At 38.5% G+C, this 144,179-nt stretch overlaps 2 protein-coding genes across 5 annotated transcripts; both read left to right on the forward strand.

Annotated features, from left to right (window-relative positions):
* Window positions 1–5,943: 5,943 nt before the first annotated feature.
* On the forward strand, window positions 5,944–117,585 carry RAD54B (RAD54 homolog B). Of its 4 annotated transcripts, XM_004011835.6 has the most exons (15): window positions 5,944–6,031; window positions 21,454–21,604; window positions 28,962–29,130; window positions 70,742–70,936; window positions 75,276–75,557; window positions 79,571–79,733; window positions 82,420–82,645; window positions 82,917–83,124; window positions 92,322–92,461; window positions 94,321–94,611; window positions 101,204–101,379; window positions 107,672–107,933; window positions 109,408–109,474; window positions 109,662–109,859; window positions 117,148–117,585. In XM_004011835.6, exons 2-15 carry the CDS (start codon window positions 21,470–21,472, stop codon window positions 117,363–117,365), a joined length of 2,730 nt encoding a protein of 909 aa, XP_004011884.3. In that variant the 5' UTR covers window positions 5,944–6,031; window positions 21,454–21,469; the 3' UTR covers window positions 117,366–117,585. The 4 variants fall into 4 exon arrangements, with proteins under 4 accessions (XP_004011884.3, XP_042110405.1, XP_060249929.1 ...); XM_042254471.2 differs by lacking the exon at window positions 70,742–70,936; XM_060393946.1 differs by lacking the exons at window positions 70,742–70,936; window positions 75,276–75,557.
* FSBP (fibrinogen silencer binding protein) lies at window positions 50,275–61,157 on the forward strand. The gene is made up of 2 exons (XM_015097924.4): window positions 50,275–50,724; window positions 54,584–61,157. The coding sequence occupies exons 1-2, from the start codon at window positions 50,351–50,353 to the stop codon at window positions 55,107–55,109; spliced, it is 900 nt and encodes a 299-aa protein (XP_014953410.1). The 5' UTR covers window positions 50,275–50,350; the 3' UTR covers window positions 55,110–61,157.
* Window positions 117,586–144,179: the final 26,594 nt, after the last annotated feature.

Below are 144,179 nucleotides of genomic sequence, written 5' to 3' on the forward strand. Positions count from 1 at the left end.
ACCTGGCTCTGCTAGACTAATTTAGGGTCCTCTGGAATCATTGTTTACTTTAAATAAGAAATCAGAAGGAATTCACTTGTAAGCCAAAGTCATCTATAGCAAATATTATCCCAAAACTGCTCCATAAGTATGTGGAATTTTAAAAAGCTGCTTCTCTCCCAAACTCATTTTAATGAAAATACATAAAAAATTGGAAATGTAAAAGGGTAGGCACTAGTCCTGCCTTTCCTGTTCATTAACTTGCTATGTGATATGAACAAATCAAATCATCAGTGGGGCCTCTATTTTCTCCTATACTCAAGTATAAAATGGGATTCATGTGATAAACCATGATGGAAAAGAATATGAAAAAGAATGTATATTTGTCATATAGGTGAGTCACTTTTATGTACAGCAGTAATTAACAGAACATTGTAATTCAAACATACTTCAGTAAAAAAATAGAAAAGTAAAGTAAGATTCAGAATGTGTATACTGGAGAGGATGAATCAGAAGAGATGTTATTATAGATATTTATTGTACAACTGAAGTACAAAGTAGCAGTCCAAAATTGATGAAATGTAGTGACTAAGAGACAAGTAGAATAAACACATCTGAAAATGGAAGGGTATGCCATGAAAAGGACGTATTCAAGTTCTTTCCCCTGCACCTCCATTCCCCCTCGTAGAAGCCTTCAGCTGCGATGCTGGTGTTGGCTCATCAATTAGCCAATATTATGAAAACTCAATAACTAAAGTTATTTAAAAATTAGAAGTTATTTTTTACTTTTACTTTCAGTAGTTCTAAGTTAACTGAACCTGAGGACACAGTATAATGTCCTTATAAAAAGTATTTAATTGTGATAACATTTTAATATTTAATTAATGATTGAAGAAGGAAAGGAACCAAAATTTACCATTTTTATGCTCCAAGGATGTCTGTATCCATAGAGTTGCCTGGATGAAGATTTTTTTATTTATTTTTCTCTTTTGGGGGCCACACCTCATAGCTTGTGGTATCTTAGTTCCTTCACCAGGGACTGAACCCTGGCCGTGGCAGTGAAAACACTGAGTTCTAGCCCCTGGATTGCTAGGGAATTCTCCAGGATGACTTTTTTCAAAAACTGTTTTCATTATCTAGTCCACATTCAGAGTCATGGCCTCATTGTTTACTTGTTCGTTAAATTTTTTGTTCTTGGGGTCATGGCTTTAGATAGCACCATTACATGCTGATTCCTCTAAATTTCCAACCTAGACCTCTCCTATGTTGCCCCAGATTTGCACCTTGACATCTCCACCAGTAAGCACTTCAAATTTGAAGTAAGCACTTCAAATCTGGATTACCCAAACTGAACTCATATTCCCTTAATGGTAACTCCTCCTCTACTAATTTCATTTTCTCAATAAATGGTGACTCCATCTTCTGTTTGTCTAGCCTAAAACAGTAGTCATTTTTATTTACTCCTTTTCTCATACCCTGTACCTCTGATTTGGCCTCTACCTTCAAAACATATCTTGACTGTAACTGTTACCACCTCTGCTGCAGCCACCCAGGGCTAAGCCACCATTGTTTCTTGTCTCAATTATGTAAATAGTCTCCTTCTGTTTTTCTTGAAGTCACTTAGTCGTGTCTGACTCTTTGCGACCCCGTGGACTGTAGCCCACCAGGCTCCTCTGTCCATGGGATTCTCCAGGCAAGAATACTGGAGTGGGTTGCCATTTCTTTCTCCAGGGGATCTTCACGACCCAGGGATCGAATCCAGGTCTCCCGCATTGCAGGCAGAGGTTTTAACCTCTGAGCCACCAGGGAAGCCTAAATAGTCTCCCAACTCAGCTCAAAACGCTTCCATTTCAGAATAAATGCCAGAGTGCTTATAATGATCCACAAGTTTCTACGTGATTTCTCCCGACCTTGTTATCTCTTTGACTTCATGTACTACTCTCTGAACTCTGAACTCTGCTTCAGCCACCAAATCCTCAGTGCTCCTACTGCCCCTAAGTACATGATTACCAAGGGACCTTTGTTGAGGGAGGCTTTCCCTGGTTTCAACACCCTCCATCTCTGCTTTACTCTTCATACCACTTTTCATTATCTAACAGTATACATGAAATAATTTACTTGCTTTTATATTATTAAAAATAATTTACTTATTTATCTATGCTCTTTATTGATTGTCTGTCCATTAGAAAGCAAAGTTCCATAAAGATAGGGATTTTTGTCTGTTTTACCCACTGCTATATCCCCTAGTGGGCTTCCCTTGTGGCTCAGATGGTAAAGAATCTGCCTGCAATGTAGGAGACCCAGGTTCAATATCTGGGTTGGGAAGATCCCCTGGAGACGGGAATGGCAACCCATTCCTGTATTCGTGCCTGGAGAATTCCTTGGACAGAAGAGCCCAGTGAGCTACAGTGCATGGGGTCACAAAGAGTTGGGCATGACTGAGTGACTAACACACATATCCCCCAGCACCTATAGTGACTGGCACAAAGTCAACCCCATTGGTAGACTTTGTGACTGAAATGCAGATAATTACAAATCATTTATGTAATAAATTATGTTAGTACTGAGAAATAGTTGTATTCTTTCTGACTAAAATGACAGGTATCTTTTTAGGCCATTTTAGTCTAATATAATAAAATAATAAGTGAAGTAAAATATTTTGTGATGATTTTTATTAGAAAGAATAAAAAGTAAGGTTGACTGCTTCCCCCTCACAGACAATACCTATAAAACATAAATAAGTTGAAATTTACTGTTTCAAATAAAAGTATTTTATTTGCTATGTTCTAACTAGGACTGTATTTGTTTTGGATTATACTCATCACTCATAGCTTTGCTTTTTGTCCTTATCTTTACCGTAGAAAATGAGACCAAGCTTTTAAACCATGAACACAGAAATTTATGCCGTTATATAAGTAATAACATCTTTATTAAAAACACTGATTTTACCAAAATAAGGTCTAAAAATTGTAACAATGTATTATATATTAAAAAAAGATAGCTACTCTACTACAATTTGGTAAAATTTAATACTCTAATTCTTCATGTATTTTTAGTTAATGGCTTTTGAAAATCAGGCTAAATGATAAAAACTATTCTATTTACACACCTTTAAGTGTTTTATTCAAACTGGAATATTTTTCTACATACTACAGATGGTGTCCTGGTTTGGAGATAATTTTACATTAAAGGGGCCAAGACCTATGTATTTCTAACTATTCACTGTATTAAAAAGTGTGTGTTCATGCTAAGGTGCTTCAGTCATGTGTCTTTAGGACTGCAACCCTATGGACTTGTAGCCCACCAGGCTCCTCTGTCCTTGGGATTCTCTGGGCAAGAATATTCGAGTGGGTTGCCATTCCCTTCTCCAGGGCATCTTCCCAACCCAGGGATGGAACCTGAGTTCCTTTAGACTCCTGCATTGGCAGGTGAGTTCTTTACCACTAGCACCACCTGGGAAGCCCTTGACCCCTTTTAAAACATCAATTCACTGATGTTTCCACTGTGTGCTCAGTCGCTCTGTTGTGTCTGACTCTTTGTGATTCCATGGACTACAGCCTGCCAGGCTCCTCTGTCCATGGGGCTTCTCCAGGCAAAATACTGGAGTGGGTTGTCATTTCCTCCTCCAGGGTATCTTTCCAACCCAGAGATCGAACTCAGGCCTCCCACATTGCAGGCAGATTCTTTACCTCCTGGGCCACCACTGGGTACCTAAAAAGAAGGGCTTCCCAGGTGTTGCAGTAGTAAAGAATCTGCCTGCAGGAGACTCAGGAGACCCAGTTAGATCCCTTTGTAGGGAAGACCCCGAGGAGTAGGAAATGCAGTCCTACCTGGTGTGTTTGCCAGGAAAATTTCATGGACAGAGGAGCCTGGCAGGCTATAGTCCAGAGGGCTGGACAGGACTGGGCAACTGAGCACTCACGCACCTAAAAGAAACCTATTAACAAAGTTGTTGAAAGTCAGTTCAGTTCAGTTGCTGAGTCATGTCTTGACTCTTTGTGACCCCATGAACCACAGCACGCCAGGCCTCCCTGTCCGTCAACCAACACCCAGAGTTTACCCAAACCCATGTCCATCGAGTTAGTGATGCCATCCAACCATCTCATCCTCTGTCTCCCCTTCTCCTCCTGCAATCAATCTTTCTCAGCATCAGAGTCTTTTCCAATGAGTCAACTCTTCGCATCAGGTGGCCAGAGCATTGGAGTTTCAGCTTCAACATCAGTCCTTCCAGTGAACACCCAGGACAGATCTCCTTTAGGATGGACTGGTTGGATCTCCTTGCAGTCCAAGGGACTCTCAAGAGTCTTCTCCAGCACCACAGTTCAAAAGTATCAATTCTTCAGTGCTTATCTTTCTTTATAGTCCAACTCTCACATCCATACATAACTACTGGAAAAACCATAACCTTGACTAGACGGACCTTTGTTGGCAAAGTAATGTCTCTGCTTTTCAATATGCTATCTAGGTTGCTCATAACTTTCCTTCCAAGGAGTAAGTGTCTTTTAATTTCATGGCTGCAGTCACCATCTGCAGTGATTTTGGAGCCCAAAAAAATAAAGTCAGCCACTGTTTCCTCATCTGTTTCCCATGATGTGATGGGACCAGATGCCATGATCTTAGTTTTCTGAATGTTGAGCTTTAAGCCACATTTTTCACTCTCCTCTTTCACTTTCATCAAGAATCTTTTTAGTCCCTCTTCACTTTTGCCATAAGAGTGGTGTCATCTGCATATCTGAGGTTATTGATATTTCTCCCAGCAATCTTGATTCTAGCTTGTGCTTCTTCCAGCCCAGTGTTTCTCATGATGTACCCTGCATATAAGTTAAATAAGCAGGGTGACAATATACAGCCTTGATGTACTCCTTGTCCTATTTGGAACCAGTCTATTGCTCCATGTCCAGTCGTAACTGTTGCTTCCTGACCTGCATACAGAGTTCTCAAGAGACATGTCAGGTGGTCTAGTATTCCCATCTCTTTCAGAATTTTCCACAGTTTATTGTGATCCACACAGTCAAAGGCTTTTGGCATAGTCAATAAAGCAGAAATAGATGTTTTTCTTGAACTCCTGCTTTCTTGATGATCCAGTGGATGTTGGCAATTTTGTCCCTGGTTCTTCTGTCTTTTCTAAAACCAGGTTGAACATCTGGAAGTCTACAGTTCAGTATTGCTGAAGCCTGGCTTGGAGAATTTTGGGCATTACTTTACTAGCATGTGTGATAAGGGCAATTTTGTGGTAGTTTGAGCATTCTTTGGCATTGCCTTTCTTTGGGATTGGAATGAAAAGTGACCTTTTCCAGTCCTGTGGCCACTGCTGAGTTTTCCAAATTTGCTGACATATTGAGTGCAGCACTTTCACAGCATAATCTTTTAGGATTTGAAATAGCTGAACTGGGATTTCATCACCTCCACTAGCTTTGTTCCTAGTGATTCTTCCCAAGGTCCACTTGACTTCATATTCCAGGATGCCTGGCTCTAGGTGAGTGATCCCACCATTGTGATTATCTTGGTCGTGAAGATCTTTTTTGTACCTCATTTCTAAAATAAGGGTAACTTAAGAGCTATACAGTAAAGAAAAAAATTAATTATGTTTGTATACTATTTTTTGCAGCAAATACTGCTATTCAGACGACCATCAAACTGCACAAACATGTCCATGGAGACGTTCTCTTGATTTAAGAAATATGCCTTATGTGTCCTAGGATGTGGTCTCTAGCCTCAGCATCTACACCATATCTGAGTGTTGGCAGCAAACTTGCGAATTGAACCGCAATCCCGAGGCCAAGTTGGAAGTGAGCGCTCGAGGAGACACACCAAGGCGCTTGCGCAGTTATGCGAACACGCCGTCCAATTAGAGACGAGGCGGTCACCTCGTCCAATTAGAGGCGAGGCCGACCCGGAACTGCGGCAGGAAGCTACTGCGCACGCGCCAGGGACTCGTCCGCGATTGGCTGCGCCGAGGCGGGCGCCTTCAGATGCTCTGGCGTTGAGGGTGTCGCTGTCTACTTCGCGTAGTCCTGGTACCCGGGCCGTCGCTCTCTTCGGATTCTCGCTGGTGCGTCCCTGAAGGGGAGAGGCTTGTGAGGCTGTGACAGGCCGTAGGCTTGTGTGGGACAGAAACGCGAGAGGCTCCAGAGCGAGCCTCCGAAGGAGGCGGGAGGGCAGGAAGGCAGCGGCGTAGCCGCGGCCGCTTCCTGCGGGTCTGGGAGTGCCGATGGGGTCTCAAGTCTGAGGGGCGCTTGGCTGCCGGCTTTGGGGCCCTGGTGCCGGAGGGCGGGCCGTGGCGGCGCGTCTGTGGTGGGGAGACCGCCAGGAGAGGCGACCCTGCGCTTTGGTGCCTTCGCTCCCGCCCACCTCCTGTGGCGCTTGGGTTTCTTTCTTCAGAATTCAGCTATACTCTCTTGCGCGGTATTAATTATAATTAACTAAGTAATGGAAGATTTTTTTTTTTTTTTGTTTACCGGGGCAACAAAAATAAAAGGAGCGACTTGAGTCACGAAGGGAAATAACGGTAACGCGTCTGCCTGCAATGGGGGAGACCCATGTTCGATCCCAGGGTTAGGAAGATCCTCTGGAGAAGGAAATGGCAACCCACTCCAGTATTCTTGCCTGGAGAATCCCACGGACAGAGGAGCCTGGTGGGCTACAGTCCATGGGGTCGCAAAGAGTCGGACACGACTGAGCAAGTTCACCTTCTTTCTTCTAATGGAGTTGGAAGGCGGAAAGCAGAAACAGCAGGGGAGGTGTGTTGTTGGTTCTTGCCTGTTGTATATGCATTCTTGCATCCTAGAGGTTTGATGATTCTCCTCCCACACCCGCCTCAAAGCCGAACAGAATCCCTAGATTTTGGTCAAAATCTCCTTTGTCCAACTTCATCTTTTGCTAGACCCTCTCTCGGGACCTTCCTCAGCTCTAGTCTCATAGAAGGTTATGTGCAAGGCATCTAATAGTAATTATCATAGATAGTAACATTACAGATAACATTGCGTGTTTACTGTGTCAGACTTTATTCTAAGTACTTTAGGTATTTGATTTAACCCCCCCAACCGTCTTATGAATAATCATTATTATGTTGTCCTTGTATAGTTGCTAAGTCCTGTCCAACACCATGGTCTGAAGCCTGTCAGGCTCCTCTGTCCATGAGATTTTCCCTGGGGAAGAATAGTGGAGTGGGTTGACATTTCCTTCTCCAAGGGCTTTTTCCAGACCCAGGGATCAAACTCACATCTCCTGCATTGCAGGCGGATTCTTTACCACTGAGCCACCAGGGAAGCCCAAGGAAGTTATGTAAACCATTGAAGATCACATGATAGAAATGGTCCATACTTATATTTAGGCATTTGCCTCAAAAACTGTATTCTTAATTGTTGCACAGTGCAGTGGGTTAAATTGCCTGGTAATATAGGCCTTCTGATGTGTCATTAGCCTGGATTTGCCACTTTACTTGGGAGAACAAGAATAAGCAGGTGTTAGAATATAAAAGATGTTAGAGCATCATAGCAGAGCTGCCAAATGGGTGTTATTTTTAGGGCCTGGGAAAGGGCTCCGATAGCACTAATTTAAGAAGTAATAAGGATTCAGAAACGTTTAGGGGGAAGTATACCAAAGTCTTCAACTGTGTAGATCACAATAAACTGGAAAATTCTGGAAGAGATGGGAATACCAGACCACCTGACTTGCCTCTTGAGAAACCTATATGCAGGTCAGGAAGCAACAGTTAGTACTGGACATGGAACAACAGACTGGTTCCAAATAGGACAAGGAGTATGTCAAGGCTGCATATTGTCACCCTGCTTATTTAACTTCTATGCAGAGTACATCATGAGAAATGCTGGGCTGGAAGAAGCACAAGCTGGAATCAAGATTGCCGGGAGAAATATCAATAACCTCAGATATACAGATGACACCACCCTAATGGCAGAAAGTGAAGAGGGACTAAAAAGCCACTTGATGAAAGTGAAAGAGGAGAGTGAAAAAGTTGGCTTAAAGCTCAACATTCAGAAAACTAAGATCATGGCATCCAGTCCCATCACTTCATGGCAAAGAGATGTGGAAACAGTGTCAGACCTTATTTTTCTGGGCTCCAAAATCACTGCAGATGGTGATTGCAGCCATGAAATGAAAAGATGCTCACTCCTTGGAAGGAAGGTTATGACCAACCTAGATTGCATGTTCAAAAGCAGAGATATTACTTTACCAACAAAAGTCCATCTAGTCAAGGCTATGGTTTTCCAGTGGTCATTTATGGATGTGAGAGTCGGACTGTAAAGAGAGCTGAGCGCTGAAGAATTGATGCTTTTGAACTGTGGTGCTGGAGAAGACTCTTGAGAGTCCCTTGGACTGCAAGGAGATCCAACCAGTCCATCCTAAAGGAGATCTGTCCTGGGTGTTCACTGGAAGGACTGATGTTGAAGCTGAAACTCCAGTACTTTGGCCACTTCATGTGAACAGTTGACTCATTGGAAAAGACCCTGATGCTGGGAAACATTGATGGTAGGAGGAAGAGAGCATGACAGAAGATGAGATGGCTGGATGGCATCACTGACTCAATGGACAAGAGTTTGGGTAAACTCTGGGAGTTGGTGATGGACAGGGAGGCCTGGTGTGCTGCGATTCATGGGGTCGCAAAGAGTCAGACACGACTGAGTGACTGAACTGATACTGGTGTCTAGTACTTCCTCAGTGGCATGGTGGTAAAGAATCCTCCTGTCAAGCAGGAGACTGTGAAAGCTGTGGATTCAGTCCTTGGATCAGGAAGCTCCTGTGAAGTATGAATGGCACCCCTCTCCATATTTGTGCCTGGAAAAGTCCATGGACAGAGGAGCCTGGGTGGCTACAGTCCATGGGGTCGCAAAGAGTAGGACACGATTGAGCGCACGCACGTAATGATATCTGCAGTTTGCTCTGAAATGCATCATCAGCAAGTTAGATGGATTGGTGGATGCCTAAGGGCATATATAAATGGCAGAGCTAGAAATCAAGCCATGGCAGGCTGGCTTCAGAGTGTTTTCTTAATCCCCACTTTGCTGGTTTTCCCATACCTGCATACTCAAATTCATTAATATTTTCTTTAGTATGGGATGAGAAGGGTTGAAAAATTAGACATGATAGGATTTAGATGTTGCAAAGTTTAAGGTTTAAGATAGTGATTCTTAAATGTGAGATTTAGGAGCACCAGTGGCAATGCTTTTGGCTGAGATATTTGGACAGCCTTTAACAATTGTCAACTGAGTCTTAATAAAGCCACTAGTGTGTTTGACTAAACCGGGGCATTGAGGGTGATCAGCGCAGTGAAAGGGGTGTAGAACTGGCCTGCCTTGTTGAAGTGCCTAGCGAGTAAAATGGGTTCCTCAAATATTTCGAAGTTTGAGGGGAGTTCTCTGGGTTGGGACGGTCTTTTCCAAATAGGCTTTAGCTGCAGAAGAGGTGGTAGATTGTAAGGGGGAAGGCTTAGGAAGTTGTGCGAAGTCCATTTGCCACACCTCAAATGGTCCACTAGTCAGTTTAGAATATCTGGAAGAAGTACTCTCAGGTTCCCTGGGTTGTATTTTATACAAGCGGGACAAGTAAGGTAGGCACTTTTTTGTGGCCTTGTTAATATTTCCTCATAAACATTGATTCATGAATGCTATCATTTTGTCAGTAGACCAAGTGGTATTATGTACAGTGCTTACAGTAGCAGTTCAGTCCCTCAGTTGTGTCCCACTCTGTGACCCCATGGACTGCAGCATGCCAGGCCTCCCTGTCCATCACCAACTCCCAGAGTTTACTCAAACTCATGTCCATTGAGTCAGTGATGCCGTCCAGCCATCTCATCCTCTGTCATCCCCTTCTCCTCCCACCTTCAATCTTTCCGAGCATCAGGGTCTTTTCAGATGAGTCAGTTCTTCGCATCAGGTGGCCAGAGTATTGGAGTTTCAGCTTCAGCATCAGTCCTTCCAATGAATATTCAGGACTGATTTCCTTTAGGATGGACTGGTTGGATCTCCTTGCAGTCCAAGGGACTCTCAAGAGTCTTCTCCAACACCACAGTTGAAAAGCATTGATTCAGAAGAGTCGATGCTTTTGAACTGCGGTGTATAGTGCTTAGTAGAGAGAATTTTAGAGTCTTTAGTAGACTGGGTAGTTATTTGGTCCAAACCAGAGCTTTCTTGATATTAAAATATCAAGCCATCAATTATTGAATTTCCAATCTTGTTTTTCATTTTCTGAAGCCACTTGTTGGGCTTTTCTAGCCAGTTTTCTAAGTTACCATTTAGAAGAATATCCACTGGGACCATGAAAGAGCTTTGGCTGCTGTTGGTTCCTTTAAGGGCAGTATTTCTTGTGGAAATGTTAGCAGGGTGATTTCCCTTAGCTTTCAGAGAGTCAAGTTTAGCAGAATCTTAATAAAGACTAACGTGGCAGGTAAAAGTAATGCATCCAATCACTCCTGAACATAGGGACCTTTTAAAATTTCATTTCTGCTGAAGTAAGGAAGCCACATTGCTTCTACAACATTCCAAAATCTTGAACTGCTCTGAAAGCATATCTACTATTAGTGTAAATATTGACAGTTTTGCCCTTGGCTAAAGTACAAGCCCATGTAAGAGTATATGATTCAGTTTGTTGAGTTGAAGTAGTAAAGGTGCTACCTCAACACTATCAAAAGGAGTTCCAATATTGTCACTCTCCCAGACATCAGTGAACCATAAGATGTCAGTGTTATCCAAAGGAATTTTCTGCAGATCATTCACAAGGAATCAGATGATCCCTCAGCATTAAGCAGTCGTGAGGGACTTGGTTGACAGAGGGGAGAAGAGTAGCGGGAGGGTCAGCTTATTACACTGTAGAAGTGTTATGTAAGGAGTGTTTAAGAAAAGGACTTCAAGGCAGCTGACTTGGAAATGTTGAATTTAGGAGGATTTCTGCGTCATGAGTGTTAAAATGAGGATCCCACAACTATTTTCTTGATGGTCTTAACCAAAACGGCAGTGGCAGTAATGGTTGTAATACCCTACGGGTTGTTGGTGGTCCCCGTGTTTTTGGGTGAGTATGCAAGGGCATTTCCTTCCTTTTCATACACGAAAAGGAAATCTGATCATTAGAATGCCCAAGGGCAGGTGGGTTCATGAAACTTGTTTAAGGCCTCAAAGACTATGTTTTCCGGTTCTTCCCATAAAATTGGTTCCTGTTCTTTAGTAAAACATAGGGAGGATTGGCCATAAGAGAAATTTAGGATGTTATCAAAGTGATAACCGACTGGCCTTAAGGAAGCCTCATAGTTGATGGTTGTTTTGGGTTTGGGCTTCCCTGGTGGCTTAGCTGGTAAAGAATCTACCGGCAATGCGGGAGATCTGGGTTAGATCCCTGGGTTGGGAAGACCCCCTGGAAAAAAGGGGAATGGCTACCCACACCAGTATTCTGGCCTGGAGAAATCCATGGCATCACAAAGAGTTGGACACGACTGAGTGACTTTGACTTTCACTGTGGGTTTGGGGAAACTTAGTACACAGGGGCTTCCCTAGTGGCTCAGAGGTTAAAGCGTCTGCCTGCAATGCAGGAGACCTGGGTTCGATCCCTGGGTCGGGAAGATCCCCTGGAGAAGGAAATGGCAACCCATTCCAGTACTCTTGCCCGGAGAATCCCATGGACGGAGGAGCCTGGTGGGCTACAGTCCATGGGGTCGCAAAGAGTCAGACACGACTGAGTGACTTCACTTTCACTTTAGTACACTATGAAGACTATCTGGATCTATACACAGCCCTTGTTCTGATACCAGATGCCCTAAATAGTGAACCTTGGTTTGGGCAAACTACAATTTTTCCTTGGTGGTTTTATGTCTTATAAGGCTAAAACCTTTAGCAAGTGGATACTGTCTTCCAAGGAGGCAGCTTGAGAGTATTACATATTACATACAGAGTAGAACCTGTGGGGAACTTTTTATCATACAGATCATCCTCTAGGGTTTATGAGAAATAAGGAGGACTCTCAGTAAAACCTTGAGTTTTTACTGTCCAGGTGAGTTTTTTCTTCTCTAGGGCAAAAAGGCATTTTGTAGCTTCAATCAACTGGAATGCTAAAGAATACACTGATAAATCAGTTGCAGTAAATAATGTACTTCCAGTGAGAATGGATTTTAGTAGAGGGTTAGGAACAACAGCCAAGGTGTCAAGAGATAGCAGTGTTGTTTATTGCTTGGAGGTCCTAGGGCAATTCTACCTTTGGCCCTTCGGTTTTCTCACCAGTAAAATGGGAATGTTATAGGAGTATAACTAATACTAGAGACTGTAAAGTCTTGAGCCTTGTAATCTGTTACGGGTTTTATGCCTTGAAGGGCTTCTTTACTTGTAGAGTATTAATTAATTTGGGGGCAGGATTTGAAGGATCTATTAGAATCTTGATGGGAGTGCGTGTGTGCCTGCAAGCTTGCTAAGTTGCTTCAGTCATGTCTGACTCTTTGCGACTCTGTGGACTGCAGCCTGCCAGGCTCCTCTGTCCTGGGGATTCTCCAGGCAAGAATGCTAGAATGGGTTGGCATGCTCTCTTCCAGAGTATCTTCCCGACCAGGGATCGAATTGGCAGGCAGGTTCTTTACCACTAGCGCCACTTGTAAATATCTCCCTTGATGGGAGATGCACTGTGAATTTTGCCAACTTCAGGTATAGATTTTCCCGATAAGAAGGGTGGTAGCTGATTCAGTAGGGACAGATGATCTATGTTTTCTGAATCAGCTCTAGTAACATGAGAGATGAGGCAAATACAGGTTGTCGAAGATAATTCCATTCTCCTGGTTGGTTGCTTTACTGCTATAAAAACTCTAGAATTACCCTTTGGGAGAAAGAAGTTCTGGCATGAGACTTTTCTAAAGAAGGATCAACCTAATAAGTGGGTTTGGGCAGAGAAACTAAGGGGAAAAGGGTGTGTATCTCTCAAGTGGCCTAAACAAAAGGGTATAGATTCAGAGACAGGAATCTATTGAAGTTCATTAGAGTTCCCCACTATTTGAACTATTGTAATACTCTGAGGCAGAGGCTCCTTTTTGTAGTGGTGTTGAACACTGAGAGTAAGGCTCTGATGTCCTTTAAGACTGGAAGAGACTCATCCTCAATCTGGCAAATGTTTCTGCAAACTTTTAAGATGAAGAATTGGAAAGAACCCCTGTAGTTTCTTAAAATCCCTTTATTGACAATTGGGAGAATGTCGGTTAGAGGGCTGATGGCACCTGAAAGTGCTTAAATTTGTAACAGTCTCTTTCCAGTGTCCTGACTATTTGAAATCATAGCAAAACTAGGAGGGCTTTGGTTTCATTTAGGGTCTGGACTTGAATTTATTTCCTGGACTTCAATATTAAGAATTTTGGCAGGCTTTCTTTGAGGTGACTCATCTAGAGTGTGAAAGAGCTGGTTTGCTAGATTAGCTAAATCTGGAATAGGCATAGTTTTCCATCCTATCCTGGTCCATTTTATTAGAAGGAAAGGTCCTGGTTCAGCCCATTAATGAACTTAGAGTTAAAAGCTACCTAGGTGGAATCAACATCTGAAGGAAAAAAAGAGTTGTTTTTAAAAAAAACAGTTTAAAGTTGAAATAGTTATGAACAGATTAATCAGATTTTTTTTGTGCAAGTCTGAGTTTTGTTCAAATTAACAGTCTTTGCAGAAGTCTGTGAAAATGCCTGATGAAGTCAACTGGAGATTGCTTGAGCCTGACCATATAAGTTGGTGGACTGGTCTCGGGTTGTAATTCTAGAGACCTTTCAGTATTTTCCCAATTAGCATGTGTGCTTTTTTTTTTTTTTCCTGCCATGGTTGCATGGCTTGTGGAGTTTTAGTTTCCTGACCAGGGACTGAACCCCAGCCCTGACAGTGAGTGCATCCATTCCTAACCAGCGCACTAGCAGGGAATTCCTCCAAGTCAGCAGTTTTCATACTGTGGACCTGACTTCGCTGACACACATATGAACTAGCTGATACAAGTTGGAGAAACCAGGTTGATAAGTTAGAATGATTATACTAAACTCCAATACAAACCTGTGAGGATCTTTGTTTACTTTTGGAAAATCTTTGACTATTGCTTGCAGTTTAGCTTTAGTTTAGGGTTTATAAGAAAGCAAGAGTTTATCCTCTGGGTCCTCAGAAAGCTTAATTTTAAAAGGCGGGTTTTGAAATGTTCAGAGGAAAAGAGGATAGGAGACTTTTAGTGAAAAAGGGAAATTCCGGCGGAGAGTTATTATGGGGGAACTGAGGGTGAAGAGGAGGTGTAGGTCGTGTGGAAGAGAAGAGAGATGGTGCAGAGGGCGGTCCTCAGCATGAGGGCTGAGGAAGAGGGGTAGAGGATTTTGAAGCTTTTTTACCTTTCTTTGTTTGCATCAGCTAAGATGTTATTTTGCAAAGAGACAATTTTAGGCTCCTGATAACATTTGGAAACCTCAGAATAGCAATCAAAATACTCATTTCCTTCAGTTTTGGGAATTTTAGAACTATGGTTGTCCAGTTTGGTTTTAAGAAAAGTTAAGTTTGGGAATTACACAAGTTCCTCCTAATGGCCATTGATGTTCTAAATTGCTTTTGGGTAGGTCGGTCCATTTAGCTGGAAATGTGCATACAGAAGGACTGTAGTTTTTAAATGTAAAATCGGCCGGAGTCCCTGTAGTGGTAGAGTGCACCCTCAAAATAATTTAGGTAACCGGGATCCTATTTCTCAGAGTTTTTCCTCTGGAGTGAAAGAATAAGTTTCAAAAGCCTAAAAAGCTCAAATACCTTGTAGGTCTAATACCAGCCAGTTCTAAGGGAACAGCCCAGTCATACAAGAGCCAAGCTAAAAGCTGCTCAGCAAAACTCGAGTGAAACAGCCTAAATCTGTGGGAGCGAGCCCAAAGCTTTAATAGTGAAGTTCCACTAGAACAGCCCGTTTCAAAGGGAATCTGGCCAAAGGCTGAACTGGCCACATTTCCGGTAAAACAGCCCCTGTTCTAAAAGGACTCAGGCTGGAGGCTAGTGCAGTTACAGTTGAAACAGCCTGTTTTTAGTGTCAGGCCAAAGTGCCAAATGAGTACTCACAGACAGAACTAGGCCTTAAACAGAAAGAATGAGTTCCTGAAACAGATCCTGAATAAAACCTGGAGAGCTTCAAAACCCAAAGAGGATGTAAGCTCAGATCCAGGAGAAAGACTTACTCTTGAGCCCCAGGGTTTAAGAAGAAAAGCATTGGGCACCAATGGACTTGGTGTGGGTCCTGCACCTGTTTGCTGACCAGTCTTGGAGTCATCATGGGTCTTCTCTGGATCCTGGTCTGGGCCACCAAACTGTTGACTTTAAGCAAATAGACTGCCAATTATTTCTCCGGGTAAAATGGGTTTACTTGGGATCAGCAAACAATTGCAGTTTGCGGTTTGCAATCGTGGTGAGCCATGTGCAAAACCTGCACACCCAGGAGAGGAGAACACTTTATGGGTAGGGGGAGGAACTGAGAAGGCTATTGTAGGACTTCCCTGGTAGTATAGTGGATATGAATTCGCCTGCCAGTGCAGGAAACATGGGTTTGATCCCTGGTCCAGGAAGATCGCACATGCTGGGATGCAGCTAAGCCCCTGCAGCAGGACTTCTGGAGCCCACACGCTCTAGTGTGCTCCCCGTCAGTGGAAACCGTGCCAGTGAGAAGTTCATGCACCACAGGAAAGAGTAGCCCCTGCTCGCTGCAACTAGAGAAAGCCCGTGCATAGCAGGGAGGCCCAGCCAAACCAAAAGTAAATATAAAAGGGCTGCGGTAAACAAAGAGTCCATTGGAGTCCATTGGAGGACAGTTTGAAGTCTAGTGACTTTTCTTTCATTTTTTGGGGAGGGGGGTGGCCGACGCCATGTGGCATGTGGGGTTGTAGTTCCCTGCCTAGAGTCCACCCTGACGCCTTCCCTCCACACCCCTCCACAGTGGATGCGCGGATTCTTAACCAGTGGATCACCAGGGAAGTCCCAGTAGTGACTTTTCATTGGCTGAGTTTTGACAGTTTTATTGGCTGAGTTTTTGCCAGGCAAGAAGAGGGTTCTTCTTGTAACTGTTGGTTGTTGCTATCATCATGTACTGGGAGAGCTTCGCCTTCTGGCCTCTGGTCTGTATGTTAGTTGAGATTTCTGTTGATTTTTATACCATTGCTGATCCCTCAAACTACATACAGACTGGTTATTTATCAGATACTCATGTATTTCCTCATTTTTACGTTGCTGAAAGTGGGAAATGTCTAACCAGCAGTGATGGCATGTCCCAGCTTAATTGGCTGTAGTTCTTTTTTCCTTTGTAGAAAATTGGAAATACACAGTAAAGAAGTCAGAAGAAAATAAAAATTACTGGTACTTCTGACATCTAGATATAATGTTCATGTTGTGCATGTGTTTTTCTAGTCTTTTTAAACTCTCTATAGATGTGTAATTTTCAGTGAATAACTCAATGTGTACACTTAGATGACTTTTAACAAACTTGTAACCACACTGCGATATGATGGAGCTTACCTTGATCACACCCGAAAGTTTCCCATGCCCCTTTGCATTCTAGTCTTTAGCACAAACTCACATACTAATTTTTTGTCTTTTTCTTTTATAACATTGAAATGTTGCTGAACATGTTTGGTAGTCATTTGTGAAATTAAAATTTACTGTTTTTAGAGCAGTTTCAGGTTTAGCAAAGTGGAGGGAGATGTTTTAGGTGTACAGCATTAGGTTTAGGTGGAGATTTCCCATGTACCACTGCCTTCCCTTGTTATTAGCATCCCTCACCAGAATGCTACATTTGTTACCATTGACACAGGTAAGCACCCAGAGTCCGTAGTTTACATTAGGATTTATTCCTGGCCTTGTACATTTTGTGCATTTGTACAAACATGTAATGACATGTATCCATCATTAGGGCATTATAAACTACAGTTTCTCTGCCTTAAAAAATTTTGTGGTCTGCCTTTTCATCTGGGCCCCTCCCCTAACCCTTGGCAGTGATCTTTTTACTCCATACTTTTGCCTCTGTAGTTTTCTAGGATGTCACATAGTTGGAATCATATAGTATGTAGCCTTTTCAGATTGGCTTCTTTCAGTTAGTAATACGCATTTACGGTTCCTCCATGTCTTTTCATGGCTTGGCAGCTCTTTTTCTTTTCTTTCTTTCTCTGTTTTCAGTAAGTGTTGAGTAACATTCCGTGGTCTGAATGCACCACAGTTTGTTTATTCATTCACCTGAGTGCTTGGTTGCTTTCAAGTTTTGGCAATAATGAATAAAGGTGCGGTAAAACATTTTTATGCAGGTTTTTTTCAACTCTTTGTTGAAAGGAGTTTATCCTATGATAAAAATATGTTCAATTTTGTAAGAAGGTACCCAAATGTCTTCCAAAGTGGCTGTACCATTTTGCATCCCCACCAGGAATGAATGAAGATTCCTATTGCCCCACGTCCTCACCGGCATTTGGTATCATCTGTTTTGGATTGTCTTCATTTTTGATGACATATGATGTGGAGCATCTTTCCATGTGCTTATTTGCTATTTTATATCTTTTGTGATTTAAAAAATAAAAAACTAAAATAAAAAGAAAAAGATCTTTGGCCCACTTTTTAATTGGATTGTTTTATTGTTGAGTTTTAAGATTTCTTTGTATATTTTGGATAATAGCTCTTTATCAGATGCACCTTTCGCTGGTATTTTCTCCTAGTGTGGCTTGTCTTTTCATTACTTTGACATTGTTTTTGCAAAGCACAAGTTTTAAATTTTAATGAAGTCTAGCTTATCAGTTATCTCTTTCATGGGGTTTTTCCTTGGTGTTGTAGCTAAAAAGTCATCACCATAACCCAAGGTCATCTAGATTTTCTTCTGTATTATCTTCTAGGAGTATTTTCGCTTTGTGTTTTACATGTAAGCCTATGATTCATTTTAAGTTAAGTATTCTGAAGAGTGTAAAGTCTTGTTTCTAGGTTCATTTTCTTTGCATGTGTGCGTGCATGCTAATTCACTTTAGTTGTGTCTGACTCTTTGCGACCCTATGGACTGTAGCCTGCCAGGCTCTTCTGTCCGTGGAATTCTCCAGGCAAGAATACTGGAGGGGATTGCCATGTCCTCCTCCAGAGGGTCTTCCCGATCCAGGGATTGAACCTGTGTCTCTTATGTTTCCTGCATTGGCAGGCGGGTTCTCTGCCACTAGCACCACCTTGTTATTGAGTCGCTCAGTCGTGTCCGACTCTTTGCCATCCCATGGACTGCAGCACGCCAGGCCTCCCTGTCATTCACCATCTCCTGGAGTTTGTTCAAACTCATGTCCACTGAGTTGGTGATGTCATCCAACCATCTCATCCTCTGTCGTCCCCTTCTCTTCCTGCCTTCAGTCTTTCCCAGCATCAGGGTCTTTTCCAGTGAGTCAGCTCTTCTCATCAGGTGGCCAGAGTATTGGAGCTTTAGCATCATTCCTTCCAATAAATATTTGGGGTTGATTTCCTTCAATATTAACTGGTTTGATCTTGCTGTCCATGGGACTTTCAAGAATCTTCTCCAGCATCACAGTTCAAAAACATCAATTTAGCCAACATTTGCTGATTCATAGAGAAAGCAAGGGAATTCCAGAAAACATCTACCTCTGTTTCATTGACTTCGCTAAAGCCTTTGACTGTGTGGATCATAAACTATGGAAAACTTTTAAACAGTTGGGAATACCAGACCATCTTGTCGCCTGAGAAACCTGTATGCAGATCAAGAAGCAACAGTTAGAACCTTATATAGAACAGTTGACTGGTTCAAAATTGAAAAAGTGGTATGACAAAGCTGTTTGTTGTCACACTGTTCATTTAACTTACACGCAGAGCACATCTTGTAGAATGCCGGGCTGGATGAGTTACAAGCTGGAATCAAGATTGCCAGGAGAAAATATCAACAGCCTCAGATATGCAAATAATACCACTTTAATGACAAAGTGAAGAACTTAAGAGCCTCTTGGTGAGGGTGAAAGAGGAGAGTGAAAAAGCTTAAAACTCAGTATTAAAAAAGACTTAAGATTGTGGCATCTGGTCCCATCAGTTCATGGCAAATAGAAGGGAAAAGGGGGGAATCAATGACAGATTTCCTCTTCTTGTACTCTAAAATAACTGCGGATGGTGATTGCAGCCATGAAATTAGAAGACGATTGCTTCTTGGCAGGAAAACTATGACAAATTTAGATAGTGTATTAAAAAGTAAAGGCAACACTTTACTGACGAAAGTCTGTATAGTCAAGGTCTTTCCAGTAATTGTGTATGGATGTGAGAGCTGGACCATAAAGAAGGCAGAGTGCCAAAGAATTGATGCTTTTGAACTGTGATGGTGGAGAAGACTCTTGAGAGTCCCTCGGACAAGCAAGTAGATCAAATAGGTTAACCTTGGAAATCAACCCTGAATATTCATTGGAAGGACTGATGCTGAAGCTTCAATACTTCCCACCTGATGGAAAGAGCTGATTCATTGAAAAAGACCCTGATGCTGGGAAAGATTGAAGGCAGAAGGGGAGGGCAACAGAGGATGAGATGGTTGGATGGCATCACCGACAGAATGGACATGGGTTTGGGTGGACTGCGGGAGTTGGTGATGGACAGGGAGGCCTGGCTTGCTGCGGTTCATGGGGTTGCAAAGAATCGGACACGACTGAGCGACTGAACTGAACTGAGCTTGTGGTGGCCTCTCTTGTTACAGAGCATGCACTGTGGGGCATGCAGGCTTCAGTAGTTGCAGCTTGTGGGCTCTAGAGCGTGGGCTCTGTAATTGTGGCACTCAGGCTTTTAATTGCTTTCAGTGAGAGGTGGAATCGTCCCAGACCAGAGATTGAACCCGTGTTCCTTGCGCTGGCATGTGACTCTTAACCACTGGACCACCAGGGGCGTTCAGTATCTCTCCATTTATTTAGTTCTTTGATGTTGCTCAGCAGAGTTTTTATAGTTTTTCCTTATATAGATCTTGTACATGCTTTGTTAGATTACCCTTAAATACTTCATTTTTGTGGGGTGCTACTGCAAATGGTATTGTGTTTTTAAATTCAAATTCTACTTATTGGTGATATGTTGGAAAATAATTGATTTTTGAGTTTTAATCTTGTATTTTTGCAACTTTGCTAAAATTGCTGTTTTCAGCCATTTTTTATTTGATGTATAAAAGTTTCTCATATCATTAAGCATTCTTTTAAAATGTGATCCCCACCCTCCACACCCCCCCTGTTCATCGTTGTAGAACTGTTTAACAAATAGTGAACGCCTTCTTGTGTTGGTACTGGCAATATACTGATGATTGGAAGGTAAGACTTCATGCCTGATCCAGGAGTTTACAACTTGGGGGAATTAATAGGCAGTTTCATTACAGTGTGAAAAGTGCTTGGGTAGTAGACACATAGGAAGGATCTCTAATCCAGTCTTTGGGGGAGATGAAGGCGGCTCACAGTTAAGAGCCCTAAAGGATAAATTGAAGTTCATCAAGCAAAGAAAAACGGGTAAAGGCTGTATCGGAGACCCTACACTGTGTAGGGAGTTTGTTCAAAGACCTAGAGGAAAAGAGAGCATGGCTTGTTTGGAAAATTGCAGCACTACATTTTAGTCATGTAGGAAGAGAGTGTATTCAATTTTATCCAGTACCCTGTTGTAGATATTTAAATTTCCCTTCTTCTACTATAAGTAATATTGGCATGAAAACTGTATACATAATTCTTTGCGTATATATTTGCTAATTCTTAGGGTAAATTTCCAAAAGTGTAATTTCTGGGTTACGCAAATTATTTTGGTAGCCATGTACATCCTTGTTGATGCCTTATCTTGTGTACAGTTTTGTGAGATTGCTTTAAATTAGAGTGCTTTCTGCTGTCCATTGCAGAAGCATGATGTATACTTGTAATGTTCTTGTCTTGATGGAAATAACATCAAGCAAAAGTTTGGAAACGTGGTTCTTGTCTCTTGATTTATTTATTTAAAATACCTCACTGCTTTAAAAGGAAATAGGATAGTAAAAATTGAACTCTTAAATGTATTCTTTCAATTGCCAGGATTTTATTCACTCATTCAAAAGTATTTGTTAGTGATTATCATGTATCTGGCTTTGTGGTTGATGCTGCTTACAGAATGGTTAAGAAAACAATGATTGCTACTCGCATACAGTTTATGGATTGGTGGAATAGGAAAAAAGCAACATGCTTTATATATGTATGTGAATAATTATGTTTTCTTTGATTTTGAAACTATCTAAATTATGTTTAAGGCTTTATTGTTGTTATCTAATCTATAATTTTATCAAAATCGGTACAATATATGTTCAAGTTTATACCATATATCTTGAACCTTAATACATTTCAAAAGCCTTTTGTGATGGAAAAGAAAATGTTACCAGCTGTTGAATTTGTTTTCTAAGGCTTTTTACAGGCTTATTCCCTTATATTTTTAAAGATGTCATGATTATAGTGATGATATATATTTGGAGGTAATTCTAATCAGACTTCTGATGAATTGACTTTTGGGTATTTTTCAGGTTAATACTACTAAATATGAGACGATCAGCAGCACCAAGTCAGTTGCAAGGGAATCCCTTCAAAAAACCAAAGTTTATATCACCAGCAAGAAGTCATCCAAGTCCTAATGAAGAGGTTGCAAAACTGAATTCAGATATAAAGTTATTTGAGGTAAAAAAAAAAAAAAATAATAGCAGTAACGGAAGCCTAATGTAGAGAAGCATGTATTTTAAAAAATTGCCATTTAAACAGTTAACAATGTTCACTGCCTATAGGAATTTTCAGTATCTCTGATAAATTCTTCTAAAAACCTTAGACATAATGGCTAACTATATATATTTGAAGGAATGGTATAAAGTAAACTTGGGTTAGGTCTATAAATAAACTTTTGGTAATAGTGAAAAATACCTCCACAAGGGAAGGGGTGGAGATTCTTGTTCAAGAAAAAAAGTTATTTTGGATCAGTGTTCTTTTTAAAGGTACCACATAAGTAAATGAAAACTTTGGATAAGGTAATTAAAGAGAAGGAAGTGAAAGTGTGCTCAGTCGTGTCTGACTCTTTGCGACCCCATGGACTATAGCCTACCAGGCTCCTCTGTCCATGGGATTTTCCAGGCAACTGTACTGGAGTGGGTTGCCATTTCCTTCTCCAGGGAATCTTCCCGACCCAGGGATCGAACCCAGGTCTCCTGTATTGTAGACAGACGCTTTACCACCTGAGCCACCAGGGAAGTCAATTAAAGAGAAAACATACATAAATAATGTTTTATATCACTGTTGTGGAAACTTCCTTTCCTTTTTACTTATAAAAAGTAAGTGCTCAAAACAGTCTTAATATATGTTCTCTGCTACTAAGATGAAGGATTATTTAAGTCTGGTATACTAGAGGGTTTATAAAGATTATGTAGAGCATATGTAGAATGGACAGGCCACACTTTGGCTACTCTACAGTTCTCTGATTTATGTTCTGGAGATTGAAGTCTACTAATATTTTTTCTTTTTTTATTATGGCAAAATATATATAGCATAAAATTTGCCATTTTACCATTTTTAAGTGTGCAGGTAAATGGCATTAATTACATTTTCTTTATTGTTCAATAATCACCATTTTCTGTGTACCATTAGGCAATAATTCCCTATTTTCCCTTCCCTGATCGTCACTACTGTTTCTGTCTCCATGAATTTGATTACTCTAGGTACCTCATATTTTGGAGAAGGCAATGCCAATCCACTCCAGTAATCTTGCCTGGAAAATCCTGTGGATGGAGGAGCCTGGTAGACCGTAGTCCATGGGGTCACTAAGAGTCAGATACGACTGAGCGTCTTCCCTTTCACTTTTCATTTTCATGCATTGGAGAAGGAAATGGCAACCCACTCCAGTGTTTTTGCCTGGAGAATCCCAGGGACGGGGAAGCCTGGTGGGCTGCTGTCTGTGGGGTTGCACAGAGTCGGACACAACTGAAGCGACTTAGCAGCAGCAGCAGCAGCAGCAGCAGCAGGTACCTCATATTTAAGTGGAATCATAAATATTTGTCCTATTGTGTCTGGCTTATTTCACTTAGCCTGTGTTTTCTAGGATCACCCATGTTGTAGCAGGTGTGAACATCAATGCTTTATGTGATTAAGTAATATTCAGTTGTTTCAGTTCAGCTCAGTTGCTCAGTCGTGTCTGACTCTTTGAGACCCCAGGGATGCCAGGCCTCCCTGTCCATCACAAACTCTTGGAGTTTACTCAAACTCATGTCCATTGAGTCCGTGATGCCATCCAACCATCTCATCCTCTGTCGTCCCCTTCTTCTCCTACCTTCAATCTTTCCGAGCAGCAGGATCTTTTCAAATGAGTTGGCTCTTTGCATCAGGTGGCCAAAGTATTGGAGTTTCAGCTTCAACATCAGTCCTTCCAATAAAACCCAGGACTGGTCTCCTTTAGGGTGTACTGGTTGGATCTCCTTGCAGTCCAAGGGACTCTCAAGAGTCTCCTCCAACACCACAGTTCAAAAGCATCAATTCTTTGGTGCTCAGGTTTCTTTATAGTCCAACTCTCACATCGATACATGACTACTGGAAAAACCATAGCCTTGACTAGACAGACCTCTGTCGGCAAAGTAATGTATCTACTTTTTAATATGCTATCTAGGTTGGTCAGGGCTTTTCCTCCAAGGAGCAAGCATCTTTTAATTTCATGGCTGCAGTCACCATCTGCAGTGATTTTGTAGCCCCCCAAAATAAAGTCAGCCACTGTTTCCACTGTTTCCCCATCAATTTCCCATGAAGTGATGGGACCAGATGCCCATCACTTAGTTTTCTGAATGTTGATTCAATTGTATGTATATACATATATATATATATATATATGCACATACATATGTGTATATATACACACACATATACATACACGTATGTATATACATACACTATATTTTGTTCATTCATTCATTGATAGATCCTTGGTTTCTACTTTTTTTCTATTGTGAATAATGCTGATATGAACATTGGCATACACGGTTCTGTTTAGATACCTACTTTTAGTTCTCTTGTATATATATACCCAACAGTGGAGTTGCCAGATGATACAGTAATTCTATGTTTAGTTTTTAAGGTACTACCAAATTGCTTTCCATAGGTACCGAAACATTTTACATTCCCACCATTGATGTGTGAGGATTCCAATTTCTCCACATCCTTAGCAACACTGGTTATTTTGTTTTTGTTGCTTTTTTTTTTTTTTTTTGATTATGGTCATCTTTGTTGTTGTGAAGTGGTATTCCACTGTGGTCTTGATTTGCATTTTCCTAATGGCTAGTAATTCTGAGCATTTTTTCATGTGCTTATTGACCATATGCTCATCTTCTGTGGAGAAGTGTCTTCACATTCTTTGAGGCTTTCAACTGTTTTGTTGTTGAAAATATCTACTTATTCTTGACTCTTTTTTAGACTGCATCTGTTTGTTTTATCCAACACTCGTTTAGAATTCTGGCCACAATGTAAGGAGAAAATTATGTAAGCATAGTTTTTCATTTTTTGATTTCTTTTTATAAAAGCAACTTTGTTTAAATTAAATGGACATACCTGTAATCTACCTACTACAATTCAGTTGTATTTCATATGGTCAAAGTTGTGCAATGATCACCAAAATCAATTTCAGACCATTTTAATCATTCCAGAGAGAGACTTCACATACATCAACCCATCCAAATCCCTCAGCCCTTTGTAATCACTAATATACTTTCTGTTTTATGTATTTATTATGAACATTTCATGTAAATAGAGTCATACAACATGTGGCCTTTTCTGACTCACTGTTTTCAGTTTCATAGTGCTTTTCAGGGCTCGTCCATATTGTGGCATGTATCAGTAATTTATTTCTTTTTATTGCTGAATGTATTAGTTTCCTATTGCTGCTGTAGCAGATTACCAGAAATTTAGTGACTTAAAGCAATGCAAATGTATTATCTTATAGTTCTGTAAGTCAGAAGCTCAACGTGCGTCACATTGGGCTTGTCAAGGTGTTGGCAGGGTCGCATTTTTTTCTGGAGATTTTAAGAGTGTTTCCTTTGCCTTTTCTAGTTTCTACAGACCAACTGCAATCCTGGTGGCCCCCTTCTTAATTCTTTGAAAATTGGTAGTGGCAGTTTGATTCCTTTTATTGACATCTTTTTGGTTCTCTGAAACTGGAACTCATTTGGTTAGATTGGGTCGCCCTGGATAACTCAGGACAGTCTCTCTATTTCAAGGTCCTTAACCTTAATTGCATCTACAAAGTCTCTTTTGCCACAGAAGGTAAGATTTCCGCAGGTTCTGGGAATTAGGGTACAGACATCTTTGGGAGGCATTATTCTGCTTACCACACTGAGTAATATTTCATTGCATTAATATACCATATTTTATTATTCCATCTGTCGGTTGATGGATGTTTGAATTGTTTCTATTTTTGAAATTTAGGTATTATGAATAATGCTAATGAATATTCATGTGTAAATTGTTGTATAGACATATGTTTTCATTTCTCTTGGGTGCATTCTTAGGATGGAATTGCTGGGTCATGTAATAATTCTGTGGTTAACCTTTTAATGCCATGGTGGCTGTACTGTTTCATCCCCGTTATTAATGTGTGAGGTTTCAGTCCTCCACATGTTTATTGACACTTAACATTATCTGTTTGATTATAACCATACTATGGATGAAGTGGTATCTGACTTGGGGTTTTGATTTACTTTTCCTTGGTGGCTAATGTTGAGTGTTTTTGTATGTGCTTATTGGCCATTTGTATATCTTTTTTGGAGAATTGTTTATTCAGATCCTATTTTTTTAAGTTGGATTATTTGCTTTTTATTACAGAGTTGTAAGAGTCTGTATAGGTTCTAAACATAGGTGCCTTATCAGATACATGATTTGCAAATATTTTCACCTTGTTATTGATTACCTTTCACTTTCTTGATGGTTTCGTCTGTAGCACGAATGTTTTAAATTTTGATGAAGTCCGGTTTATCTGGGTTTTTCTTTTTTGGTGTTGGTAGTACTTGTGATTTTAGTGTTGTATCTGAGAAGGTCATGAAGATTTACCGTGTTTTCTTCCAAGAGTTTTATAGTTGTAATTCTTCCATTTTAGTCTGTGACCCATTTTGAAATGGTTTTTATGGATGGTGTGAGGTAGGAATCCAACTGTATCATTTTACATGTGGATATCTAATTGGGTTCCAGGACCATTTTTTGAAAAGACTGTTTTTTCCTCCATTGAATCATTTTGACACCCTTGTCTTTAGGTTTATTTTCTGGTGGAGGTTCTAAGGACTAATTTGAAACCAAAACCACTGGTTTATTATTTTCCTCTTATAATTATTATCAAGAAACTAAATAGTTTTCTTTAAATACTAGTGAAGTAGGCATTTTTGAAACCGTACAGCTATGTTAAGTAAGGCAACATGCAAAACCTAAAAATATTAGGCTTGGCAGTCAACTTTACTGTCTCCTTTGTCTATTCCATCCTTAAATTTTTTTCTTAGATTGAATTAATCCATACCAAGAATGTATTGGTTTGGTGACTTCAGGGGTCTTTTATTTGAATGGTCTGATAAAAATATGGAACAAATCGAGCATCAAAATAAATATACTGGATAACAGATAATAACTGTATAATGGATAATAACCCACTGAATAATATAGGAGTCTGAAGCCATAGTAATATAACTAAATAAGTAGTAAACTCTTTCTCAGAGTGAAATGCTAAATCACAAAAATAAAGGTAATGGTGGTGTCAGAAAATATTAATGGGTTCCAAAACCCATCAGATTAATGGGTGAATATTTCATCAGGAAATAGGATACTTGAATAGACTCAAGCATCTCCTTACAACATACTTTAAAAACAAGTAGAAAAATATTAACTTGGCGAGAATACCTGGTAGACACCACTTTAATCAAATGGCTGCCTCCGTTAATGGACAGATTGATATTTTGTGCCCTTAGTATGGTGAACTATGATATTCCTTCCAAAATATGTAATCTGAAGCTCATCATTAGGAAACATCAGACAGTCCAAATAGGGGAACATTCTATAAAATAGTTGGCCTGTATTCTTTGAAAGTGTCAGAAATCACAAAAGATGAATAAAGGTGAGGAACTGTTCTAGATTGAAACTAAAGAAACTGTTGACTAAATGTATTGTGTGGTCTGGGATTGGATCCTTGCTCAGGGAAATAAACTGTCAAAAGACATTGTTGGGGTAAGTGACCCCATTTGAATGTGGGCTGTGGATTAGATAATAATATTTTACTACCATTGTTAAATTTTTGATTTTGGTAGTTACTGTGATTATGTAAGAGAGTGTGTTTACTCTTTGCAAACACACTGTCATTTTTAGAGGTAAAGGAACACAGTGTCTCCAGCTTACTTTAAATGTACACACACACACGTGATACACATACATGCACAGGAGAGATAGAGGGAAAGTAAATGGAGCAGAATGTAAACAAATGGTGAATTTGGATAAAGAGTACATGGGACTTCCTTGTATTTCTGGAATGTTTCTATAAGCTTAAAATTATATCAAAATAAAATATTGCAAAAAATAAAATTTGTGACTCATTAATTTATTTCCATGACTTACTTACCAGATAGGTTTTGAATGTCTCTGAAATTTGTTAAAATGAAAATTTATAGAGCTATGACAGCTGTGTCTGTTAATGTGAGCTGTTATTTAAAAAAAACTTCAAACATACTATTGTAGACAAAAAAATGATCTTCCAAAAACGTCCATATCCTGATCCATGGAAACCCGTGAATGTATTAACCTCGCATGGCAAAAAGGACTCTTGACTAAGTGATTAATGTTTGAGGACCTTGAGATGGGAGGGAGGGTGGTCATTCTGGCTTATCAAGGTGGGCCCAATATAATCACAAAGGTCCTTAAAAGTAGAAGAGGGAGACAGATGAGAGTTAGAGAAAGAGATGTGATTAAGGAAGCAGGGCAGAGAGATGCAGAGGCACTGACTGTGAAGTGTAGCAATGCTGGTAGCTTTTAGAAGTTTGGAAAGCCAAGGACATGTGTTCTGTCTTAGACCCTCTTGAAAGAAATGCAAATGACCTTGATGTCAGCCTGGTAAGAGCCAAGTCAGAGTTCAAACTTAGAGAATTATAAGACAATGCATTTGTGTTGTTTTAAGCCACTAAGTTTGTTGTAATTTGTTACAGCAGCAACAGAAAATTGATACACATATAAAAATAGATAAAAGAGTATATGAAGAACCCCCATGTACACATCACCCAGCCTTGGCAGTTGTCAGTTTGTGACCCCTCTTGCTGTATTTTTACCTTCCAGCTCCCTCCCCCTTTTCCCCCAACTCATTATTTTGACACAGCTTCCAGGAATCTCTTCTCATTTGTAAATATTTTAGTATTTGACTCTAAAATATAAGGTACTGTTAAAACAATACCACAGCAGTATATCATTAGCCACGTAAAAAATTAACAATATTTAAGTGTTGCTTTTAATGTTGAGAAATTTAGCAAGAAAAATAAGCGGTTGACTGAGAAGGGCACATTGTGACTTGTTTAAAACCTCATTTGATCTGTTGCTTAAAATACACTAGGGTCTAAGACAGAACACATTGTAAGCATAGTTTTCATTCTGTGGTATCTTTCAGCTTGTGAAAGTGAAAGTGAAAGTCGCTCAGTCCCCTCCGACTCTTTGCAGCCCCACGGTCTGTATAGACTGTATAGTCCATGGAATTCTCCAGGCCAGAATACTGGAGTGGGTAGCCTTTCCCTTCTCCAGGGGATCTTCCCAACCCAGGGACTGAACCCAGGTCTCCTGCATTGCAGGTGGATTCTTTACCAGCTTTCAGCTTTTATAACATAATGAAACTAGTTTAAAAAAATTATAATTTTAGTTTATTTTAAAATATCTATTCCCTATTTAGATATGAGAAACTAGTAGCTCATATTCAGTATTTTAAATTGGGAATCTATTATGTAAAAATATGGGAAATTAGGTTTAATATCAGCATAAAATACATACTTTGTTTTTTTAGGTTGCTGCAAATAAGAATAATTTTCTCCAGCCACAAAATGATCCCAGAACATGCAATTTTAATTTGCCTACTAAAGAATGTGCTAAAGGAATTAATCATGGGGATAGTTACAGGGAAAAATATTGTTTGGAAGCATCTACAAAGACAACATTAGACCTCCATCATACAGGTAAGACTGAACAGGTTATACTCGATAAGTCTTATTACAGTATTATTTAAATTGGTTATATACAGTAATGAACATGTTATATTTGAAAATAGTTGATACATTAATAGCTCTGCTAGACCATTGGCAATTCAGATTTTTTTGTGGTCATAATTTATCTTTAATGATTGAATTAGTAACCATGTCATCTAAATCTTATATTTTGTAATAGGCATATGTCTAAGGTTATTCATCGTGAACTTATTGGTCAAATAATGGTCTTTACTTCTAGTCCCAAAATGAATTGTGTTTAAAGGTTTGGTTTTTTTTTTTAAGATTTAATTTAAAAAACTGTCTTAAAATGCATTATCAGCATTAAAGTCAGAGGGGTGAGCTTTAAATGAGTAAAATTGTTAATTCATTATAGTACATTGGAGTAACTTCAAATCAGTTAGATTTGAAAGTATATAATTGCAGGAAAAGCAAACATTTAACAAATTCCCTTGCTGCTGAATTGAACTAAAATAATGATTATGGTTTCTGTTGCATTGTAAGAGATTAATATTTTCCAAGTAGTTGAAAAAATTATCTGGAGTGTTCATGAGTGTTTATTTGGCCTTTTGAAAGGCACACCATTAAGATTACATTTTTCTAAATTACATTTTATTCAGTTTTTGGTTGAAAAGGGTTTCAGGGAGAGAGCCTCATATACTAGTCATATACAGAATGCAGCTTCTCTCCCTAAGATACCAGTGCAAATCAACACTGTGCCTTCAACTAAACCCTTTTGAAGGAACTTTTTGAGAATTGTGGTATTTAATACATTTTACATGTGAATGGATTCATTTCTCGTTGGGGCAGAGGGTCTTCTGTGTTTTCCCAACTGGCCAGGATCCTTAGTACCATTTATGTGCTCCTCATAACTTCAGATTTGTAACAGGTTTGAGAATGAAGTTGAGAAGGACTTTTGGAGCTGGTATCAATTTAGTGAGATCCCTAGAGACAGCTCTGGGCACGGGCATGGGCATAGCGGTTTAGCCTCTGCTCTGTTTCACTCATTTACTCTCCTTTTTTATTGCTTTCCTTCAGTTCAGTTCAGTTCAGTCACTCAGTCGTGTCCTTACCTCCCTCCTTTTCTCTTTTCTTCCTTTCATCTTTGTTAGGTGAATATCCTGTTTTCCCAGATTGTATTTCCTCTGCTGTCAGCCTGTGGAAGGTAATGATCCATCTATACCTGTTTCTTTTCTATCACGGTAGCTAATCTCTTCTCCAGAGAATGATATTAGACTCTAGAATATAATATATTTAATGTTACTGATTTGGGGCTGTTTTTGTGTTCTACTGTAGTTTCTCATTCTTTTCCTTACTAAATATGAGAAGGGAATTAAGAGTTAAGATAAATTGAAGAGGGAGTTAATTTACTCAACCCTTAATCCCTTAATCCTTTCTCTGATTTAGTACATTGACTAGACTGGGGAACCTGTGCCAATCTCCTGATACTCTCCTGCCTCTCATTTAGAGAAAGAGGTTAACTGGGGAAAAAAATATTGTGAGAAACATCATGCTTCCTTTGGTGATTGCTGGAGAGGAATGTTGTATATAGAAAAGTATGGAGGTGAAAGACCTATATATTCATCTTTTGACATTCTTTTAATTCTAGGTCTAATTCACCTTGGAGTCAGTTCCAAGCCTGCATGTCCTAGTGAAAATAGACCCTCATTTCCTACTAGCTTTTTATTTTGAAAAATTTCTTACATACAGAGAAGTTGAAAGAATAATCCAATTATCATCAAAAATTCAATAGTTTCTAATATTTTGCCTCATTTGTCTGTATTCCCCACCCTCCTGTATATGCAATTTTTTTTTTTTTTGGACTCTGAAAATGTGTTGCAGCTTTCATGCCACTTTACTTCTAAACACTTCAGCATGTATGTCTTTAAATAAATGCTCTCTCCTATATAACCACATTATTATACCAAACAGTTAACAATAATTCATAGTATTTAATATCTAGTTCACCAGGAAAACCATTTTTACTTAAGCTAGTTTATATTTGGTTTCTCTACTAACTGAAAGAGTCCTAATAAGTATATTTTCATTCTGTTGAACTTTACTGGACACTTCAAGTCTCTTCAAGTCTGTTGAGGTCATACTGGGTTAGGGTGGACCCTGAATCCAGTGGCTGGTTATGAAGAGAGATAGAGAAATACAGAGAGGAAAATACTTTCTGACAGTGGAGGAAGAGATCAGTAAGCTGCAAGCCTAGGAGCACCAAGGACTGGTGGCAATCACTAAATGCCAGAAAGAGGCACAGAAGGATTCTCTTCTAGATCTTTCTGAGAAAACATGGCCTGATCTCAGCGAGGCAGCAGTGAGCGGTGGCGTGAAGCAAGATCTTAATTACCTGCCTGGGAATTGAACCTGGGTAGCCTGGATGAAAACCAGGAATCCTACCACCAAAACAGCAAGGGCTAGAGGCTAGAAGCTGTTTTTCCCTGGATCTTTGCCCTTAGTGAGAAAGGCATTTATCACAAAGGCAAAACAGTGTGAATGCAGGTCCAGAGTTTGTTATTAGAGACATAGCACAACAGCAAGTGGGAGAGCACATAGAGAAACTGTTTAGTTAAGACAAGCAAGGCAGAGATGTACCCCTGGAGCGAGGGTGTGGGTGTTCCCGCTAGTGAGGAGCACAGTAGAGAAGTGGTTTAGTCATTTATGTCTGTCTGTTCTTCTGGGTCTTTGTCTTCCTTCGGGCCAATTATCTGGCTTCTTTTTCCACACCTGACCTACCCTGGGACCTTCCCCACCTGGGGACCTTCCTCTGGGGTGGCTTGTACCTCTCAGCCAAGGTGGATCTTGAAGTGAAGGCTTCTGGGAGGAACAAGACTCATTAGAGCCTGGCGTCATCCCCTGACTTTAGACCAACAGGGAGCCTTTCTGGGCGTGTATCATCTATCCCTTGTTCCAAAAGAGGGGGAGCAGAGATCTTAATCCTTTATTCAAACAGAATTTTGCACTTCTTTGTCCTTGCCATGACTGTTACCTTAAGGTATTTACAAGAGACAAACACTGTCTGTTTGTCCTGTTTCTGTTACTTCCATTTTGGAGGGCAAACGGGAAGCTGATTGTAAACACCTCAGCTGGAGCCCACCATCTCCTGTCTCAGGAAATGCAAACAGGAGGCTAGTTGTAAATGTCTAACCTGGGGCCTATCTATCTTTTCGTCAGGTCCTGCTGACACCTTGATTTTGAACTTCTGGTCTCCAAACAGTGAGACAATAAATTCTGTTGTTTAAGCATTTGTGGTATTAATACTTTGTTGCAGCAGTCCTTGGAAATTGATAAAGAGAGCCCTAGACCTCCTGATTCTCATGGCTATACTTACAGTCTTTAGAAAAACAATGAAATCTTTGATTCTTCCTTTTAATTACTTTACAATATTGTATTGGTTTTGCCATACATCAACATGAATCCGCCACAGGTATACACGTGTTCCTTTTCATTGTGATGAAGTATAAGATGAGACCATTAATTCTCTCTCAGGCTTTTCAGCTATACTCATTATATTTTATCTATTAATATTTACCTGATTTTCCTTCACTAAACTGGCATAAAAAGGCGGTAACTTTGTCCTTTTTGAATTTTAAGTCAAACAGGATAAATTGAAAAACTTTTTATGACTAAATGAAGGGATTTTGAAAAACTTGTAGTTGAGTCTTGGCTAAGCCCTTTGGCTCTCAAGTGCTTTAGAGAAGTCAAGAAGTAGCTGATGGAACATTACAGTTTGCAGGTTTTGGTAACACTTGAGAGTATAGTTTCTGAAAGTGTTTGGAACAAAAGCTGTATATTGTAATGGATATGTGATGAGTGGAAACAGGCAAATGGAGGCAGTGTGTGAAATAAATAATGTATGTAAATCAATACAGAAATGTGGTTTCGGAGGGAAGGAGTGGTATCTTGAGGGATAGCAGGGCACCAGAGAGATTTTTTGGTTGGTTTTTTTTAAAGGTAGTGTGTCGTAGGTTGAAAGGAAAGTGGTATTGAAGAGGGGAAAATAAAGGATATAAAAAGGAAATGATAAAAAAGGAAATGATCTCTGTTGGTAGGATAAGTGTTTTCCAGATAAGGTTTTAGGCCCTTAGAGATGTTTGGACATGTTTTCAGGGGTTTATAAATTCTCAGAGAAACTTAGAATTTGGTGTTTTCTTTTAAATGATATGAGTAAAAGTATGTATGCATATGTTGGATCTTTTGGATGGCCACCATAAAATTGAGTACTATTACAGGATTTCATGTCTGCAAATGAGAACAGAGGCAGACAAAATGGGGTATTCTACCAGATGAAGGTTTTGTCTGTTCACATTAAGGATAGTCAAAGAATTGAGTCTTGGGTTTGCAAAGAGTCTGACACGACTGAGTGTGTGTGTGCGCGCGGGCACACACACACACACACAGATATGCACATGCTGTATTGGAGAAGAAGATTGTTAGACATGAAAGAACTCGTGCCGTATCTTTTGGTACAATGTTTATGTTGTGATTAGCAGTTTAATTTCAGTAAAATATCACTATCATGTTAATGTGATTTTCAAATTTTATTGGTTTATAATTATAAATGCTTATCTTTGAAATCTTTTTTAAGTACATTTAGAACTACCTCATCTATTTTTTTTTTTTGGCTGCTCTGTTTGTCTTGTGGGATCTCATCGTTCTGTGACCAAGGGTTGAACCTTAGCCAGAGCAGTGAGGGTCCAGAATCTTAACCACTGGGCCACCAGGGAACTCTGCTACCTCATTCTTTTTAAAACATAATATTCCATTGTGTGAATTTGCCAGTTGTACTTAACCAGTTCTGTATTAATGGATATTTAGATTGTTTGGTATCGTATTACAAACAAAGCTACAATGAATACCACATATTATAATCATATGTGATGATATATTCTTTTTTAAAAAATGTAAACTTTTCTATTTTAATTGGAGGTTAATTACTTTACAATATTGTATTGGTTTTGACATACATCAACATGAATCTACCACAGGTATACAAGTATTCCCCATCCTGAACCCCACCTCCTTCCTCCCTCCCCGTACCATCCCTCTGGGTCGTCTCAGTGCACCAGGCCCAAGCATCCAGTATCATGCACTGAACCTGGACTGGCGATTCGTTTCATATATATTATACATGTTTCAATGCCATTCTCCCAAATCATCTCACCCTCTCCCTCTCCCTCTCCCTCTCCCATAGAGTCCAAAAGACTGTTCTATACATCTGTGTCTCTTTTGCTGTCTCGCATACAGGGTTATCGTTACCATCTTTCTAAATTCCATATATATGCGTCAGTATACTGTATTGGTGTTTTTCTTTCTGGCTTACTTCACTCTGTATAGTAGGCTCCAGTTTCATCCACCTCATTAGAACTGATTCAAATGAATTGTTTTTAATGGCTGAGTAATACTCCATTGTGTATATGTACCACAGCTTTCTTATCCATTCATCTGCTGTGATATATTCTTAGGATATATCTTGGAGTAGGGTCTCAAGGGTGTGTGCATTTATCATTTTGATGAATAATGTTGAGGAATTGCCCTCTGCAGAGGCTAATACAAGTTTGTATTCTCACCATCAATGTATAAACAATGTATGTCATTTACTGTGATGCTAAATCTATATGTAAGTATATACTTGCAGCTTTTGATTTTGACTATCTAATCGTTAAAATATTTTCTTGAGCTTTTAAAATTAAACTTCTTAATGTTATATTTTGAGGTTATTTCAAATTTACAGAAAAATTCAAAGAATAGTAAAAAGAATTTCCACACATTTTACCACATTTGTGTGTGTCAGTGTAATTTTTCTGAACCAGATGAGAATAAGCTGCTGACATGGTGCTTCATTACTCTAAAGTCTGCATTATGTAATATTTCCTGAATATAAGAATAAGCTTCTATAAAGTACAAAATTACAACTATCATAATTATGAAATTAACTTTGATATAATACTGTCATCTGATCCACAGATCTCACTCAACTTGAGAGAATGAGTTGTCCCAGTGATACCCTTTATGGCAAAAATAAATTAAAATTTAAAAAAAAATTGAAGTACAGTTGATTTACAGTGTTGTGTTAATTTCTGCTGTATAGCAGGGTGATTTGGTTTTATATATGTATGTGTGTGTGTGTGTGTATGTGTGTGTATACACACACATTCTTTTTCAGATTCTTTTCCATTATAGGTTATTATATAGAATATACCTTGTGCTAGATAGTAGGTCCTCATTGGTTATCTATTTTATATATAGTATTAGAGTATATATTAATCCCAACCTTGTAATTTATCCCCTTCCTTCCTCTTCAGTAACCATAGTTTCTTTTCTACATCTGTGAATTTGTTTCTGTTTTGTATGTAAGTTCATTTGTGTCTTTTTTTTTTTATTCCACGTGTAAGTGATACCATATAGTATTTTGTTTGGCTTAGTTCACTTAGCATGATAATCTGTAGGAACTTTAAGAAAATGAATATGTGAACATTTTTTCTGCTAGTCCAAGAATGTTGTATATAGTTGTCATGTCTCTTTAGTCTCCTTTAATCTTGAACAATTTCTTAGTCTTTGCTTGTCTTCTGTGCAGTATTTTAATATTCTTAAAATTATAGGCCAGTCATTTATGTAGTGTTCCTCAGTTTGTATTTGTTTGGTGTTTTCTCATGAGTAGATTTAGGCTATACATTTTTGGCAGAAATATCACAGAAATAATTCTTACTGTATCATTAGGAGGGATATGTTATCAATTTATCCTATTATTAGTGACAATAAGTTTAATTATTTGAATAGATTGAAGTCTACTGGGTTTCTTCACAGTAAAATTATTAATTTTGCCTTTATACTTAAAAAGTATCTATGTGGAGATATTTTGAGACTATGTAGATATCTTGTATTTAATCAAACTTTCACCCAGTAGTTTTAGCTTTGATTCTTGCCTAAATATGATCACTGATTGTTGCCAAATGGTGATTTTCTTATTGCATCTGTATTTATTAGTTAGCATTGTGAGGTTAAGCTAGAACTTTTCCTCCTCTCATTTACTTGTTAATTTTCACAGATTCTTAAATTTTTATTTAATGGGTTGTGATCTCTTATTTATTGTGATGCTCAGATTGCCTTAGATTTGACCAATGGAAACCTCTTTACAAGGGCTCCTGTGTCTTTTTGACAATCCCCATGAATTTTTGAGCACTGTCCGACACAGTAAGATCTTTGCCCCAGTTATTGAAATTAGCCAAGGGTCCTGATTCCTTTTTAATGGAAAATGCTATTTAAAAACCAAGATCTGGGCACTAAGTAAGCTCATTATTACTGCAGTGTTACTCCTTTTAACCCTGATGTGATCAGGGTTAGGATATGTATTTATTAATACATCTGTATTTTTAATCTCCGTTAAAAATCATGGTTTCATACCAATACTCCAACTCCAATTCAGCACCACAGGATTCAGTCTAGTCCTTACTCTTCCACAGCTGCAGCACCTTCTTTGATAGTGAGATAATTGGTCATCATTAACCTAAATATATTCATTTATTAATTCATTTCACTTGTATGGAGGCAGTCTACTAAAAAGGGACCATAATTAGTAGTAAATGTTATAGAAAAAGAGAGTCAGGGATATGAAAAAATGGTTATTTGAGCAAAATCAAATGAAAATTATGACATGTTAAGGCTTCTTTATATATGCTTTTATTGACAGCACCATCATAAAAAGGATCATTTTTGCAAAATATTTGTGGGTGTCTTAACTCTTCCCAAAGGCCTGATGTCCTTTGATATTCAAATCAATCTCTAAGTACCTATCATGTCAGCTTTTTATGGGTTCATTTTCACGGTATTGTTATGTGGTCTTCAAAGAGACTTTGATATTATAGTTAAGCCTTAAAAGGTATTTGAATGGGAACTATGATTTTTTTAAAAAAATTTGTAACCAGTTAAGTGGTGAATATTTTTTTTTCTCTTTAGTGACTCTTTTTAATATAATTGTAAGGAATCAGGGACACCATGTTCTTTTTTTCACCAAAGAAAATTTTATTAAGAATTTAGGAGGCTATCTCTTGTCCTTTCAGGCTCTTTTATGAAGATTTGGGTCAAGGAATCAGTAGGTCTCTAAGTTATTTCCCAGTCCAGATTATTCACCAATGTCAGGAGCCCAATCTGCTAAACAGGGAAAACATGACAGGTGTATCCCTACATCTTTTAAAAATACTAGTGAAAATAATTCTCCCCAAAATATTTGCCTGTAGTTCTCAGGATAAAGAATGGCTTTTGAGGAAGCCTATATACTGGGACTATTCTTTTGAATTCCTGACTTGGAAATATGTTCAATTTTAACCTGAAATCAGACCAGTAGGAACAATCCTAGTTGTTTGAATACTGACCCTCCTATATGCATCCCTCCAAATATCTTGAGCCTTGTTTGAAATTACTTAAGTATTATCCAGGAACTCTAGGAGACTGAATTACCAAATTCTCTCCTGAATATAGAGAATTGGCTTGCTTTTTTCCCAAAGATGGGCACTCCTGGGAAAGGGCCATAAAGAAGGCGAGAGATGATATGGGGTGGGATTGTGGGAGGGGGGTTCATGTTTGGGAACTCATGTACACCCCTGGTGGATTCATGTCAATGTATGGCAAAACCAATACAGTAAAGTAAAATAAAGTAAAAAAAAAAAAAAATTAAAAAAAAGTAAATTGGTGGATAATATGAAAAATAAATTTTCATAAAAAAGACAAAAAAAAAAAAAAAAGGCTGAGCGCTGAAGAATTGATGCTTTCAAATTGTGGTGCTACAGACGACTCTTGAGAATTCCTTGGACTGCAAGGAGATCAAACCAGTCAATCTTAAAGGAAATCAACCTTGAATATTCATTGAAAGGACTGTTGCTAAACTGAAGCTCTAATACTCTGGCCCCCTGATGCGAAGAGCAGACTCATTGGAAAAGACCCTGATGTTGGAAAAGACTGAAGGCAGAAGGAGGGGGTGGCAGAGGATGAGATGGTTATTTAGCATCACTGACTCAATGGAGATGAATTTGAACGAACTCTGGGATATAGTGGAGGATAGAGGAGCCTGGTGTGCTGCAGTCCATGGGGTTGCAAAGAGTCGGACACAACTGAATAACAACAAAACAACAACAGATTAATCTGGCAATATGCTTATGCTTTGGGAAAGTTAGTATGGAATAATTGAAATCATAATGGTGTTCAGCCTCTACTTTTTAGAGAATGAACTGTGTTTACATCTTGCCTCTTACTCAAATCCTCATTTAAAAATAAAGTGTGGAAAAAAAAAAATAAAGTGTGGACAAGTGGTGATTTAAGCAATGTAAAATAGGCAAACAGGATACACACAATGGAAAGAAAGATTAAAAAATTTTTATATCAGTTAATATGCTTTTTAAAAATTTGTTTTTTAATTGAAGGATAATTGCTTTACGGAATTTTGTTGCTTTCAATTAAACCTTAGCCTGAATCAGACATAAGTATACATATATCCTCTCCCTTTGTTCAAGTACTGGTAAAAATATTGGACTGTGAATTTGAATTTTATTAATATTAGCATGTGTAACTGGAAAATACAGGCTTCAGGATTGACTGGTGTAGCAGTTTAGAAGATATCATTATGAGCCCAGTTTCTTTCTACTCCTCCTGTCCTCCACAAGATTGACTTCATTCTTAGACTGGCTCCCCTCATGTTAAATGATAGATACTGGCAACTCTTGGCACCACGCACTTCCATTTTGTCATCAGTCTGATGACATATGTATTACCCCTACTCATACTCATTAAATAATGTGTCTTAACTTTGTGCTGATATTGAGTTACTTCCCTGTGTGCATTGGGTTTCCTCATCTTAGACCTAGGGTACCACAGTGAAGAAGAAGCCTTAGTAGCTTCTGAAAATTATCAGATTTCCACTCTCTGTCTCTTTCCAGGATGTGGGAGCTATCTCACCCACATTTCCTGGCAGCTACATGTTGGGGGAATATCCATATTAACTATACTGAAAGATGATTAAGTGAAAAAATGTCTAAAGACGAGTAGCTTTAGCAACATTTTTAGTATACCAAATTTAACAGACGGCTAGACTCCTCCCAACCGGCTTCTGTGGCAGTCTCCTTTAGCTCACAGTTTCTTACCCCAAAGACAAGACTTGGCCAATCTTCCTTAATAGATGGCTGGGAGCTTTTTAAAGAAAATGTGTATAAATTTAGATTGTGTAGAGTTTCACACAGTGTGGCTGGAGTAATGGTTTATAATTTGACTCTGTGAGATAGTAGAAAATATCTGTGCTGGTCTCTAACCCCCAGCTCCTGTCACAGAGTTCCTAAAACCCTTGTAATTTCCTCAGTGATAAGAGCAGTAGGAGCGTCTTTTTTCCCCTAATGTTTGGCCTTTGACCTCAGTTCCTGACACAGAGTTCCTAAATCCCTTGGAATTTCCTGGTGATAGATAGAAATGTCTTTTGTTTTTATCACTTTTGAGGTGATTCTGGGTGGGCTCCTGGTTGAGAGCTGGTCACCAGAAAGACTAAGCTGTGATTAGAAGCTTGGAATTTTCAGCCTTGTTCCCATTGTCTAGAGAGAGGAGATGACCTGGAAGTGGAGCTGATGGCTGATCATGGCAATATGATGAAGCCGCTATAAAAATCCTGAGCATGGGGTACGGGACTTCCCAGGTGGCGCCAGTGGCTAAGAACCCACCTGCCATTGCAGGGGACATTAAAGATGTGGACTCAGTCCCTGGGTCGGGAAGATCCCCCGAGGGAGAGCATGGCCACCCACTGCAGTACTCTTGCCTGGACAATCCCATGAACAGAGGAGCCTGGCGGGCTACAGTCCATGGGGTCACAGAGAGTCGGACACGACTGAGGCAACTTCGCAGACGTGCATGGGGTATGGAGGGCTTTGGGGTTGGTGAACATATGGAGGTGCTGAGAGAGAGGCGGTGCCCAGAGAGGGCATGGACACTCTGAGCTTTTCCCCTATGCCTTGCCTACACATCTCTTCCCTCTGAATGTTCATCTTTTATCATATTCTTTTATAATAAATTCATAAAAGTAAGCAAGCTGTTTTCCTGAGTCCTGTGAGCTGCTCTAGCAAACTAACCAAACCCGAGGAGGGCTCATGGGAACCCCTGGTTTATAGCCGGTTGGTCAGAGCACGGTTGAAAACCTGGCCTGTGATGGGCATCTGAGGTGGGGTGGGAGCAGTCTTGTGGGGCTGAGTCCCTAAGCTGTCATACGTGATGCTGTCTCCAGGTAGATAGCATCAGAATTGAGCTGAATTGTAGAACATCCCAACGGGTGTTGGAGGGGGTGTGAAAGTAAAGGAGAAGCTGAGGAGAACGCTGAGTTTTTCCTTCTTAGATTTCCTTCAGTTCTGTAAGGGTTTTCAAGGTCCCTGTTAACCTGGGTTTTGATTGTCTCTTTTTTTGCCGGGGGGCGGGGGTGGTGGCATACCACCCGGCTTATGGTGTCTTAGTTTCCTGACCAGGGATTGAACCCTGGGCCGGAGGCAATGAAAGCTACCCACTGAACCGCCAGGGAATTCCCAGTTTTGATTGTCGTGAGGCTTAGCATTTCAGGATGTCATCCCCAAAGCACAGCGGTGAAGTATGAGATGTAAATGCTATAACTGAGAATGATTCTCAGGGCTTTGGATTCACCCTGGCTTTTAACCCCGTGTGGAAGATTTTTTTAAAAGTCTCATCATCCTCACATCCTGTGGTGTGAAACATGCCTTCTCGGAGTCTCCGGACACCGTGTGCCTCCTGGACCGGTGGTTCCCTTGCCCTGCCTCTGGAGGCCAGCCTGCTGCTTCACCGGGGCCAGCACCTCACAGTGGCCACTGCCTCGCGGGCCCGTGAACCACACTCTGAGAGGGACTGACTCCTGCCGCTTCCGATCTTGGATGAAGCACAGCGCCACAGAGCTCGGGGGTGGCCCTCTGTGCCCCTGTGGAGGCTGGCTGACACAGTCTGCAAGTGTGGTAGAGGTTACTCCTAGTGGTGTGAGCTTGGTCTGTGAGGAATGGGAGACAGGAGGGAACCTGCCAGATAAATTCCTCTTTTCCCTCCATGGACTGCTCCATTTCTTTTTATGGTGTGTCAGGAGGTGTTCCAAGGAGAGTACCAAGTGGATGCATTTGCCAAGTTGACTACTCTTTTTATAGCTTGTTATAAAGTGGTAGCCAGCACTGTAAAAAATAGTATTTATTTATTTTCCACGTGGCATGCAAGATTTTTGTTCCCTGACCAGGGATCGAACCCATGCCTCTTGCAGGGAAGTGTGGAGTCTTAACCACTGGACCTCCAGAGAAGCCCCTAAGCCAGGACTTTACATGGTTCCTTGCCTCAGTTTACTTTTTTTCACTTTTGATGCCCTGTGTATGCAATACCCAAGGAAAGCCTTAGCATTTCAGTCATCGTTTCAGGCCCTGTTTGCCAGAGAACCTGGGCTAAGACAAAGATTAATAAAATAGAAAATCTATACCTTTTTAAAGAAAAAATCTCCTAGAATGTGGAAATAATCTCAGTAGTCATGTAGTCTTTCTATCTAACAAGTAGTTCATGGGAAAACCCACTACAACCTCCCACTCTGGGAGGGAGTGACTCCTGCCACGTCTGATGTTGGGTGAAGCACCACACCTCAGAGCATGAGGGTGGCACTCTGGGCCCTTTGGAGGCTGGGTGGCACAGTCTGAAAATGCACTAAGGGTTATTCCTAGTGGGATGAGTTGTTCCTTATTTATTAAATTTAATAGATCTAATTATCTAAATTCTACTTTAGAAATATAGCTTTGTCCAAACTTCCCACATTTTTAATAGCTAAAGAGTTAAAATATATTAGCAGCTGTATTTATTTTTAAGGGTAATTTTTTGAACATATAATTTTGAAACATAAACATTGATAGTTTTACATTGACTACCCATACACCAACCACCTAGGTTCCACAATTAAAATTTTATCGTATTTGCTGTATTTCATATCTGTTCATCTGTCAGTCTGTCTTACTTTAAAAAAATGAATTTTAAAGTTGTAGACATCAGTACATTTTCTTCAAAATACATCATGCATTCATTGAGATTAATGTACCTAAATACATTCTCTCCATGCAACTATCTAAAATACAATACGTAAAGCTTTGTGTGCATGCTAAGTTGCTTCAGTCGTGTCTGCCTCTTTGCGACCCCATGGACTATAGCCCTCTGTCCATGGAATTCTCCAGGCAAGAATACTGGAGTGGGTTGTCATGCCCTCCTCCAGGGAATCTTCCCAACCCACGGATGGAACCCTCATCTCTTACATCTCCTGCATTGGCAGTTGGGTTCTTTACTACCAGCATCAGCTCAGCTCAGCTCAGTTCAGTTCAGTTGCTCAGTCATGTCTGACTCTTTGCGACCTCATGAATCACAGCACGCCAGGCCTCCCTGTCCATCACCAACTCCCGGAGTTCACTCAGACTCACGTCCATCGAGTCAGTGATGGCCATCCATTCATCTCATTCTCTGTCGTCCCCTTCTCCTCCTGCCCCCAATCCCTCCCAGCATCAGAGTCTTTTCCATGAGTCAACTCTTCGCATGAGGTGTCCAAAGTACTGGAGTTTCAGCTTTAGCATCATTCCTTCCAAAGAAATCCCAGGGCTGATCTCCTTCAGAATGGACTGGTTGGATCTCCTTGCAGTCCAAGGGACTCTCAAGAGTCTTCTCCAACACCACAGTTCAAAAGCATCAATTCTTCGGCGCTCAGCCTTCTTCACAGTCCAACTCTCACATCCATACATGACTACTGGAAAACTAGAACCTTAGTCGGCAAAGTAATGTCTCTGCTTTTGAATATGCTGTCCAGGTTGGTCATAACTTTTCTTCCAAGGAGTAAGCGTCTTTTAATTTCATGGCTGCAATCGCCATCTGCAGTGATTTTGGAGCACCCCAAAATAAAGTCTGACACTGTTTCCACTGTTTCCCCATCTATTGCCCATAAAGTGGTGGGACCGGGTGCCATGATCTTCATTTTCTGAATGTTGAGCTTTAAGCCAACTTTTTCACTCTCCTCTTTCACTTTCATCAAGAGGCTTTTGAGTCCCTGTTCACTTTGTGCCATAAGAGTGGTGTCATCTGCATATCTGAGGTTATTGATCTTTCTCCTGGCAATCTTGATTCCAGCTTGTGCTTCTTCCAGCCCAGCGTTTCTCATGATGTACTCTGCATATAAGTTAAATAAACAGAGTGACAATATACAGCCTTGATGTATTCCTTTTCCAGCATCACCTAGGGTCTTATAAATTTTACCTGTAAAAAATTGGAATTATTGATGTGAATGGTGTATTTCAAATAAATGTCATACAGTATACATATATCTACCTACAACTTGATTTTTTTCATTCACTAGTGTCAAAGATAAAGCCAGACATTAGTTAAAAACAATTAAAACATTTTATCCAATAACTCTTGACAGTAGGGTCAAGAACTTAGCTCCATTCTGATTTGTGCAGAGGTGACTGGGCTTTTGAAGGGAGAATGAGGGAGGCAGAGTGCTCAAGTAGAGTCAGGGAAGTGAAAAATGGCAAAAAGCCGGTTGGTGTAAATGAGATGAGGCAGCTGTGTCTGCTAGCTGGCAGTTATCAAAGTTAGGATCCCACCTTCTCACCAAGACTGGAAGGCCTTGGCTCTATTCTTCCTGATAATTACATTTCAAAGGAATGACTTTCAGGTCCTTGGGAAGGGCACTCCTGAGTTGTGGGAGATCCAAAGCATGTCAGAGAGACAGAGAAAGGATTCACAATTGTCAGCCTTTTTAGTAAATGTGCTGCCAAACGGAGGTCAAGGGCCTATGGTCTTGGGTGTTGGCTAGAACAAACAGTAAATTCTTTTGGTAGCTCTGAGCTTTTGCAGAATGGAACTTGTGGGGAGGCTGGATTGTCCCAGGGACGGGGCCTTTAGGCTGCTAGAGGCCATCCTAGGCGTGGCCAGATCTCTTAGGGCGGGGGTTTGGATGAAGATATCCCCTGCTGAAAGTACTTTGCAGTTCTCACCGTGTGCTTTGGAGATTTTTGTTTTCATTTTAGAATCCTTTTAGTTGCTGCAGGGTTTACATAGTGTAAATAGATCATGATTTATTTAGGATTTTATTAAAAACAATCCTACAGTGAACATCCTTGTGCATGTGGCCTTATGAATTTATGCAAATATTTCTCAGTTGTCAGATCATAATGTGTTTAAATTACATTTTAATATGGTTTGCTAATTGCTTTCTGAAATGTCTCTGCCATTTAATACAGTTAAATGAAAGGTTCTAAGCTATTCCCCTCACTTTTGGTTTCCTCCCAGTAATAGTTGCTGTCATTAGTTTGGTGTCTGTCCTTCTTGACCAAAGCTCCTCAATAGAACTAGAATATAAATCATATATAAATATTTAAAAATTTTCTAGTAGCCATGTTAAAGAGCATATAAAGAAACAGGTGAAGTTAATGTTGTTAATACATTTTAATCGACTCAATATGTATGTAACTTCAACATGTAATTAATATAAAAGTTATTAACTATTATTATTCATACTGAGTCTTTGACAGCAGATCTCAATTTAGATGCTGAAGTTTTATTTTGCATTCTTGATTAGACTTCATATTTATGAAATAAGTTCTAAACATAATGTAAAAGTTTACTAGCTGAGTTGAGTCTTTAAAAAATTCTGTTTATGTTCACATCTGCATCAACAAAACTATCTCATCTTTTTCAGAAGAATTGATTTGACTTGGAAATAAAAACACGTAACTTTCAAAAACATGTCTGTCCAAGTTAAGCAGATTTACTAATTCTTGTGTCAATTCCATATTGTTAACACTGAATTCATAAGAACATTGTATAAATGTAAAAGCAGCTCTAAATTTCAAAGTCAACGAAGTATTTTTCAAATTTTTCCTGTAGTTTTTTCATGTAATTAAAAAAAACTTAATTATAATTAAAATTTTCTGCCAGTTTATGTTAGAGGAATATATAATGTCAGTTACTGATTTGTATTTTTATGAAAATTTTTATTTTAAACATAGATTATTTTACCTGTCTCACCAGGTCACAAATATGCCTTTCTTTTCTTTGGAGTTTCAAATTTGACTCAGTCATATACAGTATGATATTTATGAGAAAACATAAATTACATTGCCATTTTTTGTTTTTGTCCTTGATTTTTGAATGTCTATGAAGTGTCCGTTTTTTTTTTTTTTAAACTTTGGTTCAGTTAAAAATCTTGGGTTGGTTGGATTATTGGAGTTATTATCTCCCATAATCACAGGCAATAAAAATTATAAATTTTATAGATAGTACAGTAATTTATAAAACTTTTCATGACCGAACCAACGAGCACTGGCAAAAAACCAGAAAAATTAATACATAAATTGTGTTCTTTTTTAAACCAGTTCCAAGAATGTATATTTCCATATGTATTCCAAGTGGTTTTTGAAATTGATTATTTACTATTACATTGCTTTTTGCCTCACTCGGTCTTTGTTGTTGCATATGGGCTTTCCCCAGGTGCAGCGCTTGGGCTCATCGTGGTGGCTTTTGTAGCAGGGCATGGGCTCCAGAGCGTGGGCTCAGTGGTGGTGTATGGGCATAGTTGCCCCCAGGCATGTGGAATCTTCCCAGACCAGGGATCAAACTCCTTTACCCGACATTAGCAGAAGGATTCTTAACCACTGGACCACAGGGAAGTCTTCCAGATGTTTAACAACATATTTGTGACACTCTGCCCTAGAAAGTTGAGCAAAGTATTTTCATATGTATATGGAACAGTAATAAATGAAATACTAATTTCTTGTTTTAAAATTTCAATAAATCTGGGTTTTTAGACTTAACAGAGCAGCATCTATTGGAGTAGAACTGTTTTTTGTTCCATGTCTAGCTGAAATTCTTTGACAGATATAGAAGATTAAAACATAGCTGTGATATGAGTTCACGTATCTTTTTGTTCATGAATCGGTAACATTTCTCTGCAGCTTTGAAAATCTTTTGAGATAAAATGTGACTCATGTTAATAGGGCAGTATCTCTTTTATTGTAGAACTCACTTAAATCTAAAGGAAATAGCAATGTAAAAAATATTGAATTAGTTGATGTTCGATATGTTAGGTCTCATATTCTATAGGCATTTGTTGGTTGCTCAATTGAAGGTCTTTAATTTTTAAAATATCTTTTAAAATCTTTTCTCTATAATTTCTGATAAAATTTCCACAACTGAAATAATATATATTTTTACCATCTCTTTGTCTAAAAATGGTTTTCTTTTTTTGTGAGTGTGAGAAACCATTTTATAGCTGACCAAAATTGCAAGATCAGACCTCGTTACATATTATTTAAAAATATTTCTGGATATTTAATTTTGATTTGAGATGACTAAACTTTCTCAGTTCTTGTTTGTTGAGAAGAAATTGCTTGTCAGGTTTATTATGTTTATGTTGACACTGTCTCTTAGTATTGTTTAGTTTACTTTCTTTAAGCTTTTAAAATGTATTGGGCAACTTATTCCTGTTCTGCCTAGTAAATTACATTTGGTATTCAATGTGAAATATGCAATATGCTTTAGTCCTGTCTTTTTTCTGTATTGTTTCAATAAAAGTTTATGCACCTGCATTTAATTCTACATCAGTAGTGCACTTTTTTACATTAAAAATTTTGCTCATTATTTTTTAGCTAGAAAATTAATTCTAATTAAGACAGAATAAGTAATTCAGATTAATAATTACAGTTTACACATGGTGTCAATGTAATTTGTGCTGTTTGCATAAAATATTCAGACAAATCAATTAAATGTTATATCAGTGCATAGAAAAAATTCATTCAGGCAGAATCTCTGATTTAAGATTGACTACACTGGTGATGTGGTTATGTGTAGTGTTAAGAAAAATTGCACTGACGAGTTAAAACAGGCAAGAAGACTTTACTCAAGACTGTTCCAACAAGGGAGAGAGACTGAACTCAGATGCTACTACAGCAGGGGATTGTAGCTAATGGGCAGGGTAAGGCAGTCAGGTAGAAAATTACTGAGAAAAACTTGGTTAGGTATAAAGGGTGGGAGTGTCAACAGTTTGGTTAGGTTTCAAGGGTAGGGGGATTGCCTGTAAACTGGTTTAGTAGGATTCTTGTTAGTTGAGGAGAAGGCTTAGAGGAGCCTGGTTAAAGTTTGGTCAAGGAGGGAGTTCTTGTCAGTAATACTAGAGACAATAAAATCATTTGTGACAGTTTAAGTAAAAATATAATCCTATCCAAACAATGAAGTTGTGTTTAGTGGAATAATATGCTGCTTCAGTTAAAAAATTGTGTTTTTATCAATTAAAAACTAGGGCTTCTCTTGTAGTTCAGCTGGTAAAGAATCTGCCTGCAATGCAGGAGGTGCCGGTTGGATTCCTGGGTCAGGAAGATCCCCTGGAGAAGAGATAGGCCACCCACTCCAGTATTCTTGGGCTTCCTTGGTGGCTCAGATGGTGAAGAATCTGCCTGTAATGTGGGAGACCTTGGTTCGATCCCTGAGTTGGGAAGATCCCCTGGAGGAGGGCATGGCAACCCACTCCAGTATTCTTGGCTGGAGAATCCCCGTGGACAGAGGAGCCTGGCAGGCTACAGTCCCTAGAGTCCCAAAGAGTTGGACACGACTGAGCGACCAAGCATAGCACGGCACAATTAAAATTCAGTAAAATTAAAAAATTCAATCTCTTCATCCCATTAACCACATTTAAAATGCTCAATAGATGGACTTCCCTGGTGGTCCAGCGGTTAAGATTGTCCTTCACTGCAGCAGTTCTGGGTTTGATCCTTAGTTGGGGAACCTAGCCCATGTGCCGCAGGGCCCAAAAAAAAAATTGCTCAATAGCTGGCTGTGGCTCATGGCTCCTGTAATTGGACAGTGGAGTTCCAGAACTTTTTGGACTGTCATTAGCTGTGTGTTGACCTGCATTCTGAACCTAAATATATGTTTTCTGTACCCACAGAAATATTTAGGTTTGGGTGTTTTTGATAAGCATAATGGAATTATATTGTATGTATTTTTGTTTCACTTGCTTTTTTTTTACTTAGCATTTATTTTGGAGCTTGTTTTGTGTCAATACATAGAAATCTGCCTCTTGCATTTTAATGCTGCCCAGGGTTGACCATAGAATGGATATACTTTAGTGACTTTAACTGTTCCCAACTGATTGCTCTTACATTGCTCCCAGTACTATGCATCTACTAAGAAGGCCTTGTGTGTTTGAGTATTTTTCCAGGTAGATTCTGAGAAGTAAAATTACTGCAATTTTAAAAGTTTTTGCACGTGTAAACTATGATTAGATACTCTCAGATTGCCATCACAAAACCGTTTTACACTCCCGTGAACATTTCCTGAATAGTACTCTTTGTCCTGCACCTTCATCCGCTTCTGACATTTTCAGTCATTAAGAATTTTTCGAGTCTTATGAATGAAAATCATTTTTGGTATACATTTCCTTGATAGTGAGATTGAATGATTTTTCATGTTTCCATTAGCATTTCATTTCTTAACACAATATTTGTGTTTAAAGATAGTATATATCCTGTGTTCTTGCTTTTCTTCAAGTAACTGATCAGGTGGCTGGAGCAGGTTGGTGTTCAGTTTGCTTCTCTATGGGCCAGAATAATTTACATGACTATTCTCTGCAGTCTTACTCAGCAATAAAACTGCTCAAAAACACTAAAAGGCTGGAGACCACTAAAGAATCAGATTACCCTCTAGAGTTTGCCAGAAAACACCTAGCATCCTATAATGCCCCCAGCAATCTTTCACTTTTTCTCCTGACAAATAACATATTTAAAGCTTCTAGCACATTGTCTGGCTCAGAGTGAGAACTTAATAAATTTAATTCTCTTCCATTGAAAGAATGAAAAACAAAGTAATTGAAAATTTATGGCATTTCTGTAGAGCTGCAGTTCTTTGGATAGGGTCTGTGTCTAGATTTCTAGATTTGGGCTTCCCTGACAGTTCAGTATTTACCTTTGTTTTCCTTGGGTCTTTCTCAGCACTTGGGAACATTATTCTAGGTAGGTGTTCAGTAATTGTTTGATTGAATGTAACTGTGTTGAAGTATGTTCTAATTCATTCTCCTGTCTAGAAAAACATGTATATCAGGAGAAAATAGGCTTGTTTGTTTACTTTGTTATTTATCATGTTTTCAGACAGAGATTGGGAAATATATCCTAAACACACAAATGGATAGCCTTGCAAATGACAAGACTGACTGTTTGCTTTCATAGTCCAAATTGTGTGAATATAGCTAAACAGAAATCCTCCTCAGTACTAAGAGCCAATGTGATTTTGTTGTGTGCATTCTCAAGGCGTTATTATGCAGTTCTGTGAATGGTGTTTTCTACACATGGTAAAGCAGGCTAGCTTATTCAAAGTACGTTACAGCTGGAATAATCCATTGCTTTAAAAATAATTTTTATCTGCTTTTTTAGATTTAGTGTCCAAATATTTTTTCATAAGTAACTGGGGAAAAAAAAATACACGGTGGCTACTGGAGACTGTAAAATGAAGGAGAAGCTTAGCTTTACTGTGGAGTCTGAGCTGGGTGTAACCTAACTAGCTAGAGGATATGCAATTCCTGATTGACAGCAAGACCAGCATTAGGCAGATTTTGTAAGAGAGAGCAGCAGCTCAGAAACCGTGATAAGGGCTCTGTTAGGAATCACTGCACTCACCACTCATATCTTTAGTTTTTTTATTATTCTGCCTACTGGATTTGTAAACAAACAGCACAAAACAGTTCCTCTTTTGTTTTTATTAAAGTGATACTGCAATGCAGTTTCAGTCTATCAGCTAGGCAAACGTGTCGAAATTTGATATTCTCACTAAATTAGCCAGTTTTTAGCTGTGTTCTATGCTTATCTCTAGACCTTTGTGTATTAAATCCTATCTCGAGCTGTTCTCTTTATAAGCAAGTGTGTTTTGCTTGTGCCTTCCTGTCTTCTTCAGTGAGAAGCTTTATGTAGGTCAGGCTTGGCTTAAGCAGATTTCCTGAACCTGCGTCAGCTTAAGCTGGAGGAATTTTAATAAACCCTCCCCTGTAGGCGTGGGCCTAAATGAGGCTAGCCTAGTTAAGCCTGATCTTTCTCTGTTTGTGAAAAGAGCTGAGCAGAGCTGAAAGCTGCATGGTGGTTTCAGAAACTGCCTACTTAATTTGAAAAGAACAATGGTAGGAAAAGCTAGATCTTCCAATTTTACCTTATCTGAAAAGCTTGATTTGTTAAAGCTGGTGAAGCCATATGTTAAAATTCTGGAAGAACACACTAACAAACATTCAGTGATAGTGGAAAAGAATAGATGTTGGGATATCATAGCAGTTAACTATAATGCGATTGGAGTAGACCGCCCTCCTCGAACAGCGCAGGGCCTACGCACTCTTTACAAAAGGCTCAAAGAATATGCCAAACAGGAGCTATTGCAGCAAAAAGAGACCCAGTCAGATTTTAAAAGCAATATTTCTGAGCCAACCAAGAAAGTTATGGAGATGATTCCCCAGATTTCCAGTTTTTGCCTGGTAAGAGACAGAAACCACATACAAAGGTAAGCTTTATTTTATTTTGTTGTGGAAAATTATGGCGCCTCCTATCTATTGGGCTCTGGCTTAGTTGTGATAGAGATATGCATAGTAAACATCCCCACTACGGGAGCAGTGAATAGATTCTTTGTTTTGCATTCTTCAACAAGAAAAGTGAGGCTATGAGGAATTTTTCTGCTGCATTTGATTTAAGCCACTGTTGATTGTCTTCCCTTCCCCCTTCCCTCCTTCTGTAGTTTCTAAAAAGTAAAGGTTAGGGAGGAATAAATGGGATGTAATTTGTGACATTACCTCATAAACTTTTGAAGCTTTAATATTAATTTGTTTAATTAGCTTCTGAGAGGTACCTTTTTCTTATTTCACTTAAGATTACATTTCATTGGATTTTCAGTTTTGTATAAAGTTAGCAGTTTCAGGAGAAATGGGACCCTCGCTTTATTATGAATTTTCACTGTCTACAGTTACTGTTAGTTTCACTGTGTAAGTTTTTGTTGCTAAAAACCTAAAATGAACAATTAAGTAAACTTGTTAGTAGCACCATTGCATATGTATATGTTAAGACAGTTTAAATTATTTTTCTAATTTATACTCAAGAGACAAGGAAACACAGGAAAAGGTGTTAATGCGTAATTAAGGATTCAGATTATGTAATAAAAGTTTTTGTTGCTTTTATGTGTTAATGGTCTAGTTTCACTTTAAGCTCTCCCATAGTGTTTTGCAAGGGTATCAAAATATGAATTTTAATATGTCAATAAGAGCAACTGGATTAGAAACAGGTTTTCGGTTGAATTTTGTGCTCTATGTAACCACTTGCCCGGAAATCTTAAAAAACAATTATCTTACTGCTAATTCAGATTTTAACTCCCAGCAAAAGATAAAAATGGCAGCTTCATGCTTTTTTTGAATCATTTGGAATAATTTAAGCAAACCGTAAACTCCTTGCTAGTTGAGAAATGTTTCAAACTTAACTTTACAAAGTACTTTTCTGTTGGTGAAAGAGTCTTTATATAAGCAAAATGATTAATTACCTGTGAAATTCCTTTGAAGTTAGGGAAGAAATGGGAAAAACCTTCTTAGTCAAACATATTTGTTATTTTGGTAATTTACTAGGATAGTATTTTTGAGCCCAACTTCTTACAATATACTTCTTATTTCTAGTTAATAGCATAGTGAAAGATAACACCAGTGGGAATCTAAGACATGGATACACACTACATTAATTCATGGGGTCACTGCATAAACTGTTCACTGTGATGACAAATGATTAAATCCCAGTATGGTGAATGTCAAAAAAAAAAAAAACCCTTCACAGTGAGACTGCTTTATACTCATTCAATTTTTTTACCTCTTTGAGCCATAAAGAACATTGGCTTTGCATTATAGGTATTAAACTACCTTTTGGCTATAGGCTTTTATAATTTGAAAACTAAAACTAAATGTAGTTTTATTAAGTTGTGTATTTTAAAAATACAGCAATGTAGAAGAGAAATAATATATATATATAAGATACAAGTATCCGTTTACGTATATATGGTTTAGGTACACATACATACATACAATATATATACCTACACGATCAGTCTTTTGGGACACCAACATTTCTCTGATAACATGAGTTAATTGATTTACACATTTCTATACCTACTGGATTTACACATTTCTGTGCCTACTGTTGGAACAGTTTTTTCAGTTTTTAAAGGTAAGAGTATCAGAAATATGCCACTTAAACACTCATGTCAGCATATCTGCACAGCCACTTTCTCGACACTAGGATTTTCATTTAATTTATTTATATACTTAATATACTTATTTGACATCATCTTGACTCTTAATTATCTCAGAAGTTTATAATTACAGTATCTTAATTATACTTCTATATAAATATGCCTGTTAATCTTATCAAACCCTCTATACTTAATAAGGAAAATGCTACTACATATTTTATTTAAGGTATTTAAAGATATGCAACTATTTCATAAGGCTGTTTCTGCAATTCACAGTGATTTATGTCTTTATTTTTGCCTCTCTTTAATATCAGATTATATTTTGTGTTTGTATAACCAATTTGATCCTCAGAATTCATATTCATAAATTTTAAAAGTCCTTTTCTGTTTGATCATTTTTAGTGACTTCCTCTAAGTCATTTTTAGACTTTGTTATGCCTTGTTTGTGATGTTTTAAACTAAAATAGCATGGAATGTAACAGATATAAGGCATATTTTAAATTTACATGGGAGTATATTATCTATGTTTAATTGTGAGTCTTATAGTCTGTTATACATACTAATTTGGAAAAGTAATTATGTAGGTTTTTAAAATTTCATTTGTAGCTGTTTTAACTTTTTCCCACTCTAGGATTTAGAGATGTTAGTAAAAGTAAATCTTACTGATTTGAATTACATTTGTATTCCTTTTTTTGCTTTCAAAAATCATAAAATCACAAAGGGAAGATTATAGTTTATATAATCTATTATACAAATAGATTTTTCATAATATATTAAATATCTTATTTCATTTGTACCTCTTAGACAAATATCTGATATTTCTAGCAATTTAATGCTATTGGTGACATATGGAGAGCTTAAATTCTTTTCCTTATGTTCTACTTGAAACTTGTTCCAGCATTTTAATCACCCACGTGGAATATATTCTTACCTTACATTACTTATTTATGATTTATAAAATGTTCTTTCAATAATATTAAGTGTAGCATTTCCATTAATGTTCCAATAGTCTCTTTCACCTCTATAACTTTTATTTTTAAGTTAGGCAGAGCCATATTTTTAAAAAAACCTAAGAAACATTGTATTCTTAATTCACAACTTAATGTTATACGTGAAATTATTTAAAAACCAACAGAATTTTAAGGAACATCGTGTTTTGTCATAACAAATATTGGTATATCAAAATGTAAATTATGCTAAAACTGTAGTTGCCTCTAATAGGAGTGCATATTTTATGGAAATTTCATGTAAATTTAATAAAATATCAATATATAGAGGCCATTAAAAATTGCATTAAAAACACCATTTCATTTATTCAGTCTTTCAACATATGACGAGTACCTACTAGATTCCAAGTACAGTATGATGCTGGTTACTGATGATTCACTGGTGGACGTAAACCCTTGCTCTTGTACGCTTCACCTGGCCACTGGTTAAAAGGCTTAAAGAACACCTGAGTCATGTGGTTCTGGATAGATAAGGGGGAAACACCACTGTATTTGAAATTGGAAAGTTAGGAGAACCCCCTGCTAGTGCAGCATACCCCAGATCATACACAGTCTTGATTTTTTGTATGTGTGACAAATACAGAGATCACTACCTCTCAGAGACTGCCTTGTGCTGTCCACTGGCCTTCCACTGTCTTCCTTCCAAAGTCATGGACCTCAGTGATTTTTAGATTAATCAGTTCAGGAGAGCAGAAATAGGAGGTCTAGGACTACCATGTGGGGATAGTGAGGCCCAGAATGAATTAAATGACTCTTTACAGCATTTAAGAACCTTAGGCTTACAGGGACAATTGATCGCTCTTTGAGAGTGTTAAAAATGCCACTTCTTTTTTATTTACCTCCGTAGCCTTGTTTAGTATTTGTAATTTACTGTTCTTTCAAGAGCCCAATTTTAAAGTTAAGGATAGGGGAGAGCCATATATATATATATATAATGAATATATATATATACACAAAATAATTAAAATCCCAGCCTTAGTCACTTTATTATTCTAAGGATTAAAAAATATTTTTTGTTTCATAATTTGCTTTTTAGCTTGGTAATTTAATGTATATTAAATATGAAATTATGTTTTAAAATGTTCTTGTCTTCATTTGATTTACATTTTATAATGGTTTTTTGTGTGCTGTAGTGCAAACTTGGATGAGGAAGCACAGGCTGGTACCAGTTCACTACAGGTAATGTTGGACCGCCATCCAGTTGCTATTACAGTGGAGGTGAAGCAAGAAGAAGACATTAAGCCCCCTCCTCCACTGGTTTTAAATTCTCAACAGAGTGATACTTTAGAGCAAAGAGAAGAACAGGAATTAGTGCCTGTAATGGAAAGATCTTTGTCACCATCACTTTCCTCTGTTGATATGAGAATGACATCGTCTCCATCTTCTATCCCAAGGAGAGATGATTTTTATCGGCATGAGAGTGGAGAAAATTTTAGGTCACAATTAGGGTATGATCCTCAGATTCTACAAATGCTGAAAGAGGAGCATCAGATAATTTTAGAAAATCAAAAAAGTTTTGGATTATATGTTCAGGAGAAGAGGGATGGATTGAAAAGAAGGCAGCAGCTAGAGGAAGAGCTGCTAAGAGCAAAAATTGAAGTTGAGAAGCTGAAAGCAATTCGACTACGGCATGATCTACCTGAATATAATAGTCTCTAAGATTTTTTTTCAATCTTGCAATTTGATTATTTTAGTTTTGGCCTGATTAGTTTCATTTGGGAATATCCTGAAGCAGAGTACATATTCTTAAAACATATTGTTAATCTGTTATGAAAAAGGCTTTTTTGACATGATTTTCTGATTATTTAATTTTCCTTTGAGATATAGTAAAACTGATGGCATGCTTATAAATTTTTTGTCTTCCTGGGCCTTACAAAAGATGTTTTATTTTGATTATTAACATATATAAATGCATATGTATATACATAAATATTCTTTCAAAGTTCTGAATCTTCAACATTTTTAATTGACACTTTGAAAGCTGTATGTAGCTCAAGCTGTTTATTAATGTTAGGTTAATTTAGAAGCAATACTAGCTTAATAGAAGCTTGTCTATATGACACTGATTTTTATGCTTTCATTCTTTGAAGGAATAAATTCTAGAATTTTAGGGACTAAAATATTAGGGACTAGAATTTTAGGGACTAAAATGGAAGGTATTTGGAGAACACTTTTCCCACCTCAATTTAAGGGTAATAAAACTGAGGGCAAGGGAAAACTCAGTGATTTACTTGGTTTACCAAAGCTCTTTATAGCATAGCAAGGACCAGCACTCAGTTTTTTTTTCTCTCTAATTTTTCCCCCCTGTGGTTCCATAGAAGAAAAAAATCCGCTAAAGTATCCTCCATGGTAAAAAAAAATTAGAAACATTTATTTCATTAAAATTGTCTTTAAAAATTGGTGGATTGTGAAATCAGGGGGATTGTGTCAGTTACTCCCATCCTCCTTTTTTTTTTTTTTGGTCCTGCAAAATTAGATATACTGTTGGAGCTGTTATATATTGAGGTGGCCAAAAAAGTTTGTTTGGTTAGTGAATACGTTGTTCAGTAAATGTGTCTTTTATTTTTACTTAAAACCGAACTAAATTTTTGGCCAATCCAATATGTTGACTCTGAGATTTAATATGTTGATTCATTTTGAATGTCTTAGTCTGAAAAAGATTTCTTTCATGGTAAAATCACAGTAAACTTTAATGAACAAAATTAAAATTTTACTTATAATAAAAATAGCAAAACATTATATGTGTATAACTTATGATATCTGTAGTCTTATGTTTCTGTAAATATTATTATTTTAGTATTTGTGGAAATAAATAAAACCTTGATTCTTAAAGCGTACATACACATTTTGTTAAATCTTTAATATGTGTACTACTTAAGGATTTCTATTTTGGCTAGGGGTTTGTTGAGGAAGGCTATTTTAAGCCAAGCTTTAGAATGGGGTAGGTTGGATTTCAACACTTTTGGGGGAAAAGGCTGTTTATGTCAGAGTGAGCAGCATGAAGAAAGGCATAGAAGAAGAGAAAAAGTGGGTCAGAGTGTATAAGCCCAAATACAGTGCTAAGCCAGGTGATTTTTAAGTGATTTTAAGTGAACACAGCCAGCTAGGGCGGTGATAGTCTGGATGAGGACATATACCTTGACTAATTGGGGTTAGCTACTCTTTAGCTCTAGCAGAATTTTTACATGCAGAAATAAGCAAGAAATCTGCATTTTTATGAGAAATTTTTATTTTTTAAACATTTACAAATAATTTAAAATGTTTAAAATAATAAATACATAAAACAGTGGGCCTCATTCAGCCATTGGGCTTCTGGCTCATCGCCTTTGGTATAGATAGATCAGTGGTTCACCAAGAGTGCATCTTGACCAGCAGCATCAGTATCACTTAAAGAACTTGAGAGAAATGTAAATCCATTCCTTTTGGATCAGCAACTCAAAGGGGAGAGTCCAGCAGTTTGTTTTAATAAGCTCTCTAGAGATTTCTGATGCAAGCTATAAAGCCATTCAAAGAACCACTGAAACAGTATTTTGAAACCTAACGTGGTGCATAAATCATTAGAATTTCAAAAATTTTTGTTGAAGAGTGGGTGAAGGTAAACTGAGGGATATCATTTTGGAAGTTGGAAACTGGTGCTAGATTATGGATTACATTAAAAGCTGTTTTAAGGAATCAGATGTGAATGTATAATGGGAACCCTTGTAAGGCTTTTGACTAGGGGCATATGCCTTAAGCTCTGTCTTAATGTCATAATAGCACCATTTCAGAGTGGGCATTGTAGTGGGGAGATGAAATCCAAAATTTAGGTTATGGCTACAGGAATAGAAAGAAAGTAAATAAAATAGACCCTTACGGTACCGTTTGAGCCTGTTGACTGCTTAATTTCATTGGTGTTTTATATCTGCTATTAGAGTTAAATATTATAAAAATGTCTTGAATGTATAATGTATCCTTTTGACAATTTCATCTTCTTTAATCTGCTCTCTGACTTTTCTTTCAGTCTAAAGACTTTAAAATTCTTATTTGAGGTAATGTTTTTACAGTATAATTCTCGTAAGTCTTTACAGCAGTAAGCTTTAACTTTTTGAAATTACTGAAAGCAAGTTACCATACAAAATGTAATAATTCATATTATAATCTTAGCATGGTACTACTCAGAATTGTTAATGAATGTTCAATTGGAGTGCTAACTTTGTATAGCTAAATCAGTTTTCCAAATTGTTCTGTGGAATAGTCATTCTATGAAATGTCTTTATTAGCAAAGTAACATGTTCAAAAAAGTGCAGTATACATTTTTTTGGTGATTAGATTCTAAAATAAGTTGGAAGGTAAAAACATAGACTATACAAAATTGTCCTTAAACATTTTTTTTGCTGCTGAGAAAACGTAGTCTGCTTCAGTAAGATTTTTCACCAGCGGTGTTCAAGATTATTGTTTCGTTGCTGATATCATGTGACAAATGTGTTAGCGTTTAGGGCCAAATAGAATAGAAAACCTTAGTTTTACATATTTTTAAACACCAGTATTCCACTCGTTGCAGTGGAGTTCACTGCAGCAGTTTTTCTGAGTCACTGTTGTTTAATTTTAATCTGCAAAAATTAAAGTGAATGTGATTCTGATTCATTTTTATTGCTCCCCCTCCTCACCCCAGCAACTATAGTTAGCATAGGATAGTTTTTTTCTGAGAAATTCTGTGTGAAAAAGACTTGTTTAACTACTGAACTTGTTTTGGAGGCTGTTTATTATTATCTTGCAGAGTATCTTAGGGAAATTCTGAGCTAAAGCTTTTTTCTTTTCCTTTCTATATTGAGAATGTTTTGAATTTTTGGTTACTTACCAACTTACATTCACAGTTTTTGCTGAGGACAAGTTTCACTAAGGGGCATATGTAAGGGCAAATTCTACTAGTGCAAATAGAATAGAACTGAAGCCCCCTGACATCTTACATACTACAGAGAACTGTTTGGGGCCATGAGCTTTACTTATGAAATGTAATGCTGGGAAAAACATAGAAAGAGTGGTTTTATTTTTTAAATGTAGACTTGGTTCTGTATAAATACATTAAATTTGAAAAATATACTAAGTCATAAGACTATTTCGTCCAATATATTTGTAATTTAGATAGTGCGTACGTTATTCTTGTCATCTTGTCTTTTCTTACTCATTTTGAACTTAAATGGGTATTTTTTTTTTAACAACTTATGACTTTATAAAACTAGATATGATTTGTAATAGCACCCTGAAAAAGTTTATGAAGTTCTTTCATTTCTAACAAATACCAGATTTCTTAAAATACTGAAATATATTTCTGTTTTGTGTAATGAGACATCAACTTGGTGTAATTTAATTTTGAAAGATTCATTCTACCTTGTTGCATCATTACTTTCATGAAAATGTTTAAAATATGAATTATTGTTCATGTGCCTTCTTTTAGAATAATGTCAAGTTTTAACTGAGTGTGGTAAATTGTAATTAAAATATACTATAGGTGATAGTGGTTAAATGGTTTGTTAATACATGTTCTTTTAAATACATGGTAATACATTGTATTGACTTGTGTACTCTTTTGTGTGCCATAAGTCAAAGAATTCAGTACTACACAGGTAAAATTTTTTGATGAGACATAGTTGAAATAATGACATTTCTTTAGGTGATTGTGCCAGTGGTTGGTGGTGGTTTAGTTGCTAAGTCATGTCCGACTCCTGTGACCCCATGGAGAGAGGAGCCTGGCAGGCTACAGTCAACAGGCTTCTCCAGGCAAGAACGTTGGAGTGGGTTGCCATTTCCTTCTCCAGGGAATCTTCCCAACCCAGGGATTGAACCTGGGTCTCCTGAATTGTTGGTACAATCTTTACCAACTGAGCTACAAGGGAATCCCTTGTGCCAGTATAGTTGCCAAATGTACCATGTCTAAATTTCATAATATATTTATTTTTTTCAATTGTTAAGATTCACAGACTTTAAAAACCAATTGAACATTTGATAGTGACTTTGATTGTAAATGGTAAAAGTAATTAGATGAAATATGGTTGTAATACTTAACAAAGAGAAAAGAGCAAATTCTTAAAATATATAACTTATTAAACATTAATAGTCATGCCAGATCTTTGTATATGATTTTGAGAAATTGGCCCCATATTTTTTATATATCTTCTATAAGTTGTTTTCACTAAAAATAGCAGCTATGATGTCAATTTATATTATTTATCTTTAGTTTTCAGTTCCTTTGTAAATAGTGGAAAGCAAAGTTAATAAATAAATAAATAAATAAATAAATAAATAAATAAATAAAAATATCACCCAAGTTAGCCCACACTTAACTAACATGGATATATTGTTAGACTTATACTTATCACATAGTTATCCATCTATATCCATCCATAAATTCTTTTTTTTTTCTTTTAAGGAAAACTTATTTTAAAATAAGTTGCAGAATTAAAATACTTTACCCATAAACACTTCAGCATGAGTATTATGAACTGGAGTTCAATATTTATTTGTGTGTGTATGATTTTTTAAGTAAGATTTGCAGACAGTGAAATCTTAAATACACCATTTGATGAGTTTTGACAAATTACTACACCTGTGTAGCTTAAAACCACTTCAAGATTTAAGGTTATCACTCTATCACTTGGCCATGATCAAGTGTAAAAAGTTATCACCTTAGAATGTGCTCTCCTGCCCCTTCCTAACCGATCCCCTGGCCCCTCAGGCTAGTTATTCTAATTTTTAAAAAAACATAGATAAATTTTTCTTGTTCTAGAACTTAATATTATTGAGGTCAGACAGTATGAACTCTTTGTTTCTGTTCTCTTTCATCCATCTTAATGTTTTTAATATTCATCCATCCTCTTATCAGTAGTTCATTGCTTTTTATGTTGCTGAGTAGTATTCCATTTTATAAATACACCACAGTTTGTTTATCCTTTATCTTTTTTAAAAAAATTATTTTTCTTTATCTAATGAATTTGTTTGGCTGTACCAGGTCTTAGTTAAGGCATATGGGATCTTAGTTCCCTGACCAGGGATCGAACGCAGGCCCCCTGCATTGGGAGCATGGAGTCTTAGCCACTGGATCACCAGGAGAGTCCCCATCCATTATCTTTTGATGGACTTCTGGACTTTTTCCAGATTTTGGTTGTTCTGTATATTCTCGTATGTGTATCATGAACTTAATGCTGGTTTAGGGAAGATATATGTTTAACTTTTTAAGAAACTGCCAGACCTTTTCTCAAAGTGATTGTACCATTTTACACTTCAATCAACAGTGTATGGATTATTTTTTAAAATAAACTTTGTATGTTTATTGATTGGAATGTCAGAATTGAAATTGATGAATAAAATTTTTATATTTAATTGAATTAAAAATGCTGGGCAGATAGTTTAGATATCTGGGAATATTGTAGTTTGTTGATTTTTTTTTTTTCTGTTTTAGCACTAATTGCATATATGCTTTGGCATGAAGAATTGAGAAATACGATGAAATGTATAGTTCCTGCCATCCTCAAAGTATTGTTCTGAAAATGATCTTTAATGCAAAGAAATATCTTCTAGGTTTATTTTATACATAATGATACTTGCAGTTAGTTGACATTCAGTCTGTTTTGTTAGGTAAAGAAAACTATGGATGTTTACCACTTTGAACAATTTGTATATTCATGTTTGCATATTTTTTAGTGTAATAAAAACCATATCTTTCAAATCTCACATTTATATTGCAGTTATATGTTAATGCATATTAAAAGTTCTGATAGCTTTTGATAATTTTGAAACTCAAAAAATATGGTTTGTGAGAGTACATTTTTTGTTGAATTTGATGATATGAGACATTTTAAATTCCATTTACTCCATTAAAAACAATGTATATGTTTAGAATTGTTAAAAGAATATTAAAGATTTGGGTTTATGAAATGTATAATTAAGCCACGCAATCTTAGAGTTACTATGCTTAGGACTCATCCATTAAGATGATAATATCCACTATTAATATTTAAATGACCATGTCTCTGCCTTCCTCTTTTGTCCAAGCATGGTTTTAAGCATTCTTACCCTGTGAATTACCTTGTGAATCTTGCTGTACACATTTGAGCCTCTGGTTCATGAAGACTATTTTTGGCATTGATTTGGAAAGCACGTTACAGGGTCAAGGGAGAAGTAGGTCAGAACCAAGTTTAGAAATAAAAATGAATAGCATACGTGCTCAGTTGCTTCAGTCGTGTCTGACTCTTCCCAGTCCTATGGGCTATGGCCGTTCGACTCCTCTGTCCCCGAGATTCTCCAGGGAAGGATATTGGACTGTGTTGCCATGCCTTCCTCCAGGAGATCTTCCCGACCTGGGGATCAAACCCATGTCTCCTTCATCTCCTGCATTGCAGGCGAATTCTTTACCCACTGAGCCACCTGGGAAGCCTGGGAAAAATTATAGGTTAGAGTGGAATTGTTAGTGGTGGTTAGTCTGGAATGTAGCAAATTAGTCATTATTTTATATGTTACAAGTAGTCTAGATAAAGGAAGCTATGCTCCTAATAGGTTTAATTCCGAATACCTTCATTCTGCTTTTTTGCAGTCATTCTCCTTGGCCTGCCCTATGTGTTAGTCCTTCTCAGCTGCGTCCGACTCTTTGCAGCCCCATGGACTATAGCCCACCAGGCTCCTCTGTCCATGGGATTTTCCAGGCAAGAATACTGGAGCAGGTAGCCAGTCCTTTCTCCTGCCCTGTGCCTCCATTTAAAATGGGACTAAATGGGAAAGGGACAAGTACAAGACGATGATGATGGTCGTCAACATTTGGAGAGCGCTTACTGCATGGCAAAGACTGTTCTAAGCATTTTACATGTATTAGCTAGTCTAATGTAACAACTCTGTGATGTAGGTATTAGTATTGCATTCGTTTGACAATTTATAAGCTGGCACAGGGGTGAGGAACTTGTCCAGGGTAAGTAACTTGTCATAATGCTAGTCAGAGCAGACTCAAGCTTGAAGCGCAACCAGTCTGGCTCCAGAGTTCATGCTTTTATTCCTTCTCCTTTCTTTCCTGCAAAAGAAAGGATATATCTAAATCTGGGACTCTTATGTTATTTCAGTTAGTATAAGGAATTCTGAATTCTTAGGATTTAACTACTGTCTTTTGTTCTAGTCAGTTTTTTGTTTGTTTGTTTGTTTGTTTTGCAGGGGCAGGTTTGGACATAACAGGCAGCTCTTCTGGGAATACAACAGGATATTTGACTCTAAGATATCTTTCCCAGCCATTTTTGTTGAAGACAGGCTTTTTTTCCCTTCTTTAATAGCAATCCTGAGAAATTGCATTTTTCTCTTAACCAAGTGAAAATCAAGAACAAATTTGAAAAATACAGAAAGCTTGTCAGTCTTTTCATTCAGTGCAGAGTGACTGATACTAGTAGAAATAGTGTATAAAGAAACTAAAATTGTCTAAACTTGCACACCACAACATTTTTTAGAATTCAAAAACTGATCAAAGCATCCCATCTTTTTCATTAATGCTAAAACCCTCAAAACTTTATCTGGAAAAATTAAAACAACAAAAATAATACATGACAACTAACTTATCTAAAAACTGGTATCTTTTTGACTAAAAACTAATGGAGTAATACAGTCTTCATAATATTTAAGCAAAATTTGATTTAGCAAAACTATTTGGTATAAATTATGGTTATGAAAGAATTTATGTTGGCAAAAATTAAAATGCATAAAGAAGTGATAACTCTTTGTTATAACATTTACTTGGAAAATAATCCTGAATGTACAGTATGTACAACTATGCAGCTGAGTTCAAAGTTAATTTCTAAGGCTACTTTCTCGTGAAAATTTGTGTTGAGGTAATTCTATTTTAATATCTTTATAAACATGAAGTAAAAATGTGCCTAGAATAAAAATGGCAGTTTTGGAAACTACCTGTTGTTACAGGAATATGGTGATGGCCAAGGTCCAAAGAGACACTCCTCTCAACACTCTACAGTTTTGTGGGAAAGGCTGGCATTAAATAATTTGTCACATAATTGCTGAGTTAATGCTGAGATAACACAACTTGATGTAGTTTTGCAGTCAGGGAAATTTAAACTGTATGGAAGGGTGACTTAGAAATTAATTTAGGTAAGCATGTTGAAGGAAGAGAAGTAGAAGGAACTTTGGCTGGAAGTAATATTTTCTTGAAGACCTTGAACACAAGTAGATGATTAGATTTACATTTAAAAACTCATGTGTGTAAGCTCAGTCGCTCAATCTTGTGAGACTCCTCAGTCCATGAAATTTTCCAGGCAAGAATCTTGGAGTTGCCATTTCCCTCTCCAGGGGATCTTCTCAACCCAGGGATTAAACTTGTGTCTCCTGCATTGGCAGGCAGATTCTTTACTACCGCACTACCTTGGAAGCCTACATTTAAAAATCAGTAAATACGGAAAATGGCTTTGGGTGTAGGGGTAGCAAGAGAAGACTATTGATAGAACTGTTGAGAAGACCCTGAAATATTTCCATAGTCCCGAGATGATTATTTGGAAAGAGTAAGGACAATGCAGAAGGCGAATAGTATACAGCTTTGAGAACCATGAAGAGGGTAGAATCGGGTGGATTTTGTGGTTGATTGACTCAGGAATTGAGAAAATGAATGTCCTGGATGATTGGCAGTTTCTTGGCTTCTTTCACTGAAAAATGAAAAAACTGAAAGAGGAGCAATTTTTGAAGAGAAGATAACTGGACCTGGTGAGTTTGTGACATTCATGAGACATTCATGTAGACCCAACTGTATATATGTGCTGGTATATACAAATTAGAGTTATGATCTGGGCTAGAGAAAAAAATACAACTTAGTATAGTAATGGTATTGAAGCCATGGGAGCTAATTTAAGGAGATTTGGTACATAGTGAGGGGAGGCAGGCTTAGAACTCAGGGCTGAAGAGCTCCAATAAACAAAGGTTAGACAGGAAGTAAGAACTGGCAGAGATGATTAAGAAATAACAATCAAGGAAGAGGAAAATTTGAAGTGTGTTAGAAGCTATAAAAATAGAGTTCAGTATTTCAGGAAGAAATGGTCAGCATTATCCAATACTTTGATCAACTTTGGTCAAGACTAAAAAGTAAAGAGCTCCCTTTTTTGGTGTGTGTGTGGTTTCTTATTTCTTTTTTTTTTTTAATATAAATTTATTTTAATTGGAGGCTAATTGCTTTATAATATTGTAGTGGTTTTGCCATGCATTGACATGTGTACATGTGTTCCCCATCCTGAACCCCCCTCCCACCTCCCTCCCCATCCCATCCCTCTGGGTCATCCCAGTGCACCAGCCCCAAGCACCCTGCCTCATGCATCAAACCTGGACTTAGTGGCCTTTAACACAGCAACTTTGGGGCAGGCCTGACTGGAAGCCGAGTTGGTGAAGTTAAGTTGTGAATTTGAAGAAACCGAGGGAGTAAGTGGTTATTCAGATGATTATAGTGAAAACAGTGGGGACAGGTAACTTTCAGGCAATATAAGTTCCCTTTTTATGGGTGTGTTCTAGTTTATCCTTGAGCATAACACATCACAGAACTTTATTTTTCCATGCTATGGCCTTTTCCTGTGATTTACTGTGGAGAAAGGATTTTAGTAGGGGGAAGTCAAGTGATCTTTTTAAGAGCTCTTTCTTACCCCTAAAATAATGCACTGGTTCTCCTTCCAATCCCATAGTTTCTCATTAAAAATAGAATCAGCCTTTTGACCTGTTACTACAACATAATCATTTATTGAGTTACAGTATAATGTTTAATAGTTTCTAATGAGTGGGCTTATGTTGACCTGGTGCATTTTAATCTGTTAAATTCTGTGTGTTGCCAAAACAAATGGTTTTCTTTTTTTTAGGAGGGAGGGATAGAGAGGAGTGTTTAAATAACCTGAGCCTATTTAAAATTTCGCAGATTATTTGAAATTTTATTATAATAAAAGGTGTAGTGAATTCCTTATAATAAAGAGGATATAAATGGATTTTTGGTTCTTCTAGCACATTGGACACTTACTAAGCATTCACCTTTTACATATTAAAATATAATAGTATTATATTTTAATTTTTAAATTTTTAGTTTTTTTATTTATGTAATTTTGGTTGTACTGGGTCTGCATTGCTGTGCACAGGCTTTCTCTAGTTGTGGCAAGCAGAGGCTACTCTGTTGCCCTGTGCCGGCTTCTCATTGCGGTGGCTTCTTTTGTTGCAAGTCCAGGCTGTGGGCATGTGAACCTCAGTAGTTGCAGCATGCTGGGTAGAGCTTGAACTCAGTAGTTGTGGCACAGGGGCTTGGTTGCTTCACGGCATGTGGAATCTTCCTGGACCAGGAATCAAACCCTTGTCCCTTTGGCAGGTGGATTCTTATCCACTGCATCACCAAAAACGTCCTTTACTTTAACTTTGACATAATTTCTTACTAATTCAAGTTCTCTTTATTGCCCGTTTTCTACTTAGATTTCACTGAAATTTTGCAATAAGAGTTTGAGTTTAGACTGCATTTTGGGCAATGTGTAAGTTGTTGGATGAATGAATGTTGAGGATTTTCAGATTAGATTGAAAATTCAATTTGAAAAGTTGAGAAACTTAATTTAGGTACATACTTTATAATATGAAATTAGAGAAATCAAGCAAAGAGGAAATGTAACTATATATAAAAAAGGTCTCACCACTAATAATAAAATCCAAATTACCATGTTAAATGCCATTTCTATCAAATTGGTAAAGATGATTGTTCACACAAAAATCTGTACATAAATGTTCATAGTAGCTTTATTTGTGATAGTGAAGAGCTATTAATGGAAACACCTCAATAAATAATAAGGAACAAAATAATAAAGAACAAAGTTGATATATAGGCATCAACTTGGGGTAAATCTCAAAGACATAATACTGAGTGGGTGAAACCAGCTTGTAAGGTGGTGTACTGTATGATTTCGATTTATTTGAAACATTCTTGAAAAGACAAAACTATATTGGTAGAAAAACATCAGTAACTGAATAGGGTAAGGGTGTGACCAAAAAGAATAGCATGAGAAAGTATTTTTTTTTTAAATGACTTTATTTTATTTTTGGCTCTGCTGGGGCTTCATTGCTGTGCAGGCTTTCCCCTAGTGGAGAGCGGGGCTCCTCTCGCTGCCGTGAGCCAGCTTCTCTTGCAGGTCTTCTCTGGCTGCGGAGGATAGGCTCTAGGGTACGAGGACTCAGTAGTCGCAGCTCCTAGGCTCTAGAGCACAGTCTCAATAGTTGTGCACAGGCTTAGGTGCTCTGAGGCATGGGGAATCTTCGCAGATGAGGGATCAAACCTGTCTCTTGCACTGGCAGGCAGATTCTTTACCACTGAGCTGGCAGGGAATTCCCATGAGGGAGTCCTTTGGAGTGATGGAACTCATCCTGACTGTGGTAGTGGGTAAATCAATTTGTACCTGTGTTAACATTCATAAAACTGTACACCAAGAGAAAGTGTCAATTTTACTGCATGATAATTGTAACAATACAAAATAAATACAGTTAAAAATTGGTAAGATGATATTAAATATAGTAGTGAAGTAGATCCTGTCTTTGTGGGAATATCATTGGTAATACATTATGCAGATATGAAGCATCATTTTACTGTTTAATGATATGAGAAATGAATTCAAAGTAATATATGAAAAGAGGAGAATAAAAAACTACACCATATTTTCTATATTAGAAGTGTATTTTCCCTCAAAGAAGTGTATAAAATTACTCTGTTCAAACACCCTCATTTGTGATAGGAAGGCCAGGAAAGTGGAGCCACCGCCCTTCAGTTCTTTCTGTTCTTGACTGTTGTGTTTGGGATTACAGCAGCTAGAATCCTTTCAAGGGATTAAGTTGTTGGGCCAGGCATTCTGGACACAACTTCTTAGCTGCCCGTCAATCAATTGTTTTCTTAGAAAAAAACCTTGCTGGTTTCAGATAGTCAAAATTCACTTTCTCAGTCCATGAATGCCAATGATGCACAAATGAATTATCTGAATTCTAATAGTGAGAGTGGTTTTTCAGACTTTTAGGAGACTGATGTACCTGGCTTGAAGTTGTACACATTTTTTTGTTTGTTTGTTTGGTTTTTGGACATGTGTTTTCTTCTCTCTCTAGTAAATATTTTCCAGTGGAATGGCTGGTTGTAGTAGGTGTATGTTTAACTTTTTAGGAGTCTGTCTTACTGTTTTCCAAAGTTATTGTAGTATTTTACAGTCCTTCCAGTAGTGTGTGATATTTCTAGGTGCTCTATATTTTTTTTTTTTTTCAGTTATAATTGACTTTACATTTTGCTACACTTAAGATAGTCAGTTTTAAAAATTTTAGTCAGGTTAGTGTGTGGTGTTATCTCATGTTTTTAAACAATCTGAGTTATAATTCACATTCCATGTAATTCACTCATTATATGATGGCGAGGCCTGGAGTGGCAGTTCATGGGGTCGACTGCATGAACTGACACGACTGAGCGACTGAACAACAGCAACGTAATTCACTCATATAAAGTACATAATTCATGATTTTTTAGTAGTATATTTACAGTTATGTGCAGCTATTACCACACTTTTAAGATGTTTTCAGTACTTCAAAAATTAATCCTGTGCTCTTGAATTTTCAACCCCCATACCCCCCGCCCCTAGTCTCACCCTCACCTTCCAGCCCTAAGCAACCATTAAACTGCTTTCTATCTCTATAGACTTTCCTGTTCTGGACACTTCATATAAATGGAATCATGTAATGTGTAGTCTTTTGTGATTGCTTCTCTCAATTAACCTAATGTTATTAAGGTTTATATGCGTTGTAGCCTGTATCAGTAGCATTCCTTTAATGGCTGAATAATATCACGAATAATATCACTAATAATAATGTGATGTACCACAATTTGTTTACTCATTTGTTCGTTGAATGGACATTTGTTTCTACCTTTGGGCTATTATGAATAATACTGCTATAAACATTCATGTGCAAGTTTTTTTGTGTGGACACGTTTCTCTGTCTTGAACATGTACCTAGGAGTGGAATTGCTGGATCATATGGTAACTATAACTTTTTGAAGAATCGTGAAATTGTTTTTTAAAGTGGCTGGACTATTTTACATTCCCACGAATAGTGAGTGAAGATTCCAGTTTCTTTGTATCTGCACCATACTTGCTTTTATCCATTTGAGACTATAATCATCTTAGTAGATGTGGAGTATATCTTGTGTTTTTTATTTGCATTTCCCAAATGGTTAATGATGTTAAACATCTTTTTATGTACTTACTGACTTTTTGTATATATTCTTTCCTGAATTGTCTGTTCATGCTTTTTTGCCCATTTTCTATTGATTTGTTTGACTTTGTTTTCTTAATGGCATCCGTTAAATTTTTGATAAAATTAAACATTTTATTTTTAATGTTTTATACATTTGTATTCTAAGAAACCTTTGCCTACTTCAAGATTACAAATATCTTCTACATTTTCTTGTAAAAGTTTGTAGTAAAATTTTACATTTAAGTCTATGATTCATTTTTCATTAAATTTTGTATACAGGGTGACTTAATGGTTGATGTTCATCTTTTTTCTGTGTGACTATCCAGTTAACTCAGCATTTGTTTGAAAATGCTTATCCCATTGGATTTGTTTTGCCAACTTTGTTGAAAATCAGTTGAAAATCAATTTGTTTTACCAACTTTGTTGAAAAATAGTGGCCATACACAGTGGCCACTATTTTGTTGCGTTGATCATTGTGTCTTTCTTTTAAATACCAAAATATCTTCATTTTTGTTACATGATAGTTAACTTTGAAATGAGATGGAATAAGTCATTAATTCTCAGTCCTTTGTTTTTAGTGTCTCTGTGGATTTCTATGTAGACAGTTTTATCATCTGCACATAGGTACAGTTTTATTTCTCTTCCTTTCTGATCTTTATACTTTTTGTTTTTATTGCCTTATTGCATTGGCTAAGACTTTCCAGGACAACATTGATTAGAAGTGGTGAAAATGGGGATTCTTGTTTTATTCCTAGTCTCAGGGCTTTTTCTTTTCCTATTTAAGTAGGTGGGTGTATTTTAAAAGATAAAATAATAATTTGGCTTTGGTTTTGTAAATTCTGTTGTTTTGATAGCTTTGGAGGTCAAGTGTGTATTTGGTAAAAGATACAGTGAATAACTCTTCAATAATAGGGGAATGAGATTTTCCTCTCTTCAACTGGAGTAAACTTACCTAGTCATTAAAAATATAGTATACAAGTTAGGTGAGAAGCAAGAGCTAGGGCTCAATATGAGGATGCTCTGTATTTCTCACGGAAGTGCTCATGGTTAACTGCCAAGGGGAAAACAAAGATTAAGACCGAGTAATAAGGGGAGATTTTGTCTTTAGTGTCAAGGGTGCTTTGAGTTAATAGATAACTTAAGAGTGTTTTTGCTTCAAAGCACTATAAGATACCATCATATAGAATATTATATACATACCTGTCAACCTATTCTGCTGTTACCCTTTGTCTTATTATGTTTTATCTTTTTCAAGGTCTGTACTTTACATCCAATAAAATTTATAGCTCGAAATGATCTGCAATGATTTCTGTTAAATGTATTCATCTATGCAACTATGGCCCAGAACAAGTTGTTCTTTCCTTCCCCTTTCCAGTCAATTTCCCAACTCCAGAGCCAGTAGCCACTTTCTGGTTTTTGTCACCATAAGTCAGTTTCCCCATTGCTGAAAAAGTTTCTCTGTTAGACCCTTCGGATATGTTTTTGTAAGGTGATACTGGGAATGTTTTTAAGAAAAGTATAGATTTTCATAAGGAACTTTAAATTTCCTGATCATATACTACTGAATTCTCAGAATCGGTGACCCAGCCTGACAGCTAGGTCCCTAAGCAGGAGACAAGAATATATTGATGACATTTTTGTCTGATTGCTGCTTTAATGTTTTACCTTTGTTCTTATTGAAAAAACTACAGGTTTTTCTTTTAGAGAACTCTGTGATCTTGTATTACTTTTCCTTGATATATCTTGTCACGTGATTTTAGGTATTTTTCCATGGATGCTGAAATTTTATCTTTAATTACTAGAGTTTTGAAATCTTACCAGTGATTATTATGTTTTTCTACTTCTACTGTTTGTATGATGATAACAAATTTACATTCTGTTCTCGTGATAATGCTAGAAACTGATATTTGAATTTCCCAGTTTATAACATATATATGAAAAAATACTTAATACAATCCATTTTACTTGTGCTTTTATTTTGCTGAGTGATTTTATTACTTAAATATTAATGTCATCTATAATAACTGATTTTTATTTTGTTTATATTCTAGTTCATTCAGCCCCTAAAGAAATAACAGTGTCTAAGGGACAAGAAGAGAAACCTGATAGCCTAGTTAAATATTTCAGTGTTGTTTGGTGTAAAGTGTCAAAGAAAAAACACAAAAAGTGGGAAGGTGATGCTGTTCTTATTGTAAAAGGAAAGTCATTTACCTTAAAAGATTTGGAAGGCAAAGACATTGGAAGAGGTATTGTGGTATTACCTGATGTTTATGATTTGGTCTAAAGTTAATATATGTATCTGACTACAAAATTGAAATGTAATTGTGTTTTATGAAGGTGTTCTTTCTTGACTTTCATGTATAAATTATCTGATAAACATAAATTTATCTTGTAATAGCAAGTCTGACAGTCTTATGTATACTCAGTGAGATGAATCTCAACCCATGGTATCATTTTCTTTGAATATAAAATGATTAGCTAAATATATCACAGTTATATTGGCATTTTTCTGAGATTAAGCAGTTTTTCTTTGTGTATTTTCATCTTTTTTCTTTTTTTTCCAGAATGCTGAGTGATTAACATTGAAAAAGATGTGGGTATTAGGAATAGAATGATATCTAACTTCAGTCAGTCAGTCAGTTCAGTTGCTCATTCGTGTCCGACTCTTTGCGACCCCATGAATTGTAGCACGCCGGGCCTCTCTGCCCATCACCCACTCCCAGAGTTCACTCAGACTCATATCCATCGAGTCGGTGATGCCATCCAGTCATCTCATCCTCTGTCGTCCCCTTCTCCTCCTGCCCTCAATCCCTCCCAGCATCAGTCTTTTCCAATGAGTAAACTCTTCGCATGAGGTGGCCAAAGTATTGGAGTTTCAGCTTTAGCATCATTCTTTCCAAAGAACACCCAGGACTGATCTACTTCAGAATGAACTGGTTGGATCTCCTTGCAGTCCAAGGGACTCTCAAGAGTCTTCTCCAACACCACAGTTCAAAAGCATCAATTCTTCGGCGCTCAGCCTTCTTCACAGTCCCACTCTCACAACCATACATGACCACTGGAAAAACCATAGCCTTGACTAGACAGACCTTAGTCGGCAAAGTAATGTCTCTGCTTTTGAATATGCTGTCTAGGTTGGTCATAACTTTTCTTCCAAGGAGTAAGCGTCTTTTAATTTCATGGCTGCAGTCACCATCTGCCGTGATTTTGGAGCCCCCAAAAATAAAGTCTGACACTGTTTCCACTGTTTCCCCATCTATTTCCCGTGAAGTGATGGGACCGGATGCCATGATCTTCGTTTTCTGAATGTGGAGCTTTAAGCCAACTTTTTCACTCTTCACTTTCACTTTCATCAAGAGGCTTTTTAGTTCTCTTTACTTTGTGCCATAAGGGTGGTGTCATCTGCATATCTGAGGTTATTGATATTTCTCCCGGCAATCTTGATTCCAGCTTGTGCTTCTTCCAGCCCAGCGTTTCTCATGATGTACTCTGCATATAAGTTAAATAAGCAGGTGACAATATATACAGCCTTGACGTACTCCTTTTCCTATTTGGAACCAATCTATTGTTCCATGTCCAGTTCTAACTGTTGCTTCCTGACCTGCATATACATTTCTCAAGAGGCAGGGCAGGTGGTCTGGTATTCCCCTCTCTTTCAGAATTTCAATATCTAACTTCAGTGATACTTAATAAAAATTGGAAAATAGCAAGGAGATAATAGATAGAGATAACTTAGGTTAATTCATCTAAATTGGAGGTAACTGTTATTTCCATTATAAAACATTGCCAACATGATTCATTTGCATACGTTAGCCCACAAAATCAGAGTATATAATGTTATCATGGTCTTTTTACATTGTTTCTTAAATTACTCTTTAATTCTGAGTGTGGCCCATAATTATAAAGTCTGTTCTACATGTTGAAAATAACATAGTTTGTAGTTTCAGTAACTATGCTAGGAGTAAGCATTCAAAGAGGGTTATAGTTTGTAGTTTAGTAAGGACAGGGCAATGTAATTGATAATTAGGAAGCACTAAGATAATTGTTTCAATGAGAATGTTTGCTAAGTACAGTAGGAGCATATATAGAAGGACCATGTAAATCAGCCTGCGAGGCTAAGGGAAAGCTTCAAAGGAGTTATTGTTTAAGGTAATATGTGAGGGATGAGTAATTTTGTAGGGAATGAGAAAGGGGCATAGCATATGTACAGGTATAGGCAAGAGTGAATTAAAACTACTTCAGTGTTTCAGGAATGTGGTATGCGAAGGGCAGTGACAGAGGGGCAAGAGTTGAGGCTGAATGGAATTATCTGCAATAGAATTTTTTATTATGAAAATATTGAACAAATACCATATATCCAATATTATGCTTAGTGTTTAGAGAAATTAAAAAGAAAATTAGCAATACACATTCCATGTTAGTTAAATATTAGTAGCTCAGTTGTGTCTGACTCTTTGCAACCCCATGAACTATAGCCCACCAGGCTTCTCTGTCCATGGAATTCTCCAGGCAAGAATACTAGAATGGGTTGCCATTCTCTCTTTTAGGGGATCTTCCTGACCCCGGGATTGAACTCAGGTCTCTTGTACTGCAGGCAGATTCCTTACCCTCTGAGCCACCAAGGATTGAGGCTAAATTTTTTTGAGAACTTGTTTATATTAATTAGTGAAATTATATTCTAAAGCCCCCTAGCTAGGAAAAAATTACCAAAATTACCCTGGAATATCTGTTACCCATAACTGTAGTCTACATGGTTTTGAGTATGTGTAGTTTGGATTAATAATAAAATGATCTCCCAGTTGCAAGTAGTGGGGAAAAGTAGAATCACCTCTATACAAGTAGAATCACCTCTGGTGCTTTTAAAAAATGCCAGTGCTTAGGCCTTGATCTCTGAGGCTGTGATTATTTGGTCTGGATGATGGGGAGAGGGACTGAACATCCATATATTTTAGGTTTCTGGATGACTGTCATATCCAGTAGGAGTTGAAAATCACTGGTTTAAAAAATTAGTTTATTGGCTTTCAAAGTGAAAACATCCAAATATAAGACTTGGTTGCTTAATTATAACATTAGTAAATATATCAACCTGGAGTTAATCTTGCAAGTTATCACCTATAATACAAGCAGTTTTTCTTTTAAATAATTTGGATATTCAGCATTTAAATATTATTACTATAAGAATAAACACTCATAAGAAACCTGAAGGCTGGAATGCTGAAATTGCTAGTAGCTTGTGATAATATAGTCAGATTCAGTTGGTTTTTATTCCACATACCCAGCAAAGAACAAGTGTGGGAAACAGAGTTCCAGAGTTTAAAGAAAGTCTTCTGGAGGTGTAGAGATGCTTGAGGCGGTCATCACTAGGGAGCAAAGTGAAATGAGAGATTTTGCAGTTGCAGAGCCTCTTCAAGATGCCTCAAAGTTAAATTTATTCTTATCTCCCATTTTCATGTAACTAGTGGTAATTGGATTAATAGGGTTGGATTCAGTATGAAGATAAAACAGTTATCTTCATTAATATGGAGAGGTCAGGACTGCTGTTGAATTGAAACAGCTTGGGAAATGGAGGGCTGGGTCTTTTAGCATTTAGGAACACCAGCCAAATAACTATTTGGCTTCATCTTAGAGCTTTATCATTAGTAATTGAAAAATGTATGTTATGTAGTTCCCAGTTGTCAGAGATTGTGATTATTAGCCCAGTGTTAATAGGGAATTGTAGCAATTTTCTAGCTAATTTAAAAGGGTCATGTAATGTTGTCTAAAATATGATGATCTTTTATTTTTTGTTTTTAGAAACTTTAAAGTTTTTGGTATACACAGTTTTGTCCCTCACAGTGGCACAAAAAGCATGCATTTAATGTTCTAAGCAGAGGAGTATAAAAGTCCCTCACTCTATCTGATTAATGAGTTCATTTTAAGCAGACCATGATAACTTACTCATATTTATATTGCATCAACACCTTATACATGGCAGCACCTAATAAATATCTGTTGAATTAATAATAATTCAAACAAGCGTGATATTATAAAATATCCTGCTTTTTATTCAAGAGCGAGAACTTGGACTATCAGCAGCGGCTGTGGCAAATGTAGTTTTACTATTCTATGGCGGGTGGACGAGTACAGTACTAGTTGAGTTAGAAATTGCTTCTATTGCTAGTTCTTCACATTTCCACTTGTTTCTAAGTGGAAATAGAGCTGCTCTGGCATTTGTCTAGATTGTTCACAAGAAAGGAGGGTCCATACATAGCGTACCAAAACCCTTCTTCGCTTGATTTTCTATAGACAGCAGATAGCAAAACTATGCATACAGTAGACTGTATTTTAAGTAATTAAAGTCTTGGATCTCTAAACCTTACCTAATTTTTATAACTATATAATTATTTATTCCTTTTGATTTTTGCATGTGTGTATTTTTACTAAAAGGATAAATCATATTTTTGTTCTGGCTAGTGGGTTATTATGCGAGGCTATTTGCATTCAAAGTAATTTTCACTCTGTACAGTTATAAGAAGAGACTCTGGTTTTACTAATTAAGTCATCTTAGAGTGTCAATAGATTAATTTTTTCCTTCTGAATTTAAAGGCACTGTATATAAATTGAAAGAGCTTGAAAAGATTGAAGAGGGTCAAACAATGATGATTGGTGGAAAAGAAATAGAAGTCATGGGTATCATCTCTCCAGATGATTTCAACAGTGGAAGATGTTTTCAGTTTGGCGGAGGATGTTCTGCTGTCTTAAGTTCTTCTCAAGCTGCCAAGAAGTGTTTGTCTAACCCTTTCAAAAGTGTCTGTAAACTCAGTTCAAAGGAAAATAAACAGAACAGTTTCCAAAATTGCAAACCACGCCATGACCCATATGCGCCAAGTAAGATTTAAAAACTTAATTTGAGTTTTCTGTTTTTACTGTCTAAAGATATTTTGGTATGTGAATTTAAAGTTAAATTTTGTTTTGACACTTTCAGGTAAAAGTATGTATCATTTTTCAGATATATAGTCTGACATAAGGGATAATGTTGAAGTTGAATAATAATATATTTTGAGAATTATTTCATAAGTAAATGTTCAATTGCCAGAGTATAGTAACCAAAATACATGTGTTGAAGGAAAATTGTGCAAATTATAGATGTATACACACATACATGGGTATGATTTCAACAAAACCTGATATCTTTTGTAGGGAGAAAAATTAGTAAATTTATAGATTAGAAATATTTTTGAATTTCCATTTTGAAGACTATGCTTTGATCACAACTATTAGTAATTAGTGACTTGAGTATTAAAATATTGAAAGGTGAAAAAAATATTGAAAGGTGAGATTTCATGTAAAGAATTCAGATTTTATTCATTTATTCAATCCAGTCAAGTTAATTTTCACATTAATGAATTTAATTTAAAAATTGCGTCAAAAATGAAACCTAGTCTGTTCATGACTTTTTAAGATTTGATTGCTCAGTCAGCAAGTATTTCTTGTGTTCCTTTTATACATTGGGCCCAGAGGTAAAACTGTCATTACAGAGCTTCTCATTTGGTGACATGACAGACATAGAATTTGAGTTATATTAAAGTCTGTGATTCATTTTGCCTAAAATTTTGTGTACAGGGTGAGTTAATGATTGACGTTCATCTTTTTCCATGTGGCAGTAAGTAAGCAGTGGATGTGCTCAGCTGTGTCTGTCTCTTTGTAAGCCCATGGACTGCAGCCTGCCAGGCTCCGCTGTCCATGAAGTTGTCAAGGCAAGAATACTGGAGCAGGTTGCCAGTTCCTTCTCCAAGGGATCTTCCCAGCCTAGGGTTCGAATTGTCCTCTCTTGCATCTGCTGCACTGGCAGGTGGATTCTTTACCACTGTGCCATCTGGGAAGTTCTTTCCATGTGGATATCCAGTTAATTCAGCATTTGTTTGAAAAGACGTATTCCTATTGAATTTGTTTTGTTAATGTAGAAGTTGGAGAACAGAGGAAGCTTTTCTCATAATGGTAATAAAAATATTGAAATAATTATAAAAATAACTCTTAGAATAGCTATAAATAGAAGTATTAAGGGCTTCCCAAGTGGCGCTGGTGGTAAAGAATCTACCTGCCAATACAGGAGACAAGAGACGCAGGTTCAGCCCTTGGGTTGGGAAGATCCCCTGGAGGAGGGCATGGCGACCTACTCCAGTATTCTTGCCCAGAGAATCCTGTGGACAGAGGAACCTGGCGGGCAACAGTCCATAGTCACAAAGAGTCAAATATAACAGAAGGGACTTAGAATGCACGCATGCTTGCAAAAAGTATTAAAATAACTATTTTCCCCTCTTGCCATTTTGGAAACAGAATTTTTGAAATAAAAGGACTTTTTAGATAATTTAGACCAATCCCTTCACTTTGCGTTTGAGGAAACTGAGTACCAGAAGGATGAACTGACTTGCTTAAAGTAGGTATTGGCATAGTTTGGATTAAAACCCCCAAATTAAAAATTCCTTGCTTTATTCTAGCTCATTTGAGACTTAATTGAGATTTAGAGAGTGGGAGTTTCTGCTTCTGATTTTTCTCTTTGTATGAACATTTTGTCTATCACACTGGCTCATAAGCTTCCTTCTGCCCTTTATGCTTCTTCCTCTTCACCTTCCTGTTACGTAGTAGAGAGCTGTGGTGAACTGAAAAGAACACTGTGCTTAGTCAAGGACCTGAGTTAGAGTCCGGCTTTTGCCACTAAACTACTGATTCTTCGACCAGTTGAGGTAGTCACTTACTTCGCTGTTTTGCCTCATGTAAAATGTGGGTTTTAATAACTACCATAGAGACTTAGAGTGCCTGGTATATACTGTGTATAATAAATATTTGATAACTGAGTGAATGAAAAATTTTATTATGATAATTTGTATGTATGTGTACATGAGTATGTATGTGTGTGTGTGTGTGTGTGTGTGTGTGTGTAAGCAAGCCCTTTTTGTAAGTGGTAAATACTTGATTATCCTCTCTCTATTTCAATCTTGTTAAAGGTAGTGCTAAGTTGTAGACTTAAAACTAAAGCAAGAGAGATTTTGTTAGCATTAAATGATGCTTCATGATTATGAAGGGCATCTAAAGATTTAAACTGATGTCCTGTTGCTGTGGTGCTTTAGGTTTTATTTTTCTTGAAGCTTCGTGCTTTGTTAGATGACTTGTGATTCTATGGTCCTTGCTTGAGCTGTGAATCATCTTTACCTCTATTTTCTTTTAAATTCCCTTTGTCCTTTTTAACAATTTTTAAAGTATCTTTATTTATTTATTCATAGCTTCACTGAGCCTTAGTTGCTGCGTGTGGGTTTTCTCTAGTTGCAGGGAGCAGGGATTACTCGAGTTGCTGTGCAGGCTTCTCATTGCAGTGGCTTCTCTTGTTCATTACACTTGGGCCCTAAAACGCACGGGCTTCAGTAGTTGCAGAGCGTTTGCTCAGTTGCTCTGAGGCATGTGAGATCTTCCTGGACCAGGGGCCATACCTGTGTCCCCTGCATTGGCAGGTGGTTTCTTAACTGCTGGACCACCAGGGAGATCCTCTTTTTGTTGTTGTTGTTTTTTTTTTTTTTTAAAGAAAAAAAAAAATGGGACCATTTCTTGGCTGGAAATCCACAAGACATACACTCTTCTTTACTACTGGGATATGGAGGAAACTCAGGGGCTGAGTTTTCCGTTTTCACTCCCTAGTCCCCTACCTGCCAGGAATTCACCTCGAAAATGAAAGTTTCTTTTGGTTGCTCAGAAACCTGGGAAGATCCACAGAAAATCTTCCTCCAGGTAATTACTATCAGTAAACATGACCAGACTCTCATTTCTGTGACTATATATTTCCACACTGAGGGTTATTTATTAAATCCTCTGTGTGTGTTTTTATTTTTTTTGGTTGCCCCACACAGCTTATGAGATGTTAGTTCCTGGACCAGGGTTTGAATCCGTGTCCTTAGCAGTGAAAGCACTGAGTCTTAACCACTGGACCACCAGGGGATTTCCCATATTTAGTCTCCTGGAACCTGTTGTTTTTTAATTTACTTTTCTCATCTTTGTTCTCTTTTTTCATATTTTAAAAAATATATTTTACTTTTTTTAACCATGATACAGACATACAAATATATAAAAAAAAATCTTGATGAATTTATCTGATTTCAGATTTATCAATTGATACCAGCTTTTTAGTTACATTTGGTTTTGTTTTTTGAGTGATTTTAAATAAATCTTTTAAATTGTATTACCATATTTCTGAAGAATTACATTGTTATTTGATGGTTACTCCATGCTGCTTTGTCAAGATTCATGAATTTTACATTTCATGAATGAAGTAATTAATTTTAAGCAAATAATGGTGGTGAAGTCAATGGAAAATTTGTCATTCTTTCTCAGTTCTTCTGATTAATAGGAGTAATAGACATTGTTAGTAGGCATAGAAATGAAAATAAAGGAAGCCTTTATATTAAATTTGGAAAGCCTTTCCAGAATAAGAAGCTATGAGTATTAGTAAAGGCCATCTTGGCAAAATTCCAATTTGTGCTTTCAGTTGGAAATAGTTCTCTTTGCTTTGAATACTGAACTAGTAAGTGTGGTGGCTTAATGAATTATTTATGAAACAATAGTGAATTTTAGTGGTTTCAAAGCACTTTTGCGCATGAAATTTGGAAAGCTCTTTGCCATTCTTTGCATGGATCTTACATCAATAAGGCATGAGATTTTATTTTTAAAATTTTGTACCTTTGCTTAGCATTGATGTTACTGAATTTCAAAATTATTGTTTTAATTTTTTTTCTTTTTGAATTTCAAAGTTTTTGACTGCAAACAGTTTTATCTTTTGAGTAATTAGAGCAAGATAATGTAATTACTGACAGAGTAGAATACATTTATAATTATACTCTTCCCTTTTTCTTAAGATTCCCTTGTTATGCTCCGACCAGATAAGAATCACCAGTGGCTGTTCAATAAGAACTGTTTTCCTGTTGTGGATGTAGTGATAGATCCTCACCTTGTATATTACCTTCGACCACATCAGAAAGAAGGGATCATATTCCTTTATGAATGTGTGATGGGAATGAGGTAGGAAAATAATTTGTTTGATCTAATCAAAGCCTTGATTTACCTCTAACATAATGGTTTTCTAGGATGAGCCTAATATATAATGAGTCCCAATGAGTGCAGCATATATTTTAGTTGATAGGAATGGCAAATGGTAATGTGTATGTTTTATTCCACAGGTGGGTTCTTTTTAAAAAAATCATTTTATTAAAAAAAAAAATTTGGCTATGCCCAGTCGTAGTTGAGGCAGGTAGGATTTTTAATCTTCGTTGCAGCATGCGGGATTTTTTTTTTAAAATGGAGCATGCGGACTAGTTGCAGCATGTGGGATCTAGTTCCCTGACCAGGGATTAAACCCAGGCCCCTTCCATTGGGAGCCCAGAGTCTTAGCCGCAGTGGACCACCAGGGAAATCTCCACAGGTAGTTCTTGAAGGATACTGTGGTGATAAACATCTTGCTTGGAACTGGACACACACCTTATGAGGATTTTGCAAAAAAGTTTTCTTCTTAGAATGTCACCTCTGTTTACACACATACACATATACACACGAGTCCCTCTTCCTCTTTTAAAATTGAGTTTTCTTAACCAATTATAGTCAAAATACAGTTGAAGTAGAAGATACATAAATTCAAACCAAAGAGGGTTAAAAGAATCAAAGGTCTCTGCTAACGTATTAGTACATTTCCTTCCAGTCCTTTTTTGTTGTTTTTAACGCATAGGACCTCAATTTTTACATTGGTCATTGCCACTCAGTATGCCTCAGTTACTAGGAAGCGGGGAATGTAAATTCCTCCAAGCTCTAAAGAACCCTTTGAGTGATGACAAGGGGAAAATTATCTCCTGGAAACTTTCTAGATTGTTCTCTCAAATATGCTCTTCTATTTTGGAGATCTTACCTCAGTTGGCTTGAGAATCATCTTTTATTCTCTCTCACCTTCTCTAGCTAACCACACCTAAACTTTTGAATATTTTGACTTGCCAAATACCATTTTGAACCTAATTGCTTCTGGCACCTCACTATAGCAGTTCTAGTAACTGGTGTCATAAAATTTTATTTTTATCTGGACTATTGCAACAGCTTCTAACTTGTGTATCTGTTTCTGATGCTCCTCAGATTCTTTCTACTTATTGCTGCCAGTTTGATGTTTCTGGAAACAGTTCTGAACATGGCATTTCCTTGCTTAAAATGACTGCAGTTCTCAGAACTTAGAGCAATGTTTCTGTGGTATGCACTCCACTTGGGTGGTATATAGAATTATTTTAGGTGTACATGGACAAACTTTATTTTTTTACTTTTAATCATAGCATATTTAGTTAGTGAATAACTGGAAAGAAATAGCACATCAAACTTCTGGTTTCACAAGTAGATTATGCTTAGAAAGAATTTATTTTCTTTTCAAATAAATCTAAGTTAAAAAGTGAGTTGATTTAGAGAAAAATAATGAATAGTAACACATATAATATCACGTATATGGCAAGGCAGTGTAGTCTTTCATGGAAGACTGTTGTTGGGGAGACACTGACTTACAAGATACAGCCTGAGCTTTCAAGGGCAAGTATCCTTATCTTCTGTCTTCTACCAATCTTGCCAGCTTCCTAACCTTGTATTTCTTTGCTTGGAATTCAGTTCAAGCCCCAGCTGTGCTGATGTATTAATACTGATTAAGGTAGTGAATTCCTGTTTTCCTTTAAAACTCTGCTCAAGGTTCATCTTCTTCAAGGGAAGCCTTCCTACTCTCTTCACTATACTTGGGTGCTGGATAAGTTTTCTCTCTGCCACTCACTATATCTCTTTTAGCTGGCATCTTGCAATGGCAAAATCTAAAATAATCTAAAGTAATAATAAGGGCTCTAATAATCTGAAATAATAATAGTGGCTATAATTCATGTTTATAATTTTTTCTCTACATTTTGAAGTGGAAAACAAGTAAAACTGGTTTTGGTTGTTATTTCTACTTGCAAGAAACAGAATGGATTAACAAACTATACTTATATTTCCTTGATTCCTTTGGATTTTGTAACTTTTAAAGTGTTTATCTAATACCTGTCAAAGAGCTTTTAAAACTATGAAGTGGTATAAATGCCAGTTACTGATAGTATTCCTTATAATGTTTAATTTTAAATTATATGAACCAAGTAGGCATGTAGGTTTTTTACCAAATTTTGTGTATTACGTGTATTAGATCAAATAGTGTTTAATTTTTCTTACAGGTCAAGGAGCTATTTTGGTTGAGGACTTCATTTATTGTAAGAAAATCATAAATACAAATCACTAGGTCTTTCTGGTTTATGTTTCATTACATTTTAAAGTGTTTTGATATCTAATACTGAAACTGATAAAAACTGCTCAGCTGTTAGTGATGAGAAGCACAGTTAGAGTTAAATTATTTAACTGTAGATATGAAATTGGCATTTATTTCTAGTTTCTAAATATGGAATCATTATAGTAACAGATTTAGATTCAACTATAATTTCAATTTGTTTTAGTAATTTAGTTGACAGTAAATATATAATGAATATAATTGGCACAGATGCAAAATGTCATAAATCAGCTGAATAAAGAGCTAGAAAATATGTTTAGTGGAGGCTAGAATTCATCCTAATTACAAAATATCAGCTTCTGGTTTTTGACTAATAGGTGATGATGTTAGGGGCATAAAATATTTTCATTTTGTAGTTGAAGGAAATATAATTATTTCTAACAGGGTGAATGGCAGATGCGGAGCTATTCTTGCCGATGAAATGGGTTTAGGGAAAACACTGCAATGTATTTCGCTTATCTGGACCCTACAGTGTCAGGGACCCTATGGAGGCAGGCCAGTAGTAAAGAAGACACTTATTGTCACACCCGGAAGCTTGGTGAATAATTGGAGGAAAGAATTCCAAAAATGGCTAGGAATCGAAAGGATCAAGATATTTACTGTTGATCAGGTAAGAGACTTTTGAACATTTAGATTTGGTCATTTGCTAAATCTCTGGCTTTTCAAATCAGTGCTGCAGCTTTCACTGTCTATCTAGCAGTTTTTCAAGTGTATGTAGTTCTCTTTTTTTCTGATAGATGGAATCTTGCCTTACAATTTCGTTATGAGTTAATATATTCTAATACCTAGATAATGGTTTTCAGGAGTATGCTGGTTTTATTTAATTTCACATAGTTTTTGCCCATGATTTGTTAAAGGTTACCCTTTTTTTTTTTTTTAAGGACCACAAAATAGAAGAATTCACCAAATCTCCATTTTATTCTGTTCTTATCATCAGTTATGAAATGTTACTTCGTTCCCTGGATCAAATTAAGAGTGTAAAATTTGATCTTCTAATTTGTGATGAAGGGCATCGTTTGAAGAACAGTACCATTAAGACAACTACAGCCCTCATTAGCCTCTCCTGTGAGAAAAGGATAATTTTAACTGGTCTGTATTTACTTTGGGTGAGATATGATGGTATTTTGCCTAATGAATATGCAGAACTTGTAGTATGATATTTGACATCCAAAGAATTGATGATATTGAGTGGAATTCATACTAATCAACCTGGGTTAGTTGAGTCTCTGTAGGATTCTGAATTATCAAATTCCTGTGTAATGTTTCCCAGATTTTGGATTCTTTGAGGAATAAACACGATGGTATCATGGTAAAGAAAGTAGAAGATGGGGCTAGACTGCTTGAGCTTGGTTTCCAAGTCTGACAGCTGTGCAACTTTGGGCAAGTTATACTTCTCCGTACCTCAATTTTCTTAATGTGTGAAATAGATTCTTTATGTTTTGAGGGTCAAATGAGTTAATTCATGTGAAGTTCTTGGAAGACTGCCCTTACATGATAAGTGTTTAATACAAATATCCTTTATTTTTCCATGTTTGTGCTGTATGCATATGGTTTTTTGCTGGCCAAAGCTTCTAGCCCAGGTTGTCTGGAAAAGTGGGATAGACTGTACATAAATGTAAGAATACTTTTCTGCCTTATCCTTTTTAGCTTAAGGCCTAGACTAAAATTAGGCCTGAATAACTCAAAGGAATTATTTTCCCATACCTCATTTTGGTCTTGTGTGGTGCTTTGAACTTACCATTTTGGTAGCAGGAGAAAAAAGTTGTCTTTACTAATGTTTACATCCCTTCTGTTTTCTGCTCAAGACTCTTTTTGCTGATCATCTTTTATCCTTTTAGAAAGGATGGGCAGGGCATGGTTATTTTTATTGGATTATATCCCACGTCTTTGTGTCCTCCATGTGTCCTTTATGCATGTCAGAGCTCCCCTGTGATGTTAAAATGAGGGAGAAGGGGTGTGACCAACAGCTTATTCCTCCAATATACATCTTCAGGGTAGAAGTGTGCTGTGGAGCAACAGAGAAACCGCCCTCCTGCTGTGCTCTCAACTGAGTTGGGCTATAGAGGGTGCCCACTTTTAAATAATTTATGGCTATTTGACTTCCAATTTGTGTAGAAGGATTGTATTACCATTACCAAATGTGATTTTTGAGACTATATATGCTTTTTAGAAATGATTTGGGGAACTGTTAAATGACCTTTACATTCCTCATATTTAGTCAAAGTGGATTCTTTATACTTCTTGACTAGCCTTTGATTTTTGAAATCCTTGGGGCCAGAAAAGCAATGGAGAAAAGAGCAAAGCAGAGATTATTTCTTTTTACTGCTCAATGTGGCATCAATATTGCTTATCTAAATAGTAGTAATAGCTATAGTGTTAAAAAGATTGGCATTCAAGGGGGGAAACAAAAATAAAGAGTGAGAAATTCAGATTACTTTTGGGTAATAATAATAGGAGAATAAAAAAAAAGAGGACTTCCCTGGTGGCGCAGTGGATAAGAATTCACCTGCCAATGCAGGGGACACAGGTTTGGTCTGTGGTCTGGGAAGATTCCACATGCTGTGCAGCAACTAAGCCCGAGCACCACACCTACTGAGCCCAGGCTGTAGAGCCCAAGAGCCACAGCTACTGAAGCCTGGCTAGAGCCTGTGCTCCGCAACGAGAGAAGCTCCCTCAGTGAGAAGCTTGCACAGCATGATGAAGGAGTGGCCCATTTACCACAGCTAGAGAAAGCCCACACGTGGCAACCAGACCCAGACCCAGCACAAAAAAATGGATTCTCTTCTATTTGACAATCAGATAATGTCCTTTAGCAAAAGTGAACAGTTTTACTAGTATTCTCAATTATAAGAAAATACCAACTTAACTAGCATTACAAATTAGATTTTATTTTGTTGTTGTTGTTTAGTCACCCAGTCTTGTCCAACTCTTTGTGAGTCGGACAGTTTGATTCAGTGACTCCCATGCTAGTAAGATCATGCTTAAAATCTTGCATGCTAGGTTTCAGCATTATGAGAACCAAGAAATTCCAAATGTCCAAGCTGGGTTTAGAAAAGGAAGAGGAACCAGAGATCAAATTGCCAACATTCGCTGGATCATAGAGAAAACTAGGGAATTCCAGAAGACATCTACCTCTGTTTCATCCACTACACTAAAGCCTTTGATTGTGTGGATCACAACAAACTGGAAAACTCTTAAAGAGACGGGAATACCAGACCATCTTACCTCTCTCCTGAGAAAGCTGTATGTGGGTCAAGAAGCAACAGTTAGAAACCTGTTTGGAAAAACTGATTGGGTCAGGATCGAGAAAGGAGTACCACAGGGCTGTCTGCTATCACCCTGTTTGTTTAACCTATATGCTGAGCACATCATGAGAAATGCCAGGCTGGATGAGTTACAAGCTGGAATCAAGAAAGGTGGGAGAAACATCAACAACCTCAGATATGCAGATGATACCACCCTTATGGCAGAAAGTGAAGAGGAACTCAGAAGCCTCTTGATGAAAGTGAAAGAGGAAAGTGAAAAAGTTGGCTTAAAGCTCAACACTCAGAAAACTAAGATCATAGCATCCGGTCCCATCACTTCATGGGAAATAGATGGGGAAACAGTGTCAGACTTTATTTTTGGGGGCTCCAAAATCACTGCAGATGGTGATTGCAGCCATGAAATTAAAAGATGCTTATTCCTTGGAAGAAAAGTTATGACCAACCTAGATAGCATATTCAAAAGCAGAGACGTTACTTTGCCAGCAAGGTCCGTCTAGTCAAGGCTATGGTTTTTCCTGTGGTCATGTATGGATGTGAGAGTTGGACTGTGAAGAAAGCTGAGTGCTGAAGAATTGATGCTTTTGAACTGTGGTGTTGGAGAAGACTCTTGAGAGTCCCTTGGACTGCGAGGAGATCCAACCATTCTAAAGGAGATCAGTCCTGAATGTTCATTGGAAGGACTGATGTTGAAGCTGAAACTCCAATACTTTGGCCACCTGATATGAAGAACTGACTCATTTGAAAAGACCCTGATGCCGGGAAAGATTGAGGGCAGGAGGAGAAGGGGACAACAGAGGATAAGATGGTTGGATGGCATCACTGACTCGATGGACATGAGTTTGAGTGAACTCTGGGAGTTGGTGATGGTCAGGGAGGTCTGGTGTGCTGCAGTCCATGGGGTCGCAAAGAGTCAGACACGACTGAGCACCTTCACTTTCACTTTTCACTTTCATGCATTGGAGAAGGAAATGGCAACCCACTCCAGTGTTCTTGCCTGGAGAATCCCAGGAATGGGGGAGCCTTGTGGGCTGCCATCTATGGGCTGGCACAGAGTCGGGCATGGTTGATGTGACTTAGCAGTAGTGTATATATATCCATGCTACTTGCTCCACTCGTCCTGCTGTCTCCTTACCCCACTGTGACCACACGTCCATTCTCTGTATCTGTTTCTATTCTTTCCCTGGAAATAGGTTCATCAATACCACTTTTCTAGATTTCATATATATGCATTAATATACAATATTTGTTTTTCTCTTTCTGACTTATTTCACTCTCTATAACAGGCTCTACATCCATTCACCTCACTAGAACTGACTCAAATGTGTTCCTTTTTATGGCTGAGTAATATTCCATTGTATCTGTGTACCACATTTTTATTCATTCATCTGTCAATGGGCATCTAGGTTGCTTCCATGTCCTAACTATTGTAAATAGTGCTGCAGTGAACATTGGGGTACATGTGTCTTTTAGAATTGTGGTTTTCTCAGGGTATATTCCCAGCAGTGGGATTGTTGGGTCATATGGTAGATTTACTCCTAGTTTCTTTTTTTTTTTTAGGAATCTTCATATTGTTCCCCATAATTATTATATCAGTTTACATTCCCACCAACAGCGCAGGAGGGTCCCCTTTTCTCCACATCCTCTTCAGCTTTTTTGTTTGTAGAATTTTTGATGATGCCCATTCTGACCATTGTATTAAAACCTAGACAGGGTATTATAAAGCAGAGACATCACTTTGCTGACAAAGGTCCGTATAGTCAAAGAAAGTTGGACCATAAAGAAGGCTGAGCACCAAAGAATTGATGCTTTTGATCTGTGATGCTGGAGAAGGCTTTTGAGAGTCCCTTGGACACCAAGGAGATCAAACCAGCCAATCCTAAAGGAAATCAACCCTGGATATTCACTGGAGGAACTGATGCTGAAGCTGAAACTCCAATACATTGGGCCACCTGATATGAAGGGCCAACTCACTGGAAAAGACCCTGATGCTGGGCAAGACTGAGAGCAGCCTCGAGGAGAAGAGGGTGACAGAGGATAAGATGGTTGGATGGGCTCACTGACTCAATAGACATGAGTTTGAGCAAACTCTGGAGGGTAGTGAAGGACAGGGAAGCCTGCTGTGCTGCAGTCCATGGGATTGCAAGAGTCAGACATGACTGAGTGATTGAACAGCAACGATTCTGACCAGTGTGAGGTGATACCTCATTGTAGTTTTGATTTGATTTCTCTAATAGTGATGTTGAGCATCTTTTCATGAGTTTATTAGCCATCTGTATGTCCTTCTTGGAGAAATATCTGTTTAGGTTTTCTGCCCAATTTTTGATTGGGTTGTTTGTTTTTCTGATACTGGGCTATATGAGCTGCTTATATATTTTGGAGATTAATAAATTTAATATTTTCAGGAGAAAACGATTCTGGGACTCCATTCAGAAGGACTATGCCAACGATGACCAATAAGGTCATTTCCTTTGAGGAATTAGCATTTCCCCCTTTATTTGTGCTTTGTCTTCTTTGCCTTGTTTCTGTTGTCTTTCTTTTTGAAAAATATATTTATTTATTTGGCTGCATTGGGTCTTAGTTGCAGATCTTTGTTGCATCGTGTGGGACCTTTTTTGCTGTTGTTGTTGTTGTGTTGTTGTGGCAAGCAGGCTCTCTGGTTGCTCCGTGGCATGTGGAGTCTTAGTTCCCCAACCAGGGAATGAACTCGGTCCCCTGCCTTGCAAGGTGGATTCTTAACCACTGGACCACCAGAGAGGTCCCTGTTTCTGCTTTCATGTCCTGGTCGCTGCTGCTCCTGAGCTGCGAATGTAGGTGAAAACTAGCACTAGGTAACCGCTTATGTTTAGAAATGCTTATAGTTGGTTTTTATCTGCTCAGAATTGCCTGAATAAATTATTTTTAATAGTGGCAGGGTATCTTACTCCCAAGGGATTTGTGTTTTCTTATGGAATTAACACTTGGTTATGAGTATGTGCAGTGCTGCACACATAACAGTTGCTCAGAAGCTGTCTGAAGAATCCAGTGAAAGGGATTTTGATGTTGTTTCCTGCTCTTATCTGGCCCAGTGCTGTGAAGAATATTCAGTTAATATTTCCTGGAAAGTTTCAATATTAAAATTAAAATAAAATTTAATAGAGGTATAGTAGACTTCTAGGGCTGCCATAACAAAATACCACAGAGTGGGTGGTAAATTTCTTCAGTGACAACAGAAGTGTGTTTTCCTACAGTTCTGGAGCCTGGAAGTCCAGTCTCAGGCTGTCAGCAGGCTTGATTTCTTCTGAGGCCTCTCTCCTCGCCTTGAAGATGACCGTCTGCTCGCTGGGTCCTCTCATGGCCTGTCCTCTGAGTGTGTGTATCCCTGTGTCTGTCTTTTTTCTTGAAAGACTACAAGTCACATTGGATTAGGGCCTCACCCTTATTAGTTTCTTTAACTTTACCTCCTTAAAAGGCCTGTTTTCAAATATAGCCACATTGGGAATTAGGACTTCAAGATATGAATTTTGAGGGGACACACACAGGTCAATTCGTAACATCTCATTATGTCAAATAGCCTTTCATTAGATATTAGATATCCTTTATTTATAGAATAAAAAAGAAAAATATGAGATTTGAAGCAAAATTCTTATTGAAGAGTAAAAGTTAAAAATATACGCAGACTGTATACAGATACATATATGTACTGCTGTATTATGGGATGCTTAGAAACTAGGAAGGGAAGTCATCCTTGAGTCTCAGTTTCATAATGAGCTGTTAGCGTTTTGTCAGTTTCATTATTCACACACCCACACACCATACACACACACAACATACATGCCTATTTCTTTATTTTTTGTATATATAGGGTTGGCCAAAAAGTTTGGGTTTTCCCATAAGATCATATGGAAAAACCCCGAATGAACTTTTTGGCCAATCCAGTACATTCAAAATCCATCTTTATTCATTGCCACACATAATGCACATCAAAATACACTTAATGTAAACATTTTTCTATTATAGTGCATAATTTTGAAATGTGATGAATATCTGCAAGCACTTACTTTTTTCTATGTAGACTGCTAAAAGTGGAATTATTGGACCTAAAGGAAAAATACAGAGGAGTATGTATAAAGAGCTCTTAACGCCTTTTTATGGAGATCAGAGATACGGATATAGCTGTAGGTTATTGGTAGTGTTCCTGTACTTGGTAGATTTATGTCTCCTTAAAAGTAAACAATGAAATAAAAAGCTTTTATTGCTGGGATAGAGGTAGGGGAAGAGAAAGTTCTCTTGATTTCACTTCCATAGCTCTGAAAATAATTTTAGTAAATACAGAAACTTGAAAAATCTTTAATGTTTCCTTTTTCTTGTCATTGGACATTGCTGCTTAACTTTTATTAACGTTATATTATTTAGCTTCTTCTACATGTTCCACGTAGTCTAGAATTAGAAAGGAATACTAAAAGCAGCGAGCTGGGAACTGAAGTATTTCTAGACATTTGTGACAGCTTCTCTGAATGATACTGTCCTAGTGTATTGCCTAGCTTATAGCCCCTTCTTTTCTTTTTTAAAGAGTTTATTACTTTTTTGCTGCCCAGGGTCTTTGTGGCTGTGAGTGGGCTTTCTCTAGTTGTGGAGAGCAGGGGTCACTCTTCTCTTCCATCCTCAGGCTTCTCATTATGGGGGCTTCTCTAGCTGTGGTAGTTGTGGTACCCAGGCTTAATTGCTCCCTGGTGTGTGGGATCTTCCGGGACCAGGGATCAAACCTGTGTCCTCTGTATTGGTGGGCGGATTCCTATCCACTGTACCACCAGGGAAATCCATCTTTTCTTTTCCCACTTTACTCTACTTCCTTATTATTTTTTGCCCTAAATCCTTCCCCTACCCGCCCCCCCCCACCTTTCTTTTTTCCAGTTTTGCTTTTGCCTCTTTTCCTTGTGTATCAGAGTGATTTCAGCTGCAAGTAACAGATATGTGAATTAAATGTGCTTATTCTCCCACACAACTGCAAATCTAGAGTGAAGACAGGTTCCAGGGGTGACCCAGCAGCTCAACAGTGTTGTCAAGGATTCTGGTTCTTTTTGTTCTTTGCTGTGCCGTGTTTGGTGTTGACTTCATCCCCATGCTTGTAACAAGTGGCCAGAGCAGTTCCAGACATCACAGCTGGATGTGGTGTTGTTTAAGGGACAACAGGGGCTGGCTCTGCCTTTTTCTCCTGACTTCCTCTTATGTCTCACTGGACAAGATGGATTGCATACTGTTGGCGGACACTGTCAGTGCCCTCCCTAGCTCCCTTTTTCTGAGCTGTCGGACCCACCCCTTAGCTGCTGGGGCTGTTGGTTAAAGAACTCTCCTGCCTTATCTGGAGAATTATCATTGGTTGAATGAGAGCTTCTTCTCTCCCTTGCAGCTCGGTCAATGATGGAATTATATAGAGCAGCAAGTGGAAAATGCCAGCTCCTTCACCTTAGGATAATTTCAGGAGCAACTTTATATGGTGCAGTTTTTGCTCTAAGGCTCCCTGTAATTTAACTCAAGCTACATTGTTGGTTTCTTCCCCTGCGTTTTCTGATTCCCTTTCTCCTGAGTCATTTCTCCATAAATCATGTGTAGCTAATCTGTATCTCAGGCTCTACTTCTGAGAACCTAGTCTGAGATAAACTCTTTCTTAACATCAGTCGTTGGCAAAGGGGACAGAACTACCAGGATTAGCTTGGATTAATCATTTGGATGACTGACTGGAAGCCAATCACAATGAACCGTGTACCTTTTGTTCCCTTCCTGCTTTTCCTGTTCCCCCACTTTTTTATTAATCATTGTCATGGATTCTTTTAAAGGCTTAACAAAATGCATATCAGTGTATTTTCTTAACTGTGATGTGTCTAAAAATTTTTTAAACTAACTAGATGTATTAAAAAAATTAGTGAGCATTGGTCCAACCTCGGTCTACTCATTTAATTTCAAAGAAAGTGATTGTGAAACTCTCTAACACTGTAAAAGTTCGTGTTGTCTGTTACTGAAATAAGTGCATTTTAATGTACATCTTACATTATTTATATCTCTGGACAACTTTTTGTAGTCTCTTGTCTGAAACTCATCTGAAATTATGCTGTTTTACTGTGCTGATTTTTATATTCATTTGACATTATTATAATTATTGAAACCTGCTAGTGTCTCTTTGAAAATTAGTTAGCCAAAAGTTATTGAGCATGTAGTATGTGCAGGGTGTATCAATCCATTAGAGTCTCTGTCACTCTTCAGGATTAGTGAAGATCCCCATTTTATCTGATTACTTTGTAATGTATTAATATTAGGTACCTTTCATTGTATTTACTAAACATTAGGTACTTCACATCCTTTGTCTTTACTTTTCTTTGTAATATCACTGGGAAATTATTCAAAAAAACAATCCCCAGTTTAACTTCAAAGAACTTAAGCAACTTTGTCCAGAGTCACATAGTTCTAATAGTAACAGATAACAGCTATGGAACATTATTGTGCTCCAGGTACTGTTCTTAGTGCATGAATTAATTCATTTAATCCTCACAACCCTAGTACTACCGTTATTATTCCTATTTTACAGCAAATAAAATTGGTATAAGTAACTTTTCAGGGTTACTCAGAGAGTAAGTGATACAGGTGGGATTTGAACCCAAATAGTCAGACTCTCCCTGGAGGAGGGCATGGCAACCCGCTCCAGTATTCTTGCCTGGAGAATCCCCATGGACAGAGAAACCTGGTGGGCTATAGTCCATGGGGTCACAAAGAGTCGAACACAACTGAGTGACTAAGCACATAGCACAGTCAGACTCTAGAGCCTGTACTTTGCCAAGATGCTGTACTAAATAAGACTTCAGTTCACAGTTACAACCGGAGTTAAAAATTTATATGATTATTAATTTTCAAAAACTTCGTTTAGCTGCCCTTTCTTAATTTGAGGCTTTGCTTATATGTAGTCGTCTTAGGGAAGAGAGTACAAATTTCTTTAAACAACTGATACTGTAAAACACAAACTTGACCTTCTGATCACTTTTATCTCTTTAGGTACTCCAGTTCAGAATGATCTCCAAGAATTTTTTACATTAATTGATTTTGTAAATCCAGGAATATTAGGCTCTTTGTCAGCTTATAGAAAAATATATGAAGAACCCATTATTATATCAAGACAACCTTCTGCTTCTGAGGTATAGTTTACTTTAATAAGTAGGTTAAAAATGACCAGTTTATCTAGGAAAATCATCTATAACTTGGGTATTATTTTAATTTAGGAAAAAATAAATTAGTAGAGTGAATTTTTTATTTTCTCCACAATCTTTCAACTTCTCTTGCATTTCTTACTTTGTAAAATGACATTATCACTTTAAAAACATTCATTGGTAGGTACTTCACAAAGAATTATAAATGACAGTAAACATATAAAAATGTTTACCTTTACTGATTTTGAAAAATGTAAATAACTGTGAAGTGATATTTGTACTTTTCTATTGATGTTTTAGTTGGTTAGATTTGCATTGTAATAGGAAATATACTTAAGAATACTGTCCTCTACTGGTTGAAATAAAAATTGGTATGATTGGAAGATAGTTTGCCAATATGTATTAAAAAGCTTTAAATTTGAATGTATCTTGTGGCCTTATAAGTACCAGCTTTAGGAATTTATTATAAAGAAATAGTCATAGATTTTTATTAAATGCTTAAAGGTTTAGCTGTAAGGGTAAAAAAAATTAGATAAAACTAAGGAAAACAAACTAGTTGGAAATAAACATTTCTGAAGATAGGAAAATCTAAGTTAGATGCTACATGTTGTATATTTCATTGCATCTAGGATACTGTTAATTCTAGGATATACCATTATTTTTTGTACCAGTAGCAAAACATACTATCAGTTTTAATTGTAAGAAGTCATCAATTGTAAAAGCATCCTGAAAAGTTAAAGTGAGAAAAAAAGTAAATCTCAGAATTAATACAATACTGTGATTAGTTAACAGATAGTTACTGAGCATTTTCCATGAACCAGGAACCATATAAAAATAATTATTTCATATATTTCATAGAAAGGAAAATGTTTATGATACATTATTTAAAAATAAGATCACATTCATTTATTTTCCCAGTATTTACATATAAAATCCCTGAAGTGGGCCAAATACTAAGCTCCAGCCATGGGGGACTATGATGATAAACCAAACTGGTTTCTAGTTTCCATGATGCTTTATTGTTTGAGATCATGTTTTTTGTAACAAAACATCTATTTGCATATTTATGTAAACAAAATGATTTTGAAGATATTTGTAAAAAGTTTTGACAACATTTGCTATTTCTGGTTAATGAAAGTTGGCTTTAATTTTCTTATTTTTGCATCACTGTATTTTCTGACCTGTGACCCAGTTTTTATGGAATAAAAATTGAAAATAGTTTTAAAATATAAGGGAAATATCCCATGATCTATACAAAAACAAATATGTACTTATACTGTGAAGATTCTAATGAAGATTAGAAGATTCTATGAAGAGAATTTAAACATATATTTCACTCATACTGTATTTTGACTTTAAAGATGTACAATTATATAATGAACAAACAATGTGTAATGATTTTGAAAGAGTCAGCAGTGCCTTGTGCCAGTAATTTCTTTTAGTTTTAGGATCAGTAACTTGTCAAAATATTTTCTTCCAAGAATTTGCTTTTTTAGTGCTTTGATAATGATTTTAAGACTATTGTACCATCGTATCTTCACATAAAAGCTTACTTTCAGATAATTCAGTTTGTAGATTATTGATTTCCAGTGGTTCTCAGTGGTGGCAATAGCCAAACAAGCAAGGATTCGAAGACTGTGGCTTCACTTAATTAAATGATTATGCTAAACATTTAAAGAGATGATTGTTGGTTTTTCTGTTCTAAACTGTATTTCAAATAATTTTTGTTTAAAATCTGAAGGGAAGCAATTAGTAAATGTTTGATCATGATAAAATGTTTAATATTTTTTTTAACTACATGTATTATTTTTGTCTAAAACACTTTTAAGTCTACTATTTTTCCGTAGGAAGAAAGGGAGTTAGGAGAGCAAAGAGCAGCTGAACTTACTTGCCTCACTGGACTCTTCATCCTTAGAAGAACCCAAGAAGTCATAAATCAATATCTCCCTCCTAAAATAGAGAATGTAGTCTTTTGCCGACCAGGAGCCCTACAGATTGCACTTTATAGAAAACTGTTAAATTCTCAGGCCGTCAGATTCTGTCTTCAAGGATTGTTGGAAAATACTTCTCATTTAATATGTATCGGAGCTCTTAAAAAACTGTGCAATCACCCCTGCCTTTTGTTTGGCTCAGTAAAGGTAAGTAGTGTGTGAGACTGTGTCAGGAATATGAGCTGAGGGTTCTATGTCATATGAACCCGAGAGGGCAGATGAGACTGATCTCTGAGGTTACATTTGTGTGTTTTCCCAAAGCCTCTCTGGTGTGATTCTTCTCTGGAGCTCCTCCATGTTTCTGCTTGTTCTTCAGAGCATGTCCTTATTCATGGAGCTGAACGAGGGGTGAACTGAGCTTCAGGGTCTTCCTTCTGGATTTTGTGTCCCATGCCCCCTACTACCTCACCTAATGCTTGGTCCTGGTTTCCCTTCCTATTTTATGTTAATAAAGCCAGTCACTTTGTTTGGTTTGACACATACAAAATCCACCATTAAGAAATAATTAATTTTTTCCTCATTGTAGAAGTAATACATGATTATTGCATAAAATTTATGAAAATCACAAAGAAGAAAATAAAAATCATCTACTGGTTAGAATGTAAATTGGTTCAACTGGGAGACAGTTTAGTAATGTGTATCAAAGACCTTAAACTTTTATGTAACTTGTGGCCTGGCAATACCACTTTGAGAAATTTGTTGTAAAGAGGTAAAGCTCTTCAGTTAGAGAAAATCACATTTGGTATTAATAATCTTAGTTGATGCTTATTAAACATTTACATGTATCAAACACTAAGTACTTTTCAAATACTATTTTACTTATTCTTCACAGAATTTTATGGAATAAGTATTATTACCATCCCCATTTTTTGGTGAGAAAATAGGAGCTTAAAGATACACATGTGTAGTATTTTTCTAGAGAAACTTAATTGTAATGATGCTATGCTTATTATTTAAAAATCTGTTTTTTAAACTAAATAAATTATAGTCATTTCCCCACATTAGATGCCTTCTACAGATATGGTTTTTAATGGCCACATAGTTGAGCTGTCCATTTGGATTTGAACATAAGGCAGTTTGGGCTACAGTGAGAACTTTCTGTTTGGGAGTTGAAACTAAGTACAGTCCCTACTCTGATGTTGTTCAGTTCAGTTCAGTTCAGTTGCTGAGTCCTGTCCGACTGTTTGCGACCCCATGAATTGTAGCACGCCAGGCCTCCCGTCCATCACCATCTCCCAGAGTTCATTCAAACTCACGTCCATGGAGTCGGTGATGCCATCCAGCCATCTCATCCTCTGTTGTCCCCTTTTCCTCCTGCCCCCAATCCCTCCCAGCATCAGAGTCTTTTCCATGAGTCAACTCTTTGCATGAGGTGGCCAAAGTACTGGAGTTTCAGCTTTAGCATCATTCCTTCCAAAGAACACTCAGGACTGATCTCCTTTAGAATGGACTGGTTGGATCTCCTTGCAGTCCAAGGGACTCTCAAGAGTCTTCTCCAACACCACAGTTCAAAAGCATCAATTCTTTGGCACTCCACTTTCTTCACAGTGCAACTCTCACATCCATACACGACCACTGGAAAAACCATAGCCTTGACTAGACGGACCTTTGTTGGTAAAGTAATGTCTCTGCTTTTGAATATGCTATCTAGGTTGGTCATAACTTTTCTTCCAAGGAGTAAGCGTTTTTTAATTTCATGGCTGCAATCACCATCTGCAGTGATTTTGGAGCCCCCCAAAAATAAAGTCTGACACTGTTTCCACTGTTTCCCCATCTGTTTCCCATGAAGTGATAGAGCCAGATGCCATGATCTTCATTTTCTGAATGTTGAGCTTTAAGCCAACTTTTTCACTCTCCTCTTTCGATGTTGTTACTTAGTCGCTAAGTCGTGTCCAACTCTTTGCAACCGCATTGACTGCAGCATGCCAGACTTCCCTGTCCTTCACTATTTCCTGAAGTTTGCTCAAATTCATGTCCATTGAGTCAGTGATGCTATCTAACCATCTCATCCTCTGTTGCGCCCATCTCCTGCCCTCAGTCTTTCCCAGCATCAGGGTCTTTTCCATTGAGTCAGCTCTTCACATCAGATGGCCAAAGTATTGGAGCTTCAGCTTCAGCATCAGTCCTTCCAGTGAATATTCAGGGTTGATTTTCTTCAGGATTAACTAGTTTGATGTCCTTGCAGTCCTGAAGAGTCTTCTCCAGGACCACAATTCAAAAGCATCAATTCTTTGATGCTCAGTCTTATTTATGGTCCAACTCTCACATCCTTACGTGACTGCTGGAAAAACCATAGCTTTAACTATATGAACCTTTGTTGGCAAAGTGATATCTCTGCTTTTTAATACATTCTTTAGGTTTGTCATAGCTATTTTTCCAAGGAGCATGCGTCTTCTAATTTTCTGGCTGCAGTCACTGTCCACTATGATTTTGGAGCCCAAGAAAAGAAAATCATCACTGTTTCCACTTTTCCCCCTTCTATTTGTCATAAAGTGATGGGACCGGATGCCATTATCTTAGTTTTTTAAATAGTCTTAGCATTTTCACCCTCCTCTTTCACCCTCAGCAAGAGGCTCTTTAATTCCTCTTTGCTTTCTTCCGTGAGAGTGGTATCATCTGCATATCTGAGGTTGTTGATATTTCTCCTGGCAATCTTAATTCCAGCTTGTGATTCATCCAGCCCTGCATTTTGCATGATGTACTCTGCATATCATGCAAAGTACATTGGAAGGACTGATGCTGAAGCTGAAACTCCAATACTTTGGTCATCTGATGTGAACAGCTGACTCATTGGAAAAGTCCCTGATGCTGGAAAAGATTGAGTGCAGAAGGAGAAGAGGGCGTCAGAGGATGAGATTGCTGGATGCCATCACCAATGCAATGGACATGAACTTGGGCAAATTTTGGGAAATGGTGAGGGATAGAGAGGCCTGGAGTGCTGCAGTCATGGGGTCACAAAGAGTCAGACACGACTGGGCGACTGAACAACAGCAACAGCTCTGCGTGTAAGTTAAATAAGCAGCGTGACAGTATACAGCCTTGACATACTCCTTTCCCAATTTTGAACCAGTCCTTTCTTCCATGTCTGGTTCTAACTGTTTCTTCTTGACCCTCATACAGGTTTCACAGGAGACAGGTAAGGTAGTCTAGTATTCCTGTCTGTTTAAGAATTTTCCAGTTTGTTGTGATCCACGCAGTTAAAGGCTTTAGCACAGTCAGTGGAGCAGAAGTAGATATTTTCTCTATGATCCAACAAATGTTGACAGTTTGAGTTCTGGTCTCTCTGCCTTTTCTAAACCCAGCTTGGACCTCTGGAAGTTCTTGGTTCACCTATGGTTGAATCCTTGCTTGAAGGATTTTGAGCGTAACTTTGTTAGCATGTGAAATGAACACAATTGTAGGATAGTTTGAACATTCCTTGGCATTGCCTTTCTTTGGGATTGGAATGAAAGCTGACCTTTTCCAGTCTTGTGACCACTTGTGGTCAGCAAATGCTGACATACTGATGGCAGCACTTTAGCATCATCTTTTAGGATTTGAAATAGCTCATCTGGAATTTCATCACCATCACTAGCTTTGTTTGTAGTGATGCTTCCTGAGGCCCACTTGACTCCAGGATGTCTGGCTCTAGGTGAGGGACCACACCATTGTGATTTTCTGGGTCATATAAGACCTTTTTTGTATAGTTCTTCTGTATGTTTTTACCACTTCTTTTTAATCTCTTCTGCTTCTGTTAAGTCCTTACCATTCCTGTCCTTTATGTGCCCATCTTTGCATGAAATGGTCCCTTGCTATCTCCAGTTTTTTTGAAGAGATCTCTAGTCTTTCCCATTCTATTGTTTTCCACTATTTGTTCTCATTGTTCACTTAAGGCTTTGTTATTTCTCCTTGCTGTTCTCTAGAATTCTGCATTCAGTTTGGTATGTCTTTCCCTTTCTCCCTTGCCTTTTGCTTCTCTTCTTTCTCAGATATTTGTAAAGTCTCCTTAGACAACCACTTTGCCTTGTTGGATTTCTTTCTCTGGACTATTTATTTAACTAAAAGCAAGTTTAACCATGGCCAAGTTATGTCTGTGAGCCTTAGTTTGTCTTAAGTGGAAGACAGAGATAATAATAACCTCCTGATAATGTTATTAGGGCAATTTGATGAAAGAATATAGAAAGAACCTAGCAGAATGCCTGGTCGTGGAAGTTGTACAGTAACTGTTAATACCCTATTATCTCCAACCCACCCTTAATTTTTCTTCTTTTATTTTTCTTTAAACAGTAAAATAATTTGCAAACAAATGAGAAGAAAACCTGTGAGTGCTATGTTATGCGGAGGTCGTTAATTATGTATTTAGGAGATGTCGTGTTCTGTCACATTTCTCCATGTTTATTCCTACAGTGGATTATATTTACGTAGTTTATCATAGGAGAAGTCAGCTTTCTATAACTCTGCAGTCAACAGGATTATAACAATTTATTAAGCAACTTTTAAAGGAACAGATTCTAGACACATTGATAAAAATTAAACTCTTTGGGCGTGATGCCCAGCAAAAAAAGAAGTCAGAATTCTTCCTTAAAAGAAAAAATCTGTGATGGCCCAGAATGTACCACTTACCTAATAACAGCCAGAGTATACTACAAACTTCAAATAGAGTACATAATTTACCATCCCTCTAACATCATAGCAAGTAAGGATCAATAAAAAAATGACTGAAATGAGCCTTTCACACATATAAGTAATCTTTAAGCAATGGCTTAATAAATGTTTTCCATCTGAAACTAGATTGTTTTCCCAAGTTCAGTCAAAATGATGGGTTTCTCTTCAGGAAATGTGCATGGATATAACCAATAAAAATATTATAAGTCACAACTTGTAAGAGTTGTGTATTTCTGTGTATCTTCTTATATATGATGTATGTGTATTTTTTTATAAGGAGAGTATTGGGTTGCACAGAGTCAGTGAAGAGATTGCCCTGTCTAGTTGATTTGGGAAGTCTAACTGGTAAATCTCTGTGATGCACCTCCGTGAATCAGGCTGTCTCAGCACATAAAGGTGTTATCTGTTAATTGATTCTTTATTAGGAGTATACATTACAGTCTTCAGGGAAGCTCTTAAGAGTACATTTGTCCACTCCAGACACTTGTGAGCCAGTTCAGAGAGTAGGACCCGGTGGTGAAGATTTTGAAAAAGCTTCCCCAAGTGATTCTGATTATGTGCTCCTGGCTAAGAACTCCTGTGCCTTAGGATCATTCATCTCCCTTGTATTTTGGTTTAATGTTCACCAGACAACTTGGTGCTAATAACTTGGCTTCCCCATGGACCGTTTATAGGACAGAATACATAGACCAATCGGTTTAAACAGGCAGGTCTCATTTATAGGTCAATAAATTTATATAACTTATAGTCTGATTTAGTCTCTTAATTTGGTTAGTATGGCTCGTTTCCCTAGAGCTTAAGCATATGCAAGTTTCTGAACATGAAAAGCTGTAGATTAGACCCAGGGTCTGTCATCCTTTGATAACCCTGCCAAGGTGTAGGCATTGGAGTAGGAAACCTAACCCAAAGCAGCCAGCAACCATCTCTCCTCTCATATATATCCCAGTTATGTAACTATCTTAGGGTTCCAAGTATTTTTAGTTAAGTGATGTTACGCAAATATTGCTATGTTTTGGGAATAAGCCAAGTTAAAATTAGTGCTTTGTGCCAAGCATTTTATGCTACAGGATTCACTGCCCTTAGGATGTTTCTAGTATTATTAATGAAAGATTACAACACACATTAAAGCATTAGGGAATTATAAAAAAAATTAATTGTACAACTAAATAGATTCGAAGTTGAAATGTACTGTGTAACCATAAAGTTTTAAGACTCAGTGTCCCCAAAAAGGTGTCTGTGAGTAATCAGGTGGAATTTGCATTGGGTCCTCAAGTGTTTATAGGAGTGGGATAATTGGGCAAAATAAAAAAGTGATGGAACATTTCCAGGCAGGGGGCATAGGCTGAACAAAGTTTCAAGAACAGTGATAAATCCGGTAAATGTGGGAGAGAGTGAGGAGACTGCCAATCCCAGAAATTTAATCTAAAAAAGTGATGCGGTCATTGACAAATGTAATCTCCAGTTTTGTGTTCACATGTTAGTTTTGGCAGGGGAATTTCGGAGGTGGTGATAATCTTTTTGGAATAATATACAAAAACTTTTTGTAAAAAAGCCAAAATACTGTAACTAACAGTAAATTTCTCTGTTGACATGTTGGCAGAATTATTCCTTCTTGTAGAAGAAGTGGATAAGATTGAGGCAACTATTGTGTTTGAGTTTGAGTATCACCTGGGAGGTGCTGTGTGAGCCTGCAAATCAGGAGAGAAAAGGAACAGCAGGGAGTGAAGGAGGGAAGAAGAGAGAAAACGAGGCAGCAGTGACGAGGATCCTCAGGGTTTCGGAGAGCATAGATTTCCTAGCACTGTCTGCCCTCTGTTTTCCTCCCATTTATTTCTCGCTGCCCACCTCCCCCTGGATCAGACATAGGCAGTGATACTGCACTTGTGGGGTTCAGGGAGCAGGCATTTTGGAGACATCATTAGAACTGCTCTGTAATCAAACATGGCCAAATTGTGACCTTTAAATATTTACATAATAATTAGAGTGGGCTTTTCAGGTAGCTATTAAGCTTCAGGTTTTTTACCCATAATTTTAGCAGTTTTTCCTCCCTGTCGAAAAAACATGAACCAGGGTTGACAATCATCCTGTTGAACAGGAAAAAGAAAGCAACTCAACTTGGGATGAGAGTGAAGAAAGAAATCTCTATGAAGGCTTGATCAATGTGTTCCCTGCTGATTACAACCCGACCATGTTTACAGAGGAAGAGTCCGGAAAACTGCAGGTGCTGTCAAAGCTCTTAGCCGTTATCCGAGAACTTCGTCCTGCTGAAAAGTAAGAGGGCAGTTTATTTTTTTTTTTTTTTAGAGGGCAGTTTAATAAACCGCTTCTATGTGTTTATGTAATTTCAGCTTAGACCATGTCCTTACCCCCTCTTCTCACTGCCTCTTTTTGAAAAAAGGAAAACATTAAAAATAAGTTGTTTTCTTCTTTGGGGGCATGGTCAGCTCCTAGTCTTTTGTAAACTTATTATTACCAATGTGCCTGTAAATTTTTATCTAAGAAAAACTTAATTTAAATACCTATATTTAAAAAACCCTAGAGATATCTTTTGGAGAAGGCAATGGCAACCCACTCCAGTACTCTTGCCTGGAAAATCCCATGGACAGAGGAGCCTGGTGGGCTGCAGTCCATGGGGTTGAGAACAGTTGGACATGACTAAGCGACTTCACTTTCACTTTTCACTTTCATGCATTGGAGGATGAAATGGCAACCCACTCCAGTGTTCTTGCCTGGAGAATCCCAGGGACGGGGGAGCCTGGTGGGCTGCTCTCTGTGTGGTCGCACAGAGTCAGACACGACTGAAGCAACTTAGCAGCAGCGGCAGCAGCAGTGATATCTTTTGATATGTATTACCTAACTTGTTTCTTTCTTTTTATTTTTTTTTTAATTTTCTGTTTTAAAATTTGTTGATTTTTGATTGTGCTGGGTCTTCATTGCTGCACGGGCTTTCTCTAGGTGCAGCAAGCACGGGCTCCTCTCTCGTGGTGCACAGGCGTCTCATTTGCGGTGTTTTCTCTTGTGGAACATGGGCCCTAGGCCATTCGGGCTTCAGTAGCTGTGCACTTGGGCTCAGTGGTTGCAGCTTCCAGGCTCTGGAGCGAAGGCTCAATAGTTGTGGTGCCCTGGCTTAGTTACTCCACAGGATGTGAGATCTTTCTGCATCAGGGATCGAACCCGTGTCTCCTACCTTGGCAGGTGAACTCTTTACCACTGAGCGACCAGGGAAGCCCCTAAGTCATTTCTTTATCTCTTTAAGAATCATTCTTTTTCTGTCCTTAAATGTTGATACTCCTGAGGACATTCTCTTCAGCCTCCTTCTCGCTCTAAACATCCTTCCTGCCTTAATTCTGTTCCCCTAGTTTCAGCTATTAGCCATATAGTGTTGATTCCAAATTGTATCTCTAGTTCAAGCCTCTATTTAATGGTATCTAAATCTGTCTGGATCTCAGCCTTCTCATGTACCAGACCAGCTTCATCATTTTGCCATTGCAAGCCTAAATCTTTTTTCACCGTTCCTTGGCTTGATGAATGGTACCATACGCAAAGAAAAAGCTTTCATCATTCTAGACTCACTTTTCTCCTGCACTTTCCCAATGTCATCAGTCACTACATTCTATTGGTTTTATTTCTTAATCTCAGGAATCCATTTGCTTTCTGGTACCAAGTGTTTTTTAGCACCTGTTTTGAGTTTTATTTTAAATTTTTAAAAAAATTTATTTTTGAGATCTGGTTGGATTACACTGTTGTGTTAATTACTGCTGTTCAGCACCAAGATTTTTGTTTTGATTCTTGTTATTACAATTGGGTTGTGGCATGCTGCGATTCATGGGGTCGCAAAGAGTCAGACACGCCTGAGCAACTGAACTGAACTGAACTGAGTCTCGTATAAACTGTGTTCCTCTGACTTTCAATCCCATTGCATATCAGTATGCCCTAAATTGTATATTTTTTAAAATACAAATGTGAACACATCCCTCCTTTTCTTAAAAATCATTCAAAGCTTCCCAGTCGCCTTCCAGAAATTTCTCAACTCTATAGCACATTGGTCAAGACTCTTCGTGACATGGGTGATACCTCCTTGTCCAGCCTTATCCCTCTTGACTCCTTCACACTTTCCTGTTGTCCAGTTATACCAGAATCTATTTGCAGAACCTATAATTTGCTCTGCTTCTCACCTCTGTTCTTATGCAGGTTCCTGTGCCTGAAGTACCTCCATTTCTCATGCTTCTGGCCAACTTTCTCTTCATTAAGACTCAGCTCAGATGCTTTCTCCTCTTAGAAGCCCCTGGCCTCATATTGAGTTAGCAGCCCCTCTTCTGTACTCCCCTAGCCTCATGTACTTGCCTCTGATGGAGCTCTTCTCATGTTATACTGTAATCAGTAGTTCTCTTCTATATCAGCACCTGTAGTGGAGGGACTGTGTCTTAATTATCCTTGTAGGAGATATTCAAACTTTTTGAGTGCAAAACACAGAGGAAAGTTTGCAAAATAGTAATTATATTTAATTGTCAAGGAGTCTGCTTCACCTCTTTGGAGCATTAATAGTATCATTTGCTTTTATCACAATAATGAAGTGACTAAAATAAGGAAACTTTCTATGAACTCTTTAATACAGTTGGATTAAAATGTTTTATTGGATAATATTTTATATACACTAGCGTGTTCAGTTCAGTTCAATTGCTCAGTCGTGTCTGACTCATTGTGACCCCATGAATCACAGCACACCAGGCCTCCTGTCTATCACCAACTCCCGGAGTTCACTCAGACTCGCGTCCATCGAGTCAATGATGCCATCCAGCCATCTCATCCTCTGTCGTCCCCTTCTCCTCCTGCCCCCAATCCCTCCCAGCATCAGAGTCTTTTCCAGTGAGTCAACTCTTCGCATGAGGTGGCCAAAGTACTGGAGTTTCAGCTTTAGCATCATTCCTTCCAAAGAACAGGACTGATTTCCTTTAGAATGGACTGGTTGAATCTCCTTGCAGTCCAAGGGACTCTCAAGAGTCTTCTTCAACACCTCAGTTCAAAAGCATCAATTCTTCGGCACTTAGCTTTCTTCACAGTGCAACTCTCACATCCATACACGACTACTGGAAAACCATAGCCTTGACTAGACGGACCTTTGTTGGCAAAGTAATGTCTCTGCTTTTGAATATGCTATCCAGGTTGGTCATAATTTTCCTTCCAAGGAGTAAGCGTCTTTTAATTTCATGTTACTGCTGCTGCTAAGTCACTTCAGTCGTGTCCGACTCTGTGCGACCACATAGATGGCAGCCCACCAGGCTCCCCCGTCCCTGGGATTCTCCAGGCAAGAACACTGGAATGGGTTGCCATTTCCTTCTCCAATACATGAAAGTGAAAAGTGAAAGTGAATTCGCTCAGTCGAGTCTGACTCTTTGCGACCCCATGGACTGCAGCCTACCAGGCTCCTCTGTCCATGGGATTTCCCAGGCAAGAGTACTGGAGTGGGGTGCCATGACCACCCGTCTAATTTCTGTCTCCAGGAATCTGATTATTGTAGGTACCTTGTATAAGTGAAATCATATGATGTTTTGTCTTTTTATGACTAGCTTATTCTACTTAGCATAATGTCCTCGAAGTTCATCCATGTTCTAACATGTGTCAGAATTTCTTTCCTTTTTAAGGCTGAATAAGAGTCCACTGTATATATATGATATTTTGTTTACCCATTCATCTACTGATGGACAGTTGGGCTGCTTCCACCTTTTGGCTGTTATCAATAATGTTGCTGTGAACATGAGTGTATCAGTGTCTTTCTGAGACCCTGTTTTCAATTCCTTTGGATACATATCCAGAAATAGAATTGTTGGATCATAGGATAATTCTCTTTTTAATTTTTTAAGGAAGCTCCATACTCTTTTTTTGCAGTGACCACACCATTTTACATTCTCATCAAGAGTGCACAAAGGTTCTAGTTTCTCAACAGCCTCACCAGTATTGCTATTTTCTGTTTTGTTTTTGATGTCCTAATGGGTGTAAGATGATATCTCATTGTGGTTTTGATTTGCATTTCCTTAGTAATTAATGGAGGCTTTCCAAATGGCACAGTGGTAAAGAATCTGCCTTCTAGTGCAAGAGATGTAAGAGATATATGTTTGATCCCTGGGTCGGAAAGATCTCTTGGAGTAGAAAATGGCAATCCACTCCAGTATTCTTACCTGGAAAGTTCCATGTACAGAGGAGCCTGGCAGGCTACCGTCAATGGGGTCGTAAAGAGCTGGACACAACTGAGTGACTGAACGCACACATGCAGCCAGACACACACAGAATTAGTGATGTTGGACATCTTTTAATGTACTTGTTGACTATTTGTATATTTTCTTTGGAAGATGTCTATTCAAATCCTTTGCCCATTTTTTAATTGGGTTGCTTTTTTTTTGTTGTTGTTCTTGAGTTGTAGCCCTTTATGCTTTTTCTCATATGGCCAATTGGGTATAGAGGTCAGGTTTTCCACAGCTGAACTGCCTCTGCACAAACATCTCCCAGACCTTTAAAATATGTAGCTGTAAGTTGCTCACAGTGTTTGACTTCAGGGACAGTATTGCTGTCACTTGGCCTACTGCACTGTCATTAACTGCGGCCGGGTAGTGTGTTTCAGGCCCACAGGCTGAACTCTTCAACAGTGCTTTTGTGCATGTTAAGATGAACTAGAGCTCCTGACTTGTCTGGATGGTGGCCCTTATATGGAATTTCTAAAAAAGATACTTCAAAATTTAAAAAGTTCTCTTCCCTCTTGGTTGTTGCATTCATGCATGACTTGAAACCTAGTGAGCAGAGTTCATGCTGAATTCCAGCCCCCATACATCTTGGTTGGACACTCTTGCGCTGGGTACACCTTGCACTCTACCTCACATGGCAGCCGTGCCTGCAGATTTCAGCTGCTTTTAGGGGTAGTAAAGTAATCATAAAAATACTGTCCTTGTTTGAAAGTGGTATGTATGTGGCGGGGAAGGGGGAGCTCTTGAACTCTGAAAGGGGATTGTCCAAGACTCCTTACCAAGATAATCACTGCTCCCATTAGTCTACAACTAGTCGTGTAAGAACTTGTTTGGGACAGATATTCTAAACGAGACTTCCTCCAGTCCAGTAAAGTTGTAGCAGAAAAACTATGTTTGGATAATGTTATTCATCCACACAATAGTATTGAAAAGGAAGGGGAAAAAGTGACTGAAATATTAGTGCTGGAGTGTTCTTCCTATGCTACTAATAGTAGTAATAATGTTGTTCCCGTATTAGTACAGGCAGATTCTTGTTATAGGAATGTTGGTAGATTGCAACCGATGGTCTCAAGTTCTCCCTCCCTCTATCCTTGTTCCTTTGTTGTGTAACTTTGGGTGATATCCCATTCTGACTCTGAGCTCAGCCACCTGACTTGGATTGGCCCATGAGATGCTGGCAAACATGGCAAAACAGGGGGCTTGAAAGGATCTTGTGTAGGGGGGTTGCCCTCCCTTGGGGTTCCTGGAACCTTTTTGTCTCCATGTGAATATGCCTGGGCTAGCCTGCTAGAGGATGAGAGACATGAGAAACTCAGACTTAGGTTTTGGCTTGTTGCTATATTTCTGCCTTCTAGAGTCCCCTGGTCTAAGTTTCTTTGATTTACTTTCCAGAGAGAATAAGTATTCTCGTTGAGAAAGAGAAGTCAACTAGTTTCATGGGAGTAGGGCCTGGGTTCTACTTACTTTTGTTCTTGTAATAGCTGCAGTCTAAACCCCTTCCTTCTGTGCTGCTGCTGCTGCTGCTGCTAAGTCGTTTCAGTCGTGTCCAACTCTGTGCGACCCCACAGACGGCAGCCCATTGGGCTCCTCCATCCCTGGGATTCTCCAGGCAAGAACACTGGAGTGGGTTGCCATTTCCTTCTCCAATGCATGAAAGTGAAAAGTGAAAGTGAAGTCGCTCAGTCGTGTCCGACTCTTCGCGACCCCATTGACTGCAGCCCACCAGGCTCCTCCATCCATGGGATTTTCCAGGCAAGAGTACTGGAGTGGGATGCCATTGCCTTCTCCTGCCTTTATAAAATGTGACTGTGTGAATGAACTTGTATATCCCTCTTTGGGCACTTAGGTTTCACTCCTAAACACGTCACCATTCCACTAGTCTCTGTTTTCATATATAAATCTCTCCTTGTTTCATCAAAGATAGACTTTGTGTTTCTGTTTCTTATTCTTCTGCTGTTCTTAGGGTGACTTAAGAAAGGTAACGAAAGCAGAAAGGTATTTACTCCATTATCTTTATACTGAAAGTCTCTTAGATTTCTTTTTTCTTTTGCCACACCATGTGCCTTGTGGGATCCCAGCTCCCCAAACCAGGAATTGAACCCATGCCTTTGTCGGTAAAAGCACAGATTCCTAACCACTGAACTTCCAGGGAATTCCCTCTTAGATATTGACTTTAAAATGGAATTTGAAAGAGAGTCTACATTTTAATTATACAAATTCTGTTGGATATTCTATAAATATCAGTGATAATATTACTATTTTTCTCTAATTAAAAAAATCCAATACTGCTTCCTTGTATATGAAGATTCTTTCTTTTTGATTGACAGAGTCGTGTTGGTATCCAACTATACACGAACCCTGGATATTTTACAAGAAGTCTGCAAGCGTCATGGATATGCTTATACAAGACTTGATGGACAGACCCCAATCTCTCAAAGGCAGAAAATTGTTGATGGCTTTAATAGTAAATACTCTCCTGATTTTATTTTTTTGTTAAGTTCAAAAGCTGGTGGTGTGGGGCTTAACCTTATTGGAGGATCTCACTTAATCCTCTATGACATTGATTGGAATCCAGCTACTGATATCCAGGTAGGACTGTTTCTATATTAAACAAACAGTATAAAATGCCAAAGGGGGATACGGTGCCTGCGGGGATATGAGGGTGATGATGAAGTATAAGAACTGCTGCATATTCAGCCCTTTTTTTGTAGCAGGCATTCCACTAAATGCTTTACATCTGTCCAGTCCTCACAGTAGTCCTACAGGTGTGCATGCTGTAAGCTCCGTTTTGCAGATGAAGGTATGGAAGCTTGTTCCAGGTCACATAGCTTGTAAGAGGCAGAGTCAGGATTCACACCCAAGCCTGCATGTCTCCAGGCCCTACTTGACTCTAGTTAGCGGGGCCTTCAGGATGCCCATGGCCATCAGGGGAAGACAGCAAGGTGTTAGTAGGCGCCATGATCGGTGTTCGTGTAGGGTATAGTGAAGATGCAGGATTAGCTTCCTTAGGAAAATCTCTCAGAAGCAGCCTTTGGTTTTCTTCAGAGTACAGTCCATCTTCACAGATTTTGAGGTTTCTACCTATAGATGTGCACCTCACCTGGTAGCTGTGTTAGGGGACTGGGAGACAACCCTCAGGTTCAGTGATTCACTAGAAGGACTCACAGAATCAAGAAAAACAGTTTTACTCAAGTTAGGCTTTATTACAGTGAAAGGATACACAGGAAAATCAGCACAGGTAAAAGGTACTTAGGATGGAGTCCAGGAGAGAGCAGGTACAAGCTTCCAGTTTTCCTTTCCCTATGGAATTGTATGGACAACACTTAATTTTCCTAGCATCAGTGAATGACAACACCCATGGAATTTTGTCAACCAGAGAAGTTCACCTGAGCCTTGATGTCTAGACTTTTGTTGGAGGTTGGTCAGGTAGGCACGGATTGGCCTCTGCAAAGGTCAAACTGGCCCAAGTCCCCACCTAAATCACATCGTTAGCATAAACAGCTCTATGGCCCAAGACCCCAGGTAACCTAAGATGCTTTTATCAGGTACAGTATTCCAGGGGCTTCCAGAAGTTGGTTGAGGGCCATGATTTTCTTTGGAATGTTCAGGGTTTGAGCATCAACTTTTTACTAAATAGTATCACTGATAAATCTTAAAACCTCAGGGATCTGCCTAGAGCCTGAGCTGATTGCAGGTATCCTAAGGTTCCTTAGAAGTGAATCATTAGCCTGTTGGACCGAGAATAAACCCTCCATGCCCATGCTATCCTTGGTTCTTTGCATTCTTACTTCCCAAACTTGCTATCCCAGTTTTTTTTCGATGCAGATAGACCCTCTCACTGTTGCATGGCATCCTGTATTTTACAGTACCATAGCGAGAGTTCATCCCTTTCTTTAACTCAGGAAAAAAAAATTGAAGTGGAGAAGGCTTAGTTATGCCTGGGCTTTGGTTTTTGAAGCTGTAAGTGAAATCTAGAATTCCTAGTCTTAAATTTATGAACACAAGTTGCTTATGTGGAGAAGGTTTCTATTTTACTTTCAGAATTCTCATTTATTTTCTACAGGCAATGTCTAGAGTGTGGAGAGATGGTCAGAAGCACCCTGTACATATTTACAGACTCCTAACCACAGGTAGTAACCCTTCAGTATGAAAAAAGGTGTATTCTCTTTGAGTAAATAAAGGTATTTTGTGTGTTAAACTGTGCTTCAGTACCAGGAATATTATTTTGTTAGCTAGTATAATAATAAACATATTTTACCCTACCAAAATGCCAGTTGTAAAGATCTGAAGGAAATCTAATGAATGTTTTCTCTTCAGGTACAATAGAGGAAAAGATCTATCAAAGACAGATCAGCAAGCAGGGTCTTTCTGGGGCAGTTGTAGACCTATCCAAGACATCTGATCATATTCAGTTTTCAGTGGAAGAACTTAAAAATTTGTTCACATTGCATGAAAGTTCACATTGTGTTACTCATGACCTGCTTGACTGTGAGTGTACAGGAGAAAATCATACAGGTTAGTTGTATTTTAATTCTGTTATGATGATGAAGTTAATTGGTCTCTCTTTAGCAGTTGAAAATATTTAAAAACAGAATGACTAAAATATTGACCACTTGCATGTTAGTTTCTTTTTTCTTCAGGTCTTAGGGCAGCTGCAACATGGATATTTGAAAAATTTTTTTTGCCCCCCCCCCCCCCCCCCGCTGCTGCCTTTTGTTTTTAATTGGAGGATAATTGCTTTACAGTGTTGTGTCGGTTTCTGCTGTGCGACAGCATGACTCAGATATAAGTGCACATGTATCCCCTGCCTCCTGAGTCTCCCTGTCACCCAGCCGAGATGCGCGTGCTGCACAGCTGCTTCCCGTGCAGCTGTCCCACACGTGGCGCTGTTGATCTGTCAGGGCTGCTCGCGCAGTCCATACACGCCCCCTCCTCCCCAGCTGGTCCACAGTCTGTTCTCTTCGTCTGCGTCTCTGCTCCTGTCCTGCACATAGGTTCGTCAGTACCGTTTTTCTAGATTACATATGTATGTATTAATATACGACATTTTCCTCTTTTTAACTTAACTTCACCCTGTATAACAAGCTTCAGTTTCATCCACCTCACTTCAGCTGACTCACATTTCTTCCTCTTTATGGCTGAGTAACATGCCATTGTATATATTTGCCACAGCTTCTTTTAGGTCAGTGGACATCTAGGTGGCTTCCGTGTCCTAGCTCCCGTAAATAGTGCTGCAGTGAACATTGGGGCACATGTGTCTTTTTGAATTATGGTTTTCTCAAGGTTTATGCCTAGTAGTGGGATTGCTGGGTCATATGGTAGTTTTATTCCTAGTTTTTTAAAGGAATAGTGGCTGTATCAATTTGCTTTCCCACCCGCAGTGCAAGAGGACTCCTTTCTCCATATCCTCTCCAGTGTTTATTGTCTGTAGGTTTTTTGATGATAGTCATTCTGGCCAGTGTGAGGTGATATCTCATTGTATTATTGATTTGCCTTTCTTTAATAATCAGTGATGTTGAGTATCTTTTCATGTGTTTGTTGGCTATCTGTATGTCTTCTTTGGAGAAATGTGCATTTAGGTCTTCCACCCATGTTTTTGATTGGATTGTTTGTTTTCTGATACTGAGCTGCATGAGCTGCTTGTATATTTTGGAGATTAATCCTTTGTCAGTTGCTTCATTTGCAATTATTTTCTAACATTCCGAGGGTTGTCTTTTCATCTTGTTTATAGTTTCATTTTGCTTTTAATTAGGTCCCATTTGTTTATTTTTGTTTTTATTTCCATTACTCTAGGAGAGAAAATTTTAATTAGAACCCTATTAGTTCTCTCAATTTAGCTTATTTCAGCATCAGTTGTGAGAAAATTTGACTTATTTAGTAAAAATCTTTCAATTCCTGATGATAATGATTTAAGAATGAGAGAAATGGTTTTAATCCTTATTTCTATTTCACACATACACATACACACAAACACTTGACAGGCTAATCCTACTGTTTATTTTGTGCACAACTTATTCCTAATGAGGTCACACTTTGTGGACAGTACGCATGGGCCACCATGCTTCTTAGTACTTCGCACACTGGTTGTGCTGCTTAAATGAGACTGAAAGTGTCAACCCTCCAGAATGAACACCATTCAGGTAGGAACTCGATTTGGAGTAGTACTTGAGCAAGCAATGTCCAGAAGTTGGAAGTCACTTGATAACTGTATTGAGATGAGTTTAAGAAGTGAAACTGTATAGGACTAGCATGAAATAACCTATACTTTATATAGTCAACATTAATCTCCTCTATTGTATGTTTTTTCCATTTTAGTGATTTCTGCTCGATTTCTTTTCTTTTGCCCTGTATTTATCTACTTTTTCCCCTTATTTTCTAAAGTTTAATCCTTAGGTTAATGACTTTCACTCTTCTTTTCTAAAGTGGGCATTAAGGCTGTAAATTTTCTACTAAGCTGAATCTCATAATTTTGATACGCCGTCTTAACTATTTTTCAGTTCTAAGTATTTTTTATTTTCCATTATGATTTCTTCTTTGGCTCATGAGGTATTTAAAAGTCATGTTTAGAATGTATTTTAGTCTTTGTTATTGAATCTGGCTACTGCGCTGTAGTCCCAGTATGGTCTGCCTGATAGTGGTTCTTGGCGACTATAGAGACCTGGTGCGTGGCCTGGTGTGTCCAGTTAGCAAATGTTTCTCTTGTGCATGAAAATCATTTGTATTCCCTTAATTACTTAGTTTAGAGTTCTGCCATATGAGTCAAAGTTTCTGTTACCAAATTAGTTTTTTCTTATTTTAAAGATTTAAAAATTTACTAATTTAACCGGAAAATCGGTAATGTTTACATATGAAAGCTATTTGAAAGTATAAAATGTATATGGTGGAAACACTTCCTCCTGTAATGCCCTCATCTATCTAGTTTGTAGTCCTGCTACCCTATAAAAAACCACTGTTACTAGTTTTTTGTGTATCCTTCTTGATGTATTTTTATGCATCTGAATAAATGTATAAACATTTTTATACTCTGAATAAATATTATTGCCCGGTTCCCCTCAGCCCCCCATAAGGGATAGTGTAGTATGTGTATGATTCTGTACCTTCTATACCTTTTTCTCCAAGAAAAAGAAACGCAAAAAAGCAAAATGGTTGTCTGGGGAGGCCTTACAAATAGCTGTGAAGAGAAGGGAAGTGAAACGCAAAGGAGAAAAGGAAAGATATACCCATTTGAATGCAGAGTTCCAAAGAATAGCAAGGAGAGATAAGAAAGCTTTCCTCAACGATCAATGCAAAGAAATAGAGGAAAACAACAGAATGGGAAAGACTAGAGATCTCTTCAAGAAAATTAGAGATACCAAGGGAACATTTCATGCAAAGATGGGCTCGATGAAGGACAGAAATGGTATGGACCTAACAGAAGCAGAAGATGTTAAGGAGAGGTGGCAAGAATAACAGAAGAACTGTACAAAAAAAGATCTTCATGACCCAGGTAATCACGATGGTGTGATCACTCACCTAGAGCCAGACATCCTGGAATGCGAAGTCAAGTGGGCCTTAGGAAACATCACTATGAACAAAGCTAGTGGAGGTGATGGAATTCCAGTTGAGCTATTTCAAATCCTGAAAGATGATGCTGTGAAAGTGCTGCATTCAATATGCCAGCAAATTTGGAAAACTTGGCAGTGGCCACAGGACTGGGAAAGGTCAGTTTTCATTCCAATCCCAAAGAAAGGCAATGCCAAAGAATGCTCAAACTACTGCACAATTGCACTCATCTCACACGTTAGTAAAGTGATCCGTAAAATTCTCCAAGCCAGGCTTTAGCAATATGGGAACCGTGAACTTCCTGATGTTCAAGCTGGTTTTAGAAAAGGCAGAGAAACCAGAGATCAAATTGCCAACATCCGCTGGATCATGGAAAAGCAAGAGAGTTCCAGAAAAACATCTATTTCTGCTTTCTTGACTATGCCAAAGCCTTTGACTGTGTGGATCACAAGAAACTGTGGAAAATTCTGAGAGAGATGGGAATACCAGACCACCTGACCTGCCCCTTGAGAAACCTATATGCAGGTCAGGAAGCAACAGTTAGAACTGGACGTGGAACAACAGACTGGTTCCAAATAAGAAAAGGAGTACGTCAAGGCTGTATATTGTCACCCTGCTGATTTAACTTTAACTTCTATGCAGAGTACATCATGAGAAACGCTGGACTGGAAGAAACACAAGCTGGAATCAAGATTGACAGGAGAAATATCAGTAACCTCAGATATGCAGATGACACCACCCTTGAGGCAGAAAGTGAAGAAGAATTAAAGAGCCTCTTGATGAAAGTGAAAGAGGAGAGTGAAAAAGTTGGCTTAAAGCTCAACATTCAGAAAACTAAGATCAAGGCATCCAGTCCCATCACTGCATGGCAAATAGATGGGGAAACAGTGGAAACAGTGGCTGGCTTTATTTTTCTGGGCTCCAAATCCCTGCAGATGGTGATTGCAGCCATGAAATTAAAAGGCACTTATTTCTTGGAAGAAAAGTTATGACCAACCTAGACAGCATATTGAAAAGCAGAGACATTACTTTGCTAACAAAGATCCGTCTAGTCAAGGCTATGGTTTTCCAGTGGTCATGTATGGATGTGAGAGTTGGGCTATAAAGAAAGCTGAGCACTGAAGAATTGATGCTTTTGAACTGTGATGTTGGAGAAGACTCTTGAGAGCCCCTTGGACTTCAAGGATATTCAACCAGTCCATCCTAAAGGAGATCAGTCCTGGCTGTTCATTGGAAGGATTGATGTTGAAGCTGAAACATTTGGCCACCTGACGTGAAGAGCTGACTCATTAGAAAAGACCCTGGTGCTGGGAAAGACTGAGGACAGGAGAAGGGGATGACAGAGGATGAGATGGTTGGATGGCATCGCCGACTCAATGGACATGGGTTTCAGTGCACCCTGGGAGCTGGTGATGGACAGGGAGGCCTGGCGTGCTGTGGCTTATGGGGTCACAAAGAGTCAGACATGACTGAGCGACTGAACTGAACTAAACTCTACCTTTTTGATTTAATAGTATATCTCAAGATCTTTCTGTATCATTACAGAAAGAGGTTCCCCATTCTTATTTTCCCCTCAGTTATATAATCCTCCATTGAATGAATAGACCATAATTTATTCATCTAACCTCACAGCTGTGTAATTAGGTTCTTTTCAGTCAGTATGCATCTTCATTCATACATCTTTTTCCACATGTTCAAATATCTCTGTCAGGTTAATTATCAGTGTTGCTCTGTCAGAGAATATGAGCATTTGTAATTTGGTAGGTCCTGCTAAGGTGCCCTCCACTGGAGTGGAGGTTGTATCATTTATACCCCACCAACAGTATACTATTTTCCCCCAGCTTTCCCAATTTAGGGTTATCAGATGTTTGAGTTTTTGCCAGTCTGAGAGTAAAAATGGCTTATTTGTCTAGTTTTAATTTAATTTTCTTTCATTATGAGTGAAGTTGATTTTCTATGATTAGGAGCTATATTTTCTTTATGTGAACCACCTGTTCATAACATTTGCCCATTTTTCTGTTAATAACCTAATTCTTTGTTAGATGTGTTATTGAGAAATACATTAAAATCTTACAGTATGACAGTAAAGTTTTCTCTTTCTCATTTTTCTGTCAATTTTTGCTGTATATATTTTATATGTTGTTTGTGAAATGTTTTTATTATTTATTTTATTATTAGTTATATTTTCATTATGTAGGGATTGCTTTATCCCTGACATCTTTTGCTTTCATTTTGTCCTATGTTAATATGGACACTGACTTTATCATTGTTAGTATTTATCTGATACATCTTCTCCCATTCTTTTACATTAAATCTTTCTGTATGGTTTTAGGTAGCTCTCATTTAAATAGCATGAGCCTGAATTTTCTTTTTTTATCTGGTCTGATGTTTTCTTTCAACTAGAGCATTCAGTCTATTTACATTAATTATAATTACTGATATATTTTGATTTGTTTCTACTGTCTGTCTGTTCATTTTTTGTTTTTTTCCCCCAACAAGGGTCTATTAGTGTTTAAGTCTCTCAGTATTTTATTTTTCAGTGTTTTTTCTCTTTCTTAAATTCTGTCTTTGCTGGGTGTACAGTTCTAGTTGATAGGGTGTTTTTAATGTTTTGGGTTTTTTTTTTTTGGTCAGTACTTTCAAGGTATTTTTCTGCTGTCTCCTAGATTGTCCAAGCAGCCTCAGCTTTTGTATCTTCTGCTCTGTTTGGTTCTTCTGTTTTCTAGCTCTTGTTAAACTTCTCACCATTCCTCTCCTGAGTTTGTTGCACATCTTTATGTTTATTATCTTGAACTCTTTATTGGGTTGATTGCTTATCTCTACTTCTTTTAGTATCTTCTGAGGTTTTATCTTATTTCTTTGCTTGGAACATATTCTTCTGTCTCCTCATTTTGCCTCTGTGTTTATTTTTGTGTATTAAATAGGTTGGGTTTTCCTGATCTTGGAGAAGTGGCCTTTATTTCCTGTAGTCCTCTGGCTTTCCAATATGCAATTCCCTCTGGTCTTCAAAGCCAGATGTTTTGGGGGCTCATCTTCCCTGTGCAGGACCCCCAGGCTGGAGAGCTTGACATGGGCCACAGGCCCCTTGGTCCTTGGGGAGAACCTCTGCAGTTGTGATTATACTCCAGTTTGTGGGCCACCTACACAGGGGGTTGGTTCCTGACTGCATCTCTGCCTCTCCTACCCATCTCCTTGTAGTTCCTTCTGTCTTTAATTGTGGAAAATCTCTTCTGTTGGTCTTTAGGTCCCTCTCATAGAAAGTTGCAATTTGTAACAATTACATAGTAGTACTTTTGGTGTGCCCACGGGAGAAGGCTAGCTCAGGGTCTTCCTACTTTGCCATTGTGGCCACTCTGTCATCCTTCAGATCTGAATAGCACAGGTCAGCTTCTCCTGTTATACATGCTCATAGCCCTGTCTGTCTGAGCTTCATACCCTTAGCTCTATTCGTAATGTGGCTCCATAGTTCCTTATTTCCAGTTTTGAAATCTAGAAAGCTTGAAAGACAAAAAGTTGTCCCCTGCCCTGTCCTGCATCTTCTTCCCTTGTGGCTCAGCTGGTTAAGAATCTGTCTGCAATGCAGGAGACCTGGGTTTGATCCCTGGGTTGGGAAGATCCCCTGGAGAAGGGAAAGGCTACCCACTCCAGTATTCTGGCCTGGAGAATTCCATGGACTGTATAGTCCATGGGGGCGCAAAGAGTTGGACACAACTGAAGGACTTTCGCTTGCTTCACTTTCATAAATTTGCAACAGTCTTATTTGGTGGCAGAAACCTTAGCTAAATTTGTGTGAATTTATCGATGGTCTTTAATCTCTTTTGTACAACTGTTCTTGCCATAGCTGATTAATGAATTTGATTATGGAGTGTTATCCTATGTTTTTACAATTATATTCTAAATTTGGAAACCTATCTGGCCCCACAGGCTGTTAGATAAGAAATTGTGGCCCTATAATACATTTATCTCTCTGGATGATTATTTGCTTAATGTGTAGTTCTCTTGTTAGATCATAAGGTATTTGAAGTCAGAGGCCATGTCTATTTTTGTTGACCACTTTGGCCCTCTTTGCTCAAGTTAGCACATAATAAACAATTTATAAATATTTGTAGAAGGAATGAATTAATTGAATTTGCTCATCTTAACACGAACTATGGTAATCAAATGTAATAAATCACACAAGCTCATCATATAATAAAAAAGTATTATATATAATAGAGTATTAATTGGCCTAAGGATTTTCTTATTGTTTTACTTATTTCAGGTGATTCATTGGAAAAACTCCCTGTGTCTAGAAATTGTCAGCTTGGTCCACATCAACAGAAGTGTGATTCCCTGAAACCTCTCTCTATGTCGCAACTGAAGCAATGGAAACATTTTCCTGGAGATCATTTAAATCTTACAGATCCTTTTCTTGAAAGAATAAGAGAAAATGTGTCATTCTTTTTTCAAAATATAACCAATCAAACTACTGCTATATAATGAAATATTACTTAATGACGTTACTTTGCTTCCCCCTTTAAAAAGTTAATCTAGTAAGTAAACGTACTTTTGGAAAACAAATAGAAGTATCTTAATTATAATAATGTATTTTGTTGCACACTATATTATAGTTTTGATATGGTAGTCAAAACTGACTTGATTAATGTTTTGTATATGTTCCTAAATATTGAAACATTAAAGACATACTTCTGTCATCCTATAATTGCTTATCAATAATTCCATAATTTGTGCACTTTATTAAGTGCTTTCTAAAGAATTTTTATAAGGAATACTGAAAGGTAAAGTGCCCAGTTTCTTGTCTTTGGGAAAGCTAAATTGATTAGGAATTGTAGCCATAGATGTGGGAGACAATTGAAAACTTTGATAAGTTTAAACTATAGCTCAAAGGAGAAAGAGAATGAGAGATTAGGATTACAGATGCTGAAGATGTGATGCAGGGCAGTTTGGGTGAGAATGGTGTGTAGGTTGTGGCAGGATGGGGAGGAACATTGGACACTTCAAAGCACTGGTTTCTAATCTGGGACCTCTGACTCCTAGGGGACTGACACGTGGTCTGTAAAGCCATGTCCACCAAGCATTGTGTTTACACTGGACCATGGTTCAGCTACCATCATGTTGAAGGTTTCTGAGGTAATTGTTGACATTAATGTACAAAACAAGCTTTACAAGACTGAAGTTGCAAAGAGAAAGGAATTACTCATTTAATCTCCAGTTAGGGCTCCTGTAGTCAGCTTTTGATTCCTTTTAGGGAAATTTCTTTTAGACTGAATATGGTCTTAAGATTTTGAGTAAAGACTCAATTATCATCAAATCTGATTTCTTTAGATCTGTAGTGCCACGCCTGGGTGTTTGTGGGCTTCCTTAGAAGCTCAGATGGTAAAGAATCTGCTTGCAATGCAGGAGACCCTGGTTTGGTTCCTGGGTTGGGAAGATCCCCTGGAGAAGGGATAGGCTACCTATTCCAGTATTCTTGGGCTTCCCTGGTGGCTCAGATGGTAAAGAATCCACCTGCAGTGTGGGAGACCTGGGTTCGATCAGTGTGGTTGGGACGATCCCCTGGAGAAGGGAAAGGCTACCTACTCTAGTATTCTTGCCTGGAGAATCCCCAGGGAAGAGAAGCCTGGCGGGCTACAGTCCATGGGATCGCAAAGAGTCGGACACAACTGAGCGACTAAACACGCACGTGTGCACATGCACGCCTGGGCATTTGTATATCTATGATTCGTGAACTGGCATTTTGGGGACCAAGTTTGTCAGAAAGGAAGTAATCAACTAATAAAAAGCAAAAATGGCATTTCTGGACTCTGTATAGGCTTCTTATATGAGGCCTAACATATGAAACTCTGTAAATGTATCTTGTATCACATTATTCTCAGGTATAAAATCTTTTTAAAAAGGTAAGAGACTAGCTGCGTTATTGTCTTATTTTAATTGTAGTGGACACTAGGGTATACTGCCCAGGTTGCCCCCTTTAGGATCTAGCTGCTCATTTATCCAGCTGTTGGGAGTGTCACCGATGACCACTCATAGCCAAGTCTCTCTCCAGGAAGACCCACAGCTGAAAGGAGCTGCCTTATGCAAAGTTCCCTCCCTCCCCTAGGTGACTGGTGCCCACTGATCTGATGATGTAGGGTAGAAAGGCCCAGCCCCTTGCCTCAGTCTGGGACAAGCCCTCAGGGCCCCTCCAGTGCCTGGCCCTCCGTTGCGGCCTGTGTTGTCACTTCACGGCCGTTCAGCTTGTCTCTGTGTCCAGACCCGCTTCCTTGAGTGCCTTACAGATGTTGCTCCTAGCAAACGCCCTGCTGCAGATCTGCTTGGTCTGTTGTCCAGGTGACCTGACGTAAGACATTACCCACAGAGGCATCACTGAGGAAAAGCACTTGAATAATTAGGATCGATGGCATCCAATTGTCATTAGTTGTTGGCAGAGTAATTGTTGACTGGAATGAGCTGATACATGAAAACATTTTTAAAAGGATAATAAATTTTGCTTCATACCACATTTGAAAAACAGACCACGTCGAAATGAATCACCACCTGTACATTCACAGTGTTGTATGGCCATCACCACCGTCCATTTTCAGAGGAGTTCACAGTGTGTCTGTGCCCAGTACTGGAGGCCTCTATCCAGTCATTCCCCAGCTGACACGTGCAGTGAACTCTTTTCAGGCTTCATCTTGACTTCTGCTCACATTAGGTATGGGTGAACCGCTTGAAATCTCTGCCTTTCTTAATTTTGATTAAATTCATTTGTCATTCCACAATTATTTATTGAATACCTAGTACATGTTGGACATCGTCTTAGGAATTACGCATACAGCAAAAAATGGACGGTCTCTGCCCTCACTGTGCTTTCATTCCAGCATCATGAGAATGACATGCATATGTAAGGGAGGTGTCAGGTGGACGTGCCAGGTGGGGCCGCTCAGAGGGACCCCCGGCTCTGGGGAGGCAGCCCTGGGAGCCCAGGCCTACCACTCTAGGCCAGGAGGCCTTGAACTTGGGCCTGCTTGGTCAGGATGCATGTCCACTCCCAGGAGCCCCCCGTCCGGCAGTGTTCTCGGGTCTGCCCGTGAGCTGGTCAGGCTGGTCCCCCAGGGAGCAAGGATTGTGCACCTGCACACGTGTGGCCTTGGAGCCGTGCGCAGAGCTGGCGTGCCTGGGTGTGTGTCTACTTCTGCAGCCCAGAGTGTCCTCAGTAGGAGCCTGCTTTTGTAGATAGTTCTGTGGTTTCAGAGGGCTTCCCAGCTGATGCTAGCAGTAAAGAGCCTGCCTGCCAATGCAGGAGACATAAGAGACGCGGGTTTGATCCCTGGGTCAGTAAGATGCTCTGGAGGAAGAAATGGCAACCCTCTCCAGTATTGCCTGGAGCATCCCATGGACAGAGGAACCTGGCAAGCTGTAGTCCATAGGGTCGCAAAGAGTTGGACACAACTGAAGTGACTTAACAACATAATATTGCACATGGTGATAAGTGCTATGAAGAAAATACAGGAGATATTAAAGTGAAGATGGAGATTGCTATTTATATGCAGTGGATTTATGCAGAAGCCTGAAAAAAGTCAGGGATTGAGACCCATGGCATTTTCTGGGGAAAAGTGTTCCAGATAAAAGGAACCACAAATGCAAAGGTCCTGAGACAGATGAAGGAGTATTGACGCATTTGAGAAACAGCTTGAGGCTGCTGTGGAGAGAGAAGTGTAGTAAGAGATGAGGTGAAAGAATCACAGTGGAGGAGGTCAGATGTTACAGGGCATCGAAGACCATCTTGAAGGCTTCAGCTTTACTTGGAGGGAGATGGAAAACGACTGGGAATTGAGCCAAGGAAAGTCACAAGATGAGTCGCTGTGTGATGAGAACAAACTGGTGGAACGTGGGGTGGAAACAATGAGATGAGTTAGGAGGCTCTTGCCATAATCTTGTCAAGAGGCGTTGGTGATTGGACCAAGGGGGAGCAGGGCAGTGTTGGATTGTGGATATTGTTGAACACAGAGCTGAAAAGATAGCTGAATGGATTTAATTTAAGGTGTAAGAAAAAAAGAAAAAGTGATTTTGGAATCATTTGGAATGATGCAAGGTTTCTGGCCCGAGCCGAAGGAGCAATGGAGTTGCCAGTTACTGAGATAAGGCTGTGAGAGGAGGTTTGTGGGGGAAAAGCACAAGTTCAGACTTGATTACGTCAAGTTTGATAAGCCTGTTAAGTAGCCAGTGGAGGTGTCAAATAAGCAGTTTGGTATGAGCTGAGTTCAGAAACATTGGTCAAGGCTAGAGAGAAATTCAGGATTTTCCAGCAGGTAGATGGTATTTAATAAAGGCATGAGACTGGAAGATATTACCTCGGTAGTAAATGTTGCTACAGAAGAGATAAAATGAATGTTATAATAATTGCTAACATTAAGTTTTTATTACTGTGTTCTAAATGCTAAGTGCTTTGCATACATTAGCAACCTATGACACAGCGTTAGTGTTGTCTTCAATGAACTGAGTTTTACTGTCCAGTGATATGTCCCAGGGTAGTTGTGAAACTTACATGAAATATATAGCCAGCCAGATAGAGAAATATTATCTTTTTTTTGAAGTATAGTTGGTTTATAATGTGTTAGTTTCAGGTATGGGTATACAGCAAAGTGATTCATTTGTATATATATTCTTTTTCAGATTCTTTACCCTTACAGACTATTACAAGATACTGAGTATAGTTCCGTGTGCTCTACAGTGGGTCCTCACTGCTTACTGTTTTATATATAGTTGTGTGTATCTGTTGAGTCCAAACTCCTAATGTATCCATCCCGCTCCTTTTCCTCTTTGGTAACCAGATGTTTGCTTTCTGTGTCTGTGGAGAAATACCATCTTGACTACATCAGGATTCCTCTTAGTTTTTACTTGGAAAAACACCCTGTTCAAACTTGGTGAGCCTTCAACAACCTGGGTGTCGGTGGCTATCAAAGTGGAATAGAGGACGGAAAATTTGGAACTTTGGAGACAATCTGAGTGGGAAGGATGGAGGGGAGAAAAGTGAGAATGTGGAGGGAGGCTGGGGCTGGGTCAGATAAGGGACGCGCCCTGTGATGGGAACCCGGGAGGATGTTTGAATTACAGTTGTTCTTCACTTGACTGTTTGCTGAGTAGTGTGGAAAGTAACCCTCCTCGATCTCTTCCCTACCTCGAAATCTTGCCAGAATTTCAGAAGAGAGGCTGAGTTTGCCAAGAGCCTCCATGTGACCTGGGACCAAGGCCGCCTGCAGGACATAGGAGCCTGGAGGCTGAGAAGACAGCACTTGGCCATTGGAGATGGAAGAAGGCTTTCAGGCCAGCAGGCCTGGGATTCGCGGGGGATCAGACTCAGTGAACCCAGGGTTTAGGAGTGTCCAGTTCACATCTGGGTTATACATACACAGCGCCTTTCCTGTGGGTGATACTCAATTTCTAAGAATTCTTTTGTCCGTTATCTGCTCCGAGATAACACAGTTTGTAACTGTTATTGTGTAATACCTGGCTCCCTCTTACGCTAGGCTGAGGACGGGGATTTTATCATATTCATCCTGGTATCTCAGTACCTTGTATGGTCCCTGGCACAAGACAGCTACTTGCAAGTGAGAAATGAATGAGATACTTCATCCGCCCCCGCTCCCCACCCCCGCCACACACACACTTTAACCGCCACGATTGGGTTCCTTGCTCAGAGATCTCACTTTCAGGGTATTTTTTAAAGCCAGTTGCTGAATGTGGGGCTGTGCTTGGCACTGAAGAAGGCAGAAAGAAAGTGAAAGTCACACAGTTGTGTCCGACTCTTTGCCATCCCATGGACTGTAACCTGTCCGGCTCCTCTGTTCATGGAATTTTCCAGACAAGGGAGTCCTGGAGTGGGTTGCCATTTCCTTCTCCAGAACGCAGAGCCAGTGGTTTTTCTTCCCTTCTGGCAGCACAGAGACTTCCCCTCTTCTTTCCATGATTTCTGGAATCATGCCTACAGAATGAGCTGACAAAAACTGTCAGTGCAAAGGGTACTGTTTGAGTCAAGTATGTGATTCATTTCTAATTGCACAAATGCACCTTTGACATATCTTCATGGGAATATCTTGCTCTAAACGACAGCGTAAATACATTTGAATCACGTTCTCATTAGGACTGAATCACTGATGGATTAAAGTGTGAGCAGCTCGGATCGGTAGAATTCAGCTTCCCAAGAGCTCATCCATCCATTTAGCAGCGTGTATGATAAAGGAAGAAGTCAGATATACCTGCTGTCACTTCGTTCCTGCACATTGCCTTCAAGGCCTGCTTCACATTGTCTGGCAACTTACAAGATTGAAATCCTGTGATTTGCAGCAAATGACATGTATAATCAGTAGATGGCACTATTTCTCTGAGTTGCTTCCAAGTTAGTATGTTGGGCTGTAGAGGGGTTTGTAGACATGCTATTTTTGTTGTTGAAGAAAGGACTCAACAAAGGGATATAATTTTCTCTTACCTTGTGTGACAGAGGGTTTTTTTGGTTTAGAATAGTTTTCCTGAAGCCTCTTCTACAGCTGACCTGTGTTCTCTGCTTCAGGCCATTACAGACTAACATCCCTAAGAGCCGTATGTTGTCTACAACATCCGTACCAGTTCAGCATGCAGCTTTTATGATAAAAACAACTGTGGGGAAAAATCCTTATTTACACAGACAGAATGGTTTGTTGGAGTTTGTTACTTACTTGAAAAACTAAAGTGTTAAATGTAGGTTCAGTTCAGTTCAGTTGCTCAGTCATGTCTGACTCTTTGCAACCCCATGAATCACAGCACGCCAGGCCTCCCTGTCCATCACCATCTCCCGGAGTTCACTCAGACTCATGTCCATCAAGTCCGTGATGCCATCCAGCCATCTAATCCTCGGTTGTCCCCTTCTCCTCCTGCCCCCAATCCCTCCCAGCATCAGAGTCTTTTCCAGTGAGTCAACTCTTCACATGAGGTGGCCAAAGTACTGGAGCTTCAGCTTTAGCATCATTCCTTCCAAGGAAATCCCAGGGCTGATCTCCTTCAGAATGGACTGGTTGGATCTCCTTGCAGTCCAAGGGACTCTCAAGAGTCTTCTCCAACACCACAGTTCAAAAGCATCAATTCTTCGGCGCTCAGCCTTCTTCACAGTCCAACTCTCACATCCATACATGACCACAGGAAAAACCATATCTTTATAATTTTTTTTAATTTATAAAAAATGATAAATCTCTGAGTAAGAGATGAAAATCCAATCAGACAAAAACAATTCCTTTATTGCTATTTTTTGAAGAAATGTCAGAAAATACTAAAGACATTTTAAGTAGTTTTATATCCGTATAATGTCAGAGGTAGGGACGTAGCAAGGGGATGGGAGAGAAGCTCGTTGCCACAGTTTCTCCCTCATCTTCGCTGTGGTCTTTATCCTTAACTTGACGGGACTATCTGGTCCACATCGATGTTTCTGCTGTCACAGGACAGTGTGGAAATAATGCTTTACCACCAGTGCAGTTGATCTCATTGCACCTCCTGTTCTGCTCAGGTTGCTCAGACTGACAAACACAAGACACGACAGGCTGCTTTGAGGCTTCCTTATACACAGGGTGAGGGCTTCCCAGGTGGCTCAGCGGTAAAGCATCTGCCTGCCAAGCAGGCAATGCAGGTTTGATCCCTGGGTCAGGAAGATCCCCTGGAGAGGAAAAGAGCAACCCGCTCCAGTATTCTTGTGCGGGAAATCCCATGGACAGAGGAGCCTGGCGGACTACGGTCCATGGGGTTGCAGAGTCGGACACGACTTAGCAACTGTACAACAACAATGCTAAACCTAAAGTGTTAAATGTAGGTTCAGTTCAGTTCAGTCGCTCAGTCATGTCCGACTCTTTGCGACCCATGGACCGCAGCACACCAGGCCTCCCTGTCCATCACCAACTCCCGGAGTTTACTCAGACTCATGTCCATTGAGTCACTGATGCCATCCAACCATCTCATCCTCTGTTGTTCCCTTCTCCTCCCAACTTCAATCTTTCCCAGCATCAGGGTCTTTTCAAATGAGTCAGTTCTTCGCATAAGGTGGTCAAAGTATTGGAGTTTCAGCTTCAACGTCAGTCCTTCCAATGAAAACCCAGGACTGATCTCCTTTAGAATGGACTGGTTGGATCTCCTTGCAGTCCAAGGGACTCTCAAGAGTCTTCTCCAACACCACAGTTCAAAATCATCAATTCTTCGGCGCTCAGCTTTCTTCACAGTCCAACTCTCACATCCATACATGACCACTGGAAAAACCATAGCCTTGACTAGACGGATCTCTGTTGGCAAAGTAATGTCTCTGCTTTTAAATATGCTGTCTAGGTTGGTCATAACTTTCCTTCCAAGGAGTAAGCGTCTTTTAATTTCATGGCTGCAATCACCATCAGCAATGATTTTGGAGCCCAGAAAAATAAAGTCTGCCACTGTTTCCACTGTTTCCCCATCTACTTGCCATGAAGTGATGGGACTGGATCTTAGTTTTCTGAATGCTGAGCTTTAAGCCAACTTTTTCACTCTCCTCTTTCACTTTCATCAAGAGGCTCTTTAGTTCTTCTTCACTTTCTGCCATAAGGGTGGTGTCATCTGCATATCTGAGGTTATTGATATTTCCCCCAGAAATCTTGATTCCAGCTTGTGCTTCCTCCAGCCCAGTGTTTCTCATGATGTACTCTGCATATAAGTTAAATAAGCAGGGTGACAATATACAGCCTTGACATACTCCTTTTCCTATTTGGAACCAGTCTGTTGTTCCATGTCCAGTTCTAACTGTCGCTTCCTAACTGCATACAGGTTTCTCAAGAGGCAGATCAGGTGGTCTGGTATTCCCATCTCTTTCAGAATTTTCCACTTATTAATATTGTGTTAAAAAATGTTGCTTAGTGATCACCGTTCTCTTACCCTAGAACATTTTTGTCACCCTCTAAAAGATATCTTGTTGCCTGTAAGTATTTACTTCAGAGCTGGGGTAGACTGTTACTATTATGGTCCTTCTGATCTTCTCTAAATCTGGCAAGGGAAGGAGGGTGACTGAATATTTGGGGTCCCGGAGGGGTTGTACTTCAGGGTGGCTTTGGGAGGAAAGGAGGATTGGAGATGATGGTGTGCTGAGCAAGGCTTCCATCTGACTGTTCTGGTCTGTTAACTCCCCTCCCAGCTGTCAACAAACAAATTCCGACGCCTTCTAGTGCAGGTTTCTTTCTCTTTTGCTGCCTCGGGTCTCAGCTGCATCATGTGAGATCTTTGGTTGTGATGGGTGGACTCGCTAGTGGTGTTGCGAGGGATTATTTGCTCTGCAGTAGGTGGGAGCCCAGTTCCCCGATCAGGGATCGAATCCGCGTCCCTGTGTTGTATGGCAGATTCTTAACCACTGGACCACCAACTTTCCATTTGCGTTACTGTTCTCTAGAGAAACAAAATGAGAGCAGTCTGTCTGTCTGGCTGTCTATGTATCTCTCTGTCTGAGTTGACTCATGTGATTGTGGGGGGCTGGTGGGGCAAGCCAAAATCTAGGGCAAGCCAGCAGCTGGAAAAAGCTGGCAGAATCTCCATGTTGCAGTTTTGAGGCAGAATTCCTTCTTCTTTGGCAACTTTAGGTTTTGCTCTTACTGCCATCTGTTCTCCCACATTAGGGAGGATAATCTATTTTTTTTGTTGGTGTTCAGTAGCTTAGTCGTGTCTGACTCTTTGCGAGCCCATGGACTGCAACATGCTAGGCTTCCCTGTCCTTCACCATCTCCTGGAGATTGCCCAAGTTCATGTCCATTGGCTCAGTGATGACATCCAACCATCTCATCTTCTGTCGCCCCCTTCTCCTCCTTTCTTCAATCTTTCCCAGCATCAGGGTCTTTTCCAGTGAGTCAGTTCTTTGCATCAGGTGGCCCAAGTATTGGAGTTTCAGCTTCAGTGCCAGTCCTTCCAATGAATATTCAGGACCAATTTCCTTTAGGATTGACTGGTTGGATCTCCATGCAGTCCAAGGGACTCTCAAGAGTCTTCTCCAGGACCACAGTTCAAAAGCATCAATACTTTGGTAGTCAGCACTCTTTCTGGTCCAACTCTCACATCCATACATGACTACTGGAAAAACCATAGCTTTGTCTGGATGGGCCTTTGTTGGCAAAGTGATGTCTCTGCTTTTTAATATGCTGTCTACGTTGGTCATAGCTTTCCTTCCAAGGAGCCAGCGTCTTTTAATATCATGACTGCAGTCACCGTCTGCAGTGATTTTGGAGACCAAGAAACTAAATTCTGTTACTGCTTCCACTTTTCCCCCTTCTATTTGCCATAAAGTGATGGGACTGGATGCCATGATCTTAATTTTTTGAATGTTGAGTTTCAAGCCAGCTTTTTCATTCTCCTGTCTCACCCTCATCAAGAGACTCTCTAGTTAGTTCCTCTTTGCTTTCTACCATTAGAGTGGTTTTATCTGCATATCTGAGGTTATTGATATTGTCCCTGGCAATCTTGATTCCAGTTTGTGATTCATCCAGCCTGGCATTTCTCATGGTGTACTCTGCTTAGAAGTTAAATAAGCAGGGTAACAGTATACAGCTTTTCCCCACTTTGAACCAGTCCGTTGTTGTGTATCTGGTACTTGCTTCTTGACCTACATTCAGGCTTCTCAGGAGACAGATAAGGTGCTCTGGTATTTCCATCTGATTTACAATCAACTGATGGTAAATCTTAATCGTAGCTAAAATGTACCTTCACCACAAACTAGGCTAGTGATTTACTGAACAACTGGGATTTGAGCAGGGGCTTCGACCCCACACCAGTCACCTCCCTAGCCAACTTGACACAAAATTAACCATCACCCCACTCATTCTCCTTAATTTTTAGTTAGTAGCACCTCTATATTATTTACTGTGTGCTAGAGACTTTCCTAAGTGCTTTATTAATGAAGATCCATTATACATGTACATGAGTGTAAATCTTAGTATCTGAATATACTTCATGGCTTGCTAGGTTGTTCCTCGAATATGTGGGCTGCCCGCCACCCCATTCCTCTACTTTTTGTTCACCTTAATCACTTTCTGTTCTGTTTGTCCTTATTCACTGAGTCCTCTTCCTGGGCTGCATCTCCGCTTGCCCCTGCATTCCTAGACTCTGCTGTCGTTCTGTGGCTCCGATTATCAGAGAATCCAAAATAACAGGTGAAAATGAGGCAGCAGTTGATTTCTTAAGTAAAGTCTGGGGTCTGGGTTGGTAGCCCAGGCCTGTGTGACCTCAGTCACCCTGGCTCCCAGCTTGGTGCTGCTCCTCTGTTCTCACCATGCAGCTTCCACCTCGTGGTCCAGACGGGCTCTAGCAGTCATCTCCTTCAAGGGTTATGGCGAATAAAGGAGCAAAGGGAGGCAGGAGCTATATTCATTGAGCCTTCTTTACGGGAGTATTGGGGCAGAAGCACATTCCTCTAATAATGAACAATCCACACAATCTTTTTTTTTTTTGATTTATGTATATTTATTATTGAAGTATAGTTGGCTTACAATGTTTCAGGTACACAGCAAGGTGATTTAGTTATGCAAGTACACATATTATTTTTGAAATTTATTTTCCATCTTCTGCATCCTCCACAAGACTTTCGAGCTATGCTGGGTGGGAATTCACATTGTCCAGTCTTGTACCAAATGGAAGCTCCTCAGCGAGACATCCAAGGAATCAGTCTCAACCAGTGTCAAGCAAGGAGACTTTGTGGCTTTGGTTACTGTCTTGGCCTAGACGAGAAATCATTTCCACTAATTGTACTGGGGAACAGCCCTACTGGTTACACTCCACCTTGAATATATTTAATGGTGGCAGAAATAAATAATGGATAACTTTTATTGCTCTCAAACTCATCAAAAGAAGGAAATTTCAAAGCTTAGAGAGAAATCACATGTACTTACATCTTATGAGAAGTATCATGGAAATACCACTTCTGTCATCTCTTGGGAAGAAGTCTGTTATCAGGTGTTAGTGGGACAACCAGGGGACCTAATTTGTTTATATTGGGTTGGCCAAAAAGTGCCTTCAGTTTTTAAAATAAAAATAAAAGACACAGTTTTCGTTTTCACCAAGAACTTTATTGAACAGCGTATTTGCTGTTTCATTCCACTGCCTTCGGCTATTCTTCAGGCAACTTCCTAATTCCATCTTCCCAAAGTTTTTTATCTTTTTGAGCAAAGAATTGATCCAGGTTCCTTCTACAGTCTTCCAGAGAACTGAAATTTTTTCCATTAAGAGAAATTTTGTAAAGACCAGAATAAATGGACATTTGAAGGTGCAATGTATGGTGAATACAGCAGATGAATCAGAACTTACCAACCAGGTTGTAACAGTTTTTGCCTGGTCATCAAAGAGACACGCATTCTTGCATTATCCTGATGGGCAGACTCTTTACCCATTGAGCCACTAGGGAAGCCTAGTGGTAGAAGCTGGGTATAATCCCAGAGTGACATGGCTTTGGAATGCACTTGTATTCTCCAGCCTTAAACCTGTAAGATAAATGAAAATTTAAGGAATGTCTTGTAGCAGTCAGATCACATGTTCTCAAGGTACATTCACCAGAAAAAATTACCTCCAAAAAGCAAGAGTTTGGGAGCTTATGAAGAAAAATGGAAGTAAGAATAGAAGAGAAGGAAAAACTAGACCTATTTCTAAAAGAAAAAATCATATATAGTAGATATTTTAAAAATTGTTACTGAGGCTCCATATGAAAGAGATTTGTTATTAGGTAATAATTATTCGCAGTGGTAAAGAATCCATCTGCCAATGCAGGAGATGCAAGGTTCGATCCCTGGGTTGGGAAGATCCCTTGGGGAAGGAAATGGCAACTCACTCCAGTTTTCTTGCCTGGAGAATCCAATGGACAGAGGAAGCTGGTGGGGTACAGTCAATGGGGTTGCTAAGAGTTGGACATGACTGAACGACGGAGCACTTACAGAATAATTATTTGTCCTGATTAAGGAATATTGTGTTCAAGAAATATCTGTAGAGGAGTTGGACACAAAGCCGAGAGCCAAGAGGAAAATATTTTGTGAGAATGGCCTGCTGGTGGCGGCAGCAGATCACAATTGTCTCTCATCCCATTAGGCATTCCAAGCACAGCTTCAAACATGACTTTCCTGTTTTTATAAGATTTCAAATCACAGGCTGCTGTTATGATAGCCATAAAAATTGGAAAATCATTCTAGCTATCAATATGACCGACAGGATCATTTTCCAGAACACTTTCTATTCCAGAATTTACATTCATTTCCTCCCCTGTTGGTTGAGGGGCTGGAAGGGGGTGGGTATTACTAATTAAGTGAAAATTGTGCAAACGTTTTACAAACTGAGGGACCAGACCACTGAAATTGGTAACACCTTAGTTATTAACCTCTAATTTTGATGTAAGATGAAAGAAGATTTAGTAAACTGAGTTTTGCACAGAATGAAATACTTATTGCTTGTTGAGACTGTTTTGGGAGAGCTCCAGTAATGATTTTTCAGTTCTCTTTCATACAAATGATTAAGGAATGCTTTGACTGTCAGATGGCTTTGAAAACATGGAAATAGTAATGTTAATTCTATAAACAGTAGAAGATAAATGAGTGTTTTGGATGTTCTATCTATGCCTAAGAAAGTGCTCATAAAGAGAAATTGAAAATGTCTACAATTTCTGAGCTTTGAAGAAGGCCAGTCTCATGTCTCACTCCCATCGTTATCCTTGGAAGCCCAGGTGTAGAAGGTTCTTAAGGTCAGACAGTAATCCTTTGACTTGGACATTGCTTTTTCTCTGAGTAGCTTAGTCCCATAGGCCTTACTACCTCTGAGCTGGGTTTCTGATTCTAGAGTACTGCTGAGGAGGAGATAGAAAAGTCAGGCTTCTCATTAGTAAAGTGTCAGCAGACCACATCCAGGCTCCTTGAATGGAAGGAACAAATGCTGGGTCTTAAAGGATGCTGAGTGCCTTGTAGATAAGAGATCTAACCCAACGTTGCATCTGGATGGAGCCCTGTAACAGGAGAAATATGATAGACCTAGAAGGACATGTTAAGCTTTCAATAATGCCTATACCCTGAGATATTGATGGCACCAAGCAAGTGTGCAATTTATGTGAGTTAAGTGAAGAAACAAATAAGACAAATAACAGAATGCGAGATAACCCCTTTCATTTCTTCCATAAGAGGCTCTAGGTCTGTCTCATTCATTTATTTATTCTTCTGCCATATGTTATTTGAGCATGCAGATATTTATGCTAAAACAGTAGATTTTATTAATACCTAGATTCAAAGATGGGGCATCCCAGGTGGCGCTAAGTGGTAAAGAATTCGTCTGCCAGTGCAGGAGAGATAAAAGACGCCAGTTTAATAATCCCTGAGTCAGGAAGATCCCCTGGAGGAGTGCATGGTAACCCACTCCTGTATTCTTGTCTGGAGAATCCCATGGACAGAGGAGTCTGGCGGGTTATGATCATGGGGTCGCAAAGAGTTGGACGTGATTGAAGTGATTGAGCATGCACATGCAGATTAAAAAATGCCTATTTTCATTTCTGCAGGTTCTTTCATCTATAATTTGGGTGGGAAGCATCCAAATTATAAGCATGAATCAGGAATCTAAATTTTAGAAAAAAACAAATTTTTTAAGTTGGCCAATTATAACTACACTTAAATAATTAATTTCCTGCCAATTGATATGATATGCCATTTATATATTATAGGTTTATTTCTGGACTTTTTGTGTTTTGAATTGATTTATCTGCTCTTGAACTTAGACAAAGTATTTTAATTACTATGGATTTACAAGATTTATTAATATTTAGTAGATCAGACCTCCCTATAGTACCTCTTTTTTTTAATGTTTCTTTTGTTACTTATATTCTGTCAATTACTTTTCTGGATGAGTCTTAAAATTATTTTGCCAGTTTGGGGAATGGACATGAGTTTGAGCAAGCTCTGGGAGATGGTGATGGACAGGGAAGCCTGGCATGCTGCAGTCTATGGGGTTGCAAAGAGTCGGACATGACTGAGCGACTAAACTGACTCAAGGGTCCTCCTGTCAATGGTCATTCAACAGCTAGTTACGATTTTGGTGCTCTGTGGGATGCTCGTCCTTCTATTCTGCCATCGTGAACTGGAAGCCTTCCATATTCTTAATTGGACATTTGTATTTCCTCTTCTGTGCATTTCCTTTTTATCACAGTGTCCATTTCCGTATTGTTTTTCTTTTACTGATATTTAAGGTTGAAAATACTCAGGTTGATTTAATTATTTAACATTAACTTTACTTATATTTAATATTAATTTAATATTTTGGTTGGTCACTAATCCTTTGTCAGTTGTTTGCATTACAAGTGTAACTTCTTCGCAATCTTTTTTTCTTTATTTATATAATTCTTAAGTTTTAAAGTAGCCAAATTTGTATTTTCTTTCAGAGTTTGTGATTTTGTTTGCTTATTTGTTCCTTTATTGAAGAAATTCTTTCTTGTCCTGAAGTCATCAAGAGATTCTATAATTTCTGCTGAAGTTTTTATTTGTTTATTTGACTGTGCCAGGTCCCAGTTGCATCATGTGGGATCCCCGATCTTTGTTGTGGCGTGTGGGTTCTTCAGTTGTGGCAGGAGAACTCTTAGTTGCTGCATGTGAGATCTGGTTCTCTGATTGAACCTGGGTCCCTGCCTTGGGAGTGTGGAGTCTTTGCCACTGGACACCAGGGAAATCCCCACCTGAAGTTTTAAGTTTTATGATTTCCATGTAGGTCTTTAATTCGCCTGTAATATATTTTTGTAAGGGATGTAAGATAGGAATCTATGTGTTTTTTCCTGATTGCATAATTAATTGTCCTAATAATATTTGTTGAACAAATTTATCCCTTCGAAACTAGAATGCAAGGGGTTCCCAGGTGGCTCAGTGTTAAAAGAATTCACCTGCCAATGAAGGAGACTCAGGAGACCCGGGTTCGATCTCTGGGTTGGAAGATCCCTTAGAGGAAGAAATGGCAACCCACTCCAGTGTTCTTGCTTGGAGAACCCTATGGACAGGGAAGCCTGGAGGGCTGCCGTCCGTAGAGTCGCAAAGAAGTTGGACACAACTGAGCGACTGAGCGTGCACTCAGAATGTCATGTCACCTAGGTCACAGCTGAAGTTTCCAGCGTGCATGGAGAAGTTCTGCATTCTGTATTCTTTTTTGTTGGTTTGTTAGCTTAACCCTGAATAAATACTATGTTTGTTCAATTTACATAACTTTGTAATAAATCTTGACATATGAATGGAAAGCTCACCCATTTTGCTTAAAATTTGTACTGACTTGTTTTTGGTGTTCTGCTCTTTTCCATTAATTTTAGTTTTTGCTTATAAAGCTACATATAGCCATTGACATTGTTTTTTAGTTATTCATTCTCTATTTAGTCCATTTTAATGGTAATACAAATGTCTTAAGAAAAAATGGAAAAGATTTTATCACTCTGGAAAATCACTATAATTTTTTAATATTGGTAGGTAGCCTGGTTATATCTTCTTGGCTGGGACAGTTTCTTCTCTCTGTCTCCCTCCCTCTGTATGCTTGTCCCTGACCCTGTTTTCTTCTTTTTGCATCAATCTTTGAACATTTTCTAATAACTCAGACTCTTTATTAATTACATTAAGAAACCCCAATTTGCAGCTACTTAAATACAGTCTTTCTGAAAAATGGCCCACATCTGTTTTTATTCCCAAATCCTTGTTGAATGTTTTGTTCTTTTGAGCTGACACCTTAGGCTTAGTTTTGTGCCTAAGTTTTTCCAAATCTTCAGTAAAACAATGTCAATGGTTCTGAGATTTCTTACATCTTGGAGGAACGTTTACTTGTTTTCTCTGGAGAGTAAAATAAGTTTCTTCTTATCTGAGATGCTATGATTCCGTTGTTTCTTGGGCTGTAAGTAGGGGGGCCTGGCGTGCTGCAATTCATGGGGTCGCAAAGAGTCGGACACGACTGAGAGACTGAACTGAACTGAACTGATCTGAGAACTGCTAGCTGGACACAAAATTGCCATAAAACAGCACAGGATTTTCTACTTTGCTTAAAGTGCCGATGGGATCATTTCGTGTTTTAGGTTTTCAGGATGGGTCAGCATTATTTTCTATCTCAGTAAATTAAAAAAAAAAAATGCAACTGTAACTGATGTTTGGAGTACACTTTTATAATGTAGATAAAAATCCATGGAAACTTGGAAACATAAACATATCCTGGCAAGATGATTTTAGACAATACCAAACTTGAATTGTGGGGATAGAGTGGAGAGGAGGGTGTTCTTTGAAGGAGATAAGCCCTTCTCCTGGGATTCAGAGCTTCATCTGCTTCTGCTCAGAACACGAAGTGCTCTGATGATTAGATTGGATCAGGTTCTTTCTGTCTCAGAGATGATTCCGGGTGTCTCCCTTGGAACGAATCCCCAGCAGCCAGAACAGAATCCAGTGTCCTCCTGGCAGCACTGCCACGGTGTATTTCTTCACCGCTGACTCAGAGATTTCAGAGTGCTTTGCCATCAACTGCAGTTTGCCATGCCCCATGGCTGTGAGCAGAAATCTTGATCAACAGAAATCTCTTTACTTGAGCCGGCAGAGCTGATTAACTTATACCTGTGTAAATAACTCTGATGGTTCCCAGACTGGGGAAACCTCTCCTATGAGTGAAATAATGGGACTTAAATTTATTGTCGATAAATCGGCTGCTTGCCCCTTTTTCCATACTAGACCCTGTGAAAGACGTGCTATTCCATGTGATATCTGAGTCTTCTCTGTTCAACCCATCCTGTTCCTTTCACCAGCCTGCCTAGTTACGAGTGCATTCACGTGTCTTCATTCTTTAATGACTGATCACCTGGGTCTTTTTCCTCAACATTACTTCTGCCCCGGTACCTGTTTATACCACCTTTTTGTTTTTAAAATTATGAAATACTTTAAACATACAAAAAAGGTATATAGTACAATTTAGTAGTAGCTACCTCTACATATCACACAGCTTTCACTATCATAACATTTTGCTGGGTCTCTTTAGATGTTTTTTCATTAAGAAATAAAATCTACATTAAAAAATAGAAATGAATTTTTAAAAAGAGAAACAAAATCCAACAAATACAGTGAACCCTGCTCTGACCTCATTCCTCTTCTCAGAAATGATTGATATCCAGAATTTTTCCATAAAGTTTTTTTAAGTATTGTTTTGTGGGCTATAAAACTTTAAGTGTTGTAGCACTGTGAGTATTCTTTCAATCTATTCCTCCTACTCTACATATTTAAAAAAAATTATCCATGCTGATACAAGTTGCTCTGGTTTCTCACTGTAATTGCTGAGTGATATTCATAGAGTAAACATATCACTATTCGTTGTTTATCCTATGATGAACAGGTAGGTTGTTTCTATTTTTTTTCCCTCTATAAACAAGCTCCCAAACTTATTTTTGCTCATGTCTCTTTAGATACCTGAGCAAGACTTTGTCTAAAAGATGGAGTTGCTCAGCTATAAGCTATTCCATCCTTATGGAAAAATTACTCTCCAAGTGGTTTTTGCCAGTCTCTGTGGAATTGAAATTGTATCTCAGTGAAATTGTATTTAACTACAGGTGGAATTGAATATATGGTCATATTTTAATTGACTATTTCCGCTGATAATTGTCCACTTTAAACACTGAACTTTCTGTTTTACTTGTTTTTATGAACCTTTAACATATTCTGAACACTAATCTTGTGCAGTTGCATGTCAAATTATCTTCTTTGAAGTAGTTTGTATTGTCATTTTGTTACTAGAATGCTTTGATGTGAGCTTTCCGAGTGGCTCAGTGGTAAAGAATGCATCTGCTCTGCAGGAGACACAGGAGATGTGGGTTCAGTCCCTGGCTCAGGAAGATTCCCTGGAGGAGAGCATGGCAACCCACTCCAGTATTCTTACCTGGAGAATCCCGTGGACAGAGGAGCCTGGTGGGCTACAGTCCATAGGGTTGCAAAGAGTCAGACACAACTGAAGCGACTTAGCACATGCTTTGATGTACAGAGGTTTTTGGTTTCTTTTTTTTTTTTTTAACTTTGCATCATTTAGCTCAATAAGTATTTTTTATTTTATTTTTAAATTTATTGGAATATAGTTAAATCACAATGTTGTGTTAGTTTTAGCTGTTTCAGCAAAGTGATTCGGTTGTACAGAGGTTTTTAAATTCAATCTTTCCTTATGACTTCTTGTATTTTGGTTAAAAAATCCTTCTTTACCCGAAAGTCATGAATATATTCTTCCATATTTTAGTGTAAAAGCTTTAACATTTTCCTTTTCACATTTGAAGCGTTTAATCTACCTGGAATTTGTTTTTATATATGCTGTTTAATCAGGGTCTAGGCTTTTTTCCCCTCTTAAGGATCACTGCTTATTCCAATACTGTTTACATGTTAGTTGATAATTTCCCCATGATTTTTAGTGCTGTCTTTGAAAATATCAAGTTTTTATATTTATGATTCTGTTTCTGTGATAGCTCATGGATATACTTGGCTGTCCTTGTCCTAAGCGCTATTAATCACTACAGCTTAATACTCAGATGTGTACTTCAGAATGCTGTGGCTACTTCTGGCCCTTTTCTTTTCCTATAAATTTCTGAATTAGCTGTCAAGATGCAGAGAACAGTCTTGGTATTTTGATTGGGTTTGCACTAACTTTCCTAGATTCATTTTGGAAGACTTGCTCTCTTGAAGATATGGGGGCTCCCCACCTATGAATATCATCAATCTGTTTCCATTTATTTAATCCTTCAATTGTGTTTTGTATCATTTGGTATTGTTTTATAGCCTTTTCCACAGAAATATTGCACACAAATGATAGATTTAGTCCTTGGTATGCGTGCATGCTTAGTTGCTCAGTTGTGTCTGACTCTGTGCGACCCCTTGGACTGTAGTCCACCAGGCTCCTCTGTCCGTGGGATTTCCCAGGCAAGAATACTGGAGTGGGGTGCCATTTCTTACTCCAGAGGATCTTCCTGACCCAGGGATTGAACTTGCGTCTCTTGCATTGGCAGGCGGATTCTCTACTGCTGTGCCACCTGGGAAGCCCAGTTCCTGTTATAGGTGGTATTTATTTTTTTGTGGAAAACATATTAAAAATTGCTCTGGCTGCTTGTTTGTTACCGGTGCATGGAAAGGTCATTGCTTCAGGCCTGTTGATCTTGCTGAACTCTAATGGTCTATAAGTTCTGTTGGCTTGTCTGTGGACATATCATCTGGTAGTGACAGTTTTGTTATTCATTTGTAGCCTTTATATTACTTTTTCTTGTTTTACAATGTCTCCCAGTACAATGGAGGATAGAATCAGTAATAACAGACATTCTTCATATTTCCTACTTTAAAGAGAATAGACCTAACATTTACCATCAAGTAGGATGTTTGATATAAGAATCTGGTTGATCCCTATTCTCAGCTTAAGGATATTTCTATTCTTATTTTTCTATGATTTAAAAAACTTATGAATGGGTTTTCATTTATATCAGTGCATATTCTGCAACTATTGGAAGACTAATAACTATTTTTGCTTTGTTAATTAGGTAGAGCACAATAATAAAATTTTAATATTAAGCCTTATTTGTATCCCTAGAATAAACATAGTTCAGCCAAGAAGAATTTTTAATATACTAATGTATTAAGAAGCATTTTATTAGGACTTTTGCATTTATGTTCATAAATGGTATTAGCCCATCATTTCCCTTTTTCATGCTCTCCTTAGTTTGTTTAAGTATAATGGTCATATTAGGTTTGTTAAATTAACTGTAGAATTTGTCTTTTCTATGCTCTGAAATATAAGTCTGAGATTGTCTGTTCTTTGAGGATTTGCTAGAACTTGCTGGTGAAACTCTTCAGGTTTGGTGTTTGTGTGTGTGTGTGTGTGTGTGTGTGTGTGTGTGTGTGTGTGTGTGTGTGTGTGTGTGTGTTGAAGAGGGGTAGATTTTTCAAACCCTGAAATGCTTTCTTAAAGGGTTGTTAAGTTTATTTAGGGTCAGAAAAAATGCTCCTTATGTCAGTTTTAGTAGATAAAAATTTTCTAAAAGTGTCATTTTCAAATATATTGGCATAAAGTTGTATATTTTATGATTTTTAGATATCTACTTTCTTTATAGTTCTATCATCTTTTTCATTCCTGGTATATTTTTTACTTTTTTTCTTTATCCTGATGAATCTTACCAGATTCTGTTAATCACTCATTTTGTCTAGGTATATTGTTGAATTCATTGTTTTAACTGTTGCTGAGTTAATTATTGAGGTATAGTCCATATTTAGTAAACTGCATAGGTGTAAAGTGTATAATTTGATGAGTTTGACACATGTATATAACCATGGAACCATTACCACCATCAAAATGATCCCTTCCAAGGTTTCCTCATGTCATTTAGGGGTTCTCCCTCCATCCCTTCCCCTCTTCCAATGCCTCATCTTCAGGTGACCACTGATCTACCTTCTATCACTCAAAACTGGTTTGCGTTTTCCAAGAATTTTATATAAATGAAAAGATGGAGCATTTATTCTTTTATGTCTGGATTCTTTCTCGCAGCACAGTTATGTTAAGGCTCATCCATGTTGTTGCATGTGAGAGTATTCAGTCCTTTTTAAAACTGAGTAGTACTCCTCTGCATATATATATCCACAATTTGTTTATCCATTCACCTATCACTAAACATTTGGATTGTTTCCAGTTTTTGGTTCTTACAAATAAAACTGCTGTGAACTTTTATGTAAAAGTCTTTGTGTGGACTTTCACTTTTACTCCTCTTTGGCAAATATCTAGGAGTGGAATAATTGGATCCTTTGGTGGGTATGTGCCCAAAAGTATCTTACCTTGTTGTTCTTCAGAGGACAGTTGCATTACCCAAGGTACTAGCACAGAAATAAAAGTTCCCTGTGTTTTTCCCTTGTACTTTTGTGGTTTCTTGTCTTTTTTTTTTTTTCTATTTAAGTGTCTGGTTCCACTGGAATTATTTTGGTATAAGAAGTGAGTTATCTAATTAATTTTTCTCCAGATGGTAAGTTAATTATCCCAACACATACATTTGACAGCCATGTAAATAGAGTGAAGCTAGAATCATACTCTTAAATCTCATCACAATACTGGCTAAAGATTTGGAAATCTTGTTAACCCAAACAAACAGAAACAGGGGCTTGTGGGTTGCTTGGAAAGTCAACAGGCAAGTGAACCATTCCCAAATGAAACATTAATTATGGTTATTTTGAGGATTTTTTTTTTGCTGTATTTAATAGAACAACAGAAAACAAAAGACATTTTAACCTCAAATATTTACCTCAGACAATAACTTCATGTAGCCTATAATTTTTCTTCAGTAACAATTATGTAGTTAAAGAAAACAAGGTCATTATTTTGAATTTTTATCATGTTAGTTAAATGTGAAATGAGGATAAAAAATGAAATAGTCAAGTTGACCAAAGTAAAAAGATAGAAAACACAGAGTTTCTGCAATTTTCTCATATGATTCATCGTCTAGAAATGAACATTTCTCCTTATTTTGATGTTCTGATGATTTCTTAAGATAAATCATCCAAGTAGGGGCAAAACTGATATTTCTCCACTGAAAAAAGAAGCTATGATTGTTAGTTCTTTTAGACACCCATTCTTTCCCAAAATATATGTGGTGTAACTTTTTGATTACCATATTAATAAAGATAATGCTCAAATATTTTAGATCTCAAACTTATTGTAATTACTATAGAGGAGAGATAATAAATCTTGCTCAAAAACTGGCTTGCACCTGGGATTTGAAATATTGAATATTTTGATAGAAAATGACTTTAGTATAATGCATGATTTGTGCAAAATATAAATTTGTTTTTAAGATTACCTGAACTTGTTTCAAAAACTAGAAACTATTACATTCCTTTTCCTTTTTCTTTTGTTTCTGTTACAAACATCTCTAAACTTTGTGTTATTTTAATCCAAAAGTATTTTGATTTGTTTATCCAGTTAATATGTTTCTCATTTATTTGACAGTTGTTTGTTGACACTATGTAGGCACTATCCTGGGTGTTGAGATACAGTGTGGAAGAAAGATGGACAAGGTTCCTGATCTTAAGAAGTTTATGTTTCAGCAGGACAAACAGACAATAGACACATGAAGACACAAATAAGAAAAGTGAAAGTGAAAGTCTCTCAGTTGTGTCCAACTCTTTGTAACCCCGTGGACTATACATACAGTCCATGGAATTCTCCAGGCCAGAATACTGGAGTGGATAGCCTTTCTCTTCTCCAGGGGACCTTCCTAACCCAGGGATCGAACCCAGGTCTCCCGCATTAATTGCAGGCAATAATGTTGCAGAAGCTGAAGCTCCAATACTTTGGCCATGTGATGCGAAGAATCTACTCATTGGAAAAGACCATGATGATGGGAAATTTTAAGGACAGGAGGAGAAGGAGTTAAGAGAATATGAGATGGTTGAATTGCATCATTGACTCAGTGGACATGAGTTTGAGCAAACTCTGGGAGATTAGTGAAGGACGGGGAAGGAACTTCATCTGCAGTCCATGGGGTTGCAAAGAGTTGGGCATGACTTAGGACTGAACAACAAGGCAATAATAGATACTGGGAAGAAAATTACCTGTGTGACATGAGGGAGAATGATGGAAGTGGGCAGCATATAATGGTGTGGCCCCTAATATGTACTGAGCATCCACGCCAGGCCCTCTGGACTTTGTGAATCCAAAATCGTGCCTGAGATCTGGGCTTTGGAGAAGAGCAGACAGAATTATGTCCCCATAATTCATAATTATTTTCCACCCAGAGGCAGATTTATGAGTCACGAGCTAATGCTGGTTCAACCTTGGAGCGCCTCGCTATTACAGCCCCTGTGAGTGAAGGGGGTTGCAGAATGTTCTAGATGGTGAGGGGAAGCCAGGTAGCAACCAGGAAGCATTTTCTTTGAAAACATTTCAGGGAAACTGTCCAAAGCCATCTCAGGAGACTTCCATATCTAGAATTCAACAACTAATTGTGATTTCTCTTTTCAATTTGAATGTTCACTTTCATACCTAATTCTGTATTTGTATATTTGAATTCTTTTTCTATGAGAGACCCTCCCTATTCCAACTTGTATAAGCTTCAAGCCTTGCAAAACTTGGCTTTGTTCCTGTCTTGGCCTTTGTCTATCTGTATGACTCTGAGTAAGCTATTTAAATCCACAGTTCCCTCATTTCTAAAATGGGCATAATACCTCAATCATCAGGTTGTGTGAAGATTAAATGAAATTAAATAGTATTTCAAATGTTATGCACAGCACCTGGCACATAGTAGGTACTGAATATGTTATAGCTATTATTATTATCATTAACCCTGAAAGGACTTATAATTCTGGTAGAGAAAATCAACAAATGTAGATCCATAGGACACTTGGATACAGAACAGTATAGAGGTTGACGATGTAGGGTCTGGAGACAGATAAACCTATTCAAATTCTAGTTTTGTAACTTATTTGCTATGTGACCTTAAGCCAGTTACTTAATTTCTCTGAGCCTCACATTCCTCATTTGTAAAGCAGGGTAATATTGGCTACTTAAAAGCTTTATAACAGTAATACAGTGCTCAGTGCACGGAAAATCTTAAATAACACTTAGATATTTAAACTAGAGAAATTCTCAAATATAAACACAAGGAGAGCTACCTAAGAATGCCCGTTATTTCTTTGTTTGCAATAGAGAAAAACTGAGAACAACTCAGTTTTTAAAACAAGTTGTAATAAATAAATAAATAAATAAAACAAGTTGTTTTGCTCATAAAATGGAATGTATAATAATTAAAATGAACTAGATCTATGGATTTAACATTAATAAATCTAAAAGCATAACACTGACCAAGGAATAGCAAATTTCAGAATATTATGTACACTGATGCATGCATGCTGAGTTGTGTCGACTCTTTGCGACCCCGTGGACTGTAGCCCTTGGGCTCCTCTGTCCATGGGATTCTCCAGGCAAGAGTACTAGAGTGGGTTGCCATTTCCCTCTCCAGGGGATCTTCCTGACCCAGGGATCCAACCCACGTCTCCTTCATCGCAGGCAGATTCTTTACCTCTGAGCCATCTGGGAAGCCCATGTGCACGGATAACACTCGTTAAAAAGAATCCACATGAAATAATATTGTTTATGAACACATATGTTCTGATTATCTATTGCTTCATAACAAACCAGCCTAAAACTTTGTAAGTCAATAAACATTTTATTTGGCTATACTTCTACAGCCTGGGCTTGGCTCAGCTGGGCAGTTCTGCTGGTCAGTAGTCACTTGGTGGCTGGCAGGTCTGCTGGACCTGGGTCAGCAGGGGCTCAGGCGAGCCGGGCTTTCTCTCTCCTTGTTGTTTTGGGGCTTCTGCTTCTCCATGTAGCCTCTACACGTGGCCTTCTCTCACATAGGCAGGGTTTACTGCGTGGTAGGTCAGGGCTTCCCAGCGTGCAAAAGTAGAAACATCCGGACAGTCTTACAGCTTAGACATGGAACGGGGCCAGAATCATTTCTACCATTTACAGGCCAGCTTGGACTCAAGGGAGGGGTCTACTGAATGATGTGAATTCTAGAAGGAGTTTTTCATTAGAGGAAACTAATGTAACAGAGATCCATAGCGTGTGTGTGTAAAATGAACATAAACAACACGGTCAGGATCAGTTCAGTTCAGTTGCTCAGTCGTGTCTGACTCCTTGCGACCCTGTGAACCGCAGCACTCCAGGCCTCCCTGTTCATCACCAACTCCCGGAGTTTACTCAGACTCATGTCCATTGAGTCGGTGATGCCATCCAACCAGCTCATCCTCTGTCAGGATACACACATTCAAAATATTAGTTGCCAATGGCTAGAGAGGGACAGTAATGGGACTAGGGAAAAAGAATTTCTAATATAGAAATTTCTAATTTCTGTAACATTATTTTCTCTAAAAACTTGATCTGAGATAAACACAAGTATTACAACATCGTCCTTTATACTTTTCTGTTTGAAATTAAAAGTTCAATGAATAGTAGCTATTATTAATACATAGGGAGGGTTAGGTTAATAAGCCAATAATCTGACATATGTTGTTTCTAGGAACACGGTGTTTCCTTTCTACCTGGTTCTTGGCATGGGAGTATATCTCCTCTGATTAGCACAGAAACTGGCAGCCTCAAGGTCAAAAGTTCTAACATGCTGATTGAATGTAGCTTCATAAATACTTAGTATGATATTGACTATTGAGTTTGGTGGTGTGGTGGAAGCAAATATGCTTGTAATTATGAAACACACAAAATTTTCTTGCATCATTGGAGAAGAGCAGAAAGTAGCATAAATTGACAGAAAGTAGTCGCTCAGTTGTGTCTGACTCTGGGCAACCCCATGGACTGTAGCCTGCCAGGTTCCTCTGTCCATAGGTTCTACAGGCAAGAATACTGGAGTGGGTTACCGTGCCCTCCTCCAGGGGATCATCTCAACCCAGGGACTGAACCCGTGACCCTTACGCCTCCTGCTTTGGCAGGCAGGTTCTTTACCACTGGTGCCACCTGGTAAGACCCTAAATTAACTGAGGCTGTTGCAAATGTGGGCAGAAGGGGGAGATCAGTATGGGCTCAAATATCATCAGAAGCTCTAGGGGAACGTGTGATATGAATGAGACCTTGATGGTAGGGTGGGTTTGGACAGCTGGATCGGATGGCCCAGGATTCAAAGTGTCAGAGGGGAAAGGAAATGCTCTGGAAGAATGAAATTCAAGTATCAGAGGTTGGGTGGGGGAAAATATGGAGGACCTTAAAAGGAGACTTAACGAAGAGTTGATGTTTGGTTATTATTGTTTTAACAATAACTAAAAATTCAAAGTTCATTTAAATGAAAAATCTGATTTACGTTGAAAAATAATTTAACGTTTTATCTCTATTACTAGTTCACTTTATAGTCCAGCTGGCGAAGCTTTTGGCCCTCAGGTCACAAAGAAAAAGCAACTCCTCCACGTTGGCACCAAACCCTTGGGTCACAAGTTTGAGAAGTGACTTAGTCAGTGATGACTTGTCCAAACAACTGAGAACAGGGCTGACTCATTAGTGGCCTTGTGTTAATAATGGGTATTCAGCTCACAGAAAGGGAATACTTCCCAGATGACGAGCGTGTCCAGAGACTGGCTTTAATGGGCCTTGGGTGTGGGAGCAAGAACTGCCCGCAGGAGAGGGCGTGTGCACCACTTGGCAGATGTGGACAATCAAGACTGCACCTCAGTTGTCCCTAGATGGCTGGACAGGGGACCAAAAGGCTTCAGTAGTGAAGTGAAGATTTTAAAAACATATATTTAACAAAACACATTTCTCTAA

The sequence above is a fragment of the Ovis aries genome, chromosome 9, assembly GCF_016772045.2.
Source record: "Ovis aries strain OAR_USU_Benz2616 breed Rambouillet chromosome 9, ARS-UI_Ramb_v3.0, whole genome shotgun sequence".
NCBI classification, from domain to species: Eukaryota; Metazoa; Chordata; class Mammalia; order Artiodactyla; family Bovidae; genus Ovis; species Ovis aries.

Excerpts from the sequence above, each read along its gene's own strand:
- RAD54B (XM_004011835.6), top strand. The coding sequence starts at position 21,470 with ATGAGACGATCAGCAGCACCAAGTCAGTTGCAAGGGAATCCCTTCAAA. Across the intron at positions 83,125-92,321 it reads GAAAAGGATAATTTTAACTG|GTACTCCAGTTCAGAATGAT; the intron begins GTCTGTATTTAC and ends TTATCTCTTTAG. Across the intron at positions 92,462-94,320 it reads GACAACCTTCTGCTTCTGAG|GAAGAAAGGGAGTTAGGAGA; the intron begins GTATAGTTTACT and ends ATTTTTCCGTAG.
- FSBP (XM_015097924.4), top strand. The coding sequence starts at position 50,351 with ATGGTAGGAAAAGCTAGATCTTCCAATTTTACCTTATCTGAAAAGCTT. Across the intron at positions 50,725-54,583 it reads GACAGAAACCACATACAAAG|TGCAAACTTGGATGAGGAAG; the intron begins GTAAGCTTTATT and ends TGTGTGCTGTAG.